The sequence below is a fragment of the Coregonus lavaretus genome (genome assembly GCF_964263955.1).
Source record: "Coregonus lavaretus genome assembly, chromosome: 9".
Taxonomy (NCBI): Eukaryota; Metazoa; Chordata; class Actinopteri; order Salmoniformes; family Salmonidae; genus Coregonus; species Coregonus lavaretus.
Window position 1 is genome coordinate 7,092,433 of NC_139996.1, and position 144,179 is coordinate 7,236,611.

At 43.2% G+C, this 144,179-nt stretch overlaps 6 protein-coding genes and 1 pseudogene across 9 annotated transcripts; 1 reads left to right on the forward strand and 6 right to left on the reverse strand.

Moving 5' to 3' along the window:
* Positions 1-1,211: 1,211 nt before the first annotated feature.
* Positions 1,212-13,281, reverse strand: LOC311135114 (neuroepithelial cell-transforming gene 1 protein-like). The gene is made up of 13 exons (XM_084169002.1): positions 12,963-13,281; positions 12,129-12,195; positions 9,002-9,064; positions 8,733-8,798; positions 8,042-8,149; positions 7,644-7,814; positions 6,235-6,297; positions 6,054-6,150; positions 5,687-5,763; positions 3,923-4,180; positions 3,575-3,745; positions 3,140-3,326; positions 1,212-2,837 (listed from the first exon to the last, which is right to left on the reverse strand). Exons 1-13 carry the CDS (start codon positions 13,100-13,102, stop codon positions 2,455-2,457), a joined length of 1,851 nt encoding a protein of 616 aa, XP_084025128.1. The 5' UTR covers positions 13,103-13,281; the 3' UTR covers positions 1,212-2,454.
* A 22,871-nt stretch (positions 13,282-36,152) lies between these two features.
* On the reverse strand, positions 36,153-49,857 carry LOC311135106 (uncharacterized protein). Of its 2 annotated transcripts, none has more exons than XM_084168983.1 (8): positions 49,717-49,857; positions 43,055-45,080; positions 41,008-41,104; positions 40,604-40,784; positions 39,567-39,650; positions 38,983-39,053; positions 37,415-37,547; positions 36,153-37,261 (listed from the first exon to the last, which is right to left on the reverse strand). In XM_084168983.1, the coding sequence occupies exons 1-8, from the start codon at positions 49,789-49,791 to the stop codon at positions 37,202-37,204; spliced, it is 2,727 nt and encodes a 908-aa protein (XP_084025109.1). In that variant the 5' UTR covers positions 49,792-49,857; the 3' UTR covers positions 36,153-37,201. The 2 variants fall into 2 exon arrangements, with proteins under 2 accessions (XP_084025109.1, XP_084025110.1); XM_084168984.1 differs by having other exon boundaries at positions 36,153-37,323.
* Positions 49,858-49,942: 85 nt separating this feature from the next.
* Positions 49,943-59,175, reverse strand: LOC311135127 (UDP-xylose and UDP-N-acetylglucosamine transporter). Its single transcript, XM_084169022.1, has 10 exons — positions 58,760-59,175; positions 58,421-58,534; positions 58,133-58,235; positions 57,957-58,006; positions 57,375-57,456; positions 57,069-57,129; positions 55,857-55,966; positions 55,075-55,150; positions 51,967-52,042; positions 49,943-51,566 (listed from the first exon to the last, which is right to left on the reverse strand). Exons 1-10 carry the CDS (start codon positions 58,834-58,836, stop codon positions 51,314-51,316), a joined length of 1,002 nt encoding a protein of 333 aa, XP_084025148.1. The 5' UTR covers positions 58,837-59,175; the 3' UTR covers positions 49,943-51,313.
* A 59-nt stretch (positions 59,176-59,234) lies between these two features.
* Positions 59,235-62,998, forward strand: LOC311135131 (vesicle transport protein GOT1B-like). 2 transcript variants are annotated; one of them, XM_084169026.1, is made up of 6 exons: positions 59,235-59,357; positions 59,703-59,794; positions 61,289-61,467; positions 61,775-61,856; positions 62,127-62,168; positions 62,341-62,998. In XM_084169026.1, the coding sequence occupies exons 1-5, from the start codon at positions 59,333-59,335 to the stop codon at positions 62,163-62,165; spliced, it is 417 nt and encodes a 138-aa protein (XP_084025152.1). In that variant the 5' UTR covers positions 59,235-59,332; the 3' UTR covers positions 62,166-62,168; positions 62,341-62,998. The 2 variants fall into 2 exon arrangements, with proteins under 2 accessions (XP_084025152.1, XP_084025153.1); XM_084169027.1 differs by having other exon boundaries at positions 59,265-59,357; positions 62,127-62,998.
* A 15,773-nt stretch (positions 62,999-78,771) lies between these two features.
* On the reverse strand, positions 78,772-85,624 carry LOC311135133 (L-lactate dehydrogenase B-A chain-like; annotated as a pseudogene). The gene is made up of 7 exons (XR_014615399.1): positions 85,492-85,624; positions 84,833-84,950; positions 84,421-84,594; positions 84,109-84,282; positions 83,726-83,843; positions 83,316-83,439; positions 78,772-79,510 (listed from the first exon to the last, which is right to left on the reverse strand). The product of XR_014615399.1 is annotated as an L-lactate dehydrogenase B-A chain-like (transcript).
* A 5,659-nt stretch (positions 85,625-91,283) lies between these two features.
* Positions 91,284-99,371, reverse strand: LOC311135126 (solute carrier family 25 member 3-like). The gene is made up of 8 exons (XM_084169021.1): positions 99,254-99,371; positions 98,726-98,889; positions 95,664-95,791; positions 95,074-95,253; positions 94,421-94,602; positions 93,077-93,249; positions 92,691-92,801; positions 91,284-92,047 (listed from the first exon to the last, which is right to left on the reverse strand). Exons 2-8 carry the CDS (start codon positions 98,871-98,873, stop codon positions 91,887-91,889), a joined length of 1,083 nt encoding a protein of 360 aa, XP_084025147.1. The 5' UTR covers positions 98,874-98,889; positions 99,254-99,371; the 3' UTR covers positions 91,284-91,886.
* Positions 99,372-99,903: 532 nt separating this feature from the next.
* LOC311135125 (lamina-associated polypeptide 2, isoforms beta/gamma-like) lies at positions 99,904-106,829 on the reverse strand. Its single transcript, XM_084169020.1, has 6 exons — positions 106,256-106,829; positions 105,822-105,939; positions 105,367-105,534; positions 104,991-105,103; positions 104,661-104,770; positions 99,904-102,290 (listed from the first exon to the last, which is right to left on the reverse strand). Exons 1-6 carry the CDS (start codon positions 106,487-106,489, stop codon positions 101,873-101,875), a joined length of 1,161 nt encoding a protein of 386 aa, XP_084025146.1. The 5' UTR covers positions 106,490-106,829; the 3' UTR covers positions 99,904-101,872.
* Positions 106,830-144,179: the final 37,350 nt, after the last annotated feature.

Sequence of the window (144,179 nt, forward strand, 5' to 3'; positions counted from 1 at the left end):
CCAGTAGTGTACAAACAGATCTGGGACCAGGCTATAGGCAGGGGAGCCCAAACTAATTTGTCAGAGTTAGGGTTTCAGTCAAACTACAATGAAAAATTAGGGATATAAATGTAACCTTACTGACCTGACAGGTGTCCGCTAGCTATGCTAGAAAGGGCGGTATTTGATCTGTATCGCAGAAGCACAATAGAAATGTAAAGGTCATTTCCGATTGAGCTGAGATATGCAGCGTTTACCTTGAATGTAGTCTCCGCCAACACGGATTTTCCACGATATGGATTGAATCTAGGCCTAAGCGTTCCGGTAAGCATAGTCTTATGCTTGGACCAAGATCTATTTGTCCTGCCTTCTGTTTGGGATGTTGTGCCTTGCCAACTGCAAGACGGCACAAACAGATCTGGAACCAGGCTAGTCTGTCCAACCTTTCTGAATTCTTAAATATTTTAGCTAAGCTTTTAGGATTGTGTAATTGTGTAAATATCAAACAGATATGTTTATTTTTGAATAATGTGTATATAAACTATGTAAATAATAAATAATTTATGATTTATGTAAATTCCATTAATACTGTTTGTGTAAGTATCCAAATAAGACTATTTTGAGTTTAAGTGTTGCATTTTGTCTTCTGCATGGTTGGAGTGTTGGAAATATGGGTGTTGTTACAGGTGTCAAGTGCACACCCCTTGAAATTAATTTCTGCATGTTATCATATTAATTGATTTTAATGCATATTATTGTTCTTAATAGTTTTTACTCTTCCATTGTTGCTTTACTGAAAATAAGTTATATTGTGTTATATTTTGGAACGTGTAAACCAAGCACCCAAGAAACAGTGCCATTTTCACAATACTTTTTGACGAGAAATGCAGAACTACTGTGTGGTTAGAAATGACTTTTATCTGTCACAGTAAACAATCGGTTGGAGAATGGGGAAGGAACATCTCGTCTGGTGGATGTAGCCATGGAAGTAGGGGCTTTCAAGGGTTAAAACGTTTGCAAGTAAGCATGGTTTAGCGGTCACTGTCAGCTTCCGAGCATGCTGACGCAAACACACTAGAGGACTTCCTCTTTCTTCACATTAGAGGTCTTGTTTTCACTCCTCCAGTGACAGCTGACACACACAGAAATCTCACAGTATCGATTCAAACTTCAGTTCCAAAGCTCTTTATTTTTAATTGAAAAGGAATTAAATACACACACACACAGGTAGCTTCTAGCAGATTTTGCCTCGCATAATCTTTAATTGGTCTTTCCATTTTCAGTATCCATACCAAGCATTCCAGTGATACTTTCCCCTCTCTTTGCACACAGCATAACTTGTTGATCGTTGTTCTACTTATGTCTCTCACACAAAGTTCTCAAGAGAACTCATTCTGAAACCTTACTTTCCCACCATTAATTCAACTCAGTTGCGGTCCAATTCTCTACCCTTCTCCCTAGGTTTGCCCTCGTACACTACACTTTGCGCACTCTCCCTCGCGGATTTAAAAGGAATGGACTGGTTTAAGGAATACGGTAGAAACTCCCTTCAGCCATACTTACACTAATCCAAGACTTTTAAAAATGTGTGAGGAAGTGAACGAGTGCACACTTCTGGGTGAAGGAGGGTAGAGAATCAACCCACGAGTTACCAAGCCTTCTCCTAACAACATACTCATTTCATCCTTTGTCTCCACAGACAGTTGACAAATATTAGCATGTCGTCTACACTGTGTACACTACTGGAGATCAACCTCAACACATGGCGCTGCATGGAAAGAGAGCCTGCATCCCAAATCGCACCCCATTCCCTATATAGGGTACTACTTTTGACCAGGCCACATAGGGAGTCATTTGGGGGACACAGAGAAATGGCTCAACAAAACCATTTAAAAAACACTAACCAAGGGACACACTGACCAACCCAGTAGAAATGATTACTTAAATCAAAAACAAGTGGTTAATAAATTCCAGTTCCAATCAACATATATTTCTTATTTTAAGAGCTAAAACAGTGCTATTTTGTATAAAACAGAGTTAGTCATTTAAAAAAACCTAATTCACATAACCGCTGTAAACAGATGTAAAACATTTTCAGTCACATTGGTTGGCACATATCATTTCCCTTGTAAAGTAAACCAATAATTCTTTTTACTTTAGGAAATTTACAGAACTCTTCAATTTCATTGGTTTACAGTGCACAGATTGGACGGTTTTGACATAGCTGCTACATGGTCGTCATGGTACATCACTGCTATTTTCAGACATTCTTCTATGCAAATTCACTACTTGACAGACAGGTGCCATGGAAATTCACGAACAAGTAGGCTACACATTAATATTACAAATACGAAGTCCAACATAAAACCATAGAGAAGAAGACAAGGTAGAAAAGATGGACAGAGCAGTGAAGGTATACACGTGCTGGACATCCCCCCCCTGGGCTCCATGGACTCCTCAGTTCCGGTCTCTCTCCTAAACGCCGGTCTCTTTCCTCCTGCGAAGCTGACCACGGCTCCACTCTCTTTTCATTTTACTTGAAGAATCAGACCGGGGGAGTGCCTCTGTGCCTTTACACCCTCGGATTGGATCACCGACCTGGGAACAGTCGTTCTCATCTGCCCCCTCCTCGACCTGGACCATATCGGACATGGACACCACAGAAGAACGACGCTTGGCCCTGGTCGTAGCCTCACTGTGCTGATCTCGGAGTGGTGCCCTCTGCTTTTGGGGTTGGGCGTCGACGGCGCTCCGGAGACAGTTGAGCCACTGCTGCTTGTGGAAGACGTCGTTGACCTGCAGGGTGTGAGACTGGCCGTGGGTCGGGTCCAGGGAGGTCACGCGGAACACGTTCTTAGCTGGAGAGAGAGAGACAGACAGTCAGAAACAACGCAGATTATATAAACTGCTGTTCATCGTAAACACGTCCACATAAAACACCTCCTAAAGTACAACTCCTTGGTCTCAGTACCTTTCCCAAATGTATCATGAACGCAGTAAAATGTAGGTGGAGTTAACGCCACACAGGATATTGTGCCAGCAACTCACAAACTGGGCATTGAGTCCTGAGTGCAGAGATCTTCTCCAATGCATTTTGAGAAGGACACAAGGAATTGAAGAAAGACTAATTGAGACAATTGAGTCCCAGACCATAACTCACCTTTCTCCCCCTGGCTGAAGGCCCCTCTGAAGGACCCTCCCATGCGTACGTCTCCATCCTGTAGGTCCTCCAGAGCCAGGTCTCTGATGGGGAGGGGCTGACGGTACACCTGGTAGCAGCTCCGCTCGTTACGCGTCACCGGCCGCGTCAGCACCAGCAGCTCAGAGAACAGGAACACGTGCAGCTTCTACACAACACACGGAGTTAACGTAACAGGCCTATTACTGCGAAAGCACTTTGTGACAACTGCTGATGTAAAACACGCTTTAGAAATACATTTGATTGGTTGAAAGGGGGGGGGGGGTCAACTTCACAATGAGAAGAAAACCAGAAAGCCTGGTTACATGTTAGTTGGGGGGGGGGGGGGCATACAGCCGTACAGAATAGGTTGTACTAACGTACGGGATAAACTGTGTGTGTCTAAAAAACGCTCACCGAGCCACTCTTGTTGCGTAGCTCTCCGTGACAGAGCAAGGTCTTGCAGTTGTCGATGAGCGGGTCTCTCTGCCTGTCATCCAGATACTCCAGCTTATTAATGTAGTACTGACACTCCGACTCTCCCTTCCTCACGTTGATGTCAGACAACACACCCTGGATGATGGTCATCTGGAATCACAGTATTACACTTCGGTCAAGTCAAAAGAGATTTAGAATAAATGTATTATTCTATTAGCATGTATGGGTGTACCATTTGCAACTTTACGATGTGTCTGATAAGTGTGTGTGTGTGTGTTGATGTCAGTGAGCAGCTTTAGTAGGGTCGTGTGAGTGCGCTCTACAAACCGCTTTCTCCAGGCAGGGTACATCAGGGTGGTCTGGCGGGGTATGCCTCAGTATCTCTCTCAGCAGTAGGGGGTATTTGACCAGCCGGCTCCTGGGTATATCCAGGAAGCTCCACAGGTCCAGCTTCCTGCTGAAGGGAGACTCCAGGCAGCGCTGCAGGAAGTCCTGCACCCTCCGGTCCTGCTTCTTCTGGTCCAACAGGGCCTTGGCGGCCAGCTGGTTACTGCAATAGTCTCTGTAGGCATTAAGACCTGGCAACTAGAGGAAGACAGAGGGGTCATGAAGATGAGTCTACATATTCTCTTTTCCTTTCCAAAAAAAATAAAGAAATGAAAGAAAATGAGTTTCATCCCTGTATGCATTCAGACAAGGAAACTTGGAAGAGAAGAAGGTGTCATTTTCAGATCATGAAAATGTCTGTTTTTTGCTTTATAAGCCAAAGATGAGAAGAAAATCAAAGATGGCAGCTGACTCCTCTCTCTAAAGACGGGGGAAAAAGATCAAAGATGGCAGCTGACTCCTCTCTCTAAAGACGGGGGAAAAAGATCAAAGATGGCAGCTGACTCCTCTCTCTAAAGATGGGGGAAAAAGATCAAAGATGGCAGCTGACTCCTCTCTCTAAAGACAGGGGAAGAAGAAAATCAAAGATGGCAGCTGACGCCTCTCTCTAAAGACAGGGGAAGAAGAAGATCAAAGATGGCAGCTGACGCCTCTCTCTAAAGACAGGGGAAGAAGAAGATCAAAGATGGCAGCTGACTCCTCTCTCTAAAGACAGGGGAAGAAGAAGATCAAAGATGGCAGCTGACGCCTCTCTCTAAAGACAGGGGAAGAAGAAGATCAAAGATGGCAGCTGACTCCTCTCTCTAAAGACAGGGGAAGAAGAAGATCAAAGATGGCAGCTGACGCCTCTCTCTAAAGACAGGGGAAGAAGAAGATCAAAGATGGCAGCTGACTCCTCTCTCTCTAAAGACAGGGGGAAAAGAAGATCAAAGATGGCAGCTGACTCCTCTCTCTAAAGACAGGGGAAGAAGAAGATCAAAGATGGCAGCTGACTCCTCTCTCTCTAAAGACAGGGGAAAAGAAGATCAAAGATGGCAGCTGACTCCTCTCTCTAAAGACAGGGGAAGAAGAAGATCAAAGATGGCAGCTGACTCCTCTCTCTAAAGACAGGGGAAAAAGAAGATCAAAGATGGCAGCTGACTCCTCTCTCTAAAGACGGGAAGAAGAAAATCAAAGATGGCAGCTGATTCCTCTCTCTAAAGACGGGAAGAAGAAAATCAAAGATGGCAGCTGACTCCTCTCTCTAAAGACGGGAAGAAGGAGATCAAAGATGGCAGCTGACTCCTCTCTCTAAAGATGGGGGAAAAAGATCAAAGATGGCAGCTGACTCCTCTCTCTAAAGATGGGGGAAAAAGATCAAAGATGGCAGCTGACTCCTCTCTCTAAAGATGGGGGAAAAAGATCAAAGATGGCAGCTGACTCCTCTCTCTAAAGACGGGAAGAAGAAAATCAAAGATGGCAGCTGCGGATGAAGGCAAACGGGGGTTGTGAGCATGACACTGGGTCTACATTTCATAAACAAACACATTAATTCTAAATGTTGGCGATGTGAGAACGATTTTACATTTCAAGTTTATTTGCGATGTGTAATTAATACATTGGAAATCTTACTCACTCGAGCTCTCGCAATAAAAATAGCCATAAAGAAATATACAAATACACATAACATCCAAAAACCCGATACACAAGAGGCGAGGCACCTACCCAGTCCATGACGATCTGTCCAATCTGACCCACTGTTCCATTAGGGCCGGTTCCCTTTGCAAGCTTATCCAACAAGTCTGTAACAAGGAGAAACGTAACCATCAGCCCTCTATTTGAAGAGGAGATTTATTTTCAAATAGTCTGTCTGGTTTAGTAGCTGTCATACGGCCATCTGTTGTAGCCACCATCTCAAATAAAGAGTTGGCAGCACTTTCGACACGAAGGCTTAGGGCTGGGGTCAATTCCATTTCAATTTAAGAGGTAAACGGAAAACCCAACTCCAATTCTTGAAACTAAAGGAAATGTTAATGAACTGGAATTGACCCCAGCCCTGGTGAGGCTGGTAGTGAACACAAAGACCTAGTACCTTCATGAAGTGGAATGTAAGCATCCAGATCTCCAAATATATGAGTTAGCTCCTCCTCCGTCATGATGGAAAGCTTCAGCATGGGATCGTGATATGCCTGTTGAACAAGAAATAAAGCTACAGTCAATCAGCTTTATGAGAGGAAGACAGACAAACTTGTTCATTTAATCATTTATTGTACCTTTCGTGCCATTTGGAGGTCTTCAATAAGGTCCTGTTCTCCTCTGGATAGCTCATGAATGGCCTAGAGAGAACATGAATCAAGTTGTTTATAAGGCTTGCCGTTTCCAAATTCATAATCGATTACATACCAGACAAAGAGTACATGCCGAACTCCGACACAAACAGCTGACTATAACATCAGACACAAACAGCTGACTATAACATCAGACACAAACAGCTGACTATAACATCAGACACAAACAGCTGACTATAACATCCGACACAAACAGCTGACTATAACATCAGACACAAACAGCTGACTATAACATCAGACACAAACAGCTGACTATAACATCAGACACAAACAGCTGACTATAACATCAGACACAAACAGCTGACTATAACATCGATCCCCTTACTACATATTAGGGCTGGGCGATATGACCTAAAAAAAGTCCTATATATTTTTGTTGTTGCTGCTAGCGGTACCTGGTCTTATTTTCCAGAATCAATGTTCATTGATACTCACGTTTTAGTAGTATCGTTTTAGTAGTATCTGCCCTGCACGCAATTTGAGGAGTTGAGACATAAAAAGGGTATTGTTAGAAAGGTTATCTTCTCCTCTCTACAATAAAATAATGTCGCAACAATAATGTTTTTCGGTGTCCATATGACCAATTCTGTTAGACCAAAACCCAAATGGCGAGTTGAAACCGCTTGTCAGAGAGGAAGAAGTGATCTCTCATCTTTGTTGCTGTGAGTGGCAGGGGAGGGGCTTGGCGTGTGGGGGAGGGGCTTGGCGTGTGGGGGAGGGACTTGGCGTGTGGGGGAAGGGCTTGGCGTGTGGGGGAAGGGCTTGGCGTGTGGGGGAAGGGCTTGGTGTGTGGGGGAGGGGCTTGGCGTGTGGGGGAGGGACTTGGCGTGTGGGGGAAGGGCTTGGCGTGTGGGGGAGGGGCTTGGTGTGTGGGGGAGGGGCTTGGTGTGTGGGGGAAGGGCTTGGTGTGTGGGGGAAGGGCTTGGCGTGTGGGGGAAGGGCTTGGCGTGTGGGGGAGGGGCTTGGTGTGTGTGTAAATGGGAAGGTGCACACAGCACAGGAGCAAGACCGAAAAGACAACATGAGAACAAGAGGACATAAACACTCATAAAAACAACAAATTAAAAGAATAAACGTGAATCTTGCGATACAGGCATTTGGAATATCTGGTAAAATGATAAATTAGAATTATTCAAATTAATTCACTATATTGCCCAGCCCTACTACCTCTACTATAATAAAGCAATAAAGCATGATATATTGGGATTATACCATGTTTGGCACAACACATTATCTATAAAAAAAGTCATTGAACTATGATGATAACACATGTGCTACAGTTGTGTGTATATATATATATATATATATATATATATTTTTTTTTACTGCCTTGCCTCCTGTCTCTTGATCTCTTTGGTGGAGAAGGTGCTCTTCTGGTGAACGTCCAGTGTTTCGGACCACAGAGTGCTGTTTCTGCGTTTGGGAGGTGTTGGGCCCGCTGCCTTACTGCACGACTTCCGGGACGCACCCGGCGACTTGCTGTCACCCCCACGCAGTGACATGTTCTGAGGACGTGAGTAAAAAGTTAGACATGCCAGAGTCCGTCTCGGCTTCTCTGTCCGTGCCCCTCTACTGTCAATCTCCTTCTCTATAACTTCCTGCTGTTCAATAAACAAAAAAGCACACAAAAAAAGATCAGAGAAAAAAAAGAAAAAAAAATCTACTACCAGGTCAAATGCCATTGGCTTCTGTCTGGAGTTATTACGGCGTAATACAGGGGAATATACTGTACCTGGATGGTTTGACCAAAGCGTCGGACAGCTCCATTCTTGGAAGGGGAGATCAGGTTAGCCAGAGATGACACCCGGCTCAGTGGACGCACGCGCTTGTTACTGGGCTCCTGGAAAACAGAGGAGAGAAATGACTTTGAGTTCTATCAGTGTTATGGATGGCAATGATGACAATCTGAATTCATACCAGGGGACATTACTAACAACCCTATCGCTTTGTTTTACTCACCATCTCACATACAGATAGATATACACATGGCAAGTGTATACATTTATTCATCGTCAAATCAAATGGTATTTGTCACATACACGTGTTTAGCAGATGTTATTGCGGGTGTAGCGAAATGCTTGTGCTTCTAGCTCCGACAGTGCAGTAATATCTAACAAGTAATATCTAACAATTTCACAACATATACCCAATACACACAAATCTAAGTAAGGAAGGGAATTTAAAAATATATACATATATGGACAAGCAGTGACAGAGCGGCATGGACTAAGATACAGTAGAATATTATAGAATAGAACGCAGTATATACATATGAGATGAGTAGTGCAAGATATGTAAACATTATTAAAGTGACTAGTGTTCCATTTCTTAAAGTGGCCAGTGATTTCAATAGGCAGCAGCAGCCTCTAATGTCATCATCATCATCACAGTTGTAGAAGAAGCCTGTGGGAGCATCGACTTACTTTGAGGTCAAAGCTGGACAGACTGACTGTGTCCTCATCCTCCTTTTTCTCTGTGCGTTTTCTCTTCTGTAAAAAAGGTACCAGAGCAGGCTCAGACTACAGTCAGTGACTCTCACAAGCCCGTTTGGAAAAAGAAGCAGCATATTGCCTACTGGTGTGCTGTAAATAAATATTTCACATGAGGAGGGAGGGGGGGGGGGGGTCAACGTGTGATGGCAAGTGTTTTAATAATAAGAAATCTTGTAACATCTGGTGGAGCCTTGGCTTACTTTGAGGTCAAAGCTGGACAGACTGACAGTGTCATCATCCTTGGGCTCTTTGCGTTTTCTCTTCTGTGGGAAAGGTAAACGCAAGTACAGAGTGAGTGTGTTCCTAACCTTCACAAGACTTAAAATATGTATATAAAGTGCCTTGCAAAAGTATTCAGACCCCTTGAATTTCTTCACATTTTATTGTGTTACAAAGTGGGATTAAAATGGATTTAATTGTCATTTTTTGTCAACAATCTAAACAAAATACTCTAATGTCAAAGTGGAAGAAAAATTCAAAAAATAAAAGATTAATCAAAATGTAATAACTAAAATATAGTCGTTGCATAAGTACTCAGCTCCCTGAGTCAATACATGTTAGAAACACCTTTGGCATCGATTACAGCTGCGAGTCTTCTGGGTAAGTCTCTAAGAGCTTTGCACACCTGAATTGTGCAATATTTCCTCCAAAAATCTTCAAGCTCTGTTGGGGATCATGGCTATACAGCAATTTTCTAAATGTGCCATAGATTTTCAAGGAGATTTAAGTCAAAACTGTAACTTGGCCACTCAAAAACATTCACTGTCTTCTTGGTAAGCAACTCCAGTGTAGATCTGGCCTTGTGTTGTAGGTTATTGTCCTGCTGAAAGGTGATTTCCTCTCCCAGTGTCTGGTGGAAAACAGTCTGGACCTGAAGTGTTTTCCTTTGCTGTTTTTCCCCCCAGTATTACTTTAGTGCCCTGTTGCATACAAGATGCATTTAAAAAAAAATTATATTCTGTTTATTTGTATTCTTCTTTTCACTACAGTTTTTTCCCCCATCACAACCATTGAACTCTGTAGCCGTTTTAATATCACCAATGGTAACATCACTGAGCAGTTTCATTCCTGTCCTGCAGCTCAGTTCAGGACAACTGTATCTTTGATGTGTCTGGGTGGTTTAATACATCATCCACAGCATAATTATTAACTTGACCATGCTTAAAGAGATACTCAATGTCTGATTTGTTATCGTTACCCAGCTACCAATCACTGCCCTTCTTTATGAGGCTTTCAAAAAGCTCCCTTGTAGATGAATCTGTGCTTGAAATTCAATACTTCACCGAGGGACCTTACAGATGTTGTATGTATGGGGGACAGAGGAAGGGTTAGCCATTCAAACATCATGTCAATCCCTGTTATTTCACACAGAGTGAGTCCATGTAACTTATGTGATTTGTTAAGCCACATTTTACTCTTGAACTAATTTAGGCTTGCCTAAACAAAGAGGCTGAATACTTATGCAACAACTATATTTTAGTTCTACATTTTTAAAAAAATATATACACAGGGAGGGAAAAAAGTATTTGATCCCCTGCTGATTTTGTACGTTTGCCCACTGACAAGAAATGATCAGTCTATAATTTTAATGGTAGGTTTATTTGAACAGTGAGACAGAATAACAAAAAAATCCAGAAAAACATGTCAAAATGTTATAAATTGATTTGCATTTTAATGAGGGAAATAAGTATTTGACCCCCTCTCAATCAGAAAGATTTCTGGCTCCCAGGTGTCTTTTATACAGGTAACGAGCTGAGATTAGGAGCACACTCTTAAAGGGAGTGCTCCTAATCTCAGCTTGTTACCTGTATAAAAGACACCTGTCCACAGAAGCAATCAATCAATCAGATTCCAAACTCTCCACCATGGCCAAGACCAAAGAGCTCTCCAATGATGTCAGGGACAAGATTGTAGACCTACACAAGGCTGGAATGGGCTACAAGACCATCGCCAAGCAGCTTGGTGAGAAGGTGACAACAGTTGGTGCGATTATTCGCAAATGGAAGAAACACAAAATAACTGTCAATCTCCCTCGGCCTGGGGCTCCATGCAAGATCTCACCTCGTGGAGTTGCAATGATCATGAGAACGGTGAGGAATCAGCCCAGAACTACACAGGAGGATCTTGTCAATGATCTCAAGGCAGCTGGGACCATAGTCACCAAGAAAACAATTGGTAACACACTACCCCGTGAAGGACTGAAATCCTGCAGCACCCGCAAGGTCCCCCTGCTCAAGAAAGCACATATACAGGCCCGTCTGAAGTTTGCCAATGAACATCTGAATGATTCAGAGGAGAACTGGGTGAAAGTGTTGTGGTCAGATGTGACCAAAATCGAGCTCTTTGGCATCAACTCAACTCGCCGTGTTTGGAGGAGGAGGAATGCTGCCTATGACCCCAAGAACACCATCCCCACCGTCAAACATGGAGGTGGAAACATTATGCTTTGGGGGTGTTTTTCTGCTAAGGGGACAGGACAACTTCACCGCATCAAAGGGACGATGGACGGGGCCACGTACCGTCAAATCTTGGGTGAGAACCTCCTTCCCTCAGCCAGGGCATTGAAAATGGGTCGTGGATGGGTATTCCAGCATGACAATGACCCAAAACACAGGGCCAAGGCAACAAAGGAGTGGCTCGTAAAGAAGCACATTAAGGTCCTGGAGTGGCCTAGCCAGTCTCCAGACCTTAATCCCATAGAAAATATGTGGAGGGAGGGAGCTGAAGGTTCGAGTTCCCAAACGTCAGCCTCGAAACCTTAATGACTTGGAGAAGATCTGCAAAGAGGAGTGGGACAAAATCCCTCTTGAGATGTGTGCAAACCTGGTGGCCAACTACAAGAAACGTCTGACCTCTGTGATTGCCAACAATGGTTTTGCCACCAAGTACTAAGTAATGTTTTGCAGAGGGGTCAAATACTTATTTCCCTCATTAAAATGCTAATCAATTTATTACATTTTTTACATGCGTTTTTCTGGATTTTGTTGTTATTCTGTCTCTCACTGTTCAAATAAACCTACCATTAAAATTATAGACTGATCATGTCTTTGTCAGTGGGCAAACGTACAAAATCAGCAGGGGATCAAATACTTTTTTCCCTCACTGTAAAAAAAAAGGGACAATTTAATTGTAACACAAACAATTTGAAGAAATCCAAGGGGTCTGAATACTTTTGCAAGGCACTGTACATTTCACATGGAAATAAATGAAGTATTTATTTTGTACTGTGTTAAATTTGATTGACTGACTTTGTAGTAATTGAGAAAGACAGATGTTGGTTTGATGTTGGCATTACATCAGTTTAGTACTAGCTACAGTACTACTCACCAGATTGAAGTCCCATGGTGTTCCTGGAGTCAGGAAGGTGAAGGAACTCCCTCTGCACAGTGGAGGTCTACAGGGTGAGAGAGAAAACAGCCAGAAATAAACACTATGAGATATTCATACTGTAACCCAACCAAAATGCCCCTACTTAGGCCGTATGGACTCTTTGACAATCAGATACATACACAAATCATACTTTTGGTGTTATTATTAAGTGTAGACTTAGAGGCAAAGCATAAAACTTTGACCATGACTGAATGTGCATTTTCTCTAAGGTGTTCTAGATAAACCCACCACACCGATATAGAAGAACAATGTTATCTTTTGATGGACTCTTTCCTCAGGAGATAGTAAGCTCAGCATCAGATGCCTCTAAAAGGCTGTGGGGTGGTCCACTGATGTACTGTTATGGACGTAGTTAGCAATCTATTTAGGCTATTTCGACAAATTTGAGACTAATCCAACGTCACATGTGTTTGTCTAAATAAATCAAACGAACTAGTTAGTTACATACTAGTTAGTATAGTCACGGTACGTTTTTAACTAACTTAGCTAACGTACTACACTACTAGAGCGCAATTAAAAAATTATCGCTAATGATGCAGTGTTTGTTTGATAGAGATTAAAACCAGGGGACCCTAGCTAGCTAACGTTAGCTAGTTACCTTAGGCTAGCTAGCTAGTAGCACATGAAAGGCCTACCTGAATCCATATTTATTGAACCATGAATGATTTGCCATGTGATGTGACAAAAATCTGGCTAGCATATCGGGCTAATCTTTAATATTATTAAGTCAAAACACTCATTTATTTATCAATATTACCCATCGCGCCTTACTTTTTGGAGTTGTTGACAGTGGCGGGGGAGGTTTCGGAGCTGACGACCGCTAGGCTGATGGTGGACGTTCTCTTCGAGGAAATCCTTCGACTCTTCGGCTTGTCTTCCACAGATAATTCGACCACCTCCGACTCCTCCATTTTAGAGGTTGGGTGTAGGAAGCTAGCTAGCTAATTCAAAACAATAAAATTATAATGAAACAGCAACGACGATGAAAGAAAGAAACCAATCTGCAGTAAATCCATCAACCCAACCAAAAGTGACGGCGGAAGTTTGAATATGGCGGAATATCAAAGATCGACCAATGAGGAAAACGCTCGAGGATTTAGAGTGGGAGGAGTTAATTGAGTGAAAATAATGTTGAGGAAAACAGGTTGGTGTCTCTCTGCAGTGCAGCTCAGTGAGACGCATGGCCGGATGAAGAAATCAGTGCTGCTGTTAGCAAAAAAATTGGGAGTTGTTGAGAAATTGTTTTATTCTATTGGTTCTACAGACAGATTAGTCTCCTCTTTTCAGCAGTATGCTTTTGCTTTCCAAACTGTACGTTTTTCCCGCGATTGTATTTTGAAATCTGCAAAAGACAAATTGACAGCAGCAACCAACCATAGAAATATAATCCATAGATGGCAGTTCCCATTCAAATCAGGACTGGCATCCATTGCTTGAGTACCCATGATTTTCACATTCAAATTACCAGGGTAAGCGGTTACAAAACCCATCTATGGAGTATATGTCGATGGCCACAACGCAGAAAACTGTATATTTGGCGTGCATGCTGCCCAAACTGCCTCTGCGGTTTTCCCAACTGTAGGCATCATGGTAACTGCCAAAATAAAGGAAACACTTGAGTAAATGAGGGATACAAAGTATTATGGTGTGGGGTGCATTTTCCTGGCATGGTTTAGGCCCACTTGTAGAATCTATGCATTTACATTTACATCATTTAGCAGACGCTCTTATCCAGAGCGACTTACAAATTGGTGCATTCACCTTTTTTTTTGGGGGGGGGGGGGGTAGAAGGATTACTTTATCCCATCCCAGGTATTCCTTAAAGAGGTGGGGTTTCAAGTGTCTCCGGAAGGTGGTGAGTGACTCCGCTGTCCTGGCGCATTGAAGCTGTTCTGGCAGTTTGTGGTGGCCCAACACCCTTTTCAGACACTTTATGTTGGTGTTTCCTTTATTTTGGCAGATACCTGTATGTGCTTGTGATAAAACTTAAACTACAGATATTTTTGTTATAAACTATTGATCCTCTGTGGCTAAATCATGCTCTCTGGTGTATTTTGAACATTGAGAGAGGGCTCCTGTGGTTGGATAAAAAATTATAATAATACAAAAAATAACGTTTATTTTATTTTTTTTCGCTTGGGCCAAGCCCTGACTCACACAATTGACCAGTCACATTTATTTATTCTGCCATTTTTATTTGTATTAATCAGTTACCCAATCAAGGCAGGGCCCCCCAGTTATCCACGTGGCCCCCCTACCCCCTCTCCTCCCCCATCTGATGATTAGCAGAGCGGCAGCAGGCAGTAGCAGGCTGTCTACACTCATTGAGAGCGGGCTACTGAGTCCTCCTGTGGTTGGCTGTTGCAGTAAAAATATATATATATATACAGTTGAAGTCGGAAGTTTACATACACTTAGGTTGGAGTCATTAAAACTCGTTTTCAACCACTCTGTGAAAAAACAGAGTTTAAATGTATTTGGCTAAGGTGTATGTAAACTTCCGACTTCAACTGTATATACTATATATATAATATATACTGTATATATAATATATACAGTACATATTTCCTTTATTATTCTAAAAATGTTTTGCTTCCTCTTGGGCCCCCTACGGGCCTGGGCCCAGGGGCTTCAGCCCCTGCATTAATCTGGCCCTGGTGAGAAGAATGAAAAAAATGATTAGTAAAGAAATGGCTTTTGGTTCATTTAAAGGATTTATTAAACGTCTGATAGTTGACCTTTGCATTGGTACACATGTCATATAGAACACAAGTAGAGATAACGCTGATCCTAGATCTGTGGTGAGGCGCAACCTCTAAAAGTGCATGGGAAAAACACCTAACTGTAGAGTTATGAAAAGTGTGCTGTAAAATGCTTATTTCTTTTCAAATCCGCATCAGGCTCCAATTAATGTTAATTATCTGGCCCTGGACAATGAGCAAGAAGCGTTGAATGAGGGTGGTTGTGGTGGTGGACATGTAGGTCAGTGGATTGTAACAATGTGACATTCCTTTGTCCATTTTAATATTCCATTGGTTCCCAGCTAATATGGAACACTGTTACAGTAACACTGAATACTGGAAGAGAAATTCCCATATATGTGAGTCAGTGAACACTGCGAAGATGATTGATGTCTCTCTGAACAGCACTAGAACATCTCCTGACTGGAAGACACTGTCATGGCTGCTTCACTCTTTTCGATGATGGCCTATGCCAATGTAATCAAATTCAAACCTATTTGTTATTCAAATTAAGAGTTCATAATAATATGTAATACATGCATTTTATACATATTCAAGGTCGATTGAATTTCTCAATGATTGGACCACAGACAGCCGACATTATAATACCGTATACTAGTGCTGCATTTAATATGTTGGAGTTGTTGCCAACCGAGTTTTCAAAAAATCCCATCATTACTCCCATTTGGTCATAATATTGTTGTTTATGAAAAAACAGGATCCATTCTATTGGCTGTATGAGGCAAAGTCAAGGGAATTATGTTAATAAAATCACTTAATATGATTACAGGGCCATCATCACATAGAAACACGTTTAGGACCAACCGTTTGCATGACATTACTTTAAGCCTAGCAGAAAGACCTTAGAGAAAGAAGTCTTCTAATAAAATGTAATCATTCATACCCCAAGGCCGTTTATGAAACAAAAGGACACGTCAGATTTATGAGGTACAGAGAGAACACGCAGTACGTGTTAATACTGTGGTGGCCGTATTTCTCATTTTAATTCAAGGACATTAGAATAGATTAGGGTTGAGGAGAGAAGAACTCATCCTTCCCAAGAACAAAGACAAATGTAGATTTGAAATACCTGAAAACAGACTAGACATGTTTTCTTATGAATATTACATTAGAATGCCAGCATGTGACAGAGAGTGGTTGTGTGCCAAAATGACACCCTATTCCCTACATAGTACACATTAGACCCTATGACTATAGTGAATAGGGTGCCATTTCAGACACAGTCAGTGTTTCATCTGATATTATTCAGCATGGCATTGTCTTTAATAATAATCATATTATGTATTCTACAAACTCTCAGAGACAGTGTTGTAGGCCTACAGTAACCAGAGGCTCTTCAGTATTAGACAAAGAATAACAGCGGATGCTGAAATGTGAAGTATTTTGATTATGTAATCCTGGAGAATAGCTCTTGCATTCATTTCTGCCTGAATAATTGGCTCAGACAAGCAATCAATGCTAGGCCCATCTAGATTTGAGAATGGAGATTAGGAAAGGACATGTTGGCCCTCTGGTAAACATTTTCATATCGCTTGTCGTATTGTAGTTGTACCACAACATGGGAACACGTCACAATAAGTGTTTTGATAACAACATGCAGTTTAACGACTTCCTGACCTGTGGGCCTATAGGTCTGGGCCTTCATTCATAAAGAAACTCAGAGAAGGAGTGCTGATCAGCAAGATCAACTGATCCTAGATCAGCACCTCTACTCTGAGAGGTTTTATGAATACGTGTCCACTGCCCAGGTTTCCGTTATCACTCAGTCAAACCATCTCCTTGGACTCTGCTGGCCGTCCTTTGTGTGTACATCATCATCTCCTTTATGTGTACATCATCATCTCCTTTATGTGTACATCATCATCTCCTTTATGTGTACATCATCATCTCCGTTTGTAGATCATCATCATCATCATCATCATCATCATCATCATCTCCTTTATGTGTACATCATCATCTCCGTTTGTAGATCATCATCATCATCATCATCATCATCATCTCCTTTATGTGTACATCATCATCATCTCCTTCGTGTGTACATCATCATCATCTCCTTCATGTGTACATCATCATCTCCTTCGTGTGTACATCATCAGCTCAGTGAGTCCGTCCATTCATCCCCCTTTAATCAGCCTCTCTGTCTGTCAGGTGAAATATAGAGTCCGACATTGAAGAGCGAGGGGTGTGTGTCTTTATAATGTCAGATAAGACAGTGTGTGTGTGAGTGCAAGTGTGTGTAGGACCGTAACCAGGGTCTGAGTTTTAGTGAATGCTAAAATACTATTTAGAGAACAGCAAAAACAAGCCAAAATGACCCCAGTCATTATCACATTGCTTGCTATATTCACCTCAGTCTACAGTGGGGAAAAAAAGTATTTAGTCAGCCACCAATTGTGCAAGTTCTCCCACTTAAAAAGACGAGAGAGGCCTGTGATTTTAATCATAGGTACACGTCAACTATGACAGACAAAATGAGTAATAAAAATCCAGAAAATCACATTGTAGGATTTTTTATGAATTTATTTGCAAATTATGGTGGAAAATAAGTATTTGGTCAATAACAAAAGTTTCTCAATACTTTGTTATATACCCTTTGTTGGCAATGACACAGGTCAAACGTTTTCTGTAAGTCTTCACAAGGTTTTCACAAACTGTTGCTGGTATTTTGGCCCATTCCTCCATGCAGATCTCCTCTAGAGCAGTGATGTTTTGGGGCTGTCGCTGGGCAACACAGACTTTCAACTCCCTCCAAAGATTTTCTATGGGGTTGAGATCTGGAGACTGGCTAGGCCACTCCAGGACCTTGAAATGCTTCTTACGAAGCCACTCCTTCGTTGCCCGGGCGGTGTGTTTGGGATCATTGTCATGCTGAAAGACCCAGCCACGTTTCATCTTCAATGCGCTTGCTGATGGAAGGAGGTTTTCACTCAAAATCTCACGATACATGGCCCCATTAATTCTTTCCTTTACACGGATCAGTCGTCCTGGTCCCTTTGCAGAAAAACAGCCCCAAAGCATGATGTTTCCACCCCCATGCTTCACAGTAGGTATGGTGTTCTTTGGATGCAACTCAGCATTCTTTGTGGCCTAGCCAGAGGACTGGCCACCCCTCATAGCCTGGTTCCTCTCTAGGTTTCTTCCTAGGTTTTCGCCTTTCTAGGGAGTTTTTCCTAGCCACCGTGCTTCTACACCTGCATTACTAGCTGTTTGGGGTTTTAGGCTGGGTTTCTGTACAGCACTTCGAGATATTAGCTGATGTAAGAAGGGCTATATAAAATAAAATTGATTGAAAATTGATTGATTTGTCCTCCAAACACGACGAGTTGAGTTTTTACCAAAAAGTTATATTTTGGTTTCTTCTGACCATATGACATTCTCCCAATCCTCTTCTGGATCATCCAAATGCACTCTAGCAAACTTCAGACGGGCCTGGACATGTACTGGCTTAAGCAGGGGGACACGTCTGGCACTGCAGGATTTGAGTCCCTGGCGGTGTAGTGTGTTACTGATGGTAGGCTTTGTTACTTTGGTCCCAGCTCTCTGCAGGTCATTCACTAGGTCCCCCCGTGTGGTTCTGGGATTTTTGCTCACCGTTCTTGTGATCATTTTGACCCCACGAGGTGAGATCTTGCGTGGAGCCCCAGATCGAGGGAGATTATTAGTGGTCTTGTATGTCTTCCATTTCCTAATAATTGCTCCCACAGTTGATTTCTTCAAACCAAGCTGCTTACCTATTGCAGATTCAGTCTTCCCAGCCTGGTGCAGATCTACAATTTAGTTTCTGGTGTCCTTTGACAGCTCTTTGGTCTTGGCCATAGTGGAGTTTGGAGTGTGACTGTTTGAGGTTGTGGACAGGTGTCTTTTATACTGATAACAAGTTCAAACAGGTGCCATTAATACAGGTAACGAGTGGAGGACAGAGGAGCCTCTTAAAGAAGAAGTTACAGGTCTGTGAGAGCCAGAAATCTTGCTTGTTTGTAGGTGACCAAATACTTATTTTCCACCATCATTTGCAAATCAATTCATTAAAAATCCTACAATGTGATTTTCAGGATTTATTTTTCTCAATTTGTCTGTCATAGTTGACGTGTACCTATGATGAAAATTACAGGCCTCTCTCATCTTTTTAAGTGGGAGAACTTGCACAATTGGTGGCTGACTAAATACTTTTTTTCCACACTGTATCTACAAACACATAGATTATTAGCTATACAATTAGCCACTACACATTAGCACCGGGATTAAAAACGATAATTTAATAAGTACAGAGGGATCTGTTAGCAGAAAAATGATTTTATTAAAAGTCCAATGCAACCGTTTTTATCTCAATATCAAATCATTTCTCTAACAATTAAGTACCTTATTGTGATTGTTTTCAATTAAAATGGTCAAAAAGAAACAAAAATAGCTTCTTAGCAAAGAGCAATTTCTCAAGAAAGAATTTTGCTAGGACTAGCTGTTATTGGCAGAGAGGTTTGGAACTCTCTTTCTTATTGGTCTATTCACAAAATTTCTAAAACTCCATCCCACCAACAGCTCGTACACTAAAAGGGCATTATCACAATTTCACAGTATTATTCCAACCTCATAGTGTGGAGATATATATAAAACACAGACAAATCTAACTCTCAACAGTAAGATGAGACCCCGACCAAGTTCCACAATTTTTTTTTTTTCAAATTCGAAAAGATTACAGAGGTCCGGACCTCGGTGTCCTCATATGTAGTTACGGCCCTGAGTGTCTGTGCGGGCATGTGTGTGTGCGTGAGCTTGCGTGTGTGTGTGCAGTCACCGTCGAGTCACCACAAGAGATGACATGTATCGCCATGCTTATGGTTAAACTCATCTGATTTTAAGAGGCACTGTTAAAGACAAGCCATATAAATGTGTTGCGGCATCAGTTCATGGTCAACAACACACAGCGACTAAAGGAATAAATAACAACAGAGTGTACAGGAATAAATAACAACAGAGTGTACAGGAATAAATAACAACAGAGTGTACAGGAATAAATAACAACAGAGAGAGTACAGGAATAAATAACAACAGAGAGAGTACAGGAATAAATAACAACAGTGAGTACAGGAATAAATAACAACAGAGAGTACAGGAATAATAACAACAGAGAGTTCAGGAATAAATAACGACAGAGAGTACAGGAATAAATAACAACAGAGTGTACAGGAATAAATAACAACAGACTACAGAAATAAATAAAGGAGTCATACACACTGATGGTATCATTCATTCACTTTAATAACAACTTTAGAGGTTATACAGAAAGTAGCCAAACTAAAAACATAGATATCAAGACACACTGGTAGTTTAACTTCAAAACAGTAATAACTTCATTACAAAATTGCAATAAAACACTTGATGCGGTTGTACTTACCATATACACCATACATCATTATATATCATATACGTGTAAATTACGATTTGATCAGTTTCCATGAGCTGCTAATCTGCCTCCCAGAACACTGATTTCATATGGTGCTAGAACAGGGAACATCTAGACCACCACAGGAAACCAGCTTCTGGGGGGAGTTATTCAGTGTATTTTTACTGTGTCTGAAGTCATTGAAAATGTCTTCATTCTGCCAGAAGAGGTCCCTGTCTGCAGACAGTAGGTGTGGTAGGCTATTTGTGGATTAAAGAGCAATGCGATGGCCTGGCTGAGACCGGCTTGTTACTAAAGTAGGAAGATCACAGGTTACCTTGGTCACGGGTTGGAGAGAGAGAGAAACTGTCATTTCTCTCATTTCACTGTCTGCATGTCATGTCCCATTCTAAAAATGAACAGCAGAGGGCGTGGCCTGGTCACATGTATTATTCAGAAACCAAAACGGTAGTGATGAAAACCTGAACAGGGAAACAAGGAGGGTGGGGATCATGGAGAAATTCTGCAAGCTTGCATTCTAGCAATACAATGGGCAGTATTTGCTGGATACACACGAGGGTAGGTTACAGTTTACTTCAAGAGGAGTGAGGACCAGTACATGGATATTCTGAACGCTTGCACATTTAGCATTACAGTTGGGAGTATTTCCTACATTCATTCGAGAGCACAGTTTCATTGAAGAGGACAGGGGTCCAGTACAGTACCGTCGCAGCATCAGCGAAGCAGGGCAGGAAGCTTTGCGGTGGTTGGGGGGTGTCTGCCTGAGAGTTAGAGGGAGTAGAAAACAGACTGAGCTTTGTAATAAAGAGAGGAGTTGTGTGTTATATTGAGTCTACGAGTCTCAATGCAAGCATGTACATAAGGGTTGTGTTGAGAGCGTGGGCTGTCTTTCTCGGACAGTGACGATTCCACCCTACAGGGATTATGAGTCATATTGCTCTCAGATGGTCCACACACACAGCCCTGGGTGTCGACCGGTGTCATTTGGCATGGCGAGTTGACAGGGGTGAGTTTATCATGTTGCACGCACGCGCACACACACACACACACACACACACACACACACACACACACACACACACACACACACACACACACCATATGTCCCCTACAGGCTCTATGTACGTGTCAGAGCTCCTCAGCTAAGCAAAGTAGTTCAAACTGTCATGCAGAGAGACAGTTAAAGCAATACAAAATACATGTCGATGTAAGACGAAAGCTGAAAGGCAAGCTGAAAGAACACCTTCATTACTCTGCCATCTTCTACAGACATCACAACACATGAGTAGGCCTGTCTGTGACCCATTGTGTTTGTGTGAAAGGGCGTTGTCTCTGCATCACTTAAAGGATCATATTTCTAGAAGCAATGACTGACTAAGGCAGACAGGAATCTGAGAGAGTGGCAGAGTGGCACTTCAGAGGATGATTGCTGGGTTTGTCACAGAAAAACAACATGTGTTTTGAGTCACCAATTTGTTACTCATCACATCAGTAGTTCTCCCATCCCACTCCCCTATGTCATTTAACATATCCTGGAAACCGGCGCCTGGTCCGTAACCTGATACAGTCTAAGGAGTGGTCCTCCTGAGTGGCTCAGTTGGTAAGAGCATGGTGCTAAACACCAAGGTTGTGGGTTCAATTCCCACAGTGATCACATACACAGACTCAAAATGTATGCATTTCCTATACTGTAAGTCACATTGGACAAAAGAGTCTGCCAAGTGCCATGTACAGTATGATATTATAAATAGAAGTGGCACCGTCCCCTAAAGATGAGGATAAAACAGTGAGTTATCCCCCTGTGCCTGAGGAGGACAGGGAGCTGTCTCAGTATGCTCTACCATAGTTCATGTTGAAGTTAACGTGGCTTGGTGTGCCTCTCCAGGTTCACATCCGAGTTAATTTCCCTTCGGTTCACGCTTGGGGTAAACACACACAGCAATTATCCTTAATAACACAAGCTAGGCTATAGCCCGTGGAGAGTGTGAATCTGCTGACAGAAGCGTATTCCAGGGGAATCGCCCTAGAGAAGCGGTCTGATATTCATCATGCTATGGCTACTAGGACATTATACAACAGTGTACTTACATCAACACACACGGCAGGTAGCTTAGTGGGTAAGAGCGTTGTGCCAGTAACCGAAAGGTCGCTGGTTCTAATCCCCGAGCCGACTAGGTGAAAAATCTGTTGATGTGCCCTTAAGCAAGGCACTTAACCCTAATTGCTCTTGTAAATCGCTCTGGATAAGAGTGTCTGCTAAATGACTAAAATGTAAATGTAATGTAACACTCCCTGTTTAAATGCACACGCACACTTTAATTCCTAACGTGGGTAAGCATTTTACTTTAAATGTAATACAGGGGATTGAAGAGGGATTAAGGAGTAAATTACTTGACTCTGTTTTCTGGATGTACACCCAAAAAAAGCTCCATGACACGACATGTGCTCCAATCCCAACCTGGCTAGGACTAACAAGGTCGCTACCTGGATCCCGATTCCAATCAGCGTTCTAATGGCAGTTAGTCAAAAAAGCTAAGAACAAGCTCTTATCCAAATTCCTTTCAAATGTGTCTGTCTAAAACCCCCGACCTCTTCCTTATACTTTCCCAGAACGGACACAAAAAGCTTTACTTTATAATAATTTCAAGCAATACTCCATGTCCTCTTATCGTTTAATATGCATACAAATGTCAGCACAATTTCCCAGCGCTACTTCCCTAAGGGATCCTGCCTCACAGTGAGAGACTTCAGGGAGTGTGTTCTGTGTTGTTGGAAGAGCAAACACTAGGGAGGGGCTGCCGTTCTGTTGTTTATTTTCAAATGACTGAGTGGGGATTTCAGTCCAGGAACCCAGTAAGGCTCTGGGTCTGGGCAGTGGGCCAGACAGGAGAAACCCATCCCTTCCCATCATCCCTCAAACCAGGATGTTATAATGTACTCCTTCGACCAGCTCCGCCTTGCTTTCTCCTATCAATGTCAACACTTCACCTGAGACGTCAGAGCGGTGGGCGCAACATGGCAACGACGCACTCCATTCTACAGGCAGAAAGCATTCACTGGGCTATCATTGTGCTGGATCACTCATAATAACATGGATTGTCACTCAGTAGATTTTCATTTCAATAGACAGCTTCAAAAGGGGACATGGTCTGAGACCACGTAAAGCAGATTGTAATGCCCATAAATGAAGATATTAGCCATCTACATAGAGATCCCTTGACATTATGAGATGCAAAAATATGCAAAATACCCACATAAATAATGGAGGAAAAGGTCAAAGTGCATTTCCTAGTACAGTATTTGATGTATGGGCCAGCCATGAGTCCTCGCCAGTACAGTAATGCATGGATGAGAGTCCTCTTCTAACTAGACAGCGTTGCTACAGTTAAGCTACACTTTACACTGAGAGAAGAGACAGTTTGTAGTTAATTAGGCTGAACCTTTGTCACCCGGGCTACAAATCAGGGACTGTACAGACAGAGGGACTGACCCTACAGATCAGGGACTATACAGACAGAGGGACTGACTATACAGATCAGGGACTGTACAGACAGAGGGACTGACTATACAGATCAGGGACTGTACAGACAGAGGGACTGACTATACAGATCAGGGACTATACAGACAGAGGGACCGCCTCTACAGACAGGATAGAACTGACAGAGGGACCGACTCTACAGACAGGATAGAACTGACAGAATGAGGCTCGCCACTCTGAGGAAGAGACGTAGCTATATACATGCACAGCCAATGTAGGACAAACTCCAGGTGTGATCCCCCGGCACTAACATGGGCTAGTTGGGTCTGACAGAGAAAGAGAAAGAGAAAGCTAAGCAGAGTCAAAGTGAAACTTACACACAAAAAAGGCACAGACACACACACACACACACTCTCATACAAGAGAGAAGTAGACTGATAGTGAAACACACACACACACACACAAACACACACAAACACACAGCTAAAAACATGACACCTAATAGGGTCACACAACTCTCACACCATCTGTATGTTTATAGGGTGTGTGTGTGTGTGTGTGTGTGTGTGTGTGTGTGTGTGTGTGTGTGTGTGTGTGTATGCATACGTGCGTGCATGAGGTTACAACTGAATGAGATCATTGTTTACTCTTGAGTGGGAAATGTCTTCCAGCCAGTCTCTCTGTGGCTAAGCCTTAGCTTCTGTGAGGGTAATGTCTTCCAGCCAGTCTCTCTGTGGGTAAGCCTTAGCTTCTGTGAGGGTAATGTCTTCCAGCCAGTCTCTCTGTGGCTAAGCCTTAGCTTCTGTGAGGGTAATGTCTTCCAGCCAGTCTCTCTGTGGCTAAGCCTTAGCTTCTGTGAGGGTAATGTCTTCCAGCCAGTCTCTCTGTGGCTAAGCCTTAGCTTCTGTGAGGGTAATGTCTTCCAGGCAGTCTCTCTGTGGCTAAGCCTTAGCTTCTGTGAGGGTAATGTCTTCCAGCCAGTCTCTCTGTGGCTAAGCCTTTGCTTCTGTGAGACGTGTGGCGGGAGGGAGTAGCTTCACACTGCCTTACACCACAGCACATCATTCTATTGATGTCTATGAGTGTTTGGGGATACTGGTGTCTAAAGTACAGTGCATGACAGATGTTCGTGAAACCTCATACGCCCAGTTTGTTAGCAGGCTTATCAGCGCGTGCCAGAGAATATCGATTAAACAGTCTTTGTGGTTTGACTGCTGCATGCACTACATGTTTTCAAAGATGTACTACTACATGAACAGTTACCACGTCTATGACAAAATTAAAGACAAACCGTTATTATAAATGGATACGCTATAAATTCTGAATCTTACTGAAAACACGAGTTACTTTTCCGATTACACCATCTAAATGCCATTGAACATAATTTAACATAGTTGTTGTAACAGTGAATTTCAGTTGCATTTATACTCTAGAATATAAATGTACCATGTACACAAAGACACACTAACCTGTTAGAAAACTCCCCCTGTGAGCCACATGACGTCCAGGAGCCATCTCCATGTTGCCTGTGTTGCTGTGCTGTTCGGTTGTAAGGAGAGGAGTCCATCCACCCGGCCCATCTATAGGAACATTCTATTGTTTGGTTGTAAGGAGACGAGACCACCCAGCCCATCTATAGGAACATTATGTAGCTCTCTAAGCCCTCGTGTCTGTCTCTAAACAAGCCCACAGAGAGAGTGAGGAATAGATGCTATGAACGGTAGGTTCCAGAGAGACTGTACAGCTACAGCCGCTCTTCCTCTCCTCTTAACTCTCTCTCTCTCTTTCCTCTCTCCCTCTCCTCTTTATTGTAAGTGTGAGGCTGTGAACTGCTCATCCAGACCTGAAGCAGATTAAGTCATTCTTATGCTGTGAGTCAACAGGCTTTATGACACACTCCATTTCACACACACACACTCTTTTAGAATCACTACTGTACAAAACACACTTTTAGAATCACTTCCTGTACACTTGAAACAGAATACGACACACCCACAGTGCAGCTCTAGTGTTCACCACATGGTGGCATTGTTTGCTTTTTCTCTTCAGAGCTTGGCTGCATCTCCTCTTTAAAAATAATACTTAAAAACACATTTTAAAATAATATTGTTTCGGTGAAAGAGACAGACTCCTCATTAATGATAAATCACTCAAATCAGGGATACTTGAGATCCAATTGTACACACACACACCCACCACAACCCCTGTGACATTCACCATGTCCAGACCACACAGAATGGAAAATTCCCGGGAAGACGCAAGAGGAAGTAATGGTATCCAGGTGGTGACTAACAGGACAGGAATCCTGCTCCAACATTCCAATCATGTGACAGGAAACAGAACTAACGGAAGCCCTGGCTGTCAAAGACCACACACACACAGAGAGAGAGAGAGAGAGAGAGAGAGAGAGAGAGAGAGAGAGAGAGAGAGAGAGAGAGAGAGAGAGAGAGAGAGAGAGAGAGAGAGAGAGAGAGAGAGAGAGAGAGAGAGAGAGAGAGAGAGAGAGAGAGAGAGAGAGAGAGAGAGAGAGAGATAGAGAGAGAGAAAGAAAGAGGGAGAGAGAGAAAGAAAGAGAGAGAGAGAGAAAGAAAGAGGGAGAGAGAAAGAAAGAGGGAGAGAGAGAGAGAGAGAGAGAGAGAGAGAGAGAGAGAGAGACCCCTCCAGCTGCACATGCTCCCTGTCGTTCCTGTGGTTTGAGTCAGCTGACCACACGCTGAGTCGCTCCCTCTCCTTCCTCTCCTCCTTTCATCTCTCCATCTCTGTGGGAGCTGAGTCACAACTACCCTTAAACCTATAACCCCTCACCCAGATCGGCCTCCATCACCACCACCATCACTCATCCCCTCCACACACCACTAACATGTGACAGAAACCATCCCTGAAACCTGATGATTCTCAGACAAAGATTTAAAAAATACCCATGGACTAAAAATCTATTGAAAATCTCAAAATAATCTGTGTCTGGGGCACCAGCTCTTAGAGTACAGCCACTTCTGCTCTAACTGTCAATCATCAGTGACAACCTATCAACCTCCAGTGGCAACGTCCATTGCATGGGCACTTGCTGCTCCTCTCCTCCCCCTCTCGGTGTGTGCGCTGACCAGCTGAGCTGCGTGCTGCCGCAGCATCGTGTAGAATGCCTGTTTGGACGTCTCCTGTCCCACAAACATTCCAAACAGTCCCCACCCTAGCCTTTTACCAGAAATCCTGACCACCCCTCCATTTCTCTGTCCGTCTAAAACACAAACCAGCTGTATTATCTGGCACCTAGCAAGGGGAACTTTCTGTTTCACACGAACGCTCACGCTCACACACACACAGTTTCACAGAAGCACTTTGCACGTGCATCTACATTAATCTGTCAAAATCAATTACATATCAAATGCACATAATTACAATGAACATTCACTGTATAATCAACAGTGCAATCAGTTTCCATAATGTTTACCCTGCCACTGAGGGCGAGACTGAGGTCACATAAACACTGGTGTTACATAAGACTTCCCCTGAGTACAAAGTACAACAAAGTACTTTGCTTTATGTTTTTTCTGTGTTTTATGTTAAATGTCAGCTCAGCACACATGCTCTATATATGTAATTATATAATAACTATGTATTCATACTATGACTCTCCCATTCCATGGAATGTCCACCACCCTTATATGTCTCCTAAAATGTTTTTATTTGGTTCTTCAATGATAGACAGAACAGAAAAGGTTCACTTGATTTTATACAAGACCAACAAAATCCAACTTATTACATGGAATGTGCATAGGCTCCATGATGAAGAAAAAATATATATGGTTCTTGAACACTTAAAGAGATTGTCAGCAGATGTGGTTTTCCTGCAAGAGCTACATTTCAAAAAATGAGAAATTTAATATTTAAAGAGGAGCTGGGTTGGAGAGGCCTATGCTGCCACCTACTGTAGTAACAGCAGAGGTGCAGGCATCCTGATAAATAAGAATACACAATTTTCCCTTATATCCCAGCATATGGACCAAGAAGGCAGTTTTCTCATGTTAAATTGTACCTTACATGGTGAAAAATACACATTGATTTCATTGTATATCCCACCAGGGGAAAATCTGGTGTTTTTAGATAGAATTCAAGCTATATTAGATCAAATCCAGAAAGGAACTATTATTTTAGCCGGCGACCTAAATCATACATTCGATAAGATTGAGACGTAGCAACAAAAAAAGGCAAATTTCAAGGAACCTCCAAAGAGGCTGAAAAATATCATCTCTACAAATAATTTACAGGACACCTGGAGTTTACTATTCCCAACTACAAAAGACTACTACTTTGTTTCTTAAAGTAAGAAAAGCTATTCAAGAAGACAACTTTTTTTCTAAAAAAAATGCTCTCAACAATTTACTGGGTTAAAAAATTCATGACAGTGATATTGGATCATTCTCCGGTATCATGCTTAATTACAACAACAGAAAATCCACTTAGAGACAGAATATGGAGAATGAACAGAGGCCATCTTCCAGACCCAAAACGTATTAAATACGTAAATAAAATAATGAAAACCTTTACTATTACAAAAGTAGACTGAGGACAGAGAAAAGCAGACCCCCGATATAATTTGGGATGCTTTTAAGGCATACATTTGGGGAATGCTAATCTCATACTCTGCAAAAGTTAAATCTGAGTTAGAAATTAAAATGAAATAAAAAGAAATCCCTATTTTAGAAAAAGATCAAAAATCTTTACAAGGTAAGAAGATTAAAAATTCTGAATTTAAGCAGGAATATTATATTTTTCTTTTGAAGAGAGCCAACAACTACAGGTTAAACTCAAATAAAGCATACTACTTAATGGCAAATAAACCTGGTAAACATCTCGCAGCTCTCACAAAATGAATACACCCCAAACCAGTTATAATTTCAAAAGATAAGGATACAAAGGCTTTAATTAGAAAACAACAACGCAATTAATGTCCATTTTAAAAGCTTCTACGAAAATCTATATAAAATCAGAATTAAACAACCTACAGCCTTAGACTCTACAGCCCTGAAGCAATGATCAGCAGACAAAAAATAAAATCACCAAAAAAAACAGAGATCACCCAAATATAAATATTAGATACTGTTAAAACATTAGCACAGAGCAAAGCACCAGGAATGGACGACTTTCCATTAGAATTCTATTTAACATTCTGGGACAAAGTAGCGTCCCTATTTACACAAATGTCACTCAATTCCATGCTTCCTAGTTCCATGTATCAAACAGTTATTTCAGTGATATTAAAACCAGGAAAATCTAGAGTCCCCTGCTGATTACAGACCAATTAGTTTAATAAATTGTGACAATAAAATAATAACAAAGGTCATAAGCAATAGAATGACAAGAGTCTTACTAGACTTGATACATATCAAACAGGGTTAATTAAAAATAAACACTTACAAACAAATACAAGAACATGTTTCAGTTTAATACAATATGCTAAAAAAACAAGATATAGATTTATCAATAATGGCTGTTGACGCCGAAAAGGCTTTCGACCATATTGAATGGCATTTTCTATTCAACAATCTTTTGGACATCAGAGCAATCTTGAGGGAATCCTATTTGAGTCAGAAAATGATACTCATATGATAGGTAAGATATACCAAACCTTGCAGAGAGCATATCCAACTGACAATCTCTCAGAACCCCCCCCCCCCCCCCCGTCAGAAGAATTACAAATGGATTAAAAGTAAAATTACATTTGTAATCCATCTGTCTGCATATTTCAAGACATGGCATATGAGGGTGTAGTGAGATACCTGATTGGTTGGACGATACTTTTCTTGTCAATCATCTGGAAAAAACGCATACTTAAACTAGAAATCAACCAATCCTCCATCGTTAACACAATGGAAGGGTCAAATGCTTTATTATCTAAATGTTGAAAGTGCGTGGGCGACAGAGAGAAACAAAATGGTACAGTTTAAGGCCATGTGGCGGAGAGTGATGCGGGCGCTGGAGATGGGGGTGTAAGCAGGTGTTTCTGGGCAGGGGTGATGTTGTGGATGTTTATGTACGTCTGTCGATTGTCGTTTGTATGTGTATGTTTTGTACTGTTAAAAAATAAATATATATATACACAGTACCAGTCAAAAGTTTGGACACCTACTCATTCAAGGGATTTTCTTTATTTTTACATTGTAGAATAATAGTGAAGACATCAAAACTATGAAATAACACATATGGAATCATGTAGTAACCAAAAAAAAAAAAGATTTTATATTTGAGATTCTTCAAATAGCAACCCTTTGCCTTGAGAGCATTGCACACGCTTGGCATTCTCTCAACCAGCTTCATGAGGTAGTCACCTGGAATGCATTTCAATTAACAGGTGTGCCTTCTTAAAAGTAAATTTTAAGAAGGAAGTAAGTACGTGTTCTAAAACTTTTGACCGGTAGTGTAAATATAAAATAAATACTTCCCCTGAGTGGTCTCCAGACTTCAGACAGACACACCCTTGGTAACAATCACTATGGCATGCCCTGCCACCTGCTTCTATGAAATGAGGCCCTTATATAATAGCTAATTGTATCTCTTATAGAACACAGCTATACAGCTGGAGCAGCTATACATTTACCAGTGGTGTAAAGTACTTAAGTAAAAATACTTGAAAGTACTACTTAAGTAGTTTTTTGGTGTATCTGTACTTTACTTTACTATTTATATTTTTGCCAACTTTTACTTCACTACATTCCTAAATAAACTATTCTACTTTTTACTCCATACATTTTCCCTGACACTCAAAAGTACTCATTACATTTTGAATGCAATTCACACACTTATCAAGAGAACATCCCTGGTCATCTCTACTGCCTCTGATCTGGAGAACTCACTAAACACAAATGCTTCGTATGTAAATTATGTCTGAGTGTTGGGAGTGTGCCCCTAGCTATCCGTAAATAAAAAAAACATGAAAATTGTTCCGTCTGGTTTGCTTAATATAAGGAATTTGAAATGATTTATACCTTTACTTAACTTTTGATACTTAAATATATTTTTATAATTACATTTACTTTTGATACTTTGACTTTTACTCAAGTACTATTTTACTGGGTGACTTCTACTTTTACTTGAGTCATTTTATATTAAAAGGTATCTTTACTTTTACTCAAGTATGACAATTGGGTACTTTTTCCACCACTGACATTTACACAGGGGAACATGATACTGACACAAGGCTGTATGAACACATTCGTTAGAAAAATGTTTTTACCAAAATCTTAATCTGAAGATATAACATTCCCCAGATTCTGTTGCTACGGACACGGATGTAATTGTAATTGTATGAGTCAGTACGACATATAGCTATTGCGTACATCTTACAACATGCATCTCAAATGTGTGAATTCCTGTACCTTCCTGAGATTTTACATCTGAGTGAGCAATCGGGCCAACATGGGGGGGGGGGGGGGGGGGGGGGATTTACAGGTTGAGTGACAGCAGTTTGCTCTGGCCTTTACAAGCAATTCACACAAAGAGAAGGTACTGTACTTCTCGCTCATGCACACACACACACACACACACACACAGAGTATATGGGTGTGCACTTACACGGTTACATCAAACATGCACCAGTCAGAACCATGTTGTACAAATAGAACAAGCCACAGAAAAACAACATGTTATTCTGACCACAGCTTCCCCTCTGGGTAATAGAGTAGGGAGCAGACAGACGTCAAGTCTGGTTTTGGAGATGCAGATCACAGTTTGGTTAGTGTTTTGCTTTCCCAGTCTGCTATTAGGTGGGGAGGCCCATAAGCGGCTGTGGGAGAGTGTTTGAGGCAGAAGACACACACACACTTAAACTTGCTCTATTAAAGACAGACAGAACTTTTACTGTGGTAATTACTGTGGTCCCATAGTGGTCATTACTGTCCCCCCTGCAATATTCTGGCATTGGATCCCTAACAATGAACTACCACATGATCTTCTTCTCAGAGATGCACTGGCTGGTCCTGCAGAGTGTCGATGTCACACCTCAGCAACTGAACTCCTGTTGCCAAGAGATGCAAAAGAGAAAGGAGAGAAAATGTTGTGCTCTAAATGTGTGGTAACCACATCCCCTTCCTCCTGCTCGTACTACCCCTACTAGGCTACTGTACATCTCACTTGGACGACCCACCTTCTCTGTCTATTTCCTGCCATCACACACACACACACACACACACACACACACACACACACACACACACACACACTTGTAAACACAAATGGCACCAGTGTGTGTGTGTGTGTGTGTGTGAGAGAGATGTCAGGAAATAGACAGAAGGTGGGTCATCCAAGTGAGATGTACAACACTCAGTTATACACTCAGTTATAATATCTTCTGCAATGGTTGATGGGTTCGGATATGATACATTGTTTTCATATCTCCTTCATGCTGCTTGTACTATATTGGAGGCATTGACTACCAGTCCCACTCACAAACACACAAGCCTAAAACACTCACCCAGACTTGCTGGCGGAAATATGCACTGTCAGACACTGGCAAGACAGAGACATGCCCTGATGTCTGTCACAGGAGAACTGCCAAGACTCCTACTCTCTGTAGGAGGCATGGCAAAGCATCAGTCAATGGATGCAAAAGAGAACCGTTGAGTTCACAGCTTTTTAAGCAGCAGATGAGATGAACTAGAGTTGACTGAGGAACGAGTCAAACTGACTCATAGTCCTTTAGCTTTTAAAAAAACAGGCCAATGCAGCACAGCTCGGCTCACTAGCGTGACAAGAGTTTAAGAAAGAGGGCCCTCTCCTGGTGACAGAGCATGGTGCAGTCAAGTACCACAGCACATTTTCTTTAAAATCGGTAAAAACGGGGTGGACATTGAATAAAATCTATACCAGGCCGTAAAGGCACGGATGGCCAGACATAATTTTAGCAAGCTGCTATACATTTTGGACACTTCAGGTTCACCTGAAGGAACAATTACTATAGAGCCTATAGAAGTAGTCCATGGAGAATAAGAGCACTTCCTCCCAGCTGCCCACTGCACTGAGGCTAGGAAACATTATCACCACCGATAAATCTACAATAATCGAGAATTTCAACAAGCATTTTGCTACAGCTGGCCATGCTTTCCATCTGGCTACCACTAACCCGGCCACCAACTCTGCACCCTCTGCTGCAACTTGCCCATGCCCCCCCCGCTTCTCCTTCACACAAATTCAGACAGCTGATGTTTTGAAAGCGCTGCAAAATCTGGACCCCTACAAATCAGCTGGGCTAGACAATCTGGACCCTTTCTTTCTAAAACTAGCCGCCGAAATTGTCGCAACCCCTATTACTAGTCTGTTCAACCTCTCTTTCATAACGTCTGAGATCCCCAGAGATTGGAAAGCTGCCGCGGTCATCCCCCTCTTCAAAGGGGGTGACACTCTAGATCCAAACTGCTACAGACCTATATCCATCCTGCCCTGCCTTTCGAAAGTATTTGAAAGCCAAGTTAACAAACAGATCACCGACCATTTCGAATACCACCGTACCTTCTCCGCTATGCAATCCGGTTTCCGAGCTGGTCACGGGTGCACTTCAGCCACGCTCAAGGTCCTAAACGATATTATAACCGCGATTGATAATAGACAGTACTGCGCAGCCGTCTTCATCGACCTGGCCAAGGCTTTCGACTCTGTCAACCACCGCATTCTTATTGGCAGACTAAATAGCCTTGGTTTCTCAAATGACTGCCTCGCCTGGTTCACCAACTACTTCTCAGATAGAGTTCAGTGTGTCAAATCGGAGGGCCTGTTGTCTGGACCTATGGCAGTCTCTATGGGGGTGCCACAGGGTTCAATTCTTGGGCCGACACTTTTCTCCGTGTATATCAATGATGTCGCTCTTGCTGCTGGTGACTCTCAGATCCACCTCTACGCAGACGACACCATTTTGTATACATCTGGCCCTTCATTGGACACTGCGTTAACAAACCTCCAAACGAGCTTCAATGCCATACAACAATCCTTCAGTAGCCTCCAACTGCTCTTAAACACTAGTAAAACTAAATGCATGCTTTTCAATCGAACGCTGCTGGCACCCGCCCACCCGACTAGAATCACCACTCTCGACGGGTCTGACCTAGAGTATGTGGACAACTACAAATACCTAGGTGTCTGGTTAGACTGTAAACTCAACTTCCAGACTCACATAAAGAATCTCCAATCCAAAGTTAAATCTAGAATCGGCTTCCTATTTCGCAACAAAGCCTCCTTCACTCATGCTGCCAAACATGCCCTCGTAAAACTGACTATCCTACCGATCCTTGACTTCGGCGATGTCATTTACAAAATAGCCTCCAACACTCTACTCAGCAAATTGGATGTAGTCTATCACAGTGCCATCCGTTTTGTCTCCAAAGCCCCATACACTACCCACCACTGTGACCTGTACGCTCTTGTTGGCTGGTCCTCACTACATGTTCGCCGTCAAACCCACTGGCTCCAGGCCATCTATAAATCACTGCTAGGCAAATCCCCGCCTTATCTTAGCTCATTGGTCACCATAGCAGCACCCACCCGTAGTCTGCGCTCCAGCAGGTATATCTCACTGGTCATTCCCAAAGCCAACACCTCCTTTGGCCGCCATTCCTTCCAGTTCTCTGCTGCCAATGACTGGAACGAATTGCAAAAATCTCTGAAGCTGGAGACTCTTATCTCCCTCAATAACTTTAAGCATCAGTTGTCAGAGCACCTTACCGATCACTGCACCTGTACACAGCCCATCTGAAATTAGCCCACCCAACTACCTCATCCCCATATTGTTATTTATTTTGCTCTTTTGCACCCCAGTATCTCTATTTGCACATAATCTCTTGCACATCTAGCATTCCAGTGTTAATACTATTGTAATTATTCTGCACTATAGCCTATTTATTGCCTTACCTCCATAACTTGCTACATTTGCACACACTGTATATATATTTTCTGTTGTATTTTTGACTTTATGTTTTTTACCCCATATGTAACTCTGTGTTGTTTTTATTGCACTACTTTGCTTTATCTTGGCCAGGTCGCAGTTGTAAATGAGAACCTGTTCTCAACTGGCTTACCTGGTTAAATAAAGGTGAAAAAAAGAAAGAAAAAAAAAAGAAAAAAAACCATACTTTGGCCTCTCCTGGAATCATGGCATTCTCCTGCAAATCTCTCACCGGAGTAGAAAAGTGTGTGTTTGAGGATGATAATTTATCAGGTCATCCACTGAGGAGTTGCGTGCATCAAATAGCAGAGGGATCCACAAGTTATTTACGCTTTAATTACGACTTCACGTTCATGTATTGATAGATTAAGATATTAACCTCCTGGTTATTCCGAATACTTCAGCCCTGGATTTGTATCTGCGCAACATGATGGGGAATGCGGACGTTGGGCAATGCCCCAAGTGTCAGACCCATGTGGCAGGTGATGAAAACATCCTCCCTTTGGCAACAAAAACATGGCGCAGCATCAATTCCGCTAGTCACACTAGTCTATAAAAACAATTCTATAGACTATTTAATAAAACAAACAAAGAAACATTAGGCTATATCGTTGGCCACTGACATTGTAGCTACAATAAAAGATATAGAATATATTAGCCAAGCCTACTTAGAATCTGCATAATAAAACACCACACTTCAGCATCAAATCATCCAACTGCGATACAGTAAATAATTGTACTTACATAATTGAAATTAAGATAAAATAAATGGCAAACTTGCATGTACAAGCAAATGGCGAAGCTTCAGTGCAGGTGTCTGTCTCCCCGCCATGCAGATGAAGCGAGGAAGGTTCGTTCCGTGCGCTCGCTTTGACCGATGTTTTTGTGGTCCGTTGCGCACTTTGCTTTTCCGTATATATACTGTCATTGTACCCATGTGATAATGTGCGTCTTCTCTCTGTGGAAACTTAAGGGAACTCCGAAGTGGTCAAGTAGAAATCCGACATGCAACAGGTAGGTAGGCCTACAGTTAAGTATGTACCCGGATCGCCCGATCTCCGCATGCTGCAGTATTCCAAAAAGGTGCGCAATCAAATGGCCAAAACAGGAGCGCAGTAGACTATACGCAGAGTGATAGGTATCACAAGACGATACATTTCCACACACGTAGGCTACACTGGATGTGATAAAGTTAAAACAATAACCGTTTAAAGAGTAACCTTTTGGGTATGTCGTTTACTTGTTAAACTCTCTAAGTGCGCAATTCGAACCTATTCTAATCTATTGAAAGCATGTCCACAGGTGGGCAGTGCTATTTAAATAAAGCGAACATTCTATTTCCAATAATCATTCTAATAGCTTAACCGATATAAATTCCAATCTGAAGGCTGACTGGGGTTTCACAACAATTTATTGAGATCAGAAGAACTCCCGTTCACACCCTCCATGAAAAATGTGCCAAATTTGTCTTGGTTTGGTCTGTGGCGACCAAGTGTGAGCGTCTGTCCCAAATGACACACTATGCACTACTTTTGCACTAGTTTTGGCCAGAGCCCTATGGACCCTATAGTCTAAAGTAGTGCACTTCATAGGGTATAGGATGTCATTTGGGACGAACATCAGTTTCCACCCCCATATCTGTTTGTATGTTATAACAATAAACATTACATTATTTTTTTGCATTGGCAACATTTGTGTTTTGATAGGACATTAAGGCATAGGTGCAGATTAACTCAACAAACAAACAATGCACAATATATTTCACAACTAGGCCATTCCATTATGTTTCATACTGCTGTCAATGGCAAAACCTTAATTCCAATATTTCCATTGGTGGATATATATGATGCATTTTATGTCCAGTCAGGGATTAGATGTGTCGCATTTCCTGTTCCATTTCCTGTCATAGTGTAGTCATGGTAACAATGTCCATTTTCGGTCATAGTGTAGTGTATATGTTGCATTTCCTGTCAGTGTAGTCATGGTAACAATGTCAATTTTCGGTCATAGTGTAGTGTATATGTTGCATTTCCTGTCAGTGTAGTCATGGTAACAATGTCAATTTTCATTCATAGTGTAGTGTATGTGTTGCATTTCCTGTTCCATTTCCTGTCATAGTGTAGTCATGGTAACAATGTCCATTTTCGGTCATAGTGTAGTCATGGTAACAATGTCCATTTCCTGTCATAGTGTAGTGCTAGTAGCACTGTCCATTTGTGTAACCCAATAACCATATTGTGCGCTTTCTTCACTTTCGGACCCAATCTCTCACACCATTTGACATCAGTACCAGCTAAGACAGTACCAGTCTCTAGCCTTTACTGGGTCACAACATGGTCTCATCATTCTACCTCTGACCCTCTCGGGGGGTTAATACAGATACCATGGATGGGAGGAAGGGATGGTGGAGCAGGAGTGTCTCCAGCTGTGGTGGTCATGGCCTCAGAACAGTTCAACTGGCTTTGGTGTGTCTTGATGGCTGATGGCGTCCGGCTCCTGTCCCTATGGTTAAACAGTAACGCCATTGGTGAAAAATGACTATTTTAACCTCCAGTGCGCTTAGTCTGAAAAACAAAGAAGAAGAAAGGACTAAAATTTCAGCTCACAAGCTGCGTGTGTGTGTGTTAGAGAAAGAAATAAAGATGTGTGTGAGACCTTGTGGTTGTCCACACACTGCATGTATAGGTTGGCGATGCCAGAGCAGGCGAGGGTCTGTCCAGTGTTCTCCCTATAGCACTTCAGGATCCGACTCTGCAGGTCACCGCACACTGGCTTGATGTCAACACGCCTGGGAACAGAGAGATGACACACACATCCTACTGTACCATCTTCTGCCCAGTCAAGACAGTTCACAGAAAGATAGTTTTTGTCAAACAGAATGTGTTCTCAATAACCTACCTGGTTAAATAGTAAAGGTAAGAAAAACCTTATTAGCCTATGGCCCAGTGTGATGATTAGCAATGAGGGGGAAAAAATAGATAGTTACATATTGCAATATGATTTTTGGATGATATTATAAATCGATACTTGACTCCAAGTATTGATTTTTATTTTATTTTTTGTTAGGTAGCATTAGCTAGCGGTAGTCAGCTGTCGGCTGTACCTCCGACAAAACGCTGGTCTTTGTCATCCTATAGCTTGTTCTCCATCTTCTTTTTAAATAGTAATCCAACATGTTTTTAGCACTTTTATTTCCATGACTGATCAAAACTAATGCTGTCATGCTCTCTTGCAGACTTTTGTGAGCAATATGTAGGGCTGTGACTGGCCAGTCAAATTACCATGGTAATAACCGTTCTAATAATTTATATAAAATAAAATAAACAGATGCACATTTTCTCCTTTCCTCCACTCCTGACTGCATGTGATGCCATATAAATATAATGAATAGAACGGGTGTCCGAATTCAAGTCAATGATGGCATAATGGGTGGACTGGCGGCCATTGCGAGTGTACCAATAGGAGCAAAGAAGGAAGTAAAAGCAGGAAGTGTACCCATCAATATGTGCTGTGATTTGTTGATTCAACTCAACTGACATTTAAAAAAATACATTCCATTGCATGAGCCACATCAGTTAAAATCATTTGAATTAACATTCTCCATTACCATGGAAATTATTGCATCACAATACCAGACAGTCATTGAACCCATGAGTTTACCAGTCAAATTGCCAGGGTTAGAGTTTCCAAGCCCATTCTATTCATCGTTTACTACAACACCTTGCTTGGTTCAGCAAGGGGCAACACAGTTTCATTACATTGTTAAGAGTCCATGTTATTGCAGAAACGGACTCAACCGCACGAATGCCCGGCCGTCCGGTCTTCAGTCAGCTGTTTGTTCGGTTATAACCGTTATTTTATTTTAATGTCAGTCTTCATCCATAACCGTCGGTTACACGGTTATTGTGCCAGCCCTAGCAATGTTTGGAACATCAAATTGCAATACAAATAGAATCGTGAAAATTGCAATACAAATCGTATGGGCACCTAAGTAAATAAAATAAAAATAATATGCCATTTAGCAGACGCTTTTATCCAAAGCGACTTACAGTCATGAGTGCATACATTTTTGTGTATGGGTGGTCCCGGGGATCGAACCCACTACCTTGGCGTTACAAGCGCCGTGCTCTACCAGCTGAGCTACAGAGGACCACTAAGTATAGTAATAAAATCGTATTGTGAGGTCCCTGGTAATTCCCAGCCCTAATAACGATGATACTCACTTGAAGGTGTTGTGAACGTCCTCTTTGCCCTTCTTGAAGTTCTCTGTGGTGACTTTGAAGAACTGAGCACTCTTAACGAGGGGAACAACACATGGCACATCAACACAACAGCTGCTGGACTGTTGACAAGCTGTAGGACACTGGTATGACTGTGCCAACTGAGCTGTCATGCATTGTAGGTGGTGTGTCAGTATTAAGATGCAATGCAGCGTGCACAGTAATTTTGACCTGAAGAAGATCCTTTTTGGATCTAAACATTCTCAATAAAGGTGGCATTTGGGAGCATATTCAGTGTGTGGGCCTCTGTTCTTTTCTAGTATTCTTCCTTAGTCCAGCACCTACGTTTTTTAAGGATATTCATATGACCACAAACCTTTCTACAGTGTGTACAGTAATAACACAATATGACAGGAATAACAACAATGACAACGGTGGTAGGCCGTCATTGTAAATAACAATTTGTTCTTAACTGACTTGCCTAGTTAAATAAAAGGTTACATTTTTAAAATAACAGAGGCTATGGCTGTGTGTGACTTGTGTGTGACATTTGTATGTCAGAGAGTGTGTGTGTGTGTGTCATGTACCTTCTCTTCCAGCTTGAAGACCTGTTCCCTGAAGAGTGTGTCTTGTTTCTTCACCTGGTACTCTTTCTCCTCCAGTTTGTGGGCCTGAGGAGGACAGAGAGAAGACCTTTACATAACGGAGCATAAAAGCAATTTCTTCTTTCCTACTAAATGACAGCCTGAGCGAGATGACAATGAAAATCAAATAGAACTAGCTTTTTTAGTTAAAGAAGTGAATAGATAATCTTCAAGGCATGCATGAAGTAAGATCACTCCCTTATCTTACCTTAAGCTCTATCCACTGAAACAAGGTAGCAGAACAACAAGGAAGATGAAGAAAGAGAAGTGAGAAATATGATATTTACAGGTCAAAGGGGAAACCTCCAAGATGCAGCGTCATGCCATCCCCTTTCATAGCAGAGGCAAACGCAACAAACCATCCTTTTGGGATCTGTTCTGAACTCAACTTGCCAGCCTGGCAGTCAGGCTTGAAGACGTAGCTCTGTTCTGAACTGACCAGTGCTCTGTCCACAAATCTGGGTGAGCTGTATGGGCCAGCTGCAGCCAAGCTCATTAGTGGTGGCAGTTGGTTAGGAGCGGTACCTTTGCCTGTTTCCCGGGGCAAATCACCTGGCTCACCCTAAGAGGACACACCAAGATCTCATGCCAACAGAATAGGAGCAATCCAGCATGCCAAACACAAGCAGTCATGCACAAAATATTACCAACATCAGCCAGACCTTTTATGGAAACAGCTAAACACTTACTTGCAAGGCCTTCGCAAGCATTTTAGACAGAATGAAAAGAATGATCAATAAATGCAAATGCTCTATAACATTAGTCATGACCAGACAGAAAGTATACAAAAGGCAAACCTCATACAATATTTCAAAGAACAGAACAGAAAATACCTTTTAGTGAACACAATTAGTGACAATTGGCTAGGTAGTTCTGGTTAAGTTGACAGACCAGTCTGACTGTACTTAGTTAGCATTTCAGGCATTTCTTAAGACTTAGATTCAGACGGACGCGCGCATGCATCCACCACTGCATCTTACGTAGAGCTGGGCCATGAGTCTCTCATCCTCTGTGGTCATGCGTTCCTTGGCGATGGCCGCCATCAGGTTCTCTCCCTGGGCTGCCTTCTCCAGATCCAGGATCTTCTTAACCTCCTCCTGGATCTGGACCTGAGCTATAGCCTGTGCCTGTGCTCTGGCTTGGGCCTTCACCTCATACAACCTGTAGATAGACAGAGAGAGACAGAAGTTCAGGCCTGCCCATGTCCCTAAAAAGGCTATTCCTAGGACCACTTTGAAAACATTCTGGATCGTTTTACCGGACCAAGATTAAGCCTTTTACTAAAAGGCATTGTCAAATGAGATATTCCATTGAGCTTGTGTTTTAGTCCAGGACTAGGCTCAATCTGTGTCTGGGAAACTATGATCTACATTGGTCTCCTCACTGTTTCTCAAACTCCTGCTGCTTCAGTTTCATCTCCTCTTGCAGGCCCTTCGTTAGCTCAGCTTGGATCTGCCTCCTCAGCACTTCTTCATCTAGCACTAAACCAGAAAAGAGGGACACATTTCATGTGAGAGGTTTGTGTAAAATCAACAATGCTCTACTTATCAAATAATCTGAGTTGTCTGAAAGGTCTATATTGAATTCTGAAGTGTATGAGTCAAGCAAAGCACACACTTATGCATCATGATGCAGTTGAAGTCGGAAGCACTTAGGTCGGAATGCACTTAGGTTGGAGTCATTAAAACGTGTTTTTCAACCACTCCACAAATGTCTTGTTAACAAACTATAGTTTTGGCAAGTCTGTTAGGACATCTACTTTGTGCATGACACAAGTAATTTTTCAAACAATTGTTTACAGACAGATTATTTCACTTATAATCCACTGTATCACAATTCCAGTGGGTCAGAAGTTTACATACACTAAGTTGACTGTGCCTTTAAACAGCTTGGAAAATTCCAGAAAATGATGTCATGGCTTTAGAAGCTTCTGATAGGCTAATTGACATCATTTGAGTCAATTGGAGGTGTACCTGTGGATGTATTTCAAGGCCTACCTTCAAACTGAGTGCCTCTTTGCTTGACATAATGGGAAAATCAAAAGCAATCAGTCAAGACCTCAGAAAAGACAATTGTAGACCTCCACAAGTCTGGTTCATCCTTGGGAGCAAACGTCTGAAGGTACCACGTTCACCTGTACAAACAATAGTACGCAAGTATAACCACCATGGGACCACGCAGCCGTCATACCGCTCAGGAAGGAGACGCGTTCTGTCTCCTAGAGATGAACGTACTTTGGTGCGAAAAGTGCAAATCAATCCCAGAACAACAGCAAAGGACCTTGTGAAGATGCTGAAGGAAACAGGTACTAAAGTATCTATATCCACAGTAAAACAAGTCCTATATCGACATAACCTGAAAGGCCGCTCAGCAAGGAAGAAGCCACTGCTCCAAAACCGCCATAAAAAAGCCAGACTACGGTTTGCAACTGCACATGGGGACAAAGATCTTACTTTTTGGAGAAATGTCCTCTGGTCTGATGAAACAAAAATAGAACTGTTTGGCCATAATGACCATCGTTATGTTTGGAGGAAAAAGGGGTATGCTTGCAAGCCGAAGAACACCATCCCAACCATGAAGCTCGGGGGTGGCAGCATCATGCTGTGGGGGTGCTTTGCTGCAGGAGGGACTGGTGCACTTCACAAAATAGATTGCATCATGAGGAAGGAAAATTATGTGGATATATTGAAGCAACATCTCAAGACATCAGTCAGGAAGTTAAAGCTTGGTCGCAAATGGGTCTTCCAAATGGACAATGACCCCAAGCATACTTCCAAAGTTGTGGCAAAATGGCTTAAGGACAACAAAGTAAAGGTATTGGTGTGGCCATCACAAAGCCCTGACCTCAATCCTATAGAAAATTGGTGGGTAGAACAGAAAAAGCGTGTGCGAGCAAGGAGGCCTACAAACCTGACACGGTTACACCAGCTCTGTCAGGAGGAATGGGCCAAAATTCACCCAACTTATTGTGGGAAGCTTGTGGAAGGCTACCCAAAACGTTTGACCCAACAATTTAAAGGCAATGCTACCAAATACTAATTGAGTGTATGTAAACTTCTGACCCACTGGGAATGTGATGAATGAAATAAAAGCTGAAATAAATCATTCTCTCTACTATTATTCTGACATTTCACATTCTTAAAATAAAGTGGTGATCCTAACTGACCTAAGACAGGGAATTTTTACTAGGATTAAATGTCAGGAATTGTGAAAAACTGAGTTTAAATGTATTTGGCTAAAGTGTATCTAAACTTCCGACTTCAACTGTATATCTCTGTCTCCATTTATGTCATTGTTGCATGGGGTGCACATGGTCAACAACAACTATATACGCTTGAATTATTGCAGCCAATAAGGAATACATCATTACTACATTATTACACACCAATAACACAAATCAATACAACTTAGATGAGAGAAAGCAGACTCACCTGCTGGAGGTTGCGGTGGGATCACAGTGGGGGTCACAACGGGAGCCACAATTGGAACAGCCACATCTTCAATGAGGGGGGGTAGTGGAATGCTGACCATAGGTTCTACTGGGGCAGGGAGGGGAGTAGGGGGAGCCATGGGCTCGTCTACATGGGGAGGGAGATCAGCTGGTTTGCTAGCAGGCGATACAGTAGACAGGGTGGCCAGCTCCATGGATGGACAAGGTGCTGGAGGGAGCTCCTCCATGACAGGCTCCATGGATGGACAAGGTGCTGGAGGGAGCTCCTCCATGACAGGCTCCATGGATGGACAAGGTGCTGGAGGGAGCTCCTCCATGACAGGCTCCATGGATGGACAAGGTGCTGGAGGGAGCTCCTCCATGACAGGCTCTGGGATGGGTGCTGGAGGGAGCTCCTCCATGACAGGCTCTGGGATGGGTGCTGGAGGGAGCTCCTCCATGACAGGCTCTGGGATGGGTGCTAGGACTGGGGCAGGTAGGGTCATGACAGGCTCTGGGATAGGTGCTAGGACTGGGGCAGGTAGGGTCATGACAGGCTCTGGGATGGGTGCTAGGACTGGGGCAGGTAGGGTCATGATAGGCTCTGGGATGGGTGCTAGGACTGGGGCAGGTAGGGTCATGACAGGCTCTGGGATAGGTGCTAGGACTGGGGCTACAGGTTTTGCAGCAGGGGGAGGAGTAGAGACATGTTGGGGCTCTACAGGTGGAGGTGTGGGTAGGACAACCTCTTCAACAACAGGTGGTGTCGTATTGGTGACAGGTTCCACAACAGGTGTAGGAAGATCAACTGGTTCAACCACTGGAGGCAAGACTGTAGTTTCAATTACTGAAGGTAGGACTGTAGGTTCAACAGGTGGAGACATGACTACAGGTCCTACAGGTGTAGACAGAACTACAGGTTCTACAAGGGTAGGCAGCACTACAGCTTCCACAGATGTGTGTAGAGGGGTAGCTAGGCACTTGGGTTCAACCACTGGAGGCAGGACTACCGGTTCTGCGAGGGTAGGTGGTGCCACATCCTCAACCACCACTGGAGGCAGGACTACCGGTTCTGCGAGGGTAGGTGGTGCCACATCCTCAACCACCACTGGAGGCAGGACAATAGCTTCAACAGGTGAAGGGGCAGGGGTAGGAGGGTCTACCTGTTCTACAGGGAGATGTAGGACAACAGATTCAACCACTGGAGGCAGCACAATTGGTTCCACAGCTGGAGGAGGGGTAGCTAGAACCACAGGTTTCACAGGTTTAGGTGGTACTACGGGTTCTATAGGGACAAGTGAGATAATAGGTTCAGCCAGTGTCGGCAGAACTACAGGTTCCTCGGGGGTAGGGGTACATAGGAGTAAAGCTACTGGCTCTTCTATTGGTGGAGATGCAGCCAAAGGTAGCACTATAGGTTCTAAAGGCACCAGAGGACGTATGGGTTCTACCGCTTGAGGAAGCACTTCAGTTTCTACAGGTGGAGGTGGAGCAATAGATTCAACAGCTGGAGGTAGGACTATCGGTTCCTTAGGTGGAGGGGGAGGTGTGGGTAGGGCCACAGGTGGAGGGGGAGGTGTGGGTAGGGCCGCAGGTGGAGGGGGAGGTGTGGGTAGGGCCACAGGTGGAGGGGGAGGTGTGGGTAGGGCCACAGGTGGAGGGGGAGGTGTGGGTAGGGCCACAGGTGGAGGGGGAGGTGTGGGTAGGGCTGCAGGTGGAGGGGGAGGTGTGGGTAGGGCTGCAGGTGGAGGGGGAGCAGAGACAAATGTGACAGGAGGAGGTGGAGTGAGCTTTACTGGCTGAACAGGGGGAGACGGAGGTGTTGGTAGGACCGCAGGTGGAGGGGCTGTGGTTGGAGCTGGTTCCAAAGTGGGGGCCAAATGTTCGACTGTGGGGGCCGGCGTGGACAGAGGGACCACAGGTTCTGTCAAGAGCGTGGAAGCAGGTCCATTCTGCTGTGAGCGAGGATGGACCATCTTCTGGGCCTGACGCTCTTCTCTCATTCGATTGATTACTTTATCTGTCAGCTGTCATGGAAAGAAGGAAAAAGGTCAACAACCATCAGGCATAACATGTTTCTAGAACCACAGCACTAGACTGTACTAAAGATAATACAATTCGATTTTTGTGCCATGTAAATCAACTAACACTGATAGCTTTCAATGGAGTAGCACCCCATCATTCATATGAAGAGGAGACGCCGTTACAGAGGTCGATGAACCGGATGCCTGGAGAATAAACTGGATGAGCTCCATTCGAGACTATCCTATCAACGGGACATTAAGAACTAATATCCTGTGTTTCACCAAGTTGTGGCTGAACAAGGACATGGATAATATAGAGTTAGCTGGGTTTCCCGTGCATCAGCAGGACAGAACAGCAGCCTCTGGTAAGATCAGGGGGGGGGGGGGGTGGTGTGTATCTCTTTGTCAACAAAGACTGGTGCGCAATCTCTAATATTAAGGAAGTCTCGAGGCTCTGCTCGCCTGAGTTAGAATACCTCATGATAAGTTGTAGACCATAATATTTACCAAGAGAGATTTCATCTATATTCTTCATAGCTGTCTATTTACCACCACGAACCGATGCTGGCACTAAGACCGCACTCAACGAGCTGTATAAGGACATAAGCAAACAGGAAAATGCTCATCCAGAGGCAGCGCTTCTAGTGGCCAGGGACTTTAATGCAGGAAAACTGCAATCCGTTTGACCACATTTCTACCAGCATGTCACATGTGCAGATACAGGGGGGAAAAAAAACTCTAGATCACCTTTACTCCACACACAGAGATGCGCACAAAGCTCTCCTTCACCCTCCATTTGGTCAATCTGACCATAACTCTATCCTCCTGATTCCTGTTTACAAGCAAAAACTCAAAAGTACCAGTGCGGAAGTGCCAATACGGAAGTGGTCCGATGAAGCGGATTCTAAACTACAGGACTGTTTCACTAGCACAGACTGGAATATGTTCCGGGATTCAGCCGATGGCATTGACGAGTTTAACACATCAGTCACCAGCTTCATTAATAAGTGCATCAACAAAGTCATCCCCATAGTGACCGTACGTACGTACGTACGTACGTACGTACGTACGTACATATCCCAACCAGAAGCCATGGATTACAGGCAACATCTGCACTGATCTAAAGGCTAGAGCTGCTACTTTCAAGGAGCGGGACACTAATCCGGACTCTTATAAGAAATCCCGCTACACCTTCCGACGAACCGTCAAACAGGCAAAGCATCAATACAGGACTAAGATCCAATCCTACTACACCGGCTCTGATGCTCGTCGGTTGTGGCAAAACTTGCAAACTATCACGGATTACAAAGGGAAACCCAGCCGCGAGCTGCCCAGTGACGCGAGCCTACCAGACGAGCTAAATGCCTTATATGCTCGCTTCGAGGCAAGCAACACTGAACCATGCATGAGAGCACCAGCTGTTCCGGACGACTGTGCTTGATCACGCTCGCCGTAGCCGATGTGAGTAAGACCTTTAAACAGGTTCATATTCACAGACAGATTACTAGGACTCAGAGCATGCACTGACCAACTACCTCCCAGTAGCACTCACATCTGTAGCCATGAAATGCTTTGAAAGGCTGGTCATGGCTCACATCAACACCATCCTCGCAGAAACCCTGGACCCACTCCAATTCACATACCGTCCCAACAGATAGCGCAATCTCTATTGCACTCCACAATGCCCTTTCCCACCTGGACAAAATAAAACACCTACATGACCAAAAGTATGTGGACATCTCATTCCAAAATCATGGGCATTAATATGGGGTTGGTCCCCTTTGCTGCTATAACAGCCTCCACTCTTTTGGGAAGGCTTTCCACTAGATGTTGGAACATTGCTGCGGGGACTTGCTTCCATTAAGCCACTAGAGCATTAATGAGGTCGGGCACTGATGTTGGGCGACTAGGCCTGGCTCGCAATCGGCGTTCCAATTCATCCCAAAGGTGTTCGATGAGGTTGAGGTCAGGGCTCTGTGCAGGTCAGTCAAGTTATTCCACATTGATCTAGACAAACCATTTCTGTACGGACCTAGCTTTGTGCACGGGGGCATTGTCATGCTGGAACAGGAAAGGGCCTTCCCCAAACTGTTGCCACAAAGTTGGAAGTACAGAATCGTCTAGAATGTCATTGTATGCTGTAGCGTTAAGATTTCCCTTCACTTGAACTAAGGGGCCTAGCCCGAACCACGAAAAACAGCCCCAGACCATTATTCCTCCTCCACCAAACTTTCCAGTTGGCACTATGCATTCGGGCAGGTTCTCCTGGCATTCGCCAAACCCAGATTCATCCGTCAGACTGCCAGATGGTGAAGCGTGATTCATCACTCCAGAGAACGTGTTTCCACTGCTCCAGAGTCCAATGGCGGCGCACTTTACACCACTACAGCCGACGCTTAGCATTGCGCATGGTGATCTTAGGCTTGTGTGCGGCTGCTCGGCCATGGAAACCCACTTCATGAAGCTCCTGATGTTGCTTCCAGAGGCAGTTTGGAACTCGGTAGTGAGTGTTGCAACTGAGGACAGACGATTTTTACGCGCGCTTCAGCACTCGTTGGTACCGTTCTGTGGGCTTGTGTGTCCTACCACTTCGCGGCTGAGCCATTGTTGCTCCTAGTTGTTTCCACTTCACAATAAGAGCACTTACAGTTGACCGGGGCAGCTCTAGCAGGGCAGAAATTTGACTAAATGACTTGTTGGAAAGGTGGCATCTTATGACGGTGCCACGTTGAAAGTCATTGAGCTCTTCAGTAAGGCCATTCTACTGCCAATGTTTGTCTATGGAGATTGCATGGCTGTGTGCTCGATTTTATACACCTGCCAGCAACGGGTGTGGCTGAAATAGCCGAATCCACTAATTTGAAGTGGCATCCATATACTTTTGTATATATTGTGTATGTGAGAATGCGGTTAATTGACTACAGCTCAGTGTTCAACACCACAGTGCCCTCCAAGCTCATCACTAAGCTAAGAACCCTGGGACGAGCCGCCCCCAGGTGGTGAGGGTAGGCAACAACACATCCGCCATGCTGATCCTCAACATGGGGACCCCTCAGGGGTACGTGCTGTTATGGAAAATTAAAAATGATTCCACCACAGTGCTTAGTCCCCTCCTGTACTCCCTGTTCACCCATGGCTGCGTGGCTACGACAGTGGTAGGCCTGATCACAGACGACAATGAGACAGCCTATAGGGAGTAGGTCAGAGACCTGGCAGTGTGGTGCCAGGACAACAACCTCTCCCTCAACGTGAGCAAGACAAAGGAGCTGATAGTGGACTACAGGAAAAGGAGGGCCGAGCACGCCCCCATTCACATCGACAGGGCTGTAGTGTAGCAGGTCGAGAGCTTCAAGTTCCTTGGTGTCCACATCACTAAGGACCTATCATGGTCCAAACACATCAACACAGTCGTGAAGAGGGTACGACAACGTCTATTCCCCCTCAGGAGGCAGAAAATATTTGGCATCGGACCTCACATCCTCAAAAAGTTATACAGCTGCACCATCGAGAACATCCTGACTGGTTGCGTCACCGCTTGGTATGGCAACTGCTCGGCATCCGACTGCAAGGCGATACAGATGGTAGTGCGTATGGCCCAGTACATTACTGGGGCCGAGCTTCCAGGCGGTGTCAGAGGAAGGCCCTAAAAATTGTCCGACTCCAGCCACCAAAGGCATAGACTGTTCTCTCTGCTACTGCACGGCAAGCGGTACCGGAGCACCAAGTCTGGGACCAAAAGGCTCCTTAACAGCTTCTACCCCCAAGCCATAAGACTGCTGAACAGTTAATCAAATGGTAACCCGGACTATATACATTGACCCCCTTATTTTATAATTTTTTGCACCAACTCTCTTGCACAGGCTCGATGTACACTTACTGGACTCTAACCACACCCACACATATGCTTCTGCTACTCTCTGTTTATCATCTATGCATAGTCACTTTACCCCTACCTACATATTAAGTCCCCTGTGGCTCAGTTGGTAGTGCATGGCGCTTGCAACGCCAGGGTTGTGGGTTCGTTTCCCACGGGGGGCCAGTATGAAAATGTATGCACTCACTAACTGTAAGTCGTTCTGGATAAGAGCGTCTGCTAAATGACTAAAATGTAAATATTACCTCAATTACCTCGACATTAACTCAATTAACTCTGCATTGTTGGTTACGGGCTCCAAAGTAAGCATTTCACGGTAACGTCTACACCTGTTGTATTCTGTGCATGTGACAAATACAATTTGATTTGCAACTACAGTTATACTGCACTGTAACTGCAGGGGGGGCGGACTTTTTCCCAAATGATTAAAGGCCTGGGCAATTTGGGGGGCGTAGCAGCATACTGTGTTCAAATCAAATAGTTGTGCAATGTGTAAAGGCTGGCTGTTTGCCTGCTTATGAAAATACATAGATTTTGATTTTCTTGAAAAGTGAACGTACTGATCAGCCTGTTGGTAGAAGCCTATACATCAATGTTTTTCACGAATTTGGTGCGTTTCAGTATTTTGGCATTATATCGACATTCGACAAAAACTAATGGAACATAACCGTATCATTTCAGTTTAGTGTCGCTAATGACTAAGCGCGCGTAACATTGTTACATGTTTTTGTGTTACAGAAACTTTGTATCTCGTTGCTCACTCACCCTAATGCCCTTCACAAATGTAACGTGGTCGCCTTCGTTTTCATACGATACGTGGCTGCTGCTGTTGCCTCCCATGCTTTCCGTACAGACAGCGTGCCTAAAATGTTATTGAGAAATTTGCAGGTAGGTTTGGTGTAAATCTTGAGCCACAACGTGGGTTTTTGGACCGAGACCACACAGCCCAGTTTAATCTCACAGTTTGGATACAAACACAACGGCAATTGCCTGCCCCCTGAGTTATGTTTATTGGTCATTTCTATTGGCTGAGAAAAGGCGTCTTGAACAAGACCCCTCTCCATTGGTCTCCATTTTCACGGAAACTATGATGTAAGAAGTACAATATGTCCCATTATCAGGGACTCATGCTATGGAAATATACGTACAGAGAAATGTAATGTAAAGAAACTATACAATACAATGCAATTTTAGTAGATAGAGAATGGATGGTGTAATGATTCTAGAATGTAGGAAAATGCCAATAACGCATTTGCACGTTTTTTCACAAAGGTGTTTTTCATGACAAAGTTACTGGTCCTGCCAAGTACTATTTTGATAGGACAAACAGCCTCCTAATGAAATATTCCTAAAATAAAACATGAACAAGTTTCACAATACATTATCATAATACTTTTCACTTGTGTCCCATCAATATCTGTTGATGAATCACTGATGAAGTGGTTTGTCAACTCACTATGTCATTCAATATTTAAAAACCATGTTTATCTGAGGTGTACCGTAATGTTTTGTCCATATAACAGTATAATCATTATTCTGGTGTTCAGTGCATTACCATTGAAGCACATGTTATCATTATATGTCAAATACATGTTGACATACACACATACTATTAACAAACAGCTCAGAATATCCCGACCTCATATTTAGCCAAATAAATACAATTCACCAAACAAACAAAATGAACAGAACAGTAAGGTATCAGTTTTGCAATAGCTTGCCTTATTAGGTCAACAAGGTACTGTAGTGTTAGTCTGTCACAGGAGGTTGGTGGTACCTTAATTGGGGAGGACAGGCTTGTGGTAATGGCTGGAACGGAATAAGTGAAATGGTATGGTATCCATGTGTTTGATGCCTATCCATTTACTCCATTCCAGCTGTTATTATGAGCCGTCCTCCCCTCAGCAGCGTCCACTGTTTGGTGATGTCCTTAAAAATGGGTTAGGTGAGAAGCAACTATTGTTCAAGCAACGAAAACAATAGGAAAAACCTTACTAAAAATACATAATTATGATTCTATTAAAAACGGACGTGGTCCTACTGCGACTGCAGCAGAGAGGGGAAGGGGGTGGGGGGAGCACGCCTACAACAAATACAGTACAGTACACACACACACAGAACTGTGCAGCCAGAGGCACTCTCTTGTGACATTGGCTCTATCTTAATTTATCTTTTCGAGATTCCTCGCATCCTCTCTCCTCTGCTCCTTTTCAGTCATATTGGAAGAGAATGTCTCAGGTCCCTCCCCAGATCTTCTTCTCCAATGCGTTTTGAGAAGGAGGCAAGGAGAAAGGATGCAAGGAATTGAGGAAAGATTAAGTGAAAAAAAAAGAGTCATTGAGTGATACGTCAGTGCTGCGTATCACTCCGCCTTCTTCTCTTTCAGCTCTTCTTTTCCTCTCAGTGCCATGCGGACGCTAGTCCAGACCTCTGTGTAGATCAGGGTGCCCAGGAAGACAACGGCAGTGCCCACCCAGTGCCAGGCGGTGAAGGGGTTCTTGAAGTAGAGAATGGAGATGATGAGGCTGATGAACTTCCTCAGTGTGACCACCAGGGTCACGGTGAGAGAGGCACACTCTGTGGTCAGGATGAACACGCCACGGATACACACGTATCTGAGGAGAAGGTGAAGGACTGCAAGAGGGTGATGATGTTATGTGTTTAATAAAAAATGTATATGCATTTTTTTTGATGGGCTCTTCTACATCCTTGCATGAGTGCTATGTACAATCTTACATTTTTAAGGTGAATGTTCACAGTCTTCTAGTATGCAGAGAGGTCAGCAATAGTGTGTTGTTCTTACAGTTGTATAAAAACAGGTCTCTACACTAATCTTATTAAACTAAGAGTATTGTGGGGGGGAGTGACGTGAGTGACGACACACTTTTCTGAGATTTTTGTCCATGATGTTGTATTTATAATTTGTTACTGCCGATTATGTTTAGTCTTTAGGTCTACCTTAAAAACCAATTCAACAATTGCAACAATACTGTGAAAGTATTATAAAAAGGATACTGTGTGATTACGTTAATCAGTAGGTATAGCCACATCACTGGAACAGCCTGGCCAATCACTGTAATCTCTACAGGAGCTGGAAGACAAATGACATTTAGGCTACAGGACAACAAGACGACAACAAGAGAACAACAAAAGAACAACAAGACGACAACACAAGAACAACAAGAAGACAAGAAGACAACAAGAAGACAACAAGACAACAAGAGGACAATAACTCAATATAAGATTACAAGAAAGACAGACACCAACAGACATAACATGTAAAGTCACTTCTTTACTATTATATACAGTACCAGTCAAACGTTTGGACACACCTACTAATTCAAGGGTTTTTCTTAATTTCTTACTATTTTCTACACTGTAGAATAATAGTGAAGACATCAAAACTATGAAATAACACATATGGAATCATGTAGTAACCAAAAAAAGTGTTAAACAAATCAAGATATCTTTTATATTTGAGATTCTTCAAATAGCCACCCTTTGCCTTGATGACAACTTTGCACACTCTTGGCAACAGTGAAGAGGCAACTCCGGGATGCTGACCTTCTAGGCAGAGTTGCAAAGAAAAAGCCATATCTCAGACTGGCCAATAAAAAGAAAAGATTAAGATGGGCAGTCTGAGATATTACTTTTTCTTTGCAACTCTGCCTAGAAGGTCAGCATCCCGGAGTCGCCTCTTCATTTTACATTTACATTTTAGTCATTTAGCAGACGCTCTTATCCAGAGCGACTTACAGTTAGTACTGTTGACGTTGAGACTGGTGTTTTGCGGGTACTATTTAATGAAGCTGCCAGTTGAGAACCTGTGAGTTGTCTGTTTCTCAAACTAGACACTAATGTATTTGTCCTCTTGCTCAGTTGTGCACCGGGGCCTCCCACTCCTCTTTCTATTCTGGTTAGAGCCAGTTTGCGCTGTTCTGTGAAGGGAGTACTACATAGCGTTGTACGAGATCTTCAGTTTCTTGGCAAGTTCTCGCATGGAATATCCTTCATTTCTCAGAACAAGAATAGACTGACGAGTTTCAGAAGAAAGTTATTTGTTTCTGGCCATTTTGAGCCTGTAATTGAACCCACAATTGCTGATGCTCCAGATACTCAACTAGTCTCAAGAAGGCAAGTTTTATTGCTTCTTTAAATCAGTACAACAGTTTTCAGCTGTTTAAAATGATAAACTTGGATTAGCAAACACAACGTGCCATTGGAACACAGGACTGATGGTTGCTGATAATGGGCCTCTGTACGCTTATGTAGATATTCCATAAAGAAAATCAGCCGTTTCCAGCTACAATAGCCATTTACAACATTAACAATGTCTACACTGTATTTCTGCTCAATTCTATGTTATTTTAATGGACAAAAAAAAAGCTTTTCTTTCGAAAACAGGGACATTTCTAAGTGACCCCAAACTTTTGAACGGTAGTGTGTATACACAGTACACTGAACAAAAGTATAAAACGCAACATGCAACAATTTCAACGATTTAACTGAGTTACAGTTCATATAAGGAAATCAGTCAATTTAAATAAATTCATTCGACCCTAATCTATGGATTTCACATGACTGGGAATACAGATATGCATCTGTTGGTCACAGATACCTTTAAAAAAAGGGTACGGGCGTGGATCAGAAAACCAGTCAGTATCTGGTGTGACCACCATTTGCCTCATGCAGCGCGACATCTCCTTCGCATAGAGTTGATCAGGCTGTTGATTGTGGCTTGTGGAATGTTGTCCCACTCCTCTTCAATGGCTGTGCGAAGTTGCTGGATATTGGCGGGAACTGGAACACGCTGTCGCACACATCGATCCAGAGCATCTCAAACATGCTCAATGGGTGACATGTCTGGTGAGTATGCAGGCTATGGAAGAACTGGGACATTTTCAACTTACAGGAATTGTGTACAGATCCTTGCGACATGGGGCCGTGCATTTTCATGCTGAAATATGAGGTGATGGCCGTGGATGAATGGCACGACAATGGGCCTCAGGATCTCGTCACGCTATCTCTGTGCATTCAAATTGCCATCAATAAAATGCAATTGTGTTCGTTGTCCGTAGCTTATGCTTGCCCATACCATAACCCCACCGCCACCATGGGGCAAACCGCTCGCCCACACGACGCCCGGTACAGTTGAAACCAGGACTCATCCGTGAAGAGCACACTTCTCCAGCGTGCCAGTGGCCATCGAAAGTGAGCATTTGCCCACTGAAGTCAGTTACGACGCCGAACTGCAGTCAGGTCAAGACCCTGGTGAGGACGACGAGCACTCAGATGAGCTTCCCTGAGACGGTTTCTGACAGTTTGTGCAGAAATTATTCAGTTGTGCAAACCCAGTTTCATCAGCTGTCCGGGGGGCTTGATCCCGCAAGTGAAGAAGCCAGATGTGGAGGTCCTGGGCTGGTGTGGTTACATGTGGTCTGCGGTTGTGAGGCCGGTTGGACGTACTGCCAAATTCTCTGGCACAGCTCTGGTGTACATTCCTGCAGTTAGCATTCCAATTACACGCTCCCTCAAAACTTGAGACATCTGTGGCATTGTGTTGTGCTGTGTGACAGAACTGCACATTTTAGAGTGGCCTTTTATTGTCCCCAGCACAAGGTGCACCTGTGTAATGATCATGCTGCTTAATCAGCTTCTTGATATGCCACACCTGTCAGGTGGATGGATTATCTTGGCAAAGGAGAAATGCTCACTAAGAGGGATATAAACAAATTTGTGCACACAATGAGAGAAATAAGCTTTTTGTGCGTATGGAAAATTTCTGGGATCTTTTATTTCAGCTCATAAAACATGGGACCAACACTTTACGTGTTGCATTTATATTTTTGTTCAGTGTAGATTCAACAAAGCGTAAATTACGTCAGTCAGCAAAGACGACAACAACAAACTTAACCTTAGATTATTGAGGTTTGAAGTCCTTTCACTACACTGAACGAGTTGTAAAATTTTGTTAATTTTCCAGGTTTTTCTGAAATCCCAGAGGATTTCTGGAATCATGAAGGAATAAGCAGGAAGAGAATCCTCCAACTGGGATAAAAATACATAAAAAATGAGGATACTTTGACATGTTTCATTCAAATCTTTGACTGTGTTTTAACTCACTGCTTTGACTGAAGAGGACACAATGTTTGTAGATATCTGAGGACAGCAGCAGGAACCCAGGAAGAGGCAAGCAGTGCTGAGAGGGCAACAACAAAACATATTACAATGGCAGAGATTATGGGCCAGTTTCCCAGACACAGATGAAGCCTAGTCTTAAACTAGAAAACATTCTCAATAGAGAATCTCCATTGAAAGTGTTTTTTGGTCCAGGACTAAGCTTCATCTGTGTCCAGGAAACTAAATACACAGAGAATAGACATACATAAAGGTACAGTACAAATCAAGCAATGCAGACAAAACACTGAAAATGCAGCAACTCTTTTTGCAGCAAATGTTAAGGATTAAGCTTTGTACTATTGTATGGTGGAGCATTATGTGAGAGAAGCAAAGCTTTTTAATCTCCATTGCCAGGGGATACATGACAATCACATTTGTTAGTTACTTTGCCTGAAGAAGTGTACGGCATCTGTTAGGTATGAAATGCATTGCATACAGAAGTTTGGGGTTGACACTAGGGCTGTGATGATACCAGCACTGCAATATTTTTTCCATTGTAAAAATGAAAACACGAAGCAGACGAAACTCATTGGTTCTTTAAAATCTTGTTGTATGTAAAATATTGTGTGCTATAGCTTGAAAAAAAATCAATAAATGTGACTCTGGATGACAACATTAGGGCTATTTTCCTAAAGAAGTTAAATCCGCTTTGCGTTTTGTTTCCTTGCCACATTAGTAAAGAGTATCGCGATACTGGTATCATCTCGGCCCTAGTTGACACTCACATTGTAGAAGAGAGCCTCCTTGGAGTGTTTTCCATACTGCTTGTACAGGGTCTCCTGAAATATGCCCATTCTCGCAGACATGAGCAGAGCAAAGGTCAACATGGCGATCCCTAGAATAACAACAAACCTAGGTCAGAAAATCAGGTGGATCATGGTTGAGTTACTGATACCAGAGAGAGCGAGAGAGAGAGAGCGAGAGAGAGAGAGAGAGAGAGAGAGAGCGAGAGAGAGAGAGAGAGAGAGAGAGAGCACATCAGGCTGGGGCTGAGTGGGTTCCATTTATTTTCAAACACTGAAGGAAGTTTGCTTTGTTTAGCTCGACTCCCCAGAGTCAGATGAACTTGTGGATACCATTTTTATGTATCTGCGCTCAGTATGAAGGAAATTAGAGGTTGTTTCACGAACCAATGCCAACTAGTGTTAGCGCAATGCCTGGAAGTCTTCGGGATCAGCTAGCATGTTAAAATGAAATAGGGAATGGGATAGGTAATGCACCAGGGAATGGGATAGGGAATGGGATAGGTCATGCACCAGGGAATGGGATAGGTCATGCACCAGGGAATGGGATAGGGAATGGGATAGGTAATGCACCAGGGAATGGGATAGGTAATGCACCAGGGAATGGGATAGGTAATGCACCAGGGAATGGGATAGGTAATGCACCAGGGAATGGGATAGGTAATGCACCAGGGAATGGGATAGGGAATGCACCAGGGAATGGGATAGGTAATGCACCAGGGAATGGGATAGGGAATGCACCAGGGAATGGGATAGGTAATGCACCAGGGAATGGGATAGGGAATGCACCAGGGAATGGGATAGGGAATGCACCAGGGAATGGGATAGGTAATGCACCAGGGAATGGGATAGGTAATGCACCAGGGAATGGGATAGGTAATGCACCAGGGGCGGAATTCTTGAGATCTGCAGGCGGAAATAGAATTTGTGCAAGTCAAGTCATTTCCCATTGACATGAATGTGTGGTTTATTTATGTAATAGTCAAAGAGTTGTGCATGCTTATCTCAAGCCTTTGTCAACAACAGAAACAATAAGTGGCCAGTTCTCAGTTAAAAGGTAGTCCCAACTTGTCTGGGCTCAGGTAACGATCTCTTTATCAAAAATGTGTCGTCAACAAAGACTTCTGGCTGAGCGGGAGTGATGACTCAGTCAAATCATTGCTATACACACCCAACAGTCCATGGCAAACTTACCTAACAGCCAATGCAGGAAGGCATAAACATCTTGTTCCTCTGAGCCCTCGGCCCCTGTGTTCTGCACAAGGAAAAACAGAGTTCACTAAATAGCACAGCATAACTTATTAAGTTGTTCTGTGTTAAGTTAAAGATCTCACTGTACACCATGAACATGTACTGTAGGTGTGTAACAAAGTGTAGCAACTGTGTAACAATGTTTTTAACAACTCTGCTACAAGACAACTGTGAAGCTGCGACCCACAATGCACATTATATGGAAGAAAAGTGTGTGGTTGAACAGAAACATGTTATTGAGGAACTCACCACTTGTCTGGCGGACATAATGGTGCATATGAAGATACCCAGAGACACCATCGCTATGGAGAGATATTTACTCATTGAATACCTGCAGGGGAAAGATGCAGTACATGGTTTTAGAACCTCCCTATCAGAGTTTGGATAACCAGATGTTTTACTTAAGCTATAAGATCACAATTATAACAGCAGTCTGTGCATGCAAAATAGTGACAAAAGCAGCAACGCATTCCCAGAATGCAACACATAATACAACTGAAGAGCAAACCATTCATCTATCAAAATAATGGTTCTAAGGTGTCTTTTTAGCAACGTGGTCCTCTGTAGCTCAGCTGGTAGAGCACGGCGCTTGTAACGCCAAGGTAGTGGGTTCGATCCCCGGGACCATCCGTACACAAAAAAAAAAATGTATGCACGCATGACTGTAAGTCGCTTTGGATAAAAGCGTCTGCTAAATGGCATATTATTATTATTATTATTATTATTATTATATTATTATTAAACGAGTATAAAGGGTTTGTGACGCGAGAGAGGGGGGGTTGGGGTATATAAAGACTGCCAAGTCAAGAGATATTAGGCAGGGATGTATACCTTTTCTTCAGAATTATTATACCCAGGATCATGTTAGCTATTAATGATCCCTGTGGAGATATAAACACACAAAGCACACAATTAGTCAACCAAGAAGAGGTTTTAGATGGTAATAGGTGGTATGAGGCATCAGATATTAAGTTAAAGTTAAGCTATAAGGAAATTGATATACTTACAGATCTGAAGATCATGTGCAGAGGCATAGCGATATTGAAGTTGAGGGCATAGTTGTTGATCACACTGACAGTGAAGAACATGGTTACCATGATCACATAGTTGCTATAAAGAAGAAATAAACACAAAGGTTGAATTAAAACTGTGCTTCTCATCTCATCCCTGATAGACAGACAAACGGACAGACGGACCAACAGACAGACACGCAGACAGACAGACAACACAATTATAGATAGACAGACAGCTCAATAATTCCATCACTGTAGCTACATTCTCAGACATTAGGCTACCTCATGGGGATGGCTGGTTTCTTTCTTCCAAAGTTCGTCTCGAAGATGAATCCCTCCAATGCAATGAAGGCAAATTGAGCAAAGGTCACAATGTTGCCACATCCTGGGAACTCTCTGGGAGTAGAATATTGCATAAAAGTGTGCATGAATAGCATCAATTATTAGGAAATATGCTAGCCTACATAATAGATTACTGCAATGTAAGCACAACAGCATCTTAGCTATACAACCAAAGAATGCAGAAATACTCTAAAGATTGAACCTAATTTAACCATGGAAGCTAGTAGCCTAGTCTAGTGCAGTCAATAGTTGTTAATGAGTTCAGAGTTGATAACTGACCTTACAAGTAGCTCCAGAAACACAACATTGCTGCAGCACCCAACAAAAACAAGAAGTACTGCAAAAATGGTGTTCATGTTTGTAGTTACCGGTAAAAACCTTGTTGAAAATTAGATAACGTTACTTGTTCAAGAGTATTTCTAACGAGGACATTGTGTAAACACAGATTTCTGCTCGTGATAAAGAAGTTGGTACGCATGGGTGTTGTAGTTTTCGCAAGGATAACCACATTTCCCATAAAGATAGTATTGTTCAAAGAAATGTAAACTGCAGAGAGCCCTGATAGAATGTCAAGCGGCAGTAGCTTAAATATTCACAAATAGATCCCCCATTATCTTCATTTTCTCACATTTTCTACAGCAAAAAACAACAAAATAGCTTCTACGCAGCACTGCGCAGAACTGATTCCCGCGAACGTATCATTTGAGTTTGCGTGAGTGCGTTGTTCCAGAAGACGTGACGCCAGCATCTCTCTGCTGTCAACAAGCTTCGCACCACATAGACTGCTAGTTAGCTATCTAACGATTATTGAATGAGAACAAGTTGTTTGCCAGTTGCTACACTGCACCCAAAATGATCTCTCTAACGGATTCACAAAGTAAGACCACTTAATTAATAAATCAAATGTTTTAAGCTTGTATCTTTTCTTTGTGAGCAACTTCTTCTAGCTAGCCGCTCACCATGATTGAATGAATGGCACCATCGCCCTATTTTATGAGCTCCCTATTATGAGCTTCAATGCTAGTCATATCATGTCACCTAGGTATCGCTAGCTAGAAGAATATGTACTGTAGTCCGTAGCTAGCTAGCTACCAACGCTTATTCATGAGTTCACTGATCTGTAGAGTGAGTGCCATATGAATGAATGGATGGATGAATGAAGGTGTCAATCAATGTCAATGGAAAGCTTAACTATGTATTGACATCTATTTTGGCTACACAGAGATCGGTATGGGGTTGACAGGCTTCGGCGTGTTCTTCCTCTTATTCGGGATGGTCCTGTTTTTTGACAAGGCTCTTCTTGCCATTGGAAATGTGAGTTGCAGCCCAAGCCTACATAATCATAATGTTGTGATGTATTCCATAGATGCCCTCTGTGTGTATGTGCACCAACTTTCTTTATGGTAAAGTTACAAGAATTACTTATTTCTGCTGCTATACCCCTTACTCTCTGGAATAAACACTTTCAGCTAGTGTTATGGAGGCCTTTGATGATTCTCTGTTGTAATGCATGGCGACAGTAATTGTCAGGGTTTCTGATCAAACCACCATGTCAGGACATGTTTAGCTGATATTATTGGTGTGGTGACCTCCAGCAGTTTGCATAGCTAAATGAAGTGATATGACAACGACATACTGTACTGCACTAGCCTTGCATCCAAAATGATTTCACTAAGAAATATTATTTCTCTCATATTTTTGGCACACATTTTTTTTTACATCCCTGTTAATGAGCATTTATCTTTTGCCAAGATAATCTATCCATCTGAGAGTTGTGACATATCAAGAAGCTGATTAAACAGCATGAGCATTACACAGGTGCACCTTGTGCTGGGGACAATAAAAGGCCACTCTAAAATGTGCAGTTTTGTCACACAACACAATGCCACAGATGTCTCAAGTTTTGAGGGAGCATGCAATTGGCATGCTGACTGCAGGAATGTCCACCAGAGCTGTTGCCAGATAATTGAATGTTAATTCCTCTACCATAAGCCGCCTCCAACGTTGTTTTAGAGAATTTGGCAGTACGTCCAACTGGCCTCACAGCCGCAGACCATGTGTATGGCGTTGTGTGGGCGAGAGGTTTGCTGATGTCAACGTTGTGAACATAGTGCCCCATGGTGGAGGTGGGGTTATGGTATGGGCAAGCATACGCTACGGACAACGAACACAATTGCATTTTATCGATGGCAATTTGAATGCACAGAGATACCGTGACAAGATCTTAAGGCCCATTGTCATGCCATTCATCCGCCGCCATCACCTCATGTTTCAGCATGATAATGCACGGCCCCATGTCGCAAGGATCTGTACACAATTCCTGGAAGTTGAAAATGTCCCAGTTCTTCCATGGCCTGGGATGCTCTGGATCAACGTGTACGACAGCGTGTTCCAGTTCCCGCCAATGTCCAGCAATTTCCCAAAGCCATTGAAGAGGAGTGGGACAACATTCCAAAAGCCACAATCAACAGCCTGATCAACTCTATGCGAAGGAGATGTGTCACACTGCATGAGGCAAATAAATGGTGGTCACACCAGATATTGACTGGTTTTCTGATCCACGCCCCTACCTTTAAAAAAAAAGGTATCTGTGACCAACAGATGCATATCTGTATTCCCAGTCATGTGAAATCCATAGATTAGGGCAGAGTGAATTTTATTTAATTGACTGATTTTAACTGTAACCTGGTAAAATCTTTGAAATTGTAGCATTTTGCGTTTATATTTTTGTTCTGTAAAAATCAGTTTGGATGCAGCCAGGCTAGTACTGCCAATCCTCTGTTTATTTTCCCTGTGTTTGTGTGTCAGATATTGTTTGTAGCAGGCCTAGCCTTTGTTATCGGCTTGGAGCGTACCTTCAAATTCTTCTTCCAGAGACACAAATCTAAAGCCACCAGTTTCTTCCTGGGAGGCGTAGTCGTGGTTCTGATTGGCTGGCCCATCATTGGAGTGGTGCTGGAGATATATGGATTCTTTCTCTTATTCAGGTGAGTTGGTCTGAAATGACAGTTGGTCAAAAATAAGTTGGTAAAAAAATGGGCTAATCTCAAGTTTTTTCCTCGATTCCTTGCTTCCTCTCTCCTCAAAATATCAGAGGGAAGTGATGAGAGCATTGGAGGAGAAACAACCTTGTATCCTTTCCTCCAATGCTCTCCCGTTTGCTTCCCTATAACATTTTGCGAAGTAGGGGAAAGGGGGAGGATGTGATGAATCAAGAAAAATCTTTTTGAGATTCACCCTAAATGACAGTCCTCAGATTCTCACCTCTCTGTGCCACTCTCTTCTCTTTTCCAGGGGCTTTTTCCCAGTGGCAGTAGGCTTCATCAGGAGGGTGCCTGTCCTCGGGTCCATACTCAACCTCCCAGGGATTAGTGGAGTAAGTATAAAGTTTCATGTTTATTCGCTGTGTGTAATGTGGCAAAGTTCATAGAATTGTTTTCGTCTCCTTGCTCCTTTTCATCTCTGCCCTGCGTCTCTAGGGGCCAGTTTTCCCAGACACAAATTAAAGCTTAGTCCTAGACTAAAAAGGGCTTAAATTGAGATTCTCTATTGAGTTTGCTTTTTAGTCTTAATCTGTGTCCAGGAAACCGCCCCTAAATTGTAAAGATTGTGGCATACTGATAATCGAATTATCTCTCTTTTTCAGTTGATGGACAAAGTCAGTGAGAGCAACAATATGGTATAACAGGTAACCTCTTTGGATTGGAAGATATTAAATTGCTTTACTCTATTCATAATAGTTTATAATGGTGACTTTGTTCCCTACTGGTCAACTACTATTGGTCAACATAAGTTAAAGGTCAAAGCTGTGAATCAAAAACGTATTTCTGTTCAAAGAAAAATTATGTTATTTTGGGCAGGTGTATGAATACGACTGGCATCGTAAAGTATATTTTGACAATAAGGAAACGGCCTCATAACCTGGTTGCCATTGATGGACATTGTTACTAAGGGACTACTTTATTTCAAGGCCCAATGGGTGAATTGGGCCCTTTTTGTGTTACTGCCCGTTCCTGATGATGATGATTCACACGTGACTGGACCAACCACTGGAATGGACATCTCTATGGAGGAGTCTGGAATCTGTTACAGATGCCTTCCTTCTAGATTAATAGATATGTTCTAGATTGGAATGTTCTGGAATGTTGTGCCTGTACTGTCATGAAGAAAATCGTTTTTTGGTTACCTTGATGATGAAGCGTTTAGAACACAGCTTGTTTTACACCTGGGGCCTGTTCAGGAGGCTGTAGCGTTACAGAACGTTCAGATAGAAATGTATAGTGTAGAACAGATATGATTCTGTCAGAGAATTACATCAGCTCTATTTGTTCCTTATTCTATCTGCAATGTTCAGAATGTTTAGCATCACCGAATACACTCCTGCCTATGAGTGGTATAACTGAGCTGTTGTAGATAAATAGCCCTGTGCGCACAACGGATACAATTGTTTTAGCTGGTCCAGGGCACTGTGTGAGCTGAATTTCCACATTTTAGACTATTCCATTGGTCCTATAGGAAACGATTAGTTACCGGAGTGTAACTCCAGTTCTATGAGTGGAGCGGAGCCCCATAGGGGAGCTCTGCTCCTAGTGGTTTACCCTCTGCCCTAAGGCAGCAACAGCCTGAAACAAAATTATGCACACACCTGCAGCCAATGGGAGCACAGGTGTCCCTATAAGAGGGGATGCCTCCCCTCAATCAGCCTCCCGAGATATTATCTTCAGCGAGACTAGAGAGGGTCGGCAGGGCCTTAAGTCCTATGGGGCTCCGCTCCACTCATAGAACTGGAGTTACACTCCGGTAACTAATCGTTCTATATCGTGGAGCTCCGCCCCATAGGGGAGCTCTGCTCCTAGTGGTTTAAGGCGGAGCGTAGCGCTCCAAAATGTACTCCCTGCCGAGCCTAACACTTCCCATTAAAAAATGAAAAGGTCAAGCCTAGCAATGGCTGCAACCAATTCCCGCAGTACTGCAACTAAGAACCCATACGGGCGTCACAATATACCGCGTCATCGGTTAAAGACCCGCCCCACCTAGTTCAATGGCAATGCCACTGACTAGTGGGCAGATCACCAGAATAGAAGCTATACTAATCTGTACTAGCAGATAGATGTGCCTCAATATCCTGTGAAAACACTACCGACCACTAATGGAATGACACCAAGTGTCACTCTACATTGTGTACACGGTAGACCGCCTCACTCACTCAATGGAATCCCAGAGATTAGTGGGCAGGAACAAAACATAAGTCATACTAAACTGAACAATCAGATAGATGACCTCACATTCTGTCAAGTCAATACATGCCTCTACTGTACTGAACCTGTCAGTCAGGAGTCATGCCACAAGATATGCTTTCCTATCCAAAGCGGACCTGATAGAAACCTGTGTCCATCGTCCTGCTTTTTCTCTCTTCTAGCTCAAGATTCCCCTTCAGCTATGCTGAGTACAAATCGAACCAGAGAGATAGAAAGCCTATCTATCAAAAAACATGTTTTCCTAACCAAAGCGGACCTGATGGAAACCTGTGTCCACAGTCCTGCTTTATCCTCTCTTCCTGGCTCAAAATCTCCTTTCAGCTTTGCTGAGTACAGACCGAGCCAAAGAGTTAGAAAGCCTATCTATCAAAAAACATGTTTTCCTAACCAAAGCGGACCTGATGGAAACCTGTGTCCACAGTCCTGCTTTATCCTCTCTTCCTGGCTCAAAATCTCCTTTCAGCTTTGCTGAGTACAGACCGAGCCAAAGAGTTAGAAAACATATCTATCAAAAATACGTCTTCCTAACCAAAGCGGACCTGATGGAAACCTACGTCCACAGTCCTGCTTTTTTCCTCTCTTTCTTGCTCAAGATCTCCCTTCAGCCATGCTGAGTATAGATCGAGCCAAAGAGTTAGAAGACATATCTAAGAGATAGAAACGGATAAATGGAGACGGTGTCGACCATGACGCTGCTCTACAAATATCCTCTACCCCTGTTCCTCTGAAAAGGGCAGTAGAAACTGCTACTCCACGAGTGGAGTGAGCTCTGATACCCTGAGGCAATTGTCGCCCCGCTGCCTCGTAAGCTGTCTCAATGCCTTCACAAAGCCAATGAGACAATCGCTGTTTTGAAAGTGGTCTACCTAATGCAGCCGCACCGTGACACACAAACAGCTGAGGCGATGACCTAATCGCTGCTGTGCGCTCAACGTAACACGCCAAAGTGCGCACTGGGCACAGACAATGAAGCTTTTCCTCACTCCTCTCCCCATGAGGAGGGGGAGAAAAAGCCCACAACTCCACGGTCTGTGATCTATATGCACTGCTAATAACCTTCGGCACAAACGCCGGGTTAGGACGTAACACCGCTCTGCTCAGATCGCCATTAATGGCAAGGCAGTCGGGTCTCGTCGACAGAGCACACAAATCACTGACACGCTTAGCGGTAGTCAAAGCGAGCAACAGTGCCGTCTTGATAGACAGCATCTTGAGGGGTATTTGATTCAATGGCTCGAACGGCGACTTACATAGCGCTTCGAGTACCAAAGCCAAATCCCACTGGGGCAGCGTGGCTCTAGGCATTGGCCTAAGCCGCCGCGTTCCCAATAAGAAACGTTTCACTAGAGGGTGGCTGAACACATTCGTTCCGCCAAACCCCTCATGACCAGCTGAAATCGCCGCTGCAAACACTCTAATGGTGGAGGGCGATTTCTGCTTATCAAACATAAACTGCAGAAAAGAGAGCACACTCTCAACCTGACAGTTCATGGGGTCCACACCCTGTGTGTCACACCATCGTGAAAAAACATTCCATCTGCTGATATACATCCTAGAAGTGGAACCGGCTCGTGCACCCTGTATGGTTCTGATCACTGCATCAGATAACCCACGGCGCCTCAACCTGTCCCATTCAGGAACCAAGCCTTCAGTGGTTGGCCGATTATGGGCCACTGCCCTATCGAGCCTCCCACCTGGGTCAACGCGTCCCGTCGATGTGGAATTGGCCAAGGTGGCGCAATCAACATCTGACTCATCTCCGCAAACCACGGAGCCCCTGGTCGATCGGGGGCTATCAATATTATTGACAGCCCTCCTGATCTCACCCTGGCTAGCAGTGGGAGAATGCAAGACAGCGGAGGGAATGCATACAGGAGAACTTTCGGCCACGGGTAGTGCGCGAATGCGTCTCTTCCCAGTGGTGGTTCGTCCTGTTCCCTCAGGGAGAACCATAGGGGACATTGCGCGTTCACGCGTGACGCGAATAGATCCACCTCGGCTCTCCCGAACTGTTCCCAAATTTGGAGAACAATGTCCGGATGCAGACACCACTCGTCGTCTCGAGGACCCCCTCTTGACATGAGGTCTGCTCCTACGTTCAAGTAGCCCGGAATGTGTGCTGCTCTCAACGAGCGAAGGTGCTTGTGAGCCCACAGCCACAATTCCTCTGCCGCCCTGTGGAGAGCAGGAGACCTGACTCCCCCCTGGCGATTTATGTGAGCTACTGTGGTCCGGTTGTCTGACCAGACCAGCACATCGCGACCCCGAAGGATAGGCGCGAAGTGGGTCAGAACCAGTCGAACCGTTTCCAACTCCAAGAGGTTTATGTGACGACCTGATTGAGGCCACACACCTCCTATCGCTTGAGTCTGACATGTCCCTCCCCATCCAGTCAGAGAGGCATCTGTAAACACTGGAATGTAGGATGACACCCTTGCCCATCGGGACTCCGTGCGTGAGAACGCTCGGATTCCTCCAATAGTCCAGGTCTGCTCTTAGCGAGAGAGGAACCACCACCAACCGATGACGTTGACGCACTGGGTCTAGTCTTAGTTGGGCGAACCATCGCTGTATTCTGCGCATGTGCAGAAGTCCCAGCGGAACCACAGAGTGGGCTGACGACATGAGACCCAAAAGTGACATGATCGACAGCGCCGTCACTGTGCGATTCGGACGACACTTCCTCAGGGCTAGCAACAATGCTACCCTTCGAGGGTCCGAAATTCGAGCCCTCATCATTACAGTGTCTAGCTGTAGCCCCAGGTAGACAATCTGATGACTGGGCCAGGGCGCGCTCTTTTTCCAATTCACAGCGAACCCCAGACCTGTGAGATGAATCACCGTCTGTGTTGTGTGAGTGAACGCCAGCTCTGCTGACGGGGCGAGAACCAGCAGGTCGTCTAGGTAGGCTAATAGCCGTATCCCTTGACGACGCAACGGTTCTAATGCCGCCTCTACACATTTGGAAAACGTTCGAGGTGCCAGGGCGTACCCGAATGGCATCCTCGTGAACTCGTACGCCACCCCTTGAAAGGCGAACCGCAGAAACTTCCTGTGACGCGATTGTATCGGCACATGGAAGTACGCGTCCTTTAGGTCTATGCTTGTACAAAAATCTCCTTTCTGGACACATTCCAGTAGGCGTTTTGTCGTCAGCATTCGGAAGGGCCGTTTGGTTATGCTCTCGTTGAGAATGCGTAAATCCAAAATCGGCCTCACTCCCCCCGTCTTTTTGGGCACTAGGAAATAAGGCGAATATAGCCCTTTGTTCCTTTGCTCCTGGGGAACTACTGTGACCGCCATCTTCGCCAAAAGTTCCGTAATCTCTGACATCAGAGCGGCCACTTTGTCTGGCGTTTTCATCACCGTCTCCACCACTCCCCTGAACGGGGGTGGGGTCCGATGGAATTGGAGGGCATAACCCTTCTGCAACGTCTGTTCCAGCCAGCGTGAGAGGGTACAGCTTCGTTGCCACTGCCAGCAATGCAGAGAAAGCGGGCGCGCACGAAGCTGTGGTGCATCCAGTAGGAAGGACCTGTATTCCTCTATGGCCCTCGCCGCCGCTATTCCCCAACACTGGGTTGGTGGAATAGCCCAAGGCGGGCCCCCCTCGAAAGGGAGAGGAAACATCAGCACGTTCTGAGAGAATCGGAGGCCTTGATACGTCAGTTACGTCTGTAACTCTAGTATTCCGGCCCTCCGTGAACGCAGCACGGTTTTGAGCTGCACTGACTGAGGTATTAACCTGAGACAGAGCGCCCTCCCCGGATAGCAATTGCGTCATCATGTCATTGTCTGACTGAGACTGCTGCTTGCCATGAGATCCGTCCACTGCAGTACTCAACAGAGTCTGGAAAGTGTGGTCTCTAACTGGTACCACAAGGTGGCGCCACAATACCTCTTTTTCACTGGTCTCATGAGGTTGCTCAACTGCACACTCTAGGTGTGGTGAGCTGTACTCAGAGCAGTGGGTATTGTTACGTTCTGAATTAACCGGGGGCGCCCATACATTGGTTACACCTGTAACTCTAGTATTTCGGCCCTCCGTGAACGTCGCACGGGTCTGAACTGCGCTGGCTGAGGCGTTAGCCTGAAGCAAGGCGTCATTCCCAGCTAGCGGCTGCGTCTTCATGTCATACTTAGACTGAGACAGCTGCCTGCTATGTGAGACCTTTACTACAGAGCTCCTAGGAGTCTGTAGTAAAATATCTTTATTAGGTGAGCTAAGGCTACGCCTTGCTACCCTTTTCTCCTTCCTCTCCTGTGTGTGTTCAACTACGCACCCTCGGTGGGTTGAGCTACACTCAGGATGGTGGGAGAAATTCATAGGACGTGAAGTACTCTGCAATGTGTCATGGAAAAAGGGCTCTTTTGTGACAATGTCAGTGGGAGCCAACTCTTTATTCACATAACAATAAACATTTCCCTCCATGCCCTGAACAATAGGGTGGGGGGGAACAGTGGGCTCTGTCGCGTCCAGCGCCGAGCCGCCATCCGTCCTCTCCCCCTCGTCCCGTCATTGACGCCGTCGTTTCTGGCTGACCTTCTGGTGCTGCCAAGACGGTTTCGTGACGACCTCTCTCGCCGGCGGAATCGTCGCCACCACTGTCGTCGCTGGGGGGGCCGAGCCCGCTCGCCTGCTGTCGGTGGTCGGCGCCTGTCGCCTGGCCCGTCGCCTCCCTGTAGTTCTACTGGGGGCGTTAGAGGTTGAGGGGTTAGTTGAAGCCCGGCTAGACTTGCCTGCCAATGGCAGGTGTTTAGCCAGGTGCTTCCTCTCCTCGTCTAGCTTGCCGAAACGCTCCGTTGCCTCCTTAACGGCGACCCCAAAGAGGCCCTCGCTAGAGACGGGAGCGTTCAGCAGCGAGGCTCTGTCCGTCTCCTTCATGGCCGTCATAGACAGCCAGAGGTGACGTTCCATGACCACCGAGGTGGCCATGGACCGGCCTGCGCATATCGCTGACGCCTGTGTCAGGTGAAGAATAGCGCCAGAAATCCTGGACGCCTCTTCAACCTCCTCGCTGGTCAACTCAGACCTACCCGTTGTTAGACGGGATAGGGAGGCCGCGAGGAGGGTGATGTTGTTAGCCGCTGACACAGCCTGGGCTCCCAGCGTAAAGGACTTCTCAGCCAGCTGTGCTGTGAGTCTGTCCTTTTGTGCTGGCAAGGTGGCTTTCTTGGAGGCCACCCAGAGACTCGAACCCGGCACTAGATACGCCGCCATGGCGCTCTCGAGCCTAGGGATTCCCTTGGCAGCCCACTCATGTCCAGCCACTCTCGTGAATGGGGTGTACACTCTGGCCGGCGAACGCGCCGCTAGGGGTGTATCCCACGAGCCCTCGACATATTTCCCGAGAGAAGGCATAGCAGGAGCCATTGGCTCAGCTGCCTTTCTCGGTCGAGAATAAGGACCGCCTTCCATGTCGACCTCCACAGGGGGGGGGAACAGGGGGCAGCGCTATCTCAAGTCGATTCGCGGCTCTCTCAATGAGTCCGGGGAAGTCCGAACGCAGAGAGGCCGCTGCGAAGGACAGGGCTGCTGACGTAACAGAGCCCGTGTCGTCATCGCACAAGGAGCCATAAGACCTCTCACTCCCCAAAGGGAAGGGGGTCTTGAAGGTTGGCGTCAGAGGGTCGGATTGTTCCATTGGAACATCCATCTCTGCGTCCTTCTCCTTGTCATCCCCTGAGTCAGCACTGTCCGTCGACGCCTCTGAAGCAGAGGCGAGAAGAGACAGTACATCCTCTAGGGGGATATCCTCCCTAAAGAACGCCCAACGCTGCTTCCTCACCTTCATAGGAAGGAGGGCGCAGGAGGCGCAATTAGGGGGATTGCCGGTCCCTTCCTTGGCATGCTGCGGCCCCAACACACGAAACAGAGGTCGTGGGGGTCCGCAGATGCCATGGAGGAACATCGGCACTGAGCCCTGAAAAGGGCTTTTGGGGGTGGAAAATCTCCTGGTGTGCTCATATTAGAAGGCTGGCTCATCGACGGCGATTTCTTCCTGAGTCTTCTCTTCGTCTCTTCTTGGCTTCTTCAGTCTAGTCGTCCAGTCGCTGAAGATAATGGGAGGCTGATTGAGGGGAGGCATCCCCTCTTATAGGGACACCTGTGCTCCCATTGGCTGCAGGTGTGTGCATAATTTTGTTTCAGGCTGTTGCTGCCTTAGGGCAGAGGGTAAACCACTAGGAGCAGAGCTCCCCTATGGGGCGGAGCTCCACGATATAGAACCTCCGCCCAACCGGGACACTGGACGAGCTACAAGGAATGGATCCAATACTACAGATGTGTCTCTACAGTCCAGATACTGCTGGCCTCACAGCAGCTGGGCTTTACCAGTCACTTTCTATTTCATGTATTAAGAGGCTTGTTGTCAGAGAGATGTTTTACTCAATGTACAGTATCTTTTTATAAATACATGATTGAAATAAAGTATGTTTTTTTTTTATTCTGTTTGTCAGAGAAATTTGTTTTAATGACACATGCAATTTAGATGACTAATGTAGATTAAAAGAACCGTAAATTCTGCTTTAAAAACTAGTGATGTAGTTTGAAATAGGACATTCAAGGACGTATCAAGATTGCAGATTGAACACAGACAACCTGTGAAAACATGAATCATCAACCTCCCTCAATAATGCCAATGTATAATAACAAAGTATTCAATCTGAGAAAATATGAATGTGAAGTAATTATGGGGGAAAATATGTCAAAACATACATTGATCAACCACTCTTGGGCTCATTCTCAAACAGAAAAGCGCATGGGAGGTATGACCTTCTCTGGTCTCGTGCACCACCAGTGAGCTTAGTGCACCACCAGTGAGCCTAGTGCACCACCAGTGAGCCTAGTGCACCACCAGTGAGCCCAGTGCACCACCAGTGAGCCCAGAGCACCACCAGTGAGCCCAGAGCACCACCAGTGAGCCTAGTGCACCACCAGTGAGCCTAGTGCACTACCAGTGAGCCCAGTGCACCACCAGTGAGCCCAGAGCACCACCAGTGAGCCCAGAGCACCACCAGTGAGCCTAGAGCACCACGAGTGAGCCTAGTGCACCACCAGTGAGCCTAGTGCACCACCAGTGAGCCTAGAGCACCACCAGTGAGCCTAGTGCACCACCAGTGAGCCTAGAGCACCACCAGTGAGCCTAGTGCACCACCAGTGAGCCTAGAGCACCACCAGTGAGCCTAGAGCGGTTAGAAGACACCGACTCCATTTCTCATTCATATAACCTCCCGAGTGGTGCAGTGGTCTAAGGCACTGCATCGCAGTGCTAGCTGTGCCACTAGAGATCCTGGTTCGAATCCAGGCTCTGTCGTAGCCGGCCGCGACCGGGAGACCCATGGGGCGGCGCACAATTGGCCCAGCGTCGTCCAGGGTAGGGGAGGGAATGGCCGGCAGGGATGTAGCTCAGTTGGTAGAGCATGGCGTTTGCAACGCCAGGGTTGTGGGTTCGATTCCCACGGGGGAACTGTATGAAAAAATTAAATAATGTATGCACTCTGGATAAGAGCGTCTGCTAAATGACGTAAATGTAAAATGTAAATAAAATGTATCATTAGGAACAATAAGCGGGGTAATCCAGTGAACACCGGTTATGCATACTCTGTGTTCTATGAATGCATGCCAGCAAAGCCACTACACAACACAACACTAAACAATACATTCATTGCACTATAATGGTGACAAACAGTGCCCACAAACTGTTAGGGCCTACATAAAGCTGTCCCAACAGCAGAGCTTTCTTTTCAGCACCATGGAGTGAATCCTTACCACTGCTACACCTGGCTATCAGTGGAGCCTTCTCTGGCAGCGAAACAGTTCATTCAGCCTCATTTACTGCCTTTTGAAAAAACATAGCTGATATGGCTGACTTGCTTAAACAAATGTGGTTTCTACTGACAATTGAGATGTACAAACTATGGCATAAGGGGACAACGAGCGGATAAGAGACAATCTGTAATTTCGATTGAGACTATGAGCAAGCTGAGACGGACGTAGTCAATATAACTATTTGTTCAGCACTTTTGAAATGTACAGTAACATAATTCAGAACATGGGCCGTTCTTACAGTATTCTCCCTGTACACCAAGTCAGAACCGTAGGATAAATAAAGGGGGAATATAAGCAGACAATGAAAGCTCTTACAATATTTGATATTATTACATTTCTCTAAAACAGGCTATAGGCTACATGTGCACCACCAAGCCAGAACAGTAGGCTAAGTTATGAGGGGGAAAGGGTCCAAATTATTAGGGTGAGGCACATGGGCTACTAACAGCTTGCTACACAACATATACTTGGTATGACTTTCTTAGCTACAGTATACGTATCTCCCTGGCATATTACATCATTTATGCAGCAGCATACAATACATTTTTGGACTCACCTTGTTGTGCTGTGGTCACTTGAACAGGAAGGTGGTGCAGCGGTCCTTCTTGTGGGCAAATTTTGTCATACATTTTTGTCATCAAAGTCTGGCATTCTCTGGATTTACGGTGCTTTCAAGACAACTGCGAACTTGGAAAAAAAACAAGGTTGAATCATGATGTCAGTGAACTTCAGGTCGGAGCTCTAGAAAGAGGCTAGAGTTCCTGACTTGGAATTCCGTGTTGGATGACCGTTCAAAACATATTTTCCCAGTCGGAGCTCGTTTTTACCCCCGAGTTCCCAGTTGTCTTGAACTCACTGAAGTCTGAGATTTGCCAGTTCCGAGTTTCCAGTTGTTTTGAACGCGGCAGAAGTCATTCCTGGATTGACAGCATGGCCAATGTATTCAACCCTTTCTGGCCCATTCTGTTGTATGAGAATGTTTATCCTTTTAAGCTTGGAAAAGAGACCCTTAAACCCAGACTTGGACCACACACCCACTCCACTGAATAGCAGGCTAGTGATTGCTTTGCAACGCTTGCAGTTAGCCACTGATTCCTTCCAAACCACTCATTGTTGAATTTGCGATTTCCAACTTGTGTAATGTTTGTGTCCAATGGCCGATGAGCACTGATAGGTATTATCTATAATTTATCTTAATATGATTGAAAAGGATTTGCCAGTAGATTGTCGATTTGATTCATGATGATGATTGCTTGTCTAGCTTGCTAGCTATGATTTTGAAAGTATGATGTTGATATGATCAGTCCAATCAAAGCTACGGTAGATATAACGTGATTTGACTTCATTTTATCTGTGGCCAATGACCTTGAGCCTTCTTGGATGGGCACTTTTAATGTAAATCTATGGCAGCACCCAAGGGGCTTGATTTCTACTCATGCTCTCCCTGTAGATTTTGCAGTGACGTAGTGTCCCCATGAGTGACAGAACACTGAGCCAATCACGGCCAACTAGAGAACATTACCAACCCTTGTGCTCTGTATTTTCCGCTGGGTGCCCCACCACCACAGAAAGCACTGAGCTAGGCTGAAACACCTGCATTTTGGAGCTGCCTTACTCAACTATTTAAAAAATGACATTGTTTGCAAACTGAAATGTGACATGTATTAATGCCAAAATAACATGCAAAACAGTCACAAAAAAATTCATGATGGTTCGCCCTGAATGACGGGTCGCCACTGGTGTGGTGTCTTGACAGTGACCTGCAAGGAGAACGCTGATGGGCTGAAAAGGTCTCGGTGGCATCAGCTCTCCTAAAGCTTCTCCAGCAGCTGGCTAGTGAGACCTTCTAAAGTGCCACTCCTTTCTTTAGCTTGACCCAGTTTCACATAATGACATGCAATACATTATTTATTTGCAGCCAGGGAAAATATTTATATTTTCAAGACCAACCAAGTTGAAAACCAACTACAATGTTGAACGGTACATTTTTCATGTTGTGAAAAATTCTTTATGTACTACCAATTTGGTAATGCATTGAATAAAACGATTAAAATTATATTATTATTATTAATGCAGTAAATCACTTTGGTATTTAAAAAAAGTATTATTTTTAAAGCTCTCCAATGTCACTTGAGCTGTTTTTCTGAACAACTATATTGCTGTGTTCCGTGCTAGACTTTCATTCATAAGGGATTTCCCATCACAGTAAACTCTCATTCATAAGGGATTTCCCATCACAGTAAACTCTCATTCATAAGGGATTTCCCATCACAGTAAACTCTCATTCATAAGGGATTTCCCATCACAGTAAACTCTCATTCATAAGGGATTTCCCATCACAGTAAACTCTCATTCATAAGGGATTTCCCATCACAGTAAACTCTCATTCATAAGGGATTTCCCATCACAGTAAACTCTCATTCATAAGGGATTTCCCATCACAGTAAACTCTCATTCATAAGGGATTTCCCATCACAGTAAACTCTCATTCATAAGGGATTTCCCATCACAGTAAACTCTCATTCATAAGGGATTTCCCATCACAGTAAACTCTCATTCATAAGGGATTTCCCATCACAGTAAACTCTCATTCATAAGGGATTTCCCATCACAGTAAACTCTCATTCATAAGGGATTTCCCATCACAGTAAACTCTCATTCATAAGGGATTTCCCATCACAGTAAACTCTCATTCATAAGGGATTTCCCATCACAGTAAACTCTCATTCATAAGGGATTTCCCATCACAGTAAACTCTCATTCATAAGGGATTTCCCATCACAGTAAACTCTCATTCATAAGGGATTTCCCATCACAGTAAACTCTCATTCATAAGGGATTTCCCATCACAGTAAACTCTCATTCATAAGGGATTTCCCATCACAGTAAACTCTCATTCATAAGGGATTTCCCATCACAGTAAACTCTCATTCATAAGGGATTTCCCATCACAGTAAACTCTCATTCATAAGGGATTTCCCATCACAGTAAACTCTCATTCATAAGGGATTTCCCATCACAGTAAACTCTCATTCATAAGGGATTTCCCATCACAGTAAACTCTCATTCATAAGGGATTTCCCATCACAGTAAACTCTCATTCATAAGGGATTTCCCATCACAGTAAACTCTCATTCATAAGGGATTTCCCATCACAGTAAACTCTCATTCATAAGGGATTTCCCATCACAGTAAACTCTCATTCATAAGGGATTTCCCATCACAGTAAACTCTCATTCATAAGGGATTTCCCATCACAGTAAACTCTCATTCATAAGGGATTTCCCATCACAGTAAACTCTCATTCATAAGGGATTTCCCATCACAGTAAACTCTCATTCATAAGGGATTTCCCATCACAGTAAACTCTCATTCATAAGGGATTTCCCATCACAGTAAACTCTCATTCATAAGGGATTTCCCATCACAGTAAACTCTCATTCATAAGGGATTTCCCATCACAGTAAACTCTCATTCATAAGGGATTTCCCATCACAGTAAACTCTTGCGTTGAGAAGAGAAGAAAGTGAACAGAGCACCTTACTTCACATCGTTTATATCCAAAATGACACCCTATTACCTATAAAGTGCACTATTTTTGATCAGACCCCTGGAATAGGGTGCCATTTCAGACGCTGTCAGAAACACCACTCCTGAACACCATCCATACCCGTCTCATACCGACGTGGGACGACATGACAAGACACATTTCTATGGGTCAGACTTGGGGAATAGCGTGTCTGCTGTTAGGGCAGTGACAAACAGAGGTTGCACATAGAGGCATAATCTGTCTGCTACAAAACAGTACGGTGACACTCCACCCTAGGCCTAGGGCTCAATCTGAGCATAACTGAAAACAACCCTTATAAAGGGCTGTGTTAACAAGTGTTAATGCATGCCTTAAAGGGGCAATCCCTTTAAATTCATGATCTTGTACCCATTGATTCTTGAAGAGTATAATGTATAAATGCCTCATGAGCTGAGTTCAACTGTCGTCCCCCGTCAGAACCCAAAATATAAGATTGTTTTACTCCAATGTTTGAAACAATGTAAATGTAAACAAACACTGTATAGCCTCAAAACATGGTTAAGACTATACTTTGATATAATGGATGGTCAGTTCTTGCATCCATAACTGTCTATGAAGTTGAGAGTGATTACATTTCTCCATGCTCGATGCTTTGTTATTGTTTCAACTGCTGATTGGCCCTTTAAATCATTATTGTTTAAAAATACAGTTCAACTAAGTAGACCCCAAAAATATTTTTTTAGAAGGCATACACTTCTAAATCTTAACCAAATAAAATACCATTGTGTCACGATCGTTAGACGGAGTAGACCAATGCGCAGCGTTAGTTGCAAACATACTTAAACTTTATTATCTTCAGTGATAATATGAACAACAAAACGAAACGTGCAGTCCTACGGTTTAACACAACCAACAAGGAACAAACCAAACGGAAACAAGATCCCACAACACCTGTGGGAACACAGACTGTTTAAATATGGCTCCCAATCAGAGACAACCAGCAACAGCTGACACTCGTTGCCTCTGATTGGGAGCCAACATAGAAATAGAACAACTAGACACTCAACCACAGCACACAAACACAATGAATCTACACACCCTGGCTCAACATATAGAGTCCCCAGAGCCAGGGTGTGACAGTACCCCCCCCTAAAGGCGCGGACTGCGACCGTGCCTAAACATCAACAACCCAGGGGAGGGCTGGGTGGGCATTCCTCCTCGGAGGCGGTTCCGGCTCCGGGCTAGACCACCACCCTTCAACCATCCCCCCGTGGCGCCCCTGGTCCGGTCTGGCCCCGCTGACCGGAGCTGGACTGGACATCGTAGAAGCGGATTGCTTCAGCTCCGGTGTGGAGCAGCTGACCAGGTACCTGACCAGGCACCGGTGACCCAGGCACGGGTTGTGCCGGACTGACAACGCACACCCCTGGCCTGGTGCGTGGAGCAGGGACGGGCCGGACCGGGCTGACGATGCGCACCCCTGGCTTGGTGCGTGGAGCAGCTACGGGCCGGACCGGGCTGACGATGCGCACCCCTGGCTTGGTGCGTGGAGCAGGAACGGGCCGGACCGGGCTGACGATGCGCACCCCTGGCTTGGTGCGTGGAACAGGAACGGGCCGGACCGGGCTGACGATGCGCACCCCTGGCTTGGTGCGTGGAGCAGCAACGTGCCGTACCGGACTGACGATATGCACCCCTGGCTTGGTGTGTGGAGCAGGAACGGGCCGGACCGGGCTGACGACTCGCACCCCTGGCTTGGTGCATGGAGCAGGAACGGGCCGGACCGGGCTGACGATACGCACCCCTGGCTTGGTGCGTGGAGCAGGAACGGGCCGGACCGGGCTTGTGACGCACACCGTAGGCTTGGTGCGAGGAGCAGGAACAGGCCGGGCCGGGCTGGCGACGCGCACCGTAGGCTTGGTGCGAGGAGCAGGAACAGGCCGGGCCGGCGACGCGCACCGTAGGCTTGGTGCGAGGAGCAGGAACCGGCCGGGCGCACTGTAGGCTTGGTGCATGGAGCAGGAACAGGCCGGGCCGGGCTGGCGACGCACACCGTAGGCTTGGTGCGAGGAGCAGGAACCGGCCGGGCTGGGCTGGCGACGCGCACCGTAGGCTTGGTGCGAGGGGCAGGAACAGGCTGGGCCGGGCTGGCGACGCGCACCGTAGGCTTGGTGCGAGGAGCAGGAACAGGCCGGGCCGGGCTGGCGACGCACACCGTAGGCTTGGTGCGAGGAGCAGGAACCGGCCGGGCTGGGCTGGCGACGCGCACCGTAGGCTTGGTGCGAGGGGCAGGAACAGGCCGGGCCGGGCTGGCGACGCGCACCGTAGGCTTGGTGCGAGGAGCAGGAACAGGCCGGGCCGGGCTGGCGACGCGCACCATCCACTTAGTGCGGGGAGCAGGAACGGGCCGGACCGGACTGGTGACGCACACCACTTGCTTGGTGTGAGGAGCGGAACTGGGTTTCGTCATAACCCTGCGCTCCCTCAGCTGCCTACCGAGTTCCTCTCGCCGTGCCTCAATTCTCACCTTCTCCCTTATCGCCTCCAATAGCTCCACCCTCTGCACCACTAACTCCTGCTCCCTCTGCGCCAATAGCCCCCTTAACCTGGTGGCCTCCTCACCTAACCTCCTACTACGCCCTGTAGCTGCCTCCTGCTGCCCCGTCGCCCATGCCGTATGCCCCCCCCTAAAAAAATTTTGGGGTTGCCTCTCGTCCGTCCGACGACAACACTGTTGATGCCGTTGCTCCTCTCTCCGTCGCGCCTCTACCGTCTCACTCCATGGACGGCGATCCATCCCGGACTGGATTTCCTCCCAGGTCCAGGACCCCTGCCCGTCCAATATTTGCTGCCACGTCCAGGCTGCCTGCTCCTGGACACGCTGCTTGGTCCTGGTATGGTGGGATCTTCTGTCACGATCGTTAGACGGAGTAGACCAATGCGCAGCGTTAGTTGCAAACATACTTAAACTTTATTATCTTCAGTGATAATATGAACAACAAAACAACAAAATGAAACGTGCAGTCCTACGGTTTAACACAACCAACAAGGAACAAACCAAACGGAAACAAGATCCCACAACACCTGTGGGAACACAGACTGTTTAAATATGGCTCCCAATCAGAGACAACCAGCAACAGCTGACACTCGTTGCCTCTGATTGGGAGCCACTCTGGCCAACATAGAAATAGAACAACTAGACACTCAACCACAGCACACAAACACAATGAATCTACACACCCTGGCTCAACATATAGAGTCCCCAGAGCCAGGGTGTGACACATTGATTAAAAATGATTCAGTCTCTGAAACTAAAGAAATTAGACAGGACTTCATTAATAAATTAATTAATACATTAATAAATTAAGCATAATTCCAGCACCAATAAATAATCTTGCTTTATTAATTTACACATCAAACAACATGATTGACAGATTATATTTCCCTTCATTCTGACAAATGACTGAACCATTTGCTGATCCCACACCTGAATAAATGTTTATTTTTTTTATAGCGCTGTTCACCAACCCAAAGACGCTTCAATCTGCCCCTTCTCCAGTAAAGCAGTCATGTAGAAAGTAACCCTGACACCAAGTACCCACGACCATGGGATCAACATAGAAATAGAATGACTAGATCCTATTTCTATGGTGACCCAACCCCCTCCAGATGCCAGGGAAGCTAAGAACAGTACAAGAGTGCAAGATTTTGTAATTTTTTTACAGTGTAGCCCAGTTGTTAAGAGTGTAGTGCTAGCAATGGAAAAGTTGTGGGTTCAATTACATTTACATTTTAGTCATTTAGCAGACACTCTTATCCAGAGCGACTTACAGTTAGTGAGTTCATACATTTAAAATGAATGAAGGGAATTAGCCCAGGGAACAAATACACTTTCAAAATATATGCAATCACTGTACTGTAAATCGTTTTGGATAAAAGCAACTGTTTGCTAAGTGGCATATGTTGAGTTATAGGTGATCAGGAGAGTGGGGCTCTGTCACAATTATCTCGCCTTCCTCCAAAAGTGTGCACTAGTTCACTTCCCTTCATTGATTTGAAAGGAAATTACTAGTATAAGAAATATGGTGGAAACTCGCACTAGGCCATGCCTCCAGCAATCCAATGCTTTTGGATTGTGTGAATCTAGATTAGAAGATTGTGAAGGAGTCCACACTTAAGGACAAAGGAGATATTATTGGGACCACCCTGGGGGTAAATGGAGTGTAGCGCCCCCTGGTGTTCTGTTACACATCTGTCAGGTCCTTCTGGATTCCCCACAGTGTGTCAGCGCTCTGTTTTAATTGGCCAATCTCGTCGTCCGTCAGAGTCATGTTGACCACGCTGGCCACGCCACCAGCGTTCAGGACACACGGCAGACTCAGGTACACCTCGTCCTTGATCCCGTACATGCCCTATAGATCAACAGCATGGACAATTTAGAGCAGTGTAGGGGTGTGTGTAATTTGTGTGCATGCATTTATATCTGTTGTATGTACTAATATGTACTAATTGACTGGTAGTGTTTATATATATATAAACACTACCAGTCAAAAGTTTGGACACACCTACTCATTCAAGGGTTTTTCTTTATTTTTACATTGTAGAATAATTGTGAAGACATCAAAACTATGAAATAACATCATATGGAATCATGTAGTAACCAAAAAAGTGTTAAACAAATCAAAACATATTTTATATTTGAGATTCTTCAAATAGCCACCCTTTGCCTTGATGACAGCTTTGCACACTCTTGGCATTATCTCAACCAGCTTCATGAGGTAGTCACCTGGAATGCATTTCAATTAACAGGTGTGCCTTCTTAAAAGTTATTTTGTGGAATTTCTTTCCTTCTTAATGCGTTTGAGCCAATCAGTTGTGTTGTGACAAGGTAGGGGTGGTATACAGAAGATAGCCCTATTTGGTAAAAGACCAAGTCCATATTATGGCAAGAACAGCTCAAATAAGCAAAGAGAAACGACAGTCCATCATTACTTTAAGACATGAAGGTCCGTCAATACGGAACATTTCAAGAACTTTGAAAGTTTATTCAAGTGCAGTGGCAAAAACCATCAAGCGCTATGATGAAACTGGCTCTCATGAGGACCGCCACAGGAATGGAAAACCCAGAGTTACCTCTGCTGCAGAGGATAAGTTCATTAGTGTTACCAGCCTCAGAAATTGCAGCCCAAATAAATGCTTCACAGAGTTTAAGTTACAGACACATCTCAACTTCAACTGTTCAGAGGAGACTGTGTGAATCAGGCCTTCATGGTCAAATTGCTGCAAAGAAACCACTACTAAAGGACACCAATCAGAAGAAGATACCTTCTTGGGCCAAGAAACACGAGCAACATTAGACCAGTGGAAATGTGTCCTTTGTTCTGGAGTCCAAATGTGAGATTCTTGGTTCCAACCGCTGTGTCTTTGTGAGACGCGGTGTGGGTGAACGGATGATCACCGCATGTGTAGTTCCCACCGTAAGGCATGGAGGAGGAGGTGTTATGGTGCTTTGCTGGTGACACTGTCTGTGATTTATTTAGAATTCAAGGCACACTTAACCAGCATGGCTACCACAGCATTCTGCAGCGATACGCCATCCCATCTGGTTTGCGCTTAGTGGGACTATCATTTGTTTTCAACAGGACAATAACCCAACATACCTCCAGGCTGTGTAAGGGCTATTTTATCAAGAAGGAGAGTGATGGAGTGCTGCATCAGATGACTTGGCCTCCACAATCCCCCGACCTCAACCCAATTGAGATGGTTTGGGATGAGTCGGAGAGCTGAGTGAAGGAAAAGCAGCCAACAAGTGCTCAGCATATGTGGGAACTCCTTCAAGGCTGTTGAAAAAGCATTCCAGGTGAAGCTGGTTGAGAGAATGCCAAGAGTGTGCAAAGCTGTCATCAAGGCAAAGGGTGGCTATTTGAAGAATCTCAAATATAATATATATTATGATTTGTTTAACACTTTTTTGGTTGCTACATTACATTTTTACATTTTAATCATTTAGCAGACACTCTTATCCAGAGCGACTTACAGTTAGTGAATACATATATATATTATTTTTTTTATACTGGCCCCCCGTGGGAATCGAACCCACAACCCTGGCGTTGCAAACGCCATGCTCTATCAACTGAGCTACATCCCTGCCGGCCATTCCCTCCCCTACCCTGGACGACGCTGGGCCAATTGTGCGCCGCCCATGAGTCTCCCGGTCGCGGCCGGCTGCGACAGAGCCTGGATTCGAACCAGGATCTCTAGTGGCACAGTTAGCACTGCGATGCAGTGCCTTAGACCACTGTGCCACTCGGGAGACACATGAGTCCATATGTGTTATTTCATAGTTGTGATGTCCTTACTATTATTCTACAATGTAGACAATAGTACAAATAAAGAAAAACCCTTGAATGAGTAGGTGTGTCCAAACTTTTGACTGGTACTGTATATATATATATATATATACACACAGTGGGGAGAACAAGTATTTGATACACTGCAGATTTTGCAGGTTTTCCTACTTACAAAGCATGTAGAGGTCTGTAATATTTATCATAGGTACACTTTAACTGTGAGAGACGGAATCTAAAACAAAAATCCAGAAAGTCACATTGTATGATTTTTAAGTAATTAATTTGCATTTTATTGCATGACATAAGTATTTGATACATCAGAAAAGCAGAACTTAATATTTGGTACAGAAACCTTTGTTTGCAATTACAGAGATCATACGTTTCCTGTAGGTCTTGACCAGGTTTGCACACACTGCAGCAGGGATTTTGGCCCACTCCTCCATACAGACCTTCTCCAGATCCTTCAGGTTTCGGGGCTGTCGCTGGGCAATACGGACTTTCAGCTCCCTCCAAAGATTTTCTATTGGGTTCAGGTCTGGAGACTGGCTAGGCCACTCCAGGACCTTGAGATGCTTCTTACGGAGCCACTCCTTAGTTGCCTTGGCTGTGTGTTTCGGGTCGTTGTCATACTGGAAGACCCAGCCACGACCCATTTTCAATGCTCTTACTGAGGGAAGGAGGTTGTTGGTCAAGATCTCGCGATACATGGTCCCATCCATCCTACGGTGCAGTCGTCCTGTCCCCTTTGCAGAAAAGCATCCCCAAATAATGATGTTTCCACCTCCATGCTTCATGGTTGGGATGGTGTTCTTGGGGTTGTACTCATCCTTCTTCTTCCTCCAAACACGGCGAGTGGAGTTTAGACCAAAAAGCTCTATTTTTGTCTCATCAGACCACATTACCTTCTCCCATTCCTCCTCTGGATCATCCAGATGGTCATTGGCAAACTTCAGACGGGCCTGGACATGCGCTGGCTTGAGCAGGGGGACCTTGCGTGCGCTGCAGGATTTTAATCCATGACGGCGTAGTGTGTTACTAATGGTTTTCTTTGAGACTGTGGTCCCAGCTCTCTTCAGGTCATTGACCAGGTCCTGCCGTGTAGATCTGGGCTGATCCCTCACCTTCCTCATGATCATTGATGCCCCACGAGGTGAGATCTTGCATGGAGCCCCAGACCGAGGGTGATTGACCATCATCTTGAACTTCTTCCATTTTCTAATAATTGCGCCAACAGTTGTTGCCTTCTCACCAAGCTGCTTGCCTATTGTCCTGTAGCCCATCCCAGCGTTGTGCAGGTCTACAATTTTATCTCTGATGTCCTTACACAGCTCTCTGGTCTTGGCCATTGTGGAGAGGTTGGAGTCTGTTTGATTGAGTGTGTGGACAGGTGTCTTTTGTACAGGTAACAAGTTCAAACAGGTGCAGTTAATACAGGTAATGAGTGGAGAACAGGAGGGCTTCTTAAAGAAAAACTAACAGGTCTGTGAGAGCCGGAATTCTTACTGGTTGGTAGGTGATCAAATACTTACGTCATGCAATAAAATGCTAATTAATTACTTAAAAATCATACAATGTGATTTTCTGGATTTTTGTTTTAGATTCTGTCTCTCACAGTTTAAGTGTACCTATGATAAAAATTACAGACCTCTACATGCTTTGTAAGTAGGAAAACCTGCAAAATCGGCAGTGTATCAAATACTTGTTCTCCCCACTGTATGTGTGTGTGTGTGTGTGTGTGTGTTGTGCATTGGGTATACTGTAATCTGTGGGTGTAGGTGTGTGCTTGTACATTACATACATTGTCTACACACTTACACACATTCTACACTCTCACTTACATATACAGTACTGTGTGTGTCCTTCTTACCTTGACCATGGTAGAGACAGGGTGGATCCTGTTCATGTTCCTGATCAGACTCTCTGTCAGGTCAGCTACACTCAGGCCGATGGCCCAGTTAGTATAGCCCTTCAGCTTGATCACTTCATAGGCACTGAAACTCACACAGTCACATTTTAAAATCTCAGTAGCCTTGCAGTTCGAGAAGCAGGGTAGTAACCGGTAGGTTGCCAGTTCGAATCCCAGGGCTGACAGTAAAGATTATTGTGGAAGTGAGCAGGCAACCAGACTGCCGTTGTGACCTTAAGCACTACATTTACAGAACTCCATTACAGTGAGAGAGCAGAACTACAGAAATTACATTTTAATTGACAACAATTTACACCAATAGTAATAGAGATAACAGGTTGCTTGAATAGGACTGTGTAGGCCTACATTACCTGTTGACCACCTGCTTGTGCGTCTCCTTCCAGTTCTCCTGGTCAGCATCAGTACCGATGTCAGGGTTCAGCGTCTGCAGGTTAACGCCTGCTACGTTAACACCGCTCCACACAGGGACTAGAGAACACACACAGTGTTAACCTAATTAAAGGTTCACTTCTTAAGGCCCAGACAGATTAACAGGTCTCTCACGTCTCACCTTTATCACAGTAACACTAAAGGAGGGGGTTGCTACTATTTATAGTAGAAGAATTCAAAAGCAAATTTGAATGGTACAAAAACACACATGTCCTGACTTCCTGAGTGTGTATTTTTTCATTTGTCCTAATTACGCACCGCACACACGCGCGTGCACAAATGCACACACACACCGGACACTTACCACTGGTGTCTCCGTGTTCTCCCAGGATCCATCCGTTAAAGCTGGTAGCGTGGATGCCCAGTTTGTCGGCCATCAGGTAACGGAAGCGGGCGGAGTCCAGGTTGGTGCCGCTGCCGATGACGCGGTGCTTAGGCAGGCCGCTCAACTTCCAGGTCACATAGGTCAGCACATCAACTACGGCCATGGAGAGACATCTGGGCTTAGACTACACTGCTTTAACAAATAATTGGAGTCACTAACACTAGTGTGTGTGTGTGTGTGTGTGTGTGTGTGTGTGTGTGTGTGTGTGTGTGTGTGTGTGTGTGTGTGTACCTGGGTTGGTGACCACGATGATGATACAGTTGGGGGAGTGTTTGATGATCTGGGGGATGATGTGTTTAAAGATGTTGACATTCCTCTGAACCAGATTCAACCTGCTCTCTCCTTCCTGTTGACGTACGCCCGCCGTTACCACGACGATGCGAGAGTTAGCCGTCACAGAGTAGTCTGGCCGTGGGAGAGAAATTAACAAGTTCAATTTTAGTTTATTAGAACATTTTAACACATATTAAAAGACAACGTGACCAATAAAATCGTTGAGAATTATACTAAAAAGTCAAAACATGTATTTATATCGTGGTCCCCTCAGTCAGTAAGGGTACTGAATATCACAAAGACATTTGACACGCAGAGGGCGGCCATCTTGGCTCTCTGGTTTCCTAGTGTCCCATTGCTACAGACTAACCTTTGCCGGCGACTATCTTGGGTGTTTTAAGGAAGAGGCTGCCGTGCTGCAGATCCATAATCTCTCCCTTCAGCTTGTCTTCCATCACGTCCACCAAGGCCAGTTCATCAGCTAGCTCCTGCAGAGAGATGGGGGGGGGGGGGGGGAGAATTACCCCATACAGGTAATTCATATAAGTAAATGGTAATATTATTGATTACATATCATTTGCATTTGTACTTCTAACAATCTATGTTTTATAAAAGAGTTGAACACACAATGAACGAGGTGTTCCTACACGAGCAATAACACCAGCACAAAAGCATAGTAACAACATTGTTATAGCACTAATAAAGAGGGAATGTTTGTGTAATACAGACTACTGAGAGATGAGCAGAGAGTAATCCAGATACTACTGTAGTAACAGGTTATACTGTAGAACAAGATGGGGGTTAGACTAGACAGGTTATACAGTAGAACAAGATGGGGGTTAGACTAGACAGGTTATACTGTAGAACAAGATGGGGGTTAGACTAGACAGGTTATACTGTAGAACAAGATGGGGGTTAGACTAGACAGGTTATACTGTAGAACAAGATGGGGGTTAGACTAGACAGGTTATACAGTAGCAATGTGTCTGACATGAGTCAGTCCATAAAACACAGCAGGTCAGGTCTTACCCTGAGCAGGATGCTGACAGCACAGGCCATGCCCACCTGGCCGACCCCCACCACTGTCACCTTGTTCCTGGGGGGGCTCTGGGGTCCCACTGAACAGGGGGGTGATGAGCTTCTGAAGGATAGAGGCCATGTTCAATGCTGGAGGGAGAGAGAGGGGAAAAGAGGGGGGAGAGAGGGGGGAGGAAGAGAGAGAGTGGAAAAGAGGGGTGAGAGAGGAGGGAGGAAGAGAGAGAGTGGAAAAGAGGGGGGAGAGAGGAGGGAGGAAGAGAGAGAGTGGAAAAGAGGGGGGAGAGAGGAGAGAGGAAGAGAGAGAGTGGAAAAGAGGGGGTAGAGAGGAGGGAGGAAGAGAGAGAGTGGAAAAGAGGGGGGAGAGAGGAGAGAGGAAGAGAGAGAGTGGAAAAGAGGGGTTAGAGAGGAGGGAGGAAGAGAGAGAGTGGAAAAGAGGGGGGAGAGAGGAGGGAGGAAGAGAGAGAGTGGAAAAGAGGGGGTAGAGAGGAGGGAGGAAGAGAGAGGGGGGAGAGAGGAGGGAGGAAGAGGGGAGGGAGAGATAAACAGGTGGGGAGGAAGAGTGTACCTGGTCAGTAAGTATTTTACATGTCCAAAGAGATGCAATAGTGAACCCTCAGACACAAGCAGGACAAACACTTTGCCAGACCCAGCTAGGATTAATTTAGGTTTCATTAAATAATTGATGCACTCAACAAAAAAAAACGCTGTGTCGCTTTAAAATGGCAGGCTGGCAGCAGAGGTGAGAGATTAAGGCTTTAGACCTGCATGACTTTCGCCTACACCCATTTCTTACACACACACAACCATTAAATCAACAGCCAAACCATATCACTGTGCAGAGCTGGTCGATCCTAGCAGGAAACCCTTAACTTCCTAAGGCACAAACAATAACAACAACAACAATAACAAACAAATCCTTGCTTTGTTTGAGGATGCTCCGAGCTGCAAGGTATAAATACCACCCAGTAATCAACATGTCTGACTAGACCAGACGAGAGCTACGGTGTGTCCCCGTGCAACCACAGCACCTCACAAAAGGACAGTATCCTATGTCCAAATCCTTTCAGGTCAGGAGGAATACGGTAGATGAGCTGTAGCACTACAGAGTCGGAGCATGTGACGCAAGCCCAAAACGAGGGCGCACTACAGATTGTGGCACAGTGACAGCAGCACAGAGCTCTAGAATATGCGCCTCCTGCTTTTCCCGACAAGGCTTTAGGTTTACGCTTCGAACACACCGACTGTTTTTACGCTTCGAACACACCGACTGTTTCATTGCGTTTTGGGACACCAGAAGTAAACTCAGCAAAAAAAGAAACGGCCCTTTTCAGGACCCTGTCTTTCAAAGATAATTCGTAAAAATCCAAATAACTTCACAGATCTTCATTGTAAAGGGTTTAAACACTGTTTCCCATGCTTGTTCAATGAACCATAAAGAATTAATGAACATGCACCTGTGGAACGGTCTTTAAGACACTAACAGCTTACAGATGGTAGGCAATTAAGGTCACAGTTATGAAAACTTAGGACACTAAAGAGGCCTTTCTACTGACTCTGAAAAACACCAAAAGAAAGATGCCCAGGGTCCCTGCTCATCTGCGTGAATGTGCCTTAGGCCTGCTGCAAGGAGGAATGAGGACTGCAGATGTGGCCAGGGCAATAAATTGCAATGTCCATACTGTGAGACGCCTAAGATAGCGCTACAGGGAGACAGGACGGACAGCTGATCGTCCTCGCAGTGGCAGACCACGTGTAACAACACCTGCACAGGATCAGTACATCTGAACATCACACCTGCGGGACAGGCACAGGATGGCAACAACAACTGCCCGAGTTACACCAGGAACGCACAATCCCCCCATCAGTGCTCAGACTGTCTGCAATAGGCTGAGAGAGGCTGGACTGACGGCTTGTAGGCCTGTTGTAAGGCAGGTCCTCACCAGACATCACCGGCAACAAGGTCCCCTATGGGCACAAACCCACCGTCGCTGGACCAGACAGGACTGGCAAAAAGTGCTCTTCACTGACGAGTCGCGGTTTTGTCTCACCAGGGGTGATGGTCGGATTCGCATTTATCGTCAAAGGAATGAGCGTTACACCGATACCTGTACTCAGGAGCGGGATCGATTTGGAGGTGGAGGGTCCGTCATGGTCTGGGGTAGTCTTGATGGGTTCAAAACCTTGTTTCTATCTGGTAAGAAACAGCCCTGGATCCACTTTTATCGTACAATGAAAGACTGAACTTCATTCCTTTGAGATTAGTGACCAGAATCTGGCTATAGAGGGCCAATCCCAGAAACAGTGTACAGTGCTATGAAAAAGTATTTGCCCCCTTTCTAATTTTCTCTACTTTTGCATATTTGTGATAATGAATGTTATCAGATCTTCAACCAACACCTAATATTAGATAAAGGGAACATAAGTGAACAAATAACACAACAATTACATATTTATTTCATTAACACAGTTATTCAACACCCAATTCCCCTGTGTGAAAAAGTAATTGCCCCCTTACACTCAATAATAATAATAATAAGCCATTTAGCAGACGCTTTTATCCAAAGCGACTTACAGTCATGCGTGCATACATTTTTTGTGTATGGGTGGTCCCGGGGATCGAACCCACTACCTTGGCGTTACAAGCGCCATGCTCTATCAGCTGAGCTACAGAGGACCACAATAACTGGTTGTGCCACCTTTAGCTGCAATGACTCCAACCAATTGTATTTTTATTTCACCTTTATTTAACCAGGTAAGCCAGTTGAGAACAAGTTCTCATTTACAACTGCGACCTGGCCAAGATAAAGCAAAGCAGTGCGATAAAAACAACAACACAGAGTTACATATGGGGTAAACAAAACATAAAGTCAAAAATACAAACAGAAAATATATATACAGTGTGTGCAAATGTAGTAAGTTATGGAGGTAAGGCAATAAATAGGCCATAGTGCAAAATAGTTACAATTTCGTATTAACACTGGAATGATAGATGTGCAAAAGATGATGTGCAAATAGAGATACTGGGGTGCAAATTAGCAAAATAAATAACAATATGGGGATGAGGTAGTTGGGTGGGCTAAATTCAGAATGGCAGGTGCAGTGATCGGTAAGCTGTTCTGACAACTGACGCTTAAAGTTAGTGAGGGAGATAAGAGTCTCCAGCTTCAGAGATTTTTGCAGTTCGTTCCAGTCATTGGCAGCAGAGAACTGGAAGGAATGGCGGCCAAAGGAGGTGTTGGCTTTGGGGATGACCAGTGAGATATACCTGCTGGAGTGCAGACTACAGGTGGGTGTTGCTATTGCTATGGTGACCAGTGAGCTAAGGTAAGACAGGGATTTGCCTAGCAGTGATTTATAGATGACCTGGAGCCAGTGGGTTTGGCGACGAATATGTAGTGAGGGCCAGCCAACAAGAGCGTACAGGTCACAATGGTGGGTAGCATATGGGGCTTTGGTGACAAAATGGATGGCACTGTGATAGACTACATCCAATTTGCTGAGTAGAGTGTTGGAGGCTATTTTGTAAATGACATCGCCGAAGTCAAGGATCGGTAGGATAGTCAGTTTTACGAGGGCATGTTTGGCAGCATGAGTGAAGGAGGCTTTGTTGCAAATGCTTCCTGTAGTTGTTGATCAGTCTCTCACGTCGCTGTGGAGGAATTTTGGCCCACTTCCATGCAGACCTGCTTTAACTCAGTGACGTGTGGGGTTTCAAGCATGAACTGCTTGTTTCAAGTCATGTAGACTTGATTGTGTGTTTTGGATCATTGTCTTGCTGCATGACCCAGCTGCGCTTCAGGTTCAGCTCACAGACGGATGGTCTGACATTTTCCTGTAGAATTCTCTGATAGAGCAGAATTCATGGTTCCTTCTATTAAGGCAAGTCGTCCAGGTCCTGAGGCAGCAAAGCATCCCCAAACCATCACACCACCACCACCATGCTTGACCTTTGGTATGATGTTCTTACTGTGGAATGCAGAGTTTGGTTTTCACCAGGCATAATGGGACCCATCTCGTCCAAAAAGTTGACTCAAGTTTGCCAAAAAGCACCTGGATGATCATCAAGACTCTTGGAAGAACGTTCTATGGACAGATGATTCAAAAGTATATCTTTTTGGACGACATGGTTCCAGTAATACCCTTTGAGTCTGAATTGGAGGGGAAATTATTCAACTGGACCCCTCAGTGACCCATCTGGTGTAACCAGCTTCCCCTCTGAAGCTAGGACAGCAGAGTCCCTGCCCATCTTCCGAAAATCCCTGAAACCCTACTTCTTCAAAGAGTATTTTAAATAATCGCACAGCCCCCCCCGCTACCCCCCTTCTTGAACTAACACTCCCACTTGACTTTTTCCCACTTGCTAGCTGTGACTTTGCAGATAGCTACTTACTATGACTATGATGTGTGGTTGTCCCACCTAGCTATCTTAAGATGAATGCACTAACTGTATGTCACTCTGGATAAATTACAAAAATGTAATGTGGAGGTAATGTATCTCCGAATAAAATGTTGAACTTGCAAGAAACAATAAAAGTGCTTTTGCGGGATACCAAAACTAGCTTGTATATTTGTAAAAGACATAAGAACATTGTTTGAGTATAGGTCCCCAATAACACTGATACTGATGTTGAAGCATGGAGGGAAATCTCTATTGCTTGTCAATGGTGAGGATATACGTTTCCTACCAGTGAGCTTCATCAGCTGCTGCCATATTCACACTGTACCATAGATCAGAGGGTTAGCAACATTTAAAAAAAGGAAATAGTAACACAATAAAAATAACCAGGCTATATACAATGAGTACCGGTACCGATAGTAGCACCCATAAATGATGCAGCCACCACTATGCTTGAAAATATGGAGTGTGGCAAGTAATGTGTTGTATTGGTTATTCTATATGTTTGATGATATTTGTTTACTATTACTAGTAAGTACACTTAACAAGCCCCTGGAGACTCTGGCCCACCCCTGTATCCATTCAGAAATGATGCGGGCATGGGGTTGCCCAATTATAGTACAGCATATTTTAAGTCTACCTCTTCCCACAGTGGAATCATTTGCATGCGGTAGAGCAAAACGTGGGAGGATATTCATCTTAATAAGGCTCACCCTGCCAATCCATGAGATGGGAAGATCAAACCACCTTTGGAGATAAATTCTACATTTCTTGAGCACTGCAAGGAAGTTGAGTTTGAAAATATCTTTTTGGTTAGGTGAGACAAATATTTCCAGATATGTGAACCCTGTGGTCAACCATCTGAACAGAAAATGTGGGATAGTTGTCAGGTCTCCAAACTGCGGAATAGCCACGGTCTTATCACAATTCACTAACTGATACTATGGCAGGGACAGAGGCTAAAAGCAGGACATCATGGACATATCATACATTTCCCTAGTTTGATGTCCTGTCTGCTACTTATTGCCTCTGCCAGTGGCTCAACAATAAGAGGGGGCACGCCTGGCTCTCCTGCCGGTCTGTCTTGCAGTATTTCTGGTCATGTCAGGCGGCAGCAAATTTCCCTAATTACACTGACCGTCTCCTCCTCCAGGGCAGGGCCAGCCTCTGACATGGGGATGAACACACCCACCCAACAACACAAATGAGTTGGGCCTCACTCATCCTTTTACACCAGGGATGGACAACTTTGATGGGGGTGGGGGCCACAATTTTTTAAAATCTAACTACGCAAGCAATGATCAGTTTAAAGAAGCATAAAACATCTATTGAACTACTTTCCACAATCAGTCACACACACACACCTTTCAAAAACAAAGTCATAAAATGACGTTTCCACATTTTCATTTATTTATTGTAACATTAACCAACTGCGGTCGGGTGTTAACCTGATTGCACTTGTGGCATTGCCTTCCCTCTAAGGAGGGAACCCTCCTCCCTATTTCTTCAGTGTGCCTTATGACCAGTAGGGTTGGGTTCAGTTATTTCAATTCAAACAATTCCATAAGGAAACTGAAATTCCAATTTTAAATTAAGAAATTATAATTTCAGTTTACTTCTGGAATCTAATTGAAAAATGGACCTCACTCCTGCTGACCAGGGCCATGTTCAGTACGAAAACGTCTTGGAACGACGCAGATAGAAACGCTACGAATAGAGCCAACATGATTCTTTATTCTACATGTCATAGAGGCATGTCTGTTCTACATAGCATATTTCTCTCTGAACGTAACATGCTGAAGTAGCTCAGACCAGGGTAGGTGGGCTACAGGCAGAACAGGACAGCTGTGACTACAGCAGGCAGAGAGCGGTGTGCTGTGTGGATGTTAACTTAAGGATATGTTGTTTGAAGGCCGCCATCTTATATTGCTGTTGATAAGGCCCGCCATTTTGAATAGATATTTGTTGATAAGGCTGCCATTTTGTTTCTTTACTCTGTGATCCCCAGCTTCTTCTTGAGGGACTCGGGCATCTCTGGGGGAGGGGGACGGGGCAGGCGGAAGTAGACCTTGACAGAGTCGTAGATGAACCACTGCAGGGCGGTCAGGGTGCCGATCATGATGATACGGGCCACCAGACCCTTCCACACACCTGACGAGACAGAAAGGAGGAAGGAACAGAAAGCGACAGAACACAACGGTTTACACTCAAGTCAAATGTAACTTTATGTTACATCATATACATCAAAAATATCAACAAATCAAATGTCTGATGGTGGTACTTGGATGATGCAGGAGATACTGAATCATGTCCGCTCCCCAGCCTGTCTGCACTGGTAGTTTTCCAGCGAGGGTGCCAGTGCAGGGAGTGGGCTGGGGAGCAGGTAGACTGTTCTCACACGCCAATGACTCAAGCACCTCCAACTGTACAGCCAGAAAGCTGCTGGGAGCGTCTGGGCTGGAGCTGCAGTCAGCACTCTGAGAGAGCGATAGCAGACTCAACAGACCAGGAGCGCCCCCCAGAGGTGGATCTAAGGAGCGTGTTGGAAACCTCTATTACACAATAGATTTCCATCTGAAAGATCCTACTGGGCGAGTCACACTACAGAGCCAAACCAAGCTGTGCTGAGCTGGCCTGTTACACATCCACCATAGTTAATAGAAGTTGCTGGAACGAACAAGGTGAACGGAAAATATCAGCGTCAGCACAGCGCGATTTGGTACGTCTCGGTAGTGTGAAAAGGATATGGGGGGTGGGAGGGTTCTGATAAGAGGAATCCAGTACTACTCCTCACCCTTGGGTCCGAGCTTCTTGAGCACTCCAATGGCGGTACTGCCACTCTCCTTGTTCAGTACAGACACCACGGAGTCAGCAGGGTGGGACACGATGGCACAGAACACACCAGCTGCAGAGAAGAGAACCACCATCAGGGATGTGATTAGGCCAACATAGAAAATATCAGAGAAAGTAGGAATTCCTGAATCGATTATGAAAAAAAAAATACATTTTGGATGACTATGGTTTAGGAGTAAAGTTATAGGCTACACCTTATACACAACGGAAACCAGTTGTAAAACTCATCTTTAATTATTTAATATCCAGTGTATCTACTTGTGGTTGGAAGTCTAACAACAACAACAACAAAACGATCCATCTAACGCTTTAAAACTGTGGACTCACCAATGTATCCGGCCGTGAAGGTGACGACCAGCTGTTCCCCCTTGGAGCACTCAGCGCGGGGTTTGGGCACCACGTGTTTGTACAGCAGCTCCACGGTCCTCTCAAAGCAGGCAAACTTCATCATGGTGTAGGGGATCTGCCTCATCCACAGAGGGACCACACCCTTGTAGAAGCTAAAGAGCAGTGGCAAGGGGCAGAGCGTGAGTGACTTGTTTGTGTTATTGACTTTTCCCACACCAGGATTTAAAAAAGGCCCAGTGCAGTCAAAACACCTGACTGTCCTCCATTTTATATACATTTCCAGACTGAGGATGGAATAATACTGCGAAAATAATAATGCTCTTTTAGTGTAAGAGCCGTTTGAAAAGACCATCTGAAATTTCAGCCTGTTTTGGTGGGATGGGGTTTTGACCTACCTGGTGACATCACCAGTCGGTAAATTAGTTAGACCAATAAGAGCGTTCCAAACTCTGCCAATAACAGCTCGTTTTCAGATTTCCCCTCCCGACTCAGACCACTCCCAGACAGTCCTAGCTAAATTCTTGCTTGAGAAATTGCTCTTTGCTAAGAAGCTATTTTAGTTTATTTTTGACAATTTTAACTGAAAGCAATCACACTAAGGTTTTTTGATACTGAGATAAAAACGTCTGCGTTGGACCTTTAATCTAATTCTGGACTAAACAGCTGTTTTAATAGATTCTTCATTGAGCATGCATTTAAGACCAGCAGTAGGCTTAAACTGGGTATAGGAAACAGGAACCAAATGGTCTATGACCCGTGTAAAGAAAATGTAAGTAAAGTTATGTAGGGACATGTAAAAGTTGTCCGCTCCCCAGCCTGTCTGCACTGGTAGTTTTCCAGCGAGGGTGCCAGTGCAGGGAGTGGGCTGGGGAGCAGGTAGACTGTTCTCACACGCCAATGACTCAAGCACCTCCAACTGTACAGCCAGAAAGCTGCTGGGAGCGTCTGGGCTGGAGCTGCAGTCAGCACTCAGAGAGAGCGATAGCAGACTCAACAGACCAGGAGCGCCCCCCAGAGGTGGATCTAAGGAGCGTGTTGGACTTTGAAACCTCTTCCTCATTGAGGAGTTTATTCTGGGCCAAGTTTATTCTAAGTCATTACAAAACAAGGCCAGAGTAATTCGGCTGGTCCCAATGTGTTCCCTCCCCCTCGGCCCTAGCCCTTCGATGGTTGCAGATCTGTAAGGTAGAAGCAATATGGTGAAAGAGCACCAGCACTTCACTGACTACACCAATCCAGACTCTTCAGATATACAAACATAGAAGGGTTAGGGCTAAGACAGAGGTGGCTAAATGTGACCGGCTGATTCAGTAGGGTACTCACGCCCAGAGTCCCTCCTCGGCGAACATCTTGGGGGCACACTGTCTGAGGTTGTTAGCGTAGCCAGGCTGCGTCTGGATACGCACTTTACATGCCTCCATGGGGGCCAGGGCGATGTCAGCGAAGAACTCCGCACTGGCAGACGCAGCCAGGTAGAGAGAGGTCCTCCACAGGTAGGTGTTTTCCTGGGTTCACCAGACAGGGAGGGTAGGAGGTCAAGAGCAAATCATCATCTCCATTAGTCTTTCCAAGACTCCTCGCATCTCATCTCCTTGCCTCCTCCTCAGCTGTATTGGAAAAGAAGGTCCAAGATTCCATCCCTTAGACCTTCTTCAATGCGTTTTGAGAAGCAGGCGAGAGGATGCAAGGAATCGAAGAAAGATGAATTGAGAAAGATCCGATGAGTTAACATTATGAGAGGACGACCTTATTCTTTGGGTCTTTCGCAATTCATCTTTACTCGATTCCTCGCATTCAATGTCCTTGCGAAGAAGGTCCGATATAGTTGAGAAGGAGTCGAGCAGATAGGAATCAATATATTGGCTAAGTCGCCCTACTCCTTATATACGGCACTACTTTTGTTCAAAGTAGTGCAGTAGGCTATAAGGGCAGCAGAGTGCCTTTGTCTCACCGATGAGCACTACTACATTACTGACCTCTCCGATCATGTCGCTGTAGGTGATCTTGAACACCTCATAGAAGCCAAACTTGCAGAGACCCTGCATGGAGTAACCAATGAAGGTGGGAGCCCAGCCCTTAGCCAGCCCTCTCATGCCGTCCTCCTTAATGGTGATGGAGAAACCCTTGAAGATGCTCTTGTACTTGTCTGGGTCCACCTGGAGACAGAACGTACATTATAAACTGAACTGATAATGATTTTTAGGGGGGGGGGGGAATAGTGCTGTGGGGTTCCTGTAGGGGAAATGCATTCAATACTACAGGGCCATAACACTCAATATGTATTATCAATTTATTACGGTTGGGGTCAATGCCATTTAAAATCAGGAATTCCAATTTACTCCCTAAATTGAAATGGAATTCACCCTCAACACTGCAATGTTTCCATTCTTCCAGCGCAGCAGAGCACATTGGTCACAGAGACTAGAACTGCATCCCAAATGGCACCCTATTATCTACATAGTGCACTACTTTGACCAGAGCCCTATGAGCCCTTGACAAAGGTAGTGCACTATATAGAGAATAAGGTGCCATTTGGGATGCAATCCTGACCAGCGGATATACAGACCTGCAGACGGCACTTGACCAGGTCAAGGGGAACGACCGCCGTGTGTGTGATCCCGCAGCTGAGGATGCCGCCGAAGCCGCACAAGGCATAGTATTTCCTAGAGCCAAACTCGCAGCTAACATCAGAATCTAGAGCAGACCAAACACAATACAGAAGAGACAGACAACACACCATGCTGTTAGTCAACATCACTTCTAAGCCATGCCGAGTGTCTCACACCACAACGTTAACAATGGATTGTCTAATACGCTTTCTAGGCTTTTTCCCTCTTCATTATACCCTCGAGCACAGTGGAGAATTTGCTCTCCTTGACACCGACAGTCATTCATGTTTATTGTAAAGAGAGTAATAGCACAAAACAAATCTTCAATAATAAAAGGTGTGTTTGGGTGATTCCTCTATTCCCATACCAGGGCCATTATTCATCGAGTGTCAGAGTTGGGAGTGCTGATCTAGTATCAGGTCCCCACCTGTCAATAATCTCATTGGAAACGTATCCTAATATCAGCACTCCTACACTGACGCTTCGGGAATACTGGCCAAGGATTTTTAGGCCCAACTCCAGTTTGTAACAAGGAGGATGTCCTGTCCTGGCTAGGGATTTTACTGCAGTTGTTGCTAGGCTAAAGGTCACTGATGTTGAATGAATGTGGGTACAGTATCAAATTGCTGATTGGACACAGAGAAAGGGCAAGCGCCTGACAGTACCATTTAGGAGTCATACCATAAAGTTAAAGAACGCCAGCTTCACATTCTGTCAAAGCTTCACATCTCACGTGACTTACTTCGACTTAAGTCATTTTAGCACCTCGGGACTCAACAATACATCTCTAGTTCAAGCATGCAAATCAAATGATAACTGGCTGTTTCCCCCCAGCATATTAGTGGAAACACATCACACCGTTGCTAAAAAACAAACAAGTTATTTGGGATGTAGTCTTGTTTCAGAAAATATTGTTATCTGGGATGTCAACGTCTTAGTGGTATCCACAGCACAATATCCATGCCATGCAACCCCTGGTCGGGGCCACAGACCTGCAACCTGCACTTGACGAGGTCAAGGGGCACCACTGCTGTGTGTGTGGTACCACAGCTCAGGATCCCACCGATGCCACACATGATGAAATAATGCGACGAGCCAAACTCACAACTGTCCCCCTCTGAGGAAAAGACAGTGAATTGGGGTTCTTTCACACATGTAAGAGGAAACAATGTGAATATACACTGTAGTATTAGGTCTACTCTTTAGTTGGGTCGTTGGTGCAGAGACCTGAATACAAATGTACTGAATCTATAACTGGTGCCTCACATTCTTTCTAAGCCGACACCTCAGCTCGACAGTCTAGCAACGGTGGTTGGAGAGCAGAATCACCTTCATGACTGCGTTAAAGCCGATTATTCCTTTTGTATGAGTACATGTAGTTAAGGGGCAACTTATCTTCCATAGTACGTAAACTGAGGAGGGTTGTAAACGGTAGCCTATCCGTCTTATCTATTTGAGAGTGTCAAGTGTAATGAAGCCACACGTTGACATTAAAATCACTAACTGATAGACTAAAGGGAGGAAACTGTCAAAACAAGTAGCACAGCCTAGGACAAGGCCATAATGAGACCTTTAGTCATGGGTAGACTTCCAAACTCACATGGCAAGGAGATCAGGTAACACCCAGTGCAAGCCCCTATACGCAAGTCTTCATGACACTATTCTTTCAACTCAACCATGACATTAGGCCCCCATGTGTTATTCCACTTCTTTGCAACAAAATAACCCCTAGGCTGTTACAGTGTTTACTTTGTAATTAGCTAGCTACCTGTGCCAGGTCTATAGATAACATGAGACCATTTAGGTCTAACAATGTCAGAGAAATTGTTAAAGACTCCAGCCACCCTAGTCATAGACTGTTCTCTCTGCTACCGCACAGCAAGCGGTACCGGAGCGCCAAGCTTAGGTCCAGGAGGCTTCTAAACATCTTCTACCCCCAAGCCATAAGACTCCTGAACATCTAATCAAATGGCTACCCAGAATATTTGCATTTGCCCCCCCCCCCCCCCAACGCTGCTACTCTCTGTTTATTATCTACGCAGTCACTTTAATAACTACCCACATGTACACATTACCTCGACTAACCGGTGCCCCCGCACATTGACTCGGTACCGGTACCCCCTGTATATAGCCTCACTATTGTTATTTTTACTGCTGCTCTTTAATGATTTGTTACTTTTATTTCGTATTATTTTATATTGTATTTTTTTTTGGTATTCTTTCTTAAAAACTGCATTGTTGGTTAAGGGCTGGTAAGTAAGCATTTCACTGTAAGGTCAACAGCATTTCACTGTTGTATTCGGCGCATGTGACAAATAAAATTTGATTTGCATTGTAGCTTCAGTCCTCATAAAGGGGATTGGGCTTTGGCAATAGTATGAGCTGGATTCCTATTTACATTATCTAATTAGCTAGATTTATCTGTAGACTTTGTCATAGCTACTGGCCTAGTTATTACAAAACTCTGCCCTTCAGTGTCCTCCATGCATGACTGCAAGGCCTTGCCCAAAAGGAAGTGTAAAGGGAATGTGTAGAGGCCAAAAGCTAACCAAAAATGTCTGTGCCTGATGTTCAGCGGCCAGTTTTTCAAAGGTTATCTAGATTTCGGCTATTGGATAGGATTAAACGAATAGAAATATAATTAATAGAACGCGAGTCCCCATCCATGTCAATGATTAGTCTGTTCTATTCATTCTATTTCTGTGCATTTAATCCTATAGCCGAAATCCGGGCAGATAATTTTAGAAAAACTGGGCCCAGATGACTTAACCTTCATTGGTGTAATTCAAAAATACAGACATGGGTGTAATCACTGATAAGTAAAGAGTGAAAAGAGACGGTTCAATTGGCTTTCGTTCATAAACCCATACCGCAATGGGACTAGTAAAAACAGCGGATTCAGAAGTTAGCAATATTAGCAATCAACCCTATTTAGCTAGCTAATTCGTTGAGGACTTTGTTAGCAAGCTAGCTACCGTTAGCTGGCTAATATTAAGTAACATACACCACCTCTTCTTACCGGCCACTGCAGCGGCAGCCAATGTGCGTTTGCTTGGTCCATGTTCGGCAGCAAGGCTTTGTGATGGCTCCTCGGCTTTTTGTAGAGTGAACAGGGGCGCGCTGAAGGGGTTCGCCCGCGCCAACTGTGTCAACGCGTTGGGGTACATTGTTCCTTAAGGGTGGCTGTGGGGCACAGATAAAGACAACGTGGTTAGCTAGCTTTACCAAAAAAAATAGATGAAACAAATCAAATATATTTAGTTAGACAGTTGGCCAACTTAGCATGGAAATTACATTTCATGTAAGTTGTTTCAACATACAATTGTTAATTTAAAGCGATAAAGCAAGAGTTGGTACACAAAAGCCTGCTGGCTAGCCTGAGTGTTAGCTAGGTGCTAACGTTACGTTAGCTCGCAGGCCAACATTTTCTAGCTTCTCCTTGCTGTAGCAACAAATATTATTGTTTTGAGAAATGCCTCCCACATCAACAAATGTGTTACTACGTAAAGTATAAATTCATAAAAAGGTATCTATGTATGTTCTTTACTTCCAGGCTTTCAGTCGCAAAATGGCGCCGCCGTCCTTCACCACCCGTGAATCGTAGAGACCGTCGTGTATGTCAAGTCTCCGTTCTAAGGGTGCTAGAGAGCTACGTCACATGAGGTAAGAGGATACGTCAGTTCCGCTCTTTTGGTGTCTTTGTGTTGCGCTCTGTGGCATCCTACCTATACCAGGCTTTTCTGCATTAAATCCCTTAGGTCTCTGATTGCCCCAGGTGGCAATTTGTGTCCTTTTTGTGTTGTTCATTAATTGATTTGTCATTTTCCTTTGTGACAGGCACACATTCAAGTTGAAAGATGCCACTCAACACTCTTATTTTACCTTTGAGTTGGATGCTTATCTCCCTATGCGTGAATGTTTTCAGTTTTTGTTGAAATATTCTCAAACAAGAGCATCCCTCTGAGGTGTTTTTATGCATGTGACCAACTGGGTTCGACTGTGGGCGTCTACACAGTGCGCACCACAAGACTGTTAACCCACTGAACTAAATCCTAGGCATTACCTCAGAGAGCCAACACAAATCTTCCGGTCTCAGGCAAGACAAGGGTTCTCATAATCGTCACCAACAGATATCAGTACAGTAGCTGTCCATCGAACAGTGTACAAACTCTGCCTCAATAGAGAAAACCACGGGGAGACAATTGAATTACCACATTTATTTCATGATACTGTTTCAAATAAAAACAGATTAAAAATCCTTACCCCCACAATCCCCATCATATCTGTCCATCCATGGGAAGCTAGCTGCCTGATCAAAGTAAAAAAACATTGAATATTTAATATATTCACCTGTGTAACCACAAGTCAACAAAGAGGTTCAGTTTTAGGATAGCATTTAAACATTTTGGACATTTCACTTTCACCTCGACAAAAGACAAACATTAACAATTCACATTAGAAAAATACACCAATAAAAAATACTTATTTTAAACACTGGACAAACATTTCAACATCTTGACAACAAAATTCAATGAATGGTCAATATAAGTTAAGTTGCTATCAATATTACCATTAGTCTCTCCTCAGTCAATTGTTTTATTGTCCCCTTTAGTGTTACCTCTTCTATGACGATGAAGTGTACATGAGGCAGAGTACATTTCTATTTATAGTCCAAGTAACCAAATTGAATACTTTGTTAACTCGTATACTTGCTCAACTACGTTTTGCAAAAACGTTATTCTTCCCAGATCAGTAGTGTGCGGAACCATTAGGAAGGGCAGTGTGGGTGCACTAAAAAAATACAGCCAGTCTTGGGTCATGTTCATTAGGCAACAAACAGGGAAAACACACATTAAAACAGAGAGGATTATGCCCATTTTGCTACGGTGCCCTACTGATCATGACCCTGTAGATAGGACAGGAGGATCTGGAATCTAGCACAACAAATCACTACTAAATGAAACACGTACGTAAACTCACACAAACTCACAAAGCTATACTGGGATTTGGTCACGGCCCCTCAAGTCAGGTGCCATGATGAGCCATTCAACGGTCAGACCACTTACTTAGTTACTGCAGCATATACCAAAAACGAGCAATTTATCCAAAGAAAATCAGTTTTATGACCTTTATAACTTGAAAATAAGGGGTTTTCCTCATACAGTGACGAGACCTGACTTTACACTATTGGACATTATCACTCCTCCCAGCACTGATCAGATTAATTTAGAGCAGATTAGAATAGACCTGAGCACCATTCAATTCATAGTTTCAACAAATGATTCTACCTAGCTTTATTATTACTACTAGTGTATATTCAAAAATCCATACAGAAATACTTGTAAATGTTTCCGTAATTAGTAGCATTTCTTTGTGCTTGAATTAGTGGGAGGGCACTAAGCAGAGTTGGGGTCAATTCCATTTAAATTCCAGTCGATTTAGGAAGTACACTGGAATTCCAATTCTCTTCAATGCTTTTTAATGAGGAAAATTTGGAATTGTTTACTTTGTGAATTGACTAAATGGAATTGACCCCTACACTGGCACTAAGTGCTAACAGTGTGCAGGCACTTCACCATCAGAAAAACGCCTGGCACCACAGACACTCCAAAAACTACAAACATATCCTTCAAAAACTACAACCATGCATACGACTTGTCTGTCCTCTCTATATCACATGGGAGTTCTATTTACACGCATAAGGGAAAAATACACACACAAAGAATACACAAAATACACTTCACACTATGATTAAAAACAACTTCATAATAAAAACAAGTCTATTCAGACTGTCTCGGCAAGACAGTGTTGGTTTTCCAGGAAGCTGGTGTTGGTTGGGTTGAATACCCCCCCTGCTCTCCTCACGTGGGGTGAGGGGTGAGGAAAAGTGAACAAGGAGGGGACAGGGTAATAGTCTACCAGCCCAGATTAAAAGTCAGTCAGTCAGTCCTTCAAGGTGGGTAACCATGTATAAAAAGGTGAAGATGTTGGTGGTGACCAGAGGATGCGATGGAGGGGGTGTGGTGAGCTAGTGAGGTGTGGATGGCAGAGCAGTGGCCAGGTGGTCTGTTGAATAAACGGGGTTCTGACCTCAATTGGACAACCTGGTAAAATAACGGTAAAAAATACCCAAAACAAAGGGAGCAGGGTGGAGAGGGTGCACTGCCTACTTACCGCCACTCTCTGCTCCTGCACTTTGGCTGCTGCCTCCCCCGATACCCAGTGGCACAATCACATTATCGACCACGGCATCCACCACCTTATCAACCGTGCTACACAGGTGACCCTTAGCGCTGTTTAGGAGACCCTTGGCGTCGGTTAGCAAACCCTTGAAGGACTGAACCTGATCAGCATCGAGGTGCTGAATGGCGAAGTAGATGGACCCGGCTACAGTGATGAGCACCATGAGCTTCAGCAGGACAGAGAGGAAGCCGGGCCTGGCCGGCGCGTTTGAGCCCAAGGAGCTGCATTCAGAATAGGACTCTGTGTAGATGGAGCGCTCCAAGAGAGACTCGTTCAGCCAGTAGTCGCTGGGTTTCACCGGTCGGCCCGCCGCGCCGCGAATCGGTCGCCTGCAGCTGGCGCTGGGGAGAGAGGAATTAGAGGATGAGGTGAGTGACTAAAGTAATTACATCTACTGCCTTAAATACCAGTAGGGCTGTGAAGGTCATGGAATTTTGGATGGTGGAAATAGGCCAGCCAAATGACCGCAGTCTCCGATATAACCATCCCTAGCCGTGTCCTCAGAGCACGCGCAGACCAGCTGGCTGTTGTGTTTACGGATATATTCAATCTCTCCCTTTCCCAGTCTGCTGTTCCCACATGCTTCAAGATGGCCACCATTGTTCTTGTACCCAAGAAAGCAAAGGAAACTGAACTAAATGACTATCGCCCCGTAGCACTCTCCTCTGTCATCATGAAGTGCTTTGAGAGACTAGTCAAGGATCATATCACCTCTACCTTACCTGTCACCCTAGACCCACTTCAATTTGCTTACCGCCCCAATAGATCCACAGACGATGCAATCGACATCACACTGCCCTATCCCATCTGGACAAGAGGAATACCTATGTAAGAATGCTGTTCATTGACTATAGCTCAGCATTCAACACCATAGTACCCTCCAAGCTCATCATTAAACTCGAGGCCCTGGGTCTGAACCCCGCCCTGTGCAACTGGGTCCTGGACTTCCTGACGGGCTGCCCCCAGGTGGTGAAGGTAGGAAACGACATCTCCACTTCGTTGATCCTCAACACTGGGGCTCCACAAGGGTCCGTGCTCAGCCCCCTCCTGTACTCCCTGTTCACCCATGACTGCGTGGCCAAGCACGCCTCCAACTCAATCATCAAGTTTGCAGACGACACAACAGTAGTAGGCTTGATTACCAAAAATGACGAGACCGCCTACAGGGAGGAGGTGAGGGCTCTGGGAGTTTGGTGCCAGGAAAATAACCTCTCACTCAACGTCAACAAAACAAAGGAGATGATCGTGGACTTCAGGAAACAGCAGAGGGTGCACCCCCCTATCCACATCGACGGGACCGCAGTGGAGAAGGTGGAAAGCTACAAGTTCCTTGGCGTACACATCACTGACAAACTGAAATGGTGCACCCACGCAGACAGTGTGGTGAAGAAGGCGCAACAGAGCCTTTCCAACCTCAGGAGGCTAAAGAAATTTGGCTTGGCACCTAAAACCCTCACAAACTTTTACAGATGCACAATTGAGAGCATCCTGTCGGGCTGTATCAACACCTGGTATGGCAACTGCACCGCCCGCAACCGCAGGGCTCTCCAGAGGGTGGTGCGGTCTGCCGAACGCATTACCGGGGCAAACTACCCGTCCTCCAAGACACCTACAGCACCCGATGTCACAGGAAGGCCAAAAAGATAATCAAGGACATCAACCACCCGAGCCACTGCCTGTTCACCCCACTATCATCCAGAAGGCGAGGTCAGTTCAGGTGCATCAAAGCTGGGACCGAGAGAATGAAAAACTGCTTCTATCTCAAGGCCATCAGACTGTTAAAATAGCCATCACTAGCACATTAGAGGCTGCTGCTGCCTATTGAAATCACTGGCCACTTTAAGAAATGGAACACTAGTCACTTTAATAATGTTTACATATCTTGCACTACTCATCTCATATGTATATACTGTATTCTATTCTATAATATTCTACTGTATCTTAGTCAATGCCGCTCTGTCATTGCTTGTCCATATATGTATATATTCTTGAATTCCATTCATTTACATTTTAGTAATTTAGCAGACGCTCTTATCCAGAGTGACTTACAGTTAGTGAGTGCATACATTTTATTTTACTAGATTTGTGTGTATTGGGTATATGTTGTGAAATTGTTAGATATTACTTGTTAGATATTACTGCACTGTCGGAGCTAGAAGCAAAAGCATTTCACTACACCCGCAATAACATCTGCTAAACACGTGTATGTGACAAATCAAATTTAATTTGATTTGATTTAGTACAGCAAAAAAAATACAAGATTACACAAATGTATTCCTCTCCTCTGCTCCTGACTGCATGTACTACCATAGATTATATTTCTGTGTGTGCTGCTGCACCTTGCTGGCACATTTCTATGTGTGCTTGTTTGCTACAACACCTTGCTTGTTTCAGCAAGGAGAAACAAAGTTTAATCACGTTGTTAAGAGTCCATGTTACCGCAGAAACGGACTCAACCACACTAATGTCCGGCCGTCCAGACTTCAGTCAGCTGTTTGTTTGTTCATTTAAAAAAAAAAAAAAGATTATGACGGTTATTTTATTTTCATGACAGTCTTCATTTATAACTGTGGATTACACGGTTATACAGTAATTGTGCCAGGCCTACTGGAAAGAGCATTACCTTTCCAAAATGATATTTAATCTTTCTATACAAAACAACCATTCTTCAAGGCTACTTTGCTGATGAAGTGAAATGTCAACAGACTTACCTGATGCCTGTGGGTGAAAGGATCTCATTAGCGAGAATCTCTTCAACATTCTCCCTCGTCTTCTTAGGGGTCTGGTCGCCAGTTGCTAGGTTCACCTCCACCACCTGTAGCTGTGAACATTGACAATAACAACAGATGATTGAGAGGCTGGAGTTTATGGGTGCAAGATAATGTTATTTGTACATATTTGTGCTGAACTTTCTTGCTGTTGAAAACGAAAGCAGTTTTAATGTGAGAGCCCTGATTTCCATTGCATGTTTTAAGATGTTTTTATTATTATTTATGTATTATGTATCTATATGGAAAATAAAGTTGAACTTGAAGGCTTACCTTACTGCTCCATCTGCTGCTGTTCCTAACAGTGACAGGAGTCTTCCCTCCGATCCTCACAGGCTGCTCCACAACAGGAACAGCCTCTGGTTCAGGAGCAGTAGCTATCTCATCTGGCACAGGTAAAGCGAACACGAGTCAGTGAGAATCAAGGCATCTAAACTGACAGTCAAACATCATAAAGTAAAAAGGATCCATTCCATTTCAATTCAGGAAGTAGACTGAAATGAACATTTTCCTCATTGCTTTTCAGTTTAGGCCTACTTCCTAAATTGAAATGGAATTGATCCCAACCCTGAATTAACATTATTTGTTTAGGTGTGCTGCCTAATTAATGGTGCATGTTCTTGTGCAGTGGTAAGATGATTGCTCTCACCTTCCTCCTTGTCACTGTACTGGCCAGAGTGTGTGTTGCCGTTCTGGTTGCCATCTGCCTTGGCTACAGCAGTAACTCTGGCAGTTTCAGGTGGGCTGGAAGTAGTCTCAGCTGTAGGTGTATCCAGTAGCTTCTGAAGCTTCTTCTCATAAAGCTTCCTGTTGGAGCCTGAGGGAAAGGCAAGGGAAACCAGTTTGGGATGAAGTGAACTGTCGTTAAAGATATCTCTCAGTTTGTCTGAGTCTGTTGGTGCACGCACCTCAATAGTCTCAAGTGGCTTCCTCTCCTCGCCTCCTTCCCTTCATCTGCACAGGTTTGAAAGAACTGAAGAGTTGAAAGCAGATTCCTCAGTAGGCTTCTACCATTTCGCTTTCACTTCACTTCTCTTCTCAGATCAGTGCAGATGAAGAAGAGGAGGACACCTTAGACAAGTGAGAGATATAAGCAGGACTCACCAACTATGGGCCCAGCGTTGACTCCATGCTTCAACAGCTCATCTTTTAAACTTGCATCGGTGAGGTCTGTGACTTCCACTTCTTCTGAGCGAGGCTTGTCTGTCTTCCTGGTAGCTTTCTATTGATGGATTATGGGTGTCAATACATAGACTGGTTAATTAGCTTATCTAATAGAGACCAAAGACTAGCCTATCTCTGACTTAAATAACGTTATCTAGTAAACAAACATCCATTAGAGAACCAATTTAAGGCATGAGTAGGAGGGAAGAAAATAGGAAGTGGATATTTAACTGAAATAACATCACATGGAAAGGCAACCATCATTTTACAACACAGGTATCTAGTGATTTCATGCATTATGACTAACATTACAATATCAATTCATACTCATAGCACTGTAATAACCATTTATAACATCATATTTCATTACTTACTCTTCCAGATCGGCTCTTGTTGGAGACTACAGGGGCAGGCAATTCTTCATCACTGGAGAACGTGTCTACAGATGGTGGACATTTTTTGTTCAGAACGGTCAAGTTCTTCAGGTACAACTGAACGTAGACATCTTTCTTCTGTTCGGAGCTGGGAAGAAGGACATTGTTGGCCGTGAGCTCACTTTTGAGCTTATCCTTCGTGAGAACCGACGGATCTTCGAGGAATTCCGCCATGCCTGGTTGCTTTCTTGTAGCTAAAAACTGTAGCTAGCAAGTAATGCTGAAATTTAGCAGTTAGCAAGCTCGGTCGCTAACAACAACAACAATGAAACGTGCAGAGCTAGCAATCTCGGCAAACGAAAAGACTGGCGCCCAACGATGTAACTTAGCTAGCATGAACTAGCTATCCGGTTTAGTTACTTATTTTTATCTTCAGATGTATTCACCTCCGATCGCTTGTCTCAGGCTGCGATTATTTTGCAAAACTACAGATGCAATTTAATGGTATATTGAAACTGAACAAGTAAATACGGATTTTAAACTAGGCCCTATTAGTTAAAACCCGGCCTATTTGCGTCTGTCTGTCCGCAGTCGTAAACCAGTTAATACCCAAGGCAACAAAGAGGAGAGCTATTGGACGTTAGACCGCAATGAACAATAAACTAGATGGTGATTGGTCGGTCTTGAAAATAACAGATGCACCTGCCACAAAGAAAGAGGAGCTTCAACATCAGTAGGCCTAGTCAGCAGTCAAAATAGTATGTTGAATTCATTGTCTGAATTTCTGCCCAGATGGATTTTCGTATAGTTAAAAGTCCTTTATAATGACATGAGAGGTAATTTCCAATTTCATAACACTGATGATGATGATGAAACTCTGCATCCCCATCTGAAGATGGCAGTGTTATCCACTAAATGGTTGCGTCTGAAAACCAGAGTTCGTGAGAGCAGCCCTTTAAGCACTTCACATTTCACAGACAATAACTGACAAAGGAAAACTGTTATAACAGTGTTACATTAAACGTTATGAACCTTGTTTGACACAGGCGTACATTGGAATATTCTTAACATAATGTACACGCTGGTCAGATCGTTCTGAAGTATAAATGATAAATAAAGGTAAGATAAGACCTTATCTCACAAGGAAATAAATGTCCATGACTAATTTGACCAGCTGAGAGCAAGAGAGAGCTAGAGAGCACAGTCATAGAAAACTCTTTCTGACCACTGTCTGGCTCCCGTCTTCAAGGCATGCCAGTTGCCAGGCCTTTAAACTCTGCGGTGGTGAGGTCCCTATGATGCCATGGTGACAGTGGTTTGAGGTGGCAGAGTGTTGCCCCCTACCACCTGTAACTCAACTAGACCTGGGCTGCGTCCCAAATGACACCATATGCCCTATAGTGCACTGGAGCCCATAGTGGTGCACTATACAAGGAATAGAGAGCCATTTGGGATGCATTTGGGACGCATCCCTTTCTGGGATGCTGCTGCTACCGTAGAAATCAAGCAATGGATCCCCAGCCCACATCAGCCTCCAGCCTCAAACCACACAGAATACAGTGCTTGAAGTTTATAGTTCAGGTTTTCCATAGTTGACTTGCCAATGGGGTGTAGGCATAAAAAATGTTGAGCCCTTGAGAAACACCTCTTAAGTTTTCTTTGTATGTCATTTACACAGAAAATATGCGGCGGGCCAAGAATCATAGAAAGTGCCTCCTTAAGCATAACAGTCGTGCCCTCTGAAAAATGATCAAAGTGGAGACTGCAATTATCAACGTTCACATGTTTTCAAAATGAGTTCATGTAAGAATGAAATACTGTATAAGGACATTGCTCTCTTAGGCTACAGTACCATACAGTGATTGTGAATGGCTAATAATATATATTTTGGGATGAATGTTTGTAACCTCTTGAGGCTAGATAAAGATTTTGCAATGGTGTTAACTTTTGGATACTTACTGAACTAGGCCTCTCTCAAATTTCCCCACCTGATTAAATTGTAGAAGAGTCTCTGCGCACTTAGATCAATGCACATTCAATGAGTATAAGGTTCAAGCTTTCAGTCATGAAGACATTCATCTGAGCATGCAGAGCATTTGATTGTCATATTTTAGCTTTGTCAATGAATTTGTTTGGCTCCAGATAATGGGAGATGTTTAGGCTCTCCGTGACCTAAATAGTTATTGTGTAGAGATAGTTTGGTAACATTTCACTTAAAGCCTGTAGGTATAATGCATTATAAGACTTGACTTTTATGACCCCCTTACAACATGCTATTATCATCCTAGTATTATCATGACTAAGTGTGTCATAGAGAGGCATAACGTTATTATAAACCTTATAATTAGAGTTGTGTAGTCTTAGATGAGCCCAGATAAGATTCACATACTCAGAAAGTCTCCATAATCAAGAATGTAACAGCATGATGGGTGGGGACTCGGATGAGGTCTTGACTGAAATCCAACTCAAAGATCCAAAGTTCCTCTAAAAAATGATTTTTTTGATCATTTGGAAAAATGTTGAACATAAGACTCTGTCCTTGGTCCAGTTTATCTTGGATTTTAAGCATTTCTGAATACCAATCGAGCCAACCGCTGCTGCAGGAGGAGCAAAGGAAAAGTCAACCTTTTACCACCCAGTGAATGTGTCTGATCCAATTCCACTGACACAACAAAATAAATACTGGTGAAATTGATAGAAGATGTAAAATGTAAATGGTTGAAAATGATAGTTTCAATGCATGGAGACTGCCAGGTACATTCGGTGCCGCCTCTGCCTATATGCAGACTACGCGAAGGGCCCAGTGGTGCAATTTCAAAATTTGGCAGTACATCAGCAGTTCTCCACCTCATGGCAAAATGTGTAGAATTGCAGGATATTACCTTTAAAACTGCAACATTTTCTCTACACCCGATGGCAAAATGTGCAGAGTTGCAGGAAATAACTTTAACACTGAAACAATTTTTTATCCACTGGTGGGGGCACAGAAATGTTTTGCCCGCGAGGTGGGGCCCCCTAACCAAAAATCGCTTAGGGCCCCCAAAAGGCTAGGGGCATCCCTGGATACATTGCACAAGGAATAGTGATTACCAGTGGAGTCCACATTCTTTAAACATGTTTTCTGGTATCCCAAATCTCCCATTTACCGGGTTTGATGTTTGATTGAATATGGCCCCTTGTGTGATCCTGATCGTTCCTGGGTAGGTTCCAACAGTTCCGTGGCACTGGATACAAATTCAAGGTGTGTGTGTGTGTGTGTGTGTGTGTGTGTGCGTGCGTGTGTGTGTACCACCACTATACAATAACTGAATCAGAATGGTTGGTTGGTGGGACATTTTCCCTGCTCCTTGCACAAACCTACAACAACAACAGTCCCCTTAATCCACTGAGGATGTTATTCATAACTGCCAAGCTAATTAAGATCCAACCCTGTCGTTTCCTGTTCCAGAGGGAGGTATGGCGCTAGGATGGAGGGAGGGTGGGAGGGATAGAGGGAGGGTAGGATGCGGGTGCCGGCACTCTGACTGCGTTTCGTTTCACAGGAGCTGAAGAGGAGATTTGTGTGTCCTGGCCTCAGAACAGCCATGCAGCCATCCAGCCATCCAGCCATCCAGCCATGCAGCCATCCAACCATCCAGTAGTGGTTCAGCTCAGTCTGCTCACACAGTATATTTTTGTCTGTTGACAATTCAAACTAACTGTACGTAAAGGACACACACTTAGTTGTATACATTTCTCTCTGCAGGGGAAACTGAGATCCTCTCTTGGACCCTCTGTTGATGCTCATATGGCTCTCCACTCATTGGCGCCATACCAACTAAGTGCTCCATATACTTGCATTATTATTATTATTATTATAGGTTAAAAAAAAATTATACTCGTTTTGTTTGGCTGTCGAAGACAGAAAACACAGCTCATGTCTGTGTGCACTGCACTGGGCTGTTTCAGTTCAGACTAATGTTAGGTGAACTTTCAAGTCTCAAAATGAATGAAAAATATGTTTTTAAAATCCCTGTCGAGGCCACCGGCAGCTTATGGCATGCCATGTTAGGTCATTTAGAGGAAAACGTAAGTGTTGACCCAACATCTACTCCAAGTGTAATGGAGTCACATCTAATTAATACCATGGAAGGGTCAACACAACCAAATACATATTCAAGATCTAGTCCCGTACTCACAAGAGACTCACTCAGTGCTGATATTGGATCAGTTTTGCCTTTAAGATCATAATCCATAAGATAACATGGACAGAGGGGATCTGATCCTAGATCTGCCCTCCTACTCTGAGATGCTTTTTGAATACAGGCCCTAAAGTTACCCCTGACTTCCAATTCACATCTCAGTAGACGTTAGTACAGGAGTTAGAACTTTCAACCTTGTAAATCTTTTATCCTCCTCGCTGTAATTTAAGAGATCATGGGCCCTGTGTGCATAGGTAAGCAGAGCCGGTGCCAGGAGACCTACAGTGCTATACGCCAAACACAATCACCAGCCCAGCAGCCCTGCCCAAACATAAATCCATTCCGTGTCCCCCAGCACAGAACTGGCTCTCCGAGACAACCGTATGGCGTTCAGCCTCGCAGCGTCCCTCAGCAACTCAATACCTGCAGCACAATTAAGGGAACTTTTACTCTGGCCAACAAAAAAAACACCCTGCAAAGTGAACGTCTCCTTATGTAGGCGACAGCTGATATAATAGCCATAGCTAAAGAGTCCTCGATTAAATTCTATGGGCCTGTTTCCCGGACAGAGATTATTTCAATGGAGATTCTGAGCATGCTAAATGTAATTGAAAATGAACGCCAGGTGTGTAAGCAACGTATCACTGAAATTCTCAAGGGTAATTCAGACAAACAGTTAAACCCGTCACCTAAACATGGTTTAACCATGTCTCAAACTTTCACTGAACAAACATAAATTAATATGACTGACCTTCATTAGGATTAAGATCACTCTATTGGTTAATTGCACACAAGGTCCAACCAAAATGTTACTTCCGCTTTTAACCCCTCCAAAAGACTCACATACAAATACCGTTTTTTAAAAATGTTGCGTGTTTGGGGGCTGCCACACTAGGACCCCGGGGAGCTGTTGTGAGAGTGGGAGGTAAGTGTCTTGCTCAAGGACACAACGGCAGGCAATGGCATCTAGGAATTGATACCAGTAAACCTGCCAGCTCACTTCCTGACAGATTTTTTCCTGTCGGACCCGGGATTTAAACAGGCAAACCCTCCAGTTGCTGGCTCGCCTCTCTAACCACCTGGCTACCTGCCGCTACATGGTTTAACCAAGTCACGAACCCAGTTGACCGTAAATAGCCTACAGTCCTGTGGCTGACTGACACGGTTGAACCGAGTGGCTGGCCGGTACCTCAGGATGAACAGAGAGAGGGTAACCTGGAAGGCTCTTGAATTAACAGGAAATAAATATTTCCGTGCTTAACTTGGCCCAGGAACCCTCAGTCAGGCAGGGCAAGCAATCAGACCAGCTTCTGCTTAGTTTCCCTGCGCTGCCCACCGGCCACCTCGCATGGTTGAATGAACACCGTTACCGAACCAACTGCCCGGCCCGGCGATGCCTGGAAAAGCCAAAGAGCAAAATACTTTTCTCAAAAGACTCCTGTGCTGTGAATTGCCGGTGGCAGCCATGGCATTGGCATGCCCTCTGGCTCTGTCCATTTCCCTCTCTCTCCATCCTCTCCTCTCCATCCTGGATGCCTGGACTCTGAGCTCACCAGCCTGGCCCAGCGGCACTCCACCGGAGCAGCAGACTGGGGTTCAAATACAATCCATATAAAATCCTTTAGCTGGGCTTGATTTAGCTGGGCTTGATTTAGCTGGGTTTGATTTAGCTGGGTTTGATTTAGCTGGGTTTGATTGAGCTGGGTTTGATTGTGCGCACTTGGCTTAACGGACCAATAGAATAGCCCCAAAATGGCAAACCCTGGCACCATCTGGCACTACTGACAGGCTAGGGCAAACACTCAAAGTATTTGAAATATAAGTCTGCCCTCCATTGGAGCAGCCGTTCGTCGTCCTGGAGTCTGGAGCCTCACTGTACTGTTAACCCTACCTAATAAATCAACCAGCATTCAGCAGAAACACAAGCAGCACTCACAGTCACACCGGGCCAGATCGAGGGACATGTCAACATCTCAATGTATTTAGCATTTCACTGTAGGGGATAGTGTTGTAAGTTGAGCCACCCTTGTTTCTAGGAAACCATAAACAAAATTAATAATTTGACCAAATATTTAGGAAGAGGTCATCATTTCATGGAGTCTGTGAAGGAAGAACCCACCCGGCAGAAACTGGTGGAATCAACATTGTTTCTACGTCATTTCAACCCAAAAAATCTATGTGATGACATTCAATCAACGTGGAAAACTGATTGGATTTGCAAAAAGTCATCAATGAAAGGGCATTTTGTCTTTTTTTTCACCCAACTTTGAACCTAAATCCATTGACATGGTGAATATTGTTGTTGATTTCATGTTGAATTCACATTAGTTGACAACACCACCAAATGTAATCAAAACTAGACGTTGAACTGACATCTGTGGGAAACCACATGGAAAAAGTGGTCAGCAAGTTAGGTCCAAAAAACAGATTTTCACTAAGTCAAATTAATTTATTGTGTTAGAGGTTTCTTGATGCTTGTATCTAAACCAAAGTAGATACTTTTAAGATTTCTCTATACATCAGTTAGAGTCTCTATAAGCTTCAATATGAGGCCTTAAACCTAGCATGAAAGTGCATCCTTGTAGCTGTGTGGGCTAATATAGTCAAAATGTTTGCCTTCGGGTAAGTTGAGCCAATGGCCATGGGGTAAGTTGAGCCAATGGTTGAGCCAATGTCAAGTTGAGCAAATTGAAGTGTTTTCTTCCCAGGCATAATGCAAGGCGTTATTTCTGGGATATGAGGTAACAATAGGGCCTGGCCTATGTTAAAAGTGTTTAAAAAAGTACAAGTGTTTGTTAGGTGTTAAGCCTCTGTTAAAAGATGCTTAAAATTATTAAAAGACAAAAAAAGTGATTGTGATTGTGTTGAATTGTGTTTGGGAAATAAAGATAGACATGGTTTTAAAAAGGTAGTGGTAATATTTCATTCAGTACAGAAATTTGAAGGCGGCTTAACTTACCCTGTCCCATGGCTCAACTAACCTCATATCCGGGGAAATTGTGCCAAGAGACCACTTTCTTTGGACAAGCTATGTTTTCAAAACTGTAATCTTTACATGAATTCTGATTATTTCCAGGGATACACAACATCCTGAAATATATGTAGACATCTTTGTTAGAAGGAATACTATATTTCCCTTGAGGGAGTGATGCTGAATGAAAAAAAAACGAAACTTACCCCACTCTCCCATACTGTAATTTTTGGCAGAGCTCCAGCCTACATTTTTCAATTATGAAATTAATTGGAGAGTGGATGGAGAGTGGATGGAGAGTGGGTGGAGTGTGGATGGAGAGTGGATGGAGAGTGGATCTACCATATCTGATAATAAAAGGCTTGTCAGTCCTGCATGGCTGGGGACCTTTTCCTACATGTAGTTGAAGAGGTGATATTAAAGGTAGAAAATTATATTTAAAAAAACTATGATCTTGATCCTAAGGAATAACATGTCAATAATGTACATTTTAAAGCAGTTCATGAATCACAAGCCAAGCATAGATTCTCAATATGTGTTTAAAAATGATCAGATTTATTTGGTCAGTCAGTTGAAACTATGGGTGCCCACTGCCCACCCAAAATCAGAGTGGACAGCGTGAAGTGAGTTGTTTGCATAGAGAAGCAATACTAAGCACTTTGTAACAGAGCATTGAATGTTATAGAGGAAATCGCCACCTTAAAAGAATGTTCCTTTATTCTACAGCTCTATGTTTAAGAAATAATAAAAGACTTGCACTGAAACGGAAGTCAGTGTTGAAAAGTATTTTTCCAAGGTTCCGTGTATGAAACATGAATGCTTTCAATTCATCTCTAGGGTATGAGAAAAAAATGTGTCTGGTATTGGTGGTCTGCAGTGTTGGGGAAGATACTCTGAAAATATAGTTTACCAAGCTACCAATTACTGGAAGAAGTTAAGCTACACTAAAGCTACCATTAAGAAAAATACAGTTTACTTAACTAAAGTTACTTTGAAAAAATAGTTCACTACATCCAAACTACTTTGTAAAAAATTATCATATCTGAAATGTCAAAGACTACAAATTGCAAGAACGGGTCACTCTGGAGTCAGATCTGAGTTAACGGAATGTTTAATTTGGCCTATTAAACACAAAAACCAATATTTTATTTTATTTTTGTAAATAAAAGTAGAGTGTAGTTCCAGTAGTTAGCGTCACCGCTACATGGCAAAAAAGTTATTAACTACTGAAAATACTACCAAGATTTTAATTTAGTGCAACTACCACCAACCTACTGCAATATTTAGTTAAATTACTAGTTAAACTATATGTAGTTCCCTTCTCCCAACACTGGTGGTCTGGTATTGGGAAGTTGAAATAGGCTACAGAAAGAAACACATACATTTAACTACAGCAAAGATGGAAAAAATGATAATATTACTGCTGTTTCAGCAAAACAAGAAATTGCAATTGAGTAAAGAAGTTAAATAAAGAGGAGAGTCTAACTGAATGATTATGGGAGGGCTTACACGCAAGGCTGTCAATGGTCTTGCCAGTTTCACCACTGCCTTGCTTATCGTTGGTATGGATAAACACCCCAAAAATAAACTAAAATGTTGTATAAATGTTCCGTACATACTTAGTACAATGTACTTACACAATGTACTTAGTGCAAATGTACTTAAACAAGAGCTCGCTTACTCAAAGGTATTCATCAGAACAGGTTCGGTCCAGCCATTAGCTTTCATTCAGTTCAGAGCTGTCTCAAGCTCATGCAATGTGCCAAAGCAGGCAAACTACACGTTCTGGTAAACCACACGTTCTGGCCAACTACACGTTCTGGTAAACCACACGTTCTGGTAAACCACACGCTCTGGTAAACCACACGCTCTGGTAAACCACACGCTCTGGTAAAACACACGCTCTGGTAAACCACACGCTCTGGTAAACACACGCTCTGGTAAACCACACGCTCTGGTAAAACACACGCTCTGGTAAACCACACGCTCTGGTAAACACACGCTCTGGTAAACCACACGCTCTGGTAAACACACGCTCTGGTAAACCACACGCTCTGGTAAACCACACGTTCTGGTAAACCACACGTTCTGGTAAACCACACGCTCTGGTAAACCACACGCTCTGGTAAACCACACGCTCTGGTAAAACACACGCTCTGGTAAACCACACGCTCTGGTAAACACACGCTCTGGTAAACCACACGCTCTGGTAAAACACACGCTCTGGTAAACCACACGCTCTGGTAAACACACGCTCTGGTAAACCACACGCTCTGGTAAACACACGCTCTGGTAAACCACACGCTCTGGTAAACCACACGTTCTGGTAAACCACACGCTCTGGTAAACCACACGCTCTGGTAAAACACACGCTCTGGTAAACCACACGCTCTGGTAAACACACGCTCTGGTAAACCACACGCTCTGGTAAAACACACGCTCTGGTAAACCACACGCTCTGGTAAACACACGCTCTGGTAAACCACACGCTCTGGTAAACCACACGTTCTGGTAAACCACACGTTCTGGTAAACCACACGCTCTGGTAAACCACACGCTCTGGTAAACCACACGCTCTGGTAAAACACACGCTCTGGTAAACCACACGCTCTGGTAAACACACGCTCTGGTAAACCACACGCTCTGGTAAAACACACGCTCTGGTAAAACACACGCTCTGGTAAAACACACGCTCTGGTAAAACACACGCTCTGGTAAAACACACGCTCTGGTAAAACACACGCTCTGGTAAAACACACGCTCTGGTAAAACACACGCTCTGGTAAACCACACGTTCTGGTAAAACACACGCTCTGGTAAAACACACACTCTGGTAAAACAGCCTAGCATTTTTCCCGCTATTAGTTCCATCTTTGTACTGTTTGGGCCCCTCTCTAGTCTAGCGCTGACCTATTTGTACCATAGAAGAAGTGTTATGTCAGTGTAAGTGTCAGTTCCAAGGGGATTGGGTGGAGATAAGCCTACAACAGGAAGACAAATGTTGTTGTCATGTTTACTTGTTTTCCAATCCAATGACCCTCTTCATCATAGGTCAATATTTGGGAGTCAGTCAGTGAAGTCCTTGCATGGTTTCCATGGTTTCTTGGTACTAGTCGGTTGCCAATCCACCAGAGGCCTATCGATGGTCTGAAGCCTCACAGCGAGCAAGGTTGATCCGTGCCAGCGGTGAGGGGACAGATGTGCCAAAGTCTACTGGGTTTGGCTCCATCCTCACCCCCTGGCTTCCAACACCCACGTATCCAGCTGAGGTACAATAATTTGACACCTCTTAAGCAGCAGGACCCTTTAGCGTGACAACCACCGCTTTGTTTTATATCCCAGCCTGTATTTTGAACGCAATAAGAAATTATAGTCAGCAACATCCAAATAGTTTTTTTTTTAATACACTTCTGGAATGGAATTGGAAGTTCAACCCCCCCCCCCCCCCCCCCCTCCCGCTTCCTTTATCCCCCCTTTTCCTATGTGGGATTTAACCTACACTTTGTGGTAACCTTGCTAAGTTATCCGTTTTTTTCTACGCTCTCCTCTACTGAATAAAGGGTTTCTTTCTCTATGTCTTGCTTGTGAAGACTTCAAGGACAGCTCCCTCCATCTGGCATTAAGTAGTCCTGGTGCTCCTGGTGCCAGTGGCGAGTTAACTGACACTACTGCACTTAGACTAATGGCAGTGAGTGAACAGAACACACCAGTCATCTCCCAATGAGGTACGTTGGTAGGTAGGCCACCTACTCACCTTGGATTGGAACATACTCCCAGGCCTAACTCCCTCATCCCCAATCACAGTGAGCCTCTTACTGTATGTCTTACCACCCACTGAACCACTGAACCAAACATGGAAAGAAAGCGAGGCATGAAAAGAGCGATTGTCTCATCGATTGGAGCACACGTACACCACAGTGTAGGGGTGAACAAGAACATGGAACTTATATCTTCAATACATGTCCTCCTTAGAAACTGCTGCATCCATCCGCTCCTTAGAAAGATGGATTGGTCTCTTAGAAAAATAAGATTACTTGTGATCTCCTTTCTCCTGATCCCCCTGAAAGACAGACACATGTTGGGGAGGTTGGAGTAGAATAACACTTATTTATTTTTTACTTGAGTTTCGCAGAAAAGACAACGCTGGTCGCTGTCCTCAACCCTTTCTTTTAAAAGCAGGTTTTGTCTGTGGTTTTGGTTGAAGACTCTCAGTGGCTCAATGTGCTGCCAATCCCTGTCTCTCTCTACCTGCCAGCCTGCCAGTCTTCCTGACCTTCCTCTCCAAGGATTCCATTATATTTGTTATTTTAAACACCTTACAAGATGTAAAATCAGCCACTTTAAATTTGATGTTGTTGGACAGGATGTCCAGAAGAAGAAATGTCATGTAAATGTGTCCAGGACGAAGAATCACGCCATTGTCTTGAAATAAGTCCGCTGCTTATGTACTCAGCTTAGGAAAGGAGATGAGGTTGTAGAGGAGAGGATCTAGCTCTAACCAGAGGTTGACTGTCTGCATTACAAACACAACATCTACAGATGAATGCTGCGGGGGAAAAACAGATCTGCACCATCATCACTACCACCACCACCCTGTGCAAATCAAATCACCACTTAGTCAGAGCACCAGAGTGCAGCCTAGTGTCTCACCTCACCTCCTCTCCTCTCACCTCTTTTAAACCCCCAGCCAGCCTCAATGGAAACCTAAAAAGAAAGCTTTTTTAAGAATGAAGAGGGTTTTTCTTTTTCAGTTTGTTGCTAAATATAGTCTCCAGCAGTCCGGGCTGCCCAGTGGGAGGTGAGAAGCAGGCAGGTACCAGAGCCACGTTCAACAAAGATGAGCCCCAGGTCCTGCCCAGCACCCGACGGGTGGCAACTGCCGGTGGTCTTCCCTTTTTAGGTCCGTCCCAAATGGCACCCTATTCCCTATACAGTGCTTTTTTTAAACCTATGTAGTGCACTACTTTTCGGGCTTTGGTCAAAAGTAGTGCACTACGTAGGAAATAGGGTCTATGGGCCCTGGTCAAAAGTAGTGCACTACAGAGGGAATAGGGTCTATGGGCTCTGGTCAAAAGTAGTGCACTACAGAGGGAATAGGGTCTATGGGCTCTGGTCAAAAGTAGTGCACTACAGAGGGAATAGGGTCTATGGGCTCTGGTCAAAAGTAGTGCACTACATAGGGAATAGGGTCTATGGGCTCTGGTCAAAAGTAGTGCACTACAGAGGGAATAGGGTCTATGGGCTCTGGTCAAAAGTAGTGCACTACATAGGGAATAGGGTCTATGGGCTCTGGTCAAAAGTAGTGCACTACAGAGGGAATAGGGTCTATGGGCTCTGGTCAAAAGTAGTGCACTACAGAGGGAATAGGGTCTATGGGCCCTGGTCAAAAGTAGTGCACTACAGAGGGAATAGGGTCTATGGGCTCTGGTCAAAAGTAGTGCACTACATAGGGAATAGGGTCTATGGGCTCTGGTCAAAAGTAGTGCACTACAGAGGGAATAGGGTCTATGGGCTCTGGTCAAAAGTAGTGCACTACAGAGGGAATAGGGTCTATGGGCCCTGGTCAAAAGTAGTGCACTACAGAGGGAATAGGGTCTATGGGCTCTGGTCAAAAGTAGTGCACTACAGAGGGAATAGGGTGCCATTTGGAATGCAGCCTTTCTCTTATGCACCGGCTGTTAAGTAAACACTGCAATCCTGCGGTCGCAGGATGGCGTGGCAGCGAGCGAAAGGATTCACTGTGCAGTTAGGGCAGTTAGTTACACACAGCTAGGGTATGTTGTCTCTCTCGCCCTGATTCAGACCTCCACCCCCGCTAGCTTTCCCAATCTGCTACCTCCCAAGTCTACCCTCCCTCTCTGTCTGTATGGCTTGGGGTCGAAGATCAGACAGCGACAGATCGGGATGGAGGGTTCGATCCTGGGACCCTGCTGGGATGAGAACTCCTGGTGGGGGCAGTGTTGGACCTTACCTGTCCTCCTACCCTACCTCCCAAACGGCAGGATTTGATATCCAAATGAAAGAAAGTTGGATAATTCCTTGTTTTGCATCCTTAGTTCCCATGCAGAGCCAGTGTGCAATGAGTGATCTCTAATATAAGTCACAGAAATAGAGAGCATCTGAAATCTGAGGGTCTCTCTTGATTATACCATGAAAATGGAATTCCTGAAGTTCATAAATTCACTATGAATTGAATATGAATTTCAAACCCAATCAGATTAGGCAATGGACTTGAGTTTCATGGACTGAAAAGATGGGAATTGCAGCATATGGGAGGACCTTTTTACCTGTCTTAGTCACAGTACGAAATCTCAAAGCAAAACCAGATTGCCTGGTCCTCTGATACCATCACATTTCTTTGGTCCATAACATGTTGTAACTTGTGTATAAAATATGGGTATTTTTAACACTAAAATAGAACTAGCACTTGAGCGAGACCTGAAGGTCTAGCATGTTTTTTCCAGGGTACTCTGTATCCCACATTAAAGGGATACTTCGGGATGTTTGGCCCTTTATCTACTTCCCCAGAGTCAGATGAACTCATGGATACCATTTATATGTCTCTGTATGCAGTTTGAAGGAAGTTGCTAACTAGTGCTAGTGAAATTGCTAACTAGCAGATACCCATAGACTTCCAGCCATTGTGCTAGTTAGAATTGGCTTGCAAAAATACCTCTTAACGTCCCCTTCATACTGGACCCAGCGACATCAAAATGAGATCCACGGGTTCATCTGACTCTGATGAAGTACATAAAGTACATACATTGCCAAAATCTCGAAGGATCCCTTTAAAACATAGAAGGGTCACGTGCCATTCCAAAGCATTTATGTCAAAGGAAATAATAAGTCAAAAGAACAAGGGGAACAGGTGTAATTAGAAAAATACTAATACTAATATTATTATTGTAAATTTTTTATAACAATTATAAAGATTAACATAAATAAAATCACATGCAGTGCATTCGAAAAGTATTCAGACCACTTGACTTTTTTCACTCTGTTAGGTTACAGCCTTATTCTAAAATTGATTAAATTGTTTTTTTCCCCCCTCATCAATCTACACACAATACCCCATAATGACAAAGCAAAAACAGTTTATTCGAATTTTTGGCTAATTTATAAAATAAAATTAACTGAAATATCACATTTAGTATTCAGACCCTTTACTCAGTACTTTGTTGAAGCACATTTGGCAGAGATTACAGCCTTGAGTCTTCTTGGGTATGACGCTACAAGCTTGGCACACCGGTATTTGGGGAGTTTCTCCCATTCTTCTCTGCAGATCCTCTCAAGCTCTGTCAGGTTGGATGGGGAGCGTTGCTGCACAGCTTTTTTCAGGTCTCTCCAGAGATGTTCGATCGGGTTCAAGTCCGGGCTCTGGCTGGGCCACTCAAGGACATTCAGAGACTTGTCCCGAAGCCACTCCTGCGTTGTCTTGGCTGTGTGCTTAGGGTCGTTGTCCTGTTGAAAGGTGAACTTCGCCCCAGTCTAAGGTCCTGAGCGCTCTGGCGCAGGTTTTCATCAAGGATCTCTCTGTACTTTGCTCCGTTTATCTTTCCCTCGATCCTGACTAGTCTCCCAGTCCCTGCCACTGAAAATATTCCCCACAGCATGATGCTGCCACTACCTTACTTCACCGTAGGGATGGTGCCAGGTTTCCTCCAGACGTGACGCTTGCCATATAGGCCAAAGAGTTTGATCTTGGTTTCATCAGACCAGATAATCTTGTTTCTCATGGTCTGAGAGTCTTTAGGTGCCTTTTGGCAAACTCCAAGTGGGCTGTCATGTGCCTTTTACTGAGGAGTATCTTCCGTCTGGCCACTCTACCATAAAGGCCTGATTGGTGGAGTGCTGCAGAGATGGTTGTCCTACTGGAATGTTCTCCCGTCTCCACAGAGGAACTCTAGATTTCTGTCAGAGTGACCATCGGGTTCTTGGTCACCTCCCTGACCAACGTCCTTCTCCCCTGATTGCTGTTTGGCCGGGCGGCCAGCTCTAGGAAGAGTCTTGGTGGTTCCAAACTTCTTCCATTTAAGAATGATGGAGGCCACTGTGTCCTTGGGGACCTTCAATGCTGCAGAATTTTTTTGCTACCCTTCCCCAGATCTGTGCCTCGACACAATTCTGTCTCGGAGCTCTTCGGACAATTCCTTCGACCTCATGGCTTGGTTTTTGCTCTGACTTGCACTGTCAACTAAGGGACTTTATATAGACAGGTGTGTGTCTTTCCAAATCATGTCCAATCAATTGAATTTACCACAGGTGGACTCCAATCAAGTTGTAGAAACATCTCAAGGATGATCAATGGAAACAGGATGCACCTGAGCTCAATTTCGAGTCTCATAGCAAAGGGTCTGAATACTTATGTAAATAAGGTATTTCTGTTTTTTATTTTTAATACATTTGCTACCATTTCTAAAATCCAGTTTTCACTTTGTCATTATGGGGTATAGAAAATAGCAGCAGGTAAAATTATCAGCAGCAAACGCAGTTAATGTACAGTTAGCATTAGAACTTGGTGAAAAATAGTAGCAGATACAATTCCATAATACAGTTATATTTTCAGAGCTTTTCGAATCAACTAGTACAATTGTTATTATTATTATTGTTATTATTATTATTATTGTTATTATTATTATTATTATTATTATTATTATTATGTTTTTTCTTACTTTCCATGAAACAAGGATATTTGCTGGGTCTCAGGATACCCAAACACCTTTTTAAAAGCTTTTTCCAAGAGGTGTACTTGACAAAACGTTTGCACCCAGGAATGCTATATAGACCATGGTACGAGAATGCCAAAGAAAACACTTGAGGGCAATTCCAGAAACAAGAGAGAGGAAACAAATAGCGATCCATTGACTGAACAAAGCAGCTACAGATGTTTGATCTTAATTTGATCACCCTGTTGTTACAGGAAATTAACTGCATAACAGAAAATGCAAAATTGTAGTGTATTCAAGGTTTTAAAAGGTTTCTAAACTTTGCAATTTCCACTTTAACATTTTAAAAACTAGAAATGAATGAATCCCTACACAAATCCATTAATTATAATCCAACAATAATTCATATTTCCTTTTGCTGTAGGATTATTTTACTGCTGTGAGAAACTGGTCAAATTAAGATCCTACATCTGTACTAGAACTGAGACAGGCTTTCTGAAAGTGGCATGCCCTTCATACAATCATTTGTTATTTGGCTAGTCTTCCATCCAATTCAGGACAGCTTCAAGATATATATAGATATATACAGTTCCAAACTTCTTCCATTCAAGAATGAAGGAGGCCACTGTGTTCTTGGGGACCTTCAATGCTGAATAATGTTTTTGGTACCCTTCCCCAGATCTGTGCCTTGACACAATGCTGTCTCGGAGCTCTTCGGACAATTCCTTCGACTTCATGGCTTGGTTTTTGCTCTGACATGCACTGTCAACTGTGGAACCTTATATAGACATTTGTGTGCCTTTCCAAATCATATCCAATCAATTGAATTTACCACAGGTGGACTCCAATCAAGTTGTAGAAACATCTCAAGGATGATCAATGGAAACAGGATGCACCTGAGCTCAATTTCGCGTATCATAGCAAAGGGTCTGAATACTCATATAAATAAGGTATTTCTGTTTTTTAAACATTTCTACAAACTTGTTTTCGCTTTGTCATTATGTGTAGATTGATGAGGAATTCTGTTTATTTAATATGTTTTAGAATAAGGTTGTAATGTAACAAAATGTGGAAAAAGTCAAAGGGTCTGAATATTTTCTAAAGGCAATGTATATATATTTTTAAAGAGAGAAGCTTTTGAATTATTTTATTTTTCATTATCCATGAAGCAAAGTTGTTGCTCATGGTTTCACCTATGGATAATAATACAAAATAAGTAAAGTATCATTTATCTATTGAGAGCTTTGTCTGTCCTTGCAATGCTCCCTTCTACAAACGGAGGAGGGAGATCATAGTTCAGTCTGTAAGTCAGTCTAGGCTACCTGTAAAGGACCACAGGGGTGGCGAATAGCAGGGCTGTGGCTTTCTGAGCTTCTTAGTGGTGCAGGCAGAAGGATTTACGGTAACTCTCAGACAAGCGTTCACAGCTAGGGCTCTTGGCAAGATGGTCATATTGTCCCTGGCCGGGCATCAAACCCACTGGTCCTGAGGTCCAAGAGTACCTATACACAAAACCCCTCACCCTAGCCTAGGATGTTTGGATGATAAATCGCCCGACGTTTAGTGGCAGGCAGGACAAAAAAATATTGGCCTTGCTGGGGAAATCAATTTGAATTAATTCACAGTGAGATTGCTGCATGCTGGGTGGTTTAATCTGATTTACCTCCTTTTTCTAATTGACATAGTGTGCATCCCAAACGGCACCCTATTCCCTATATAGTGCACTACTTTTGACCAGGGCCCAAAGGGCAACCATAAGGATAGGGTGTCAGTTGAGACGGAGCGATACTCTTCCTCTCATTAGTGTATAGTATGTGTTTTCTGTCTTCCTGCAAATTCAGAACAGGTGCAATAGCAAGACAGACGCGGTGTAAGGAATACAATTTGGTAGGGTACCAAGCACCAATGGGGGTGACACCTAATACATTCCAGTCGAGATCAGGTGCTTTGACCAAATTGTCTTTGAGTGCTTTTCTTCCTCCGTTGGGACTTTATGTCTCTATGTAACTGAACCAGATCGCAGCCTTGCTTTGGCCGGCGGCTTCCAATACTTCTGGTTTTGATAAAACGAGATGTTGAGTATTTGAGATGTTCTGCCCGGAGGTGAGTGCTGAGCAGTTGGCATACTATGAAACAGAATTGACCAAATTAGGTATTATTGTGTTTTATGGGAGATTAATAAGTTTATAATACAATAACATCATTTTATTAAATAGCCAATTTTTCCTCTTTTTGGGCTCAGTCTGTGAATAATCGTTCCTTTCTTTTTTAAAGGGCACCGCTGGGATAGTATACTTTTGTTTCAAAACAAACAAAGCGTTCACTATACAACGAACACTGTTGATCCTATATTTTACTCATTTAGCAGACGCTCTTATCCAGAGCGACTTACATGAGCAATTAGGGTTAAGTGCCTTGCTCAAAGGCACATTGACAGCTTTTTCACCTAGTTGGCTCTGGGATTAGAACCAGCAACCTTTCGGTTATTGGCACTACTCTCTTACCCACTAAGCTACCTGCCATTTAAGATATCACTAAGCTACCTGTATCTCCTAAAAGCTTTTATCGTTTTTCAGTGACACTTTAAACTAAGTGCTACTCCTGTCCTGAAGCTATTTCTGTATTTCAGCAGTCAGTGTGCAGCCTTCTTATGATGCTAATCTAATACCAGGTGTTTATAATGTCCCAGTGCCAATGATCAAAAACGCATCCCGCCAAAGTCACCAACCAACCGTCCCAACCGCCCCTGAGAAAACGCATCCCGCCAAAGTCACCAACCAACCGTCCCAACCGCCCCTGAGAAAACGTATCCCGCCAAAGTCACCAACCAACCGTCCCAACCGCCCCTGAGAAAACGCATCCCGCCAAAGTCACCAACCAACCGTCCCAACCGCCCCTGAGAAAACGCATCCCGCCAAAGTCACCAACCAACCGTCCCAACTGCCCCTGAGAAAACGCATCCCGCCAAAGTCACCAACCAACCGTCCCAACCGCCCCTGAGAAAACGCATCCCGCCAAAGTCACCAACCAACCGTCCCAACCGCCCCTGAGAAAACGCATCCCGCCAAAGTCACCAACCAACCGTCCCAACCGCCCCTGAGAAAACGCATCCCGCCAAAGTCACCAACCAACCGTCCCAACCGCCCCTGAGAAAACGCATCCCGCCAAAGTCACCAACCAACCGTCCCAACCGCCCCTGAGAAAACGCATCCCGCCAAAGTCACCAACCAACTGTCCCAACCGCCCCTGACAAAACGCATCCCGCCAAAGTCACCAACCAACCGTCCCAACCGCCCCTGACAAAACGCATCCCGCCAAAGTCACCAACCAACCGTCCCAACCGCCCCTGAGAAAACGCATCCCGCCAAAGTCACCAACCAACCGTCCCAACCGCCCCTGAGAAAACGCATCCCGCCAAAGTCACCAACCAACCGTCCCAACCGCCCCTGAGAAAACGCATCCCGTCAAAGTCACCAACCAACCGTCCCAACCGCCCCTGAGAAAACGCATCCCGCCAAAGTCACCAACCAAACGTCCCAACCGCCCCTGAGAAAACGCATCCCGCCAAAGTCACCAACCAACCGTCCCAACCGCCCCTGAGAAAACGCTTTGATGTTGAGGCCCAGGTTAAGACTGATTACCAGTGCTACTATTAGGTCTTGGCGGGCAAAGTCTGTTCTCCTGAGTTCCAAAGTTCTCCCGAGTTCCAGAGTAGAAACACCCTCAGTTAGAATCAGAGTGTATCCCAAATAGCATCCTATTCACTATGTAGTGCACTACTTTTGACAAGAGCCCTATGGGCCCTAGTCAAAAGTAGTGCACTATATTGGGTATGGGGTGCCAATTGGAACACAGACTCAGAGTAGCTCTTTGGTGTACAGTGCATACCCCGCCTAGCTAGGTCTTCAATGGCACTCAACATGATTTTCAGAAGAGCCAGACCAAACATGCCAGGGCAGACCACAGGGTTGGTAGTTGGTAGCAGTCACAGCTCCTCACAGCACATTCTTTCTGAGGGGTGAAACTCGAGCTGGTCCTATTTTTCAGCGGCTTGTCAGACTCAGTGTGGTGCTGGGAGGGAAACTAGGAGGAACAACTGTTGTTACCTTTCTCTATGTCTCATTTCCTCAGAAATTGGATTTTTTTTATAAATATTATTTATTTGTTTTATTATTTATATATATTTTTTCTTAGTTTGAATTCACAGAACCTTTTGTACTGAAATTCAAAGAAGGGGTGGAGCCTGGAACATGAAAAGAACATACACTTAGCCAACAGTCTATCTTTTCACCCTGTAGCTTCAAAACGCACCCATCCCCTTGTATGCATTTTATTTATTTTACATTAGAGTCATTTAGCAGACGCTCTTATCTCTCCACCCACCTATTTGTAGCAAAAGCATCTACAATGTGGCTTGGATTGATGCAGGGAGGTAAACCAGGTGGAACAACTGTTGTCACCTTGGGATCAGATGGGTGGATCTGATGATGACAGGAGAGATGACTGGGGTGGCAACTGAAATGTTATACATATGGGTCATAAAAATAGGCATTTACAGTAAATATTCCAAAACATTTCTTTAGTGTGAATTCACAGAGGCCTTTGTATTAAAAGTCAGGGGAAGGAGTTTTGCTGGAGAATGCAAGGAACACGAACTTGGAAAACTATGTAGATAATTTCTATAAAATGTTAAGCTCCCGTAGTCGCTAACCCTCCTCCTTTTGAAACTGTGTGTGTGTTCGCGCGTGCGTTGCCTGTGTGATAACACCTCAGTACTTTAAAGAGATTCAGGGATTCAGAAAGCAGAAAATCAAGCCCAGAGTCCGAGCCTTCTTCCCTGGCCTCATGAAGTGGTCACTGTGGCATTTCTCAGTCTTGGCAGATGTTGTCTGTGGGGAGAGAGAGAGCATTGGGGGTGTCTGACTCTGTGTGTATGTGTGTGTGTGTTTGTGTGTCTGACTGTGGCTACCCTTTCTGGCCCTGTGCTCTGGTCTACAAGAGAGGGGGGCTCCGTCTCGCCCCCCCCTCGCCCACCCTGACCACAAGCAGCTCCAGGTCGACCTGCCTGTTACCTGCCTCCTCTCATTCCCCTGACCTCAGAGAACGAACCCTGGCCAGCTGGACACGGCCTGAAACCTCACACAGTCACCACACAGTCACCACCAATGGCTGCTCTGGCCTGGTACTGCCACCCGCCACCCCACTGCCCCGACTGACCTATCACCCAAAACATTACCATAAACTTCAGCCGCGCTGCCAAGCAACACACACAGCACAGCTCAGAGTCAGACACAGTTAGACCCTCTCTCCACCCCCGAGCCCAAGGAAAGATAGTTCTGCAGTAAAGTCTGAGGGACGAAGGGAGGAGGGTGAGGAGGTGGTTGTGTGTGTGTGTGTGTGTGTGTGTGTGTGTGTGTGCGTGCGCGTGTGCGCGCGTGTGTGTGTGTGTGTGTGTATGTGTGTGTGTGTGTTTGTGTGTGTGTGTGTGTGTGTGTGTGTGTGTGTGTGTGTGTGTGTGTGTGTGTGTGTGTGTGTGTGTGTGTGTGTGTGTGTGTGTGTGTGTGCGTGCGCGTGTGCGCGCGTGTGTGTGTGTGTGTGTGTATGTGTGTGTGTGTGTTTGTGTGTGTGTGTGTGTGTGTGTGTGTGTGTGTGTGTGTGTGTGTGTGTGTGTGTGTGTGCGTGCGTGCGTGCGTGTGTGCGCGTGTGTGCGCGCGCGTGTGTGTGTGTGTGCACGTGTGTGTGTGTGTGTGTGTGTGTGTGTGTGTATGTGTGTGTGTGTGTGTGTGTGTGTGTGTGTGTGTGTGTGTGTGTGTGTGTGTGTGTGTGTGTGTGTGTGTGTGTGTGTGTGTGGAGGCTCTCTTGGTTCTGGTGGTGACAGTTTACACGCAGCATAAAAACCCACCATGGTGTTTTATGTTCTGTGACTTGTGGTGTTGCCATGGTGCTGGTTGCCTTTGGTGGATCCACCACCACTACTACTGTACAGTTATAGCAAGTTACTAAAACACTACTACTGCTGAACAGTTATAGTATGTTATTAAACCATTACTACTACTACTACTACTACTACTGAGCAGTTACAGTATGTTATTAAACCATTACTACTACTTCTGAGCAGTTACAGTATGTTATTAAACCATTACTACTACTACTGAGCAGTTACAGTATGTTATTAAACCATTACTACTACTACTGAACATTTACAGTATGTTATTAAACCATTACTACTACTACTGAGCAGTTACAGTATGTTATTAAACCATTACTGGCCTCTTGCTCGCTAGTGCTTTAGCAGCCCCCGAACTATCCTACTGCTGTTCACCGGACCTTATGATAACTCAGCTATACAGCTGATGCCTGCTGGACTGTTCCTTTTTACGGTACCGCATCCTGTTTATGTTTAGCCTCAGCCCAAACTGTGTCGTCATTACCAGCTGTTGTCTTAGCTCTCTCAAATTACACCGTGATTGCTTTATGCCTCTCTCCCATCTCAATATGGTTAGCTTATTGTTGTTTCGGTTATTTCTAATTGTACTATTTCACTGTAGATCCCCCAGCCCAGCTAAACCTGCCTTAGATAGCTCCTTTGTCCCACCCCCCATACACGCGGAGACCGACTCAATTGGTGCCTCCAGTGATGCTATCTCTTTCATTGTTACCCAACGCTTAGGTTTACCTCCACTTTACTCATATCCTTCCATATCGTTGTCTGTACATAATGCCCTGAATCTTTTCTACAACGCCCGGAAATCTGCCCCCTTTATTCTATGTACCCAACGCACTAGAAGACCAGTTCTTAAAGCCTTTAGCCGTATCCTTATTCTAGTCCTCCTCTGTTCCCCCGGTGATGTAGAGGCTAACCCAGGCCCTGCAGCCCTCAGTATCACTCCTACTCCCCAGGCGCTATCATTTGCTGACTTCTGTAATCGCAAAAGCCTTGGTTTCCAGCATGTAAATATCAGAAGTCTACTTCCTAAGTTTGAGTTATTCACTGCGTTAGCACACTCCGCCAACCCTGATGTTCTAGCAGTGTCTGAATCCTGGCTTAGGAAGGCCAACAAAAATTCTGAAATTTCCATCCCCAACTATAACATTTTCCGTCTAGATAGAACTGCCAAAGGGGGTGGAGTTGCAATCTACTGTAGAGATAGCCTGCAGAGCTCTATCATACTATCCAGGTCTGTGCCCAAACAGTTTGAGCTTCTACTTCTAAAAATCCACCTTTCCAGAAATAAGTCTCTCACTGTTGCTGCTTGCTACAGACCCCGCTCAGCCCCCAGCTGTGCCCTGGACACCATATGTGAATTGATTGCCCCCCATTTATCCTCAGAGTTCGTACTGCTTGGTGACCTAAATTGGGATATGCTTAATACCCCGGCCATCCTACAATCCAAACCAGATGCCCTCAATCTCACGCAAATTATCAACGAACCTACCAGGTACAACCCTAAATCCGTAACCATGGGTACCCTCATAGATATCATCCTGACTAACTTACCCTCTAAATACACCTCCGCTGTCTTCAACCAGGATCTCAGCGATCACTGCCTTATTGCCTGCGTCCGTAACGGGTCCGCGGTCAAACGACCACCCCTCATCACTGTCAAACGCTCCCTAAAACACTTTAGCGAGCAGGCCTTCCTAATTGACCTGGCCCAGGTATCCTGGATGGATATAGATCTCATTCCGTCAGTAGAGGATGCCTGGTTGTTCTTTAAAAGTAATTTCCTCTCAATCTTAAATAAACATGCCCCATTCAAAAAATACAGAACTAAGAACAGATATAGCCCCTGGTTCTCCTCAGACTTGACTGCCCTTGACCAGCACAAAAACATCCTGTGGCGTACTGCATTAGCATCAAATAGCCCCCGCGATATGCAACTTTTCAGGGAAGTTAGGAACCAATATACACAAGCAGTCAGGAAAGCAAAGGCTAACTTTTTCAAACAGAAATTTGCATCCTGTAGCACTAACTCCAAAAAGTTTTGGGACACTGTAAAGTCCATGGAGAATAAGAGCACTTCCTCCCAGCTGCCCACTGCACTGAGGCTAGGAAACACTATCACCACCGATAAATCTACAATAATCGAGAATTTCAACAAGCATTTTGCTACGGCTGGCCATGCTTTCCACCTGGCTACCACTACCCCGGCCACCAACTCTGCACCCTCCGCTGCAACTTGCCCATGCCCCCCCCCGCTTCTCCTTCACACAAATTCAGACAGCTGATGTTCTGAAAGAGCTGTAAAATCTGGACCCCTACAAATCAGCTGGGCTAGACAATCTGGACCCTTTCTTTCTAAAACTAGCCGCCGAAATTGTCGCAACCCCTATTACTAGTCTGTTCAACCTCTCTTTCGTAACGTCTGAGATCCCCAGAGATTGGAAAGCTGCCGCGGTCATCCCCCTCTTCAAAGGGGGTGACACTCTAGATCCAAACTGTTACAGACCTATATCCATCCTGCCCTGCCTTTCGAAAGTATTTGAAAGACAAGTTAACAAACAGATCACCGACCATTTCGAATCCCACCGTACCTTCTCCGCTATGCAATCCGGTTTCCGAGCTGGTCATGGGTGCACTTCAGCCACGCTCAAGGTCCTAAACGATATTATAAACGCGATCGATAATAGACAGTACTGTGCAGCCGTCTTCATCGACCTGGCCAAGGCTTTCGACTCTGTCAACCACCGCATTCTTATTGGCAGACTAAATAGCCTTGGTTTCTCAAATGACTACCTCGCCTGGTTCACCAACTACTTCTCAGATAGAGTTCAGTGTGTCAAATCGGAGGGCCTGTTGTCTGGACCTATGGCAGTCTCTATGTGGGTGCCACAGGGTTCAATTCTTGGGCCGACTCTTTTCTCCGTGTATATCAATGATGTCGCTCTTGCTGCTGGTGACTCTCAGATCCACCTCTACGCAGACGACACCATTTTGTATACATCTGGCCCTTCATTGGACACTGTGTTAACAAACCTCCAAACGAGCTTCAATGCCATACAACACTCCTTCAGTAGCCTCCAACTGTTCTTAAACACTAGTAAAACTAAATGCATGCTCTTCAATCGAACGCTGCTGGCACCCGCCCGCCCGACTAGAATCACCACTCTCGACGGGTCTGACCTAGAGTATGTGGACAACTACAAATACCTAGGTGTCTGGTTAGACTGTAAACTCTCCTTCCAGACTCACATTAAGAATCTCCAATCCAAAGTTAAATCTAGAATCGGCTTCCTATTTCGCAACAAAGCCTCCTTCACTCATGCTGCCAAACATGCCCTCGTAAAACTGACTATCCTACCGATCCTTGACTTCGGCGATGTCATTTACAAAATAGCCTCCAACACTCTACTCAGCAAATTGGATGTAGTCTATCACAGTGCCATCCGTTTTGTCTCCAAAGCCCCATACACTACCCACCACTGTGACCTGTACGCTCTTGTTGGCTGGTCCTCACTACATGTTCGTCGTCAAACCCACTGGCTCCAGGCCATCTATAAATCACTGCTAGGCAAATCCCCGCCTTATCTTAGCTCATTGGTCACCATAGCAGCACCCACCCGTAGTCTGCGCTCCAGCAGGTATATATCACTGGTCATTCCCAAAGCCAACACCTCCTTTGGCCGCCATTCCTTCCAGTTCTCTGCTGCCAATGACTGGAACGAATTGCAAAAATCTCTGAAGCTGGAGACTCTTATCTCCCTCACTAACTTTAAGCATCAGTTGTCAGAGCACCTTACCGATCACTGCACCTGTACACAGCCCATCTGAAATTAGCCCGCCCAACTACCTCATCCCTATATTGTTATTTATTTTGCTCTTTTGCACCCCAGTATCTCTATTTGCACATAATTACATTTACATTTACATTTACGTCATTTAGCAGACGCTCTTATCCAGAGCGACTTACAAATAGGTGCATTCACCCTATAGCCAGTGGGATAACCACTTTACAATATCTTTTATTTTATTTTTTTATTTCTTATTTTTAGGGGGGGGGGGGGGGTAGAAGGATTACTTTATCCTATCCCAGGTATTCCTTAAAGAGGTGGGGTTTCAAATGTCTCCGGAAGGTGGTGAGTGACTCCGCTGTCCTGGCGTCGTGAGGGAGCTTGTTCCACCATTGGGGTGCCAGAGCAGCGAACAGTTTTGACTGGGCTGAGCGGGAACTATGCTTCCGCAGAGGAAGGGGAGCCAGCAGGCCAGAGGTGGATGAACGCAATGCCCTCGTTTGGATGTAGGGACTGATCAGAGCCTGAAGGTACAGAGGTGCCGATCCCCTCACAGCTCCATAGGCAAGCACCATGGTCTTGTAACAGATGCGAGCTTCAACTGGAAGCCAGTGGAGTGTGCGGAGGAGTGGGGGGACAATTATTTTGCACTATAGCCTATTTATTGCCTTACCTCCATAACTTGCTACATTTGCACACACTGTATATATATTTTCTGTTGTATTTTTTTGACTTTATGTTTTTTTACCCCATATGTAACTCTGTGTTGTTGTTTTTATCGCACTACTATGCTTTATCTTGGCCAGGTCGCAGTTGTAAATGAGAACTTGTTCTCAACTGGCTTACCTGGTTAAATAAAGGTGAAATAAAATAAATAAAATGAATAAATTACTACTACTACTACTGCTGAACAGTTACAGTATGTTATTAAACCATTACTACTACTGCTGTACAGTTACAGTATGTTATTAAACCATTACTACTACTGCTGTACAGTTACAGTATGTTATTAAACCATTACTACTACTACTGTACAGTTACAGTATGTTATTAAACCATTACTACTACTACTACTGCTGCTGTACAGTTACAGTATGTTATTAAACCATTACTACTACTGCTGAACAGTTACAGTATGTTATTAAACCATTACTACTACTACTGTACAGTTACAGTATGTTATTAAACCATTACTACTACTACTACTACTACTGTACAGTTACAGTATGTTATTAAACCATTACTACTACTACTACTACTGCTGTACAGTTACAGTATGTTATTAAACCATTACTACTACTGCTGAACAGTTACAGTATGTTATTAAACCATTACTACTACTACTGTACAGTTACAGTATGTTATTAAACCATTACTACTACTGCTGTACAGTTACAGTATGTTATTAAACCATTACTACTACTACTACTACTACTGTACAGTTACAGTATGTTATTAAACCATTACTACTACTACTACTGCTGTACAGTTACAGTATGTTATTAAACCATTACTACTAATACTGAACAGTTACAGTATGTTATTAAACCATTACTACTACTACTGAACAGTTACAGTATGTTATTAAACCATTACTACTACTGCTGTACAGTTACAGTATGTTATTAAACCATTACTACTACTACTGAGCAGTTACAGTATGTTATTAACCATTACTACTACTACTACTGCTGAACAGTTACAGTAGGTTATTAAACCATTACTACTACTACTACTACTGCTGTACAGTTACAGTATGTTATTAAACCATTACTACTACTACTGTACAGTTACAGTATGTTATTAAACCATTACTACTACTGCTGAACAGTTACAGTATGTTATTAAACCATTACTACTACTACTACTGCTGTACAGTTACAGTATGTTATTAAACCATTACTACTACTACTACTACTGTACAGTTACAGTATGTTATTAAACCATTACTCCTACTACTGTACAGTTATAGCAAGTTACTAAAACACTACTACTGCTGAACAGTTACAGTATGTTATTAAACCATTACTACTACTACTACTACTGCTGTACAGTTACAGTATGTTATTAAACCATTACTACTACTACTACTACTACTACTGTACAGTTACAGTATGTTATTAAACCATTAATACTACTACTGTACAGTTACAGTATGTTATTAAACCATTACTACTACTGCTGAACAGTTACAGTATGTTATTAAACCATTACTACTACTACTGTACAGTTACAGTATGTTATTAAACCATTACTACTACTGCTGTACAGTTACAGTATGATATTAAACCATTACTACTACTACTGAACAGTTACAGTATGTTATTAAACCATTACTACTACTACTGAACAGTTACAGTATGTTATTAAACCATTACTACTACTACTGAACAGTTACAGTATGTTATTAAACCATTACTACTACTGCTGTACAGTTACAGTATGTTATTAAACCATTACTACTACTACTGTACAGTTACAGTATGTTATTAAACCATTACTACTACTACTACTACTGTACAGATACAGTATGTTATTAAACCATTACTACTACTACTACTGCTGTACAGTTACAGTATGATATTAAACCATTACTACTACTACTACTACTGAACAGTTACAGTATGTTATTAAACCATTACTAATACTATTGAACATTTACAGTATGTTATTAAACCATTACTACTACTACTGAACAGTTACAGTATGTTATTAAACCATTACTACTACTACTACTACTACTACTGAACAGTTACAGTATGTTATTAAACCATTACTACTACTACTGAACAGTTACATAATGTTATTAAACCATTACTACTACTACTGAACAGTTACAGTATGTTATTAAACCATTGCTACTACTGCTGTACAGTTACAGTATGTTATTAAACCATTACTACTACTACTGTACAGTTACAGTATGTTATTAAACCATTACTACTACTACTGAGCAGTTACAGTATGTTATTAACCATTACTACTACTACTACTGCTGAACAGTTACAGTATGTTATTAAACCATTACTACTACTTCTACTACTGCTGTACAGTTACAGTATGTTATTAAACCATTACTACTACTGCTGTACAGTTACAGTATGTTATTAAAACATTACTACTACTGCTGTACAGTTACAGTATGTTGTTAAACCATTACTACTACTGCTGAACAGTTACAGTATGTTATTAAACCATTACTACTACTACTGTACAGTTACAGTATGTTATTAAATCATTACTACTACTACTGTACCGTTACAGTATGTTATTAAACCATTACTACTACTACTACTACTGTGCAGTTACAGTATGTTATTAAACCATTACTACTACTACTGTACAGTTACAGTATGTTATTAAACCATTACTACTACTACTACTGTACAGTTACAGTATGTTATTAAACCATTACTACTACTGCTGAACAGTTACAGTATGTTATTAAATCATTACTACTACTGCTGTACAGTTACAGTATGTTATTAAACCATTACTACTACTACTACTACTGTACAGTTACAGTATGTTATTAAACCATTACTACTACTACTGTACAGTTACAGTATGTTATTAAACCATTACTACTACTACTGTACAGTTACAGTATGTTATTAAACCATTACTACTACTGCTGAACAGTTACAGTATGTTATTAAACCATTACTACTACTGCTGAACAGTTACAGTATGTTATTAAACCATTACTACTACTACTACTACTACTACTAAAGAACAGTTACAATATGTTATTAAACCATTACTACTACTGCTGTAGAGTTACAGTATGTTATAAAACCATTACTACTACTACTACTACTGTACAGTTACAGTATGTTATTAAACCATTACTACTACTGCTGTACAGTTACAGTATGTTATTAAACCATGACTACTACTGCTGAACAGTTACAGTATGTTATTAAACCATTACTACTACTGCTGTACAGTTACAGTATGTTTTTAAACCATTACTACTACTGCTGTACAGTTACAGTATGTTATTAAACCATTACTACTACTGCTGTACAGCTACAGTATGTTATTAAACCATTACTACTACTGCTGTACAGTTACAGTATGTTATTAAACCATTACTACTACTACTACTACTGTACAGTTACAGTATGTTATTAAACCATTACTACTACTGCTGTACAGTTACAGTATGTTATTAAACCATTACTACTACTACTGTACAGTTACAGTATGTTATTAAACCATTACTACTACTGCTGAACAGTTACAGTATGTTATTAAACCATTACTACTACTACTGTACAGTTACAGTATGTTATTAAACCATTACTACTACTGCTGTACAGTTACAGTATGTTATTGAACCATTACTACTACTACTTAACAGTTACAGTATGTTATTAAACCATTACTACTACTACTGAACAGTTACAGTATGTTATTAAACCATTACTACTACTACTGAACAGTTACAGTATGTTATTAAACCATTACTACTACTGCTGTACAGTTACATTATGTTATTAAACCATTACTACTACTACTGTACAGTTACAGTATGTTATTAAACCATTACTACTACTACTACTACTGTACAGTTACAGTATGTTATTAAACCATTACTACTACTACTACTGCTGTACAGTTACAGTATGATATTAAACCATTACTACTACTACTACTACTGTACAGTTACAGTATGTTATTAAACCATTAATACTACTACTGTACAGTTACAGTATGTTATTAAACCATTACTACTACTGCTGAACAGTTACAGTATGTTATTAAACCATTACTACTACTACTGTACAGTTACAGTATGTTATTAAACCATTACTACTACTGCTGTACAGTTACAGTATGTTATTAAACCATTACTACTACTACTGAACAGTTACAGTATGTTATTAAACCATTATTACTACTACTGAACAGTTACAGTATGTTATTAAACCATTACTACTAGTACTGAACAGTTACAGTATGTTATTAAACCATTACTACTACTGCTGTACAGTTACAGTATGTTATTAAACCATTACTACTACTACTGTACAGTTACAGTATGTTATTAAACCATTACTACTACTACTACTGCTGTACAGTTACAGTATGATATTAAACCATTACTACTACTACTACTACTGAACAGTTACAGTATGTTATTAAACCATTACTAATACTATTGAACATTTACAGTATGTTATTAAACCATTACTACTACTACTGAACAGTTACAGTATGTTATTAAACCATTACTACTACTACTACTACTACTACTGAACAGTTACAGTATGTTATTAAACCATTACTACTACTACTGAACAGTTACAGTATGTTATTAAACCATTACTACTACTACTGAACAGTTACAGTATGTTATTAAACCATTGCTACTACTGCTGTACAGTTACAGTATGTTATTAAACCATTACTACTACTGCTGTACAGTTACAGTATGTTATTAAACCATTACTACTACTACTGAGCAGTTACAGTATGTTATTAACCATTACTACTACTACTACTGCTGAACAGTTACAGTATGTTATTAAACCATTACTACTACTTCTACTACTGCTGTACAGTTACAGTATGTTATTAAACCATTACTACTACTGCTGTACAGTTACAGTATGTTATTAAAACATTACTACTACTGCTGTACAGTTACAGTATGTTATTAAACCATTACTACTACTGCTGAACAGTTACAGTATGTTATTAAACCATTACTACTACTACTGTACAGTTACAGTATGTTATTAAATCATTACTACTACTACTGTACCGTTACAGTATGTTATTAAACCATTGCTACTACTACTACTACTGTACAGTTACAGTATGTTATTAAACCATTACTACTACTTCTGTACAGTTACAGTATGTTACTAAACCATTACTACTACTACTACTGTACAGTTACAGTATGTTATTAAACCATTACTACTACTGCTGAACAGTTACAGTATGTTATTAAATCATTACTACTACTGCTGTACAGTTACAGTATGTTATTAAACCATTACTACTACTACTACTACTGTACAGTTACAGTATGTTATTAAACCATTACTACTACTACTGTACAGTTACAGTATGTTATTAAACCATTACTACTACTACTGTACAGTTACAGTATGTTATTAAACCATTACTACTACTGCTGAACAGTTACAGTATGTTATTAAACCATTACTACTACTGCTGAACAGTTACAGTATGTTATTAAACCATTACTACTACTACTACTACTACTACTGAACAGTTACAGTATGTTATTAAACCATTACTACTACTACTGTACAGTTACAGTATGTTATTAAACCATTACTACTACTACTACTACTGTACAGTTACAGTATGTTTTTGAACCATTACTACTACTACTGAACAGTTACAGTATGTTATTAAACCATTACTACTACTACTACTACTACTACTAAAGAACAGTTACAATATGTTATTAAACCATTACTACTACTGCTGTAGAGTCACAGTATGTTATAAAACCATTACTACTACTACTACTACTGTACAGTTACAGTATGTTATTAAACCATTACTACTACTGCTGTACAGTTACAGTATGTTATTAAACCATGACTACTACTGCTGAACAGTTACAGTATGTTATTAAACCATTACTACTACTGCTGTACAGTTACAGTATGTTTTTAAACCATTACTACTACTGCTGTACAGTTACAGTATGTTATTAAACCATTACTACTACTGCTGTACAGTTACAGTATGTTATTAAACCATTACTACTACTGCTGTACAGTTACAGTATGTTATTAAACCATTACTACTACTACTACTACTGTACAGTTACAGTATGTTATTAAACCATTACTACTACTGCTGTACAGTTACAGTATGTTATTAAACCATTACTACTACTACTGTACAGTTACAGTATGTTATTAAACCATTACTACTACTGCTGAACAGTTACAGTATGTTATTAAACCATTACTACTACTACTGTACAGTTACAGTATGTTATTAAACCATTACTACTACTGCTGTACAGTTACAGTATGTTATTGAACCATTACTACTACTACTTAACAGTTACAGTATGTTATTAAACCATTACTACTACTACTGAACAGTTACAGTATGTTATTAAACCATTACTACTACTACTGAACAGTTACAGTATGTTATTAAACCATTACTACTACTGCTGTACAGTTACATTATGTTATTAAACCATTACTACTACTACTGTACAGTTACAGTATGTTATTAAACCATTACTACTACTACTACTACTGTACAGTTACAGTATGTTATTAAACCATTACTACTACTACTACTACTACTGCTGTACAGTTACAGTATGATATTAAACCATTACTACTACTACTACTACTGAACAGTTACAGTATGTTATTAAACCATTAATAATACTATTGAACATTTACAGTATGTTATTAAACCATTACTACTACTACTGAACAGTTACAGTATGTTATTAAACCATTACTACTACTACTACTACTACTGCTGTACAGTTACAGTATGTTATTAAACCATTACTACTACTACTACTACTGAACAGTTACAGTATGTTATTAAACCATTACTACTACTACTGAACAGTTACAGTATGTTATTAAACCATTACTACTACTACTGAACAGTTACAGTATGTTATTAAACCATTGCTACTACTGCTGTACAGTTACAGTATGTTATTAAACCATTACTACTACTGCTGTACAGTTACAGTATGTTATTAAACCATTACTACTACTACTGAGCAGTTACAGTATGTTATTAACCATTACTACTACTACTACTGCTGAACAGTTACAGTATGTTATTAAACCATTACTACTACTTCTACTACTGCTGTACAGTTACAGTATGTTATTAAACCATTACTACTACTGCTGTACAGTTACAGTATGTTATTAAAACATTACTACTACTGCTGTACAGTTACAGTATGTTATTAAACCATTACTACTACTGCTGAACAGTTACAGTATGTTATTAAACCATTACTACTACTACTACTGTACAGTTACAGTATGTTATTAAATCATTACTACTACTACTGTACCGTTACAGTATGTTATTAAACCATTACTACTACTACTACTACTGTACAGTTACAGTATGTTATTAAACCATTACTACTACTACTGTACAGTTACAGTATGTTATTAAACCATTACTACTACTACTACTGTACAGTTACAGTATGTTATTAAACCATTACTATTACTGCTGAACAGTTATAGTATGTTATTAAATCATTACTACTACTGCTGTACAGTTACAGTATGTTATTAAACCATTACTACTACTACTACTACTGTACAGTTACAGTATGTTATTAAACCATTACTACTACTACTGTATAGTTACAGTATGTTATTAAACCATTACTACTACTACTGTACAGTTACAGTATGTTATTAAACCATTACTACTACTGCTGAACAGTTACAGTATGTTATTAAACCATTACTACTACTGCTGAACAGTTACAGTATGTTATTAAACCATTACTACTACTACTACTACTGAACAGTTACAGTATGTTATTAAACCATTACTACTACTACTGTACAGTTACAGTATGTTATTAAACCATTACTACTACTACTACTACTGTACAGTTACAGTATGTTATTTAACCATTACTACTACTACTGAACAGTTACAGTATGTTATTAAACCATTACTACTACTACTACTACTACTAAAGAACAGTTACAATATGTTATTAAACCATTACTACTACTGCTGTACAGTTACAGTATGTTATAAAACCATTACTACTACTACTACTACTGTACAGTTACAGTATGTTATTAAACCATTACTACTACTACTGTACAGTTACAGTATGTTATTAAACCATTACTACTACTACTGTACAGTTACAGTATGTTATTAAACCATTACTACTACTGCTGAACAGTTACAGTATGTTATTAAACCATTACTACTACTGCTGAACAGTTACAGTATGTTATTAAACCATTACTACTACTACTACTACTGAACAGTTACAGTATGTTATTAAACCATTACTACTACTACTGTACAGTTACAGTATGTTATTAAACCATTACTACTACTACTACTACTGTACAGTTACAGTATGTTATTAAACCATTACTACTACTACTGAACAGTTACAGTATGTTATTAAACCATTACTACTACTACTAAAGAACAGTTACAATATGTTATTAAACCATTACTACTACTGCTGTACAGTTACAGTATGTTATAAAACCATTACTACTACTACTACTGTACAGTTACAGTATGTTATTAAACCATTACTACTACTGCTGTACAGTTACAGTATGTTATTAAACCATTACTACTACTGCTCTACAGTTACAGTATGTTATTAAACCATTACTACTACTGCTGAACAGTTACAGTATGTTATTATACCATTACTACTACTGCTGTACAGTTACAGTATGTTATTAAACCATTACTACTACTGCTGTACAGTTACAGTATGTTATTAAACCATTGCTACTACTGCTGTACAGTTACAGTATGTTATTAAACCATTACTACTACTGCTGTACAGTTACAGTATGTTATTAAACCATTACTACTACTACTGAGCAGTTACAGTATGTTATTAACCATTACTACTACTACTACTGCTGAACAGTTACAGTATGTTATTAAACCATTACTACTACTTCTACTACTGCTGTACAGTTACAGTATGTTATTAAACCATTACTACTACTGCTGTACAGTTACAGTATGTTATTAAACCATTACTACTACTGCTGTACAGTTACAGTATGTTATTAAACCATTACTACTACTGCTGAACAGTTACTGTATGTTATTAAACCATTACTACTACTACTACTGTACAGTTACAGTATGTTATTAAATCATTACTACTACTACTGTACCGTTACAGTATGTTATTAAACCATTACTACTACTACTACTACTGTACAGTTACAGTATGTTATTAAACCATTACTACTACTACTGTACAGTTACAGTATGTTATTAAACCATTACTACTACTACTACTGTACAGTTACAGTATGTTATTAAACCATTACTACTACTGCTGAACAGTTATAGTATGTTATTAAATCATTACTACTACTGCTGTACAGTTACAGTATGTTATTAAACCATTACTACTACTACTACTACTGTACAGTTACAGTATGTTATTAAACCATTACTACTACTACTGTACAGTTACAGTATGTTATTAAACCATTACTACTACTACTGTACAGTTACAGTATGTTATTAAACCATTACTACTACTGCTGAACAGTTACAGTATGTTATTAAACCATTACTACTACTGCTGAACAGTTACAGTATGTTATTAAACCATTACTACTACTACTACTACTGAACAGTTACAGTATGTTATTAAACCATTACTACTACTACTGTACAGTTACAGTATGTTATTAAACCATTACTACTACTACTACTACTGTACAGTTACAGTATGTTATTAAACCATTACTACTACTACTGAACAGTTACAGTATGTTATTAAACCATTACTACTACTACTACTACTAAAGAACAGTTACAATATGTTATTAAACCATTACTACTACTGCTGTACAGTTACAGTATGTTATAAAACCATTACTACTACTACTACTACTGTACAGTTACAGTATGTTATTAAACCATTACTACTACTGCTGTACAGTTACAGTATGTTATTAAACCATTACTACTACTGCTGTACAGTTACAGTATGTTATTAAACCATTACTACTACTGCTGAACAGTTACAGTATGTTATTATACCATTACTACTACTGCTGTACAGTTACAGTATGTTATTAAACCATTACTACTACTGCTGTACAGTTACAGTATGTTATTAAACCATTACTACTACTGCTGTACAGTTACAGTATGTTATTAAACCATTACTACTACTGCTGAACAGTTTCAGTATGTTATTAAACCATTACTACTACTACTGAACAGTTACAGTATGTTATTAAACCATTACTACTACTACTGTACAGTTACAGTATGTTATTAAACCATTACTACTACTACTACTACTGCTGTACAGTTACAGTATGTTATTAAACCATTACTACTACTGCTGTACAGTTACAGTATGTTATTAAACCATTACTACTACTACTACTACTGTACAGTTACAGTATGTTATTAAACCATTACTACTACTACTGTACAGTTACAGTATGTTATTAAACCATTAATACTACTGCTGAACAGTTACAGTATGTTATTAAACCATTACTACTACTACTGAACAGTTACAGTATGTTATTAAACCATTACTACTACTACTGTACAGTTACAGTATGTTATTAGACCATTACTACTACTACTACTACTGCTGTACAGTTACAGTATGTTATTAAACCATTACTACTACTGCTGTACAGTTACAGTATGTTATTAAACCATTACTACTACTACTACTACTGTACAGTTACAGTATGTTATTAAACCATTACTACTACTACTGTACAGTTACAGTATGTTATTAAACAATTACTACTACTACTACTACTACTACTGCTGTACAGTTACAGTATGTTATTAAACCATTACTACTACTGCTGTACAGTTACAGTATGTTATTAAACCATTACTACTACTACTACTACTGTACAGTTACAGTATGTTATTAGACCATTACTACTACTACTGAACAGTTACAGTATGTTATTAAACCATTACTACTACTACTACTACTACTGAACAGTTACAGTATGTTATTAAACCATTACTACTACTGCTGTACAGTTACAGTATGTTATTAAACCATTACTACTACTGCTGTACAGTTACAGTATGTTATTAAACCATTACTACTACTGCTGTACAGTTACAGTATGTTATTAAACCATTACTACTACTGCTGAACAGTTACAGTATGTTATTAAACCATTACTACTACTACTACTGCTGTACAGTTACAGTATGTTATTAAACCATTACTACTACTGCTGAACAGTTACAGTATGTTATTAAACCATTACTACTACTACTACTAATGTACAGTTACAGTATGTTATTAAACCATTACTACTACTATTGTACAGTTACAGTATGTTATTAAACCATTACTACTACTACTGTACAGTTACAGTATGTTATTAAACCATTACTACTACTGCTGAACAGTTCCAGTATGTTATTAAACCATTACTACTACTGCTGTACAGTTACAGTATGTTATTAAACCATTACTACTACTACTACTACTGTACAGTTACAGTATGTTATTAAACCATTACTACTACTACTGTACAGTTACAGTATGTTATTAAACCATTACTACTACTGCTGTACAGTTACAGTATGTTATTGAACCATTACTACTACTACTTAACAGTTACAGT

What these genes read in the sequence shown, in the direction of transcription:
- LOC311135125 (XM_084169020.1), bottom strand. Translation starts at nt 106,489, where the DNA reads ATGGCGGAATTCCTCGAAGATCCGTCGGTTCTCACGAAGGATAAGCTC. An exon ending in GTACAGTGACAAGGAGGAAG is followed by an intron (nt 105,104 to 105,366) that starts GTGAGAGCAATC and finishes TACCTGTGCCAG; the next exon opens with ATGAGATAGCTACTGCTCCT. An exon ending in CTTTCACCCACAGGCATCAG is followed by an intron (nt 102,291 to 104,660) that starts GTAAGTCTGTTG and finishes CTCTCTCCCCAG; the next exon opens with CGCCAGCTGCAGGCGACCGA.
- LOC311135106 (XM_084168983.1), bottom strand. Translation starts at nt 49,791, where the DNA reads ATGGGAGGCAACAGCAGCAGCCACGTATCGTATGAAAACGAAGGCGAC. An exon ending in TCTTCAAGCTGGAAGAGAAG is followed by an intron (nt 39,054 to 39,566) that starts GTACATGACACA and finishes CCCCTCGTTAAG; the next exon opens with AGTGCTCAGTTCTTCAAAGT. An exon ending in AGTGTGTGGACAACCACAAG is followed by an intron (nt 37,262 to 37,414) that starts GTCTCACACACA and finishes GTTTAACCATAG; the next exon opens with GGACAGGAGCCGGACGCCAT.
- LOC311135127 (XM_084169022.1), bottom strand. Translation starts at nt 58,836, where the DNA reads ATGAACACCATTTTTGCAGTACTTCTTGTTTTTGTTGGGTGCTGCAGC. An exon ending in TTTCTGGAGCTACTTGTAAG is followed by an intron (nt 58,535 to 58,759) that starts GTCAGTTATCAA and finishes TTCTACTCCCAG; the next exon opens with AGAGTTCCCAGGATGTGGCA. An exon ending in AAACCAGCCATCCCCATGAG is followed by an intron (nt 58,236 to 58,420) that starts GTAGCCTAATGT and finishes TCTTCTTTATAG; the next exon opens with CAACTATGTGATCATGGTAA.
- LOC311135131 (XM_084169026.1), top strand. Translation starts at nt 59,333, where the DNA reads ATGATCTCTCTAACGGATTCACAAA. An exon ending in CTCTTCTTGCCATTGGAAAT is followed by an intron (nt 59,795 to 61,288) that starts GTGAGTTGCAGC and finishes TTTGTGTGTCAG; the next exon opens with ATATTGTTTGTAGCAGGCCT. An exon ending in ACCTCCCAGGGATTAGTGGA is followed by an intron (nt 61,857 to 62,126) that starts GTAAGTATAAAG and finishes TCTCTTTTTCAG; the next exon opens with TTGATGGACAAAGTCAGTGA.
- LOC311135114 (XM_084169002.1), bottom strand. Translation starts at nt 13,102, where the DNA reads ATGGAGGAGTCGGAGGTGGTCGAATTATCTGTGGAAGACAAGCCGAAG. An exon ending in TTACATTCCACTTCATGAAG is followed by an intron (nt 5,764 to 6,053) that starts GTACTAGGTCTT and finishes TCCTTGTTACAG; the next exon opens with ACTTGTTGGATAAGCTTGCA. An exon ending in TACCCTGCCTGGAGAAAGCG is followed by an intron (nt 3,746 to 3,922) that starts GTTTGTAGAGCG and finishes CTGTGATTCCAG; the next exon opens with ATGACCATCATCCAGGGTGT.
- LOC311135126 (XM_084169021.1), bottom strand. Translation starts at nt 98,873, where the DNA reads ATGTACCCCAACGCGTTGACACAGTTGGCGCGGGCGAACCCCTTCAGC. An exon ending in GCCGAGGAGGGACTCTGGGC is followed by an intron (nt 93,250 to 94,420) that starts GTGAGTACCCTA and finishes ACTGCTCTTTAG; the next exon opens with CTTCTACAAGGGTGTGGTCC. An exon ending in CTTCACGGCCGGATACATTG is followed by an intron (nt 92,802 to 93,076) that starts GTGAGTCCACAG and finishes TCTTCTCTGCAG; the next exon opens with CTGGTGTGTTCTGTGCCATC.